Source organism: Syngnathus scovelli, chromosome 4 (assembly GCF_024217435.2).
Source record: "Syngnathus scovelli strain Florida chromosome 4, RoL_Ssco_1.2, whole genome shotgun sequence".
In the NCBI taxonomy this organism is placed as follows: Eukaryota; Metazoa; Chordata; class Actinopteri; order Syngnathiformes; family Syngnathidae; genus Syngnathus; species Syngnathus scovelli.
Window position 1 is genome coordinate 21,719,233 of NC_090850.1, and position 126,067 is coordinate 21,845,299.

The 126,067-nt window shown below is 43.0% G+C and overlaps 6 protein-coding genes and 3 long non-coding RNA genes across 20 annotated transcripts; 6 read left to right on the forward strand and 3 right to left on the reverse strand.

Moving 5' to 3' along the window:
* The first annotated feature begins 9,892 nt into the window (after nt 1-9,892).
* Nucleotides 9,893-13,935, forward strand: dbx1a (developing brain homeobox 1a). 2 transcript variants are annotated; one of them, XM_049717143.2, is made up of 4 exons: nt 9,894-10,324; nt 10,394-10,498; nt 12,056-12,255; nt 12,924-13,580. In XM_049717143.2, exons 1-4 carry the CDS (start codon nt 9,994-9,996, stop codon nt 13,200-13,202), a joined length of 915 nt encoding a protein of 304 aa, XP_049573100.1. In that variant the 5' UTR covers nt 9,894-9,993; the 3' UTR covers nt 13,203-13,580. The 2 variants fall into 2 exon arrangements, with proteins under 2 accessions (XP_049573099.1, XP_049573100.1); XM_049717142.2 differs by having other exon boundaries at nt 9,893-10,498; nt 12,924-13,935.
* Nucleotides 13,620-60,707, reverse strand: nav2a (neuron navigator 2a). Of its 7 annotated transcripts, none has more exons than XM_049717020.2 (40): nt 60,406-60,667; nt 49,384-49,501; nt 47,490-47,542; nt 45,404-45,476; nt 44,651-44,900; nt 44,421-44,477; nt 43,145-43,278; nt 38,392-39,520; nt 38,020-38,129; nt 37,832-37,940; nt 37,093-37,497; nt 34,423-34,545; nt 28,593-28,722; nt 27,464-27,782; nt 26,451-27,111; nt 25,803-26,013; nt 25,161-25,450; nt 24,837-24,902; nt 24,466-24,510; nt 23,924-24,084; nt 23,646-23,828; nt 22,640-22,692; nt 21,123-21,146; nt 20,800-20,874; nt 20,284-20,367; nt 20,102-20,225; nt 19,848-20,026; nt 18,309-18,481; nt 17,947-18,100; nt 17,681-17,870; nt 17,490-17,590; nt 17,306-17,401; nt 17,043-17,220; nt 16,725-16,960; nt 16,509-16,660; nt 16,284-16,355; nt 16,027-16,223; nt 15,825-15,943; nt 15,521-15,721; nt 13,620-15,441 (listed from the first exon to the last, which is right to left on the reverse strand). In XM_049717020.2, exons 1-40 carry the CDS (start codon nt 60,601-60,603, stop codon nt 15,316-15,318), a joined length of 7,359 nt encoding a protein of 2,452 aa, XP_049572977.1. In that variant the 5' UTR covers nt 60,604-60,667; the 3' UTR covers nt 13,620-15,315. The 7 variants fall into 7 exon arrangements, with proteins under 7 accessions (XP_049572977.1, XP_049572982.1, XP_049572979.1 ...); XM_049717025.1 differs by lacking the exon at nt 60,406-60,667 and adding an exon at nt 54,335-54,358; XM_049717022.2 differs by lacking the exon at nt 44,421-44,477 and having other exon boundaries at nt 60,406-60,707.
* Nucleotides 22,570-23,459, forward strand: LOC125966751 (uncharacterized). Its single transcript, XR_007480524.1, has 2 exons — nt 22,570-22,719; nt 22,812-23,459. It is a non-coding gene; the product is annotated as an uncharacterized lncRNA (long non-coding RNA).
* Nucleotides 53,607-107,563, forward strand: csrp3 (cysteine and glycine-rich protein 3 (cardiac LIM protein)). Of its 2 annotated transcripts, none has more exons than XM_049717163.1 (6): nt 53,607-53,611; nt 105,090-105,203; nt 105,881-106,052; nt 106,927-107,056; nt 107,210-107,303; nt 107,373-107,563. In XM_049717163.1, exons 2-6 carry the CDS (start codon nt 105,092-105,094, stop codon nt 107,444-107,446), a joined length of 582 nt encoding a protein of 193 aa, XP_049573120.1. In that variant the 5' UTR covers nt 53,607-53,611; nt 105,090-105,091; the 3' UTR covers nt 107,447-107,563. The 2 variants fall into 2 exon arrangements, with proteins under 2 accessions (XP_049573120.1, XP_049573119.1); XM_049717162.2 differs by lacking the exon at nt 53,607-53,611 and adding an exon at nt 104,393-104,545 and having other exon boundaries at nt 105,092-105,203.
* On the forward strand, nt 96,054-98,798 carry LOC125966745 (ileal sodium/bile acid cotransporter-like). Of its 2 annotated transcripts, none has more exons than XM_068650354.1 (6): nt 96,054-96,473; nt 96,593-96,711; nt 97,371-97,459; nt 97,526-97,701; nt 97,841-97,998; nt 98,428-98,798. In XM_068650354.1, exons 1-6 carry the CDS (start codon nt 96,076-96,078, stop codon nt 98,583-98,585), a joined length of 1,098 nt encoding a protein of 365 aa, XP_068506455.1. In that variant the 5' UTR covers nt 96,054-96,075; the 3' UTR covers nt 98,586-98,798. The 2 variants fall into 2 exon arrangements, with proteins under 2 accessions (XP_068506455.1, XP_068506456.1); XM_068650355.1 differs by having other exon boundaries at nt 97,841-97,975; nt 98,405-98,798.
* Nucleotides 98,068-106,679, reverse strand: LOC125966758 (uncharacterized). The gene is made up of 2 exons (XR_011086703.1): nt 106,511-106,679; nt 98,068-98,505 (listed from the first exon to the last, which is right to left on the reverse strand). It is a non-coding gene; the product is annotated as an uncharacterized lncRNA (long non-coding RNA).
* e2f8 (E2F transcription factor 8) lies at nt 99,027-103,939 on the forward strand. Of its 2 annotated transcripts, none has more exons than XM_049717058.1 (13): nt 99,027-99,266; nt 99,912-100,153; nt 100,231-100,384; nt 100,459-100,767; nt 100,839-101,000; nt 101,087-101,224; nt 101,299-101,514; nt 101,593-101,665; nt 101,775-102,267; nt 102,341-102,598; nt 102,663-102,795; nt 102,867-103,186; nt 103,254-103,939. In XM_049717058.1, the coding sequence occupies exons 2-13, from the start codon at nt 99,983-99,985 to the stop codon at nt 103,434-103,436; spliced, it is 2,610 nt and encodes an 869-aa protein (XP_049573015.1). In that variant the 5' UTR covers nt 99,027-99,266; nt 99,912-99,982; the 3' UTR covers nt 103,437-103,939. The 2 variants fall into 2 exon arrangements, with proteins under 2 accessions (XP_049573015.1, XP_049573016.1); XM_049717059.1 differs by having other exon boundaries at nt 101,344-101,514.
* A 143-nt stretch (nt 107,564-107,706) lies between the features above and the next one.
* zdhhc13 (zinc finger DHHC-type palmitoyltransferase 13) lies at nt 107,707-112,441 on the reverse strand. Its single transcript, XM_049717099.1, has 17 exons — nt 112,325-112,441; nt 111,380-111,603; nt 110,932-111,054; nt 110,788-110,865; nt 110,550-110,694; nt 110,409-110,473; nt 110,011-110,173; nt 109,781-109,906; nt 109,577-109,710; nt 109,390-109,492; nt 109,146-109,268; nt 109,018-109,080; nt 108,846-108,939; nt 108,691-108,774; nt 108,441-108,598; nt 108,265-108,362; nt 107,707-108,200 (listed from the first exon to the last, which is right to left on the reverse strand). Exons 1-17 carry the CDS (start codon nt 112,346-112,348, stop codon nt 108,062-108,064), a joined length of 1,944 nt encoding a protein of 647 aa, XP_049573056.1. The 5' UTR covers nt 112,349-112,441; the 3' UTR covers nt 107,707-108,061.
* Nucleotides 112,442-117,318: 4,877 nt separating this feature from the next.
* On the forward strand, nt 117,319-119,000 carry LOC125966756 (uncharacterized). Of its 2 annotated transcripts, XR_007480531.2 has the most exons (3): nt 117,319-118,014; nt 118,089-118,160; nt 118,734-119,000. It is a non-coding gene; the product is annotated as an uncharacterized lncRNA (long non-coding RNA). The 2 variants fall into 2 exon arrangements; XR_007480530.2 differs by having other exon boundaries at nt 117,319-118,160.
* The last annotated feature ends 7,067 nt before the right edge of the window (nt 119,001-126,067 follow it).

Below are 126,067 nucleotides of genomic sequence, written 5' to 3' on the forward strand. Positions count from 1 at the left end.
CCATATGCTTCGATGAGCCGTGGCCCTACGACAACGGAAATTAGGACCTCACTTCAACTCAATAAAACGGTCACATGATGAGAGGAGGCCCCTCGCTAGATGTTTGCCAAGCAAACAAAGTGATTGGCTCAAATGGAAGTCTGCTAGCTTAATGCTAACCTAGTGCTTGCGAAGTAAACATTTACTCAAACGAAAGTCTGCTAGCATAACGCTAACATAAAGGTTGCAAAGTAAACAAAGTGATTTGCTCAAACAAAAGTCAGCTAGCATAATGCTAACATAACATGTCGACGGGCAAACTTGGGTTACTTTATGTTCACTTTGGAAAAAAAAACGGAATATAAAGCGGCCATATTGAATGTTTTAGAACATGTGGGCCAGTAAAAACATATGAATTGGTCCAGATAACCATAAGTTAGTTTTTAGCTCATCAATTGAAATGAAAATGGATGATACTGCTAAATCTAATTTAGGATGTGTTGGCAGAAGATAGAAGAGATGGATGGAGCCAACAGCAGGAGAAGAGGAGGAGTTGGAGGAGGAGGAGGTGATGCGGGGAGGTCACAGCAGCTCTATTGAAGGCCTAAGACAACACCACACAGAATGATAGACTCCTCAGGATTGTTTGTGCCTCACGAGCCATTCTCCCTCCTGTCTCCCTCAATGGCACCCTTAACCGCACATGAGAGACTTTCACAGGTACCAGTGTGTGTGTGTGTGTGTGTGTGTGTCTGAAGGGTGGAGCTCAGTGGTGGTGGGGTTGTATTTTAGAGATAAAGCCTCCTAGTCCTATGCTTGATTGCCCCGCTATAGACACTCTCTCAGTGGCTCTGAATGGCTCCCTTAGACGCCAGTGAATAAACTCTTACTCTTACGCTTCCATACATCACCCTCCACCCGGCTCCTCTGGCAGACCCCCCCCCCCCCCCTCCTCCCAGCTTACATTGAATTTTCCATAGAGTTGAGCACAAGCCTTCAAACTGCCCCCCCCTGCAAAAAAAAAAAAAAAAAGTCCCCACACTTCTTTGCAAGTGGAAATCTTTTCATGGTCACAAATTCATGACTCACAAATGAGAATGTCCAGGAAATATTATAAAACAGAAGATAGAATTAAGAATCGCCGAGATTGTCCCGAAAAGCTTCTCTGGGCTCACGTCGCCTATGGGGTAATGACGTCATTGTCGTTTTGACTTAAAACGTTAATTAGCCTTGTCCTCTATGCAAACTTACATTTCCATTCTTAAAGCTTTATATGTAAAAGCGAGTGGTGAAGGCCCGCTGAATATCGCCTCCTTATGGTGCCGCCTTGTTGGAAGCATTCAAATTCAGCTGGCACAGCCGAGGTGCAGGGCTTTGCATATTACTCAGTCCTCGGGGACCTGAGCCCGGGCCGGTCTAGCTTTGTGTGGTCCTCAACCGAGCGGACCTCGGGGATTCAGTCGCTGTGATCAGGCCTTGATTTTAACACAGCATTTACGCCAACCTGTTTTTTTTCCCCATCAGATTTGGCTCCAAGCTGTTCCCCCTTTGCTCCTATTGTGAATCTTAATTCCTCAAATCGGGATTGCTGAGCTCATACAGAATTTATGATACATGTCAAGGAAAAAACTCACATCTGGTGGTGTACTGATGTTTCTTTTTTTTTTTTGCTGAGCTTCTCCCCCGCCCCTCCTCAAAGATGATGAACGGCTCATTGGGACACTTCAAAATCACCCCGAACAAAAGATCCAATAAAGAAAGATACTTTGAGCCCTGTTTCAATCATCTCATGCACTTGTGAGGAACTGTGGCTAAATTAGTCTGCTTAGAAAGCCACAAGTGCCTTAATTAAAACTTCATCCTCTTTCCAAATCCTCTTCGCTTCTTAATTCTCTGCCACTCATCCCTCCCTGGACCAGAGCTGCATCTCATCCGGCGCCGGCGGACACAAGAAGCGGGACATCGTTGACTCGCACTCCAAACGCTTTTACTTGATCGTCGGGCCTCAATAGAAAGTACAGGCTCGATACAATGACGCTGCAAATTAAAAGGGATGACTGTCCAAATGAAATCAAGCGAGGCGGGTCCTTTCGGTCGTCCCCCCCCTTCCCCTGCAACTCTTCAAGACGTTCTCATAACGGAGAGGTGAGGGGAGAGTGAATGGAGGTTTTCTTCCCAGTCCTCCTCGAGATGCTCCTTCTTGCTAATTAACTCGGGCCCCTTTGTGGTGTCCCGTAAGGACGGAGAAGCTCAATAGCGCTTTCTGAATCGGCAAAGCGTCGCCGATCGTCTTCTGCTCTCAAGCTCGCTTCAATCTGCTCTTTGTCACATGTTGCAATAGCGCGTGAATTGATACGGCTTTTGATTAATTAGATCATTGTGCCTCATCAATGTCATTATTTCGGCTCGGCGCTGAGTTCTTGGAAGCGAGCGAATGGAGATTATCCATTTTTTTTGTAGCCTTGTTTGTATGAATTTGAATTTTTTAAATGGATTAAAATTCCATTTTTTTTCCGACCTTCGCTTTCTCAGAGTGACTGCGGAGGATTTACATGAAAGATTGAGCACCCCTCTTACGACAACTGCTAGCTATCATTTATATTCCATCTGTTGGTATTTCGGACATCGTCTGAGATCTCGGACACATGTCGTAAAGCTAATCGGGTTGGACTCGCTAACCGTGACGATGAGATCTGCTTCTGCCGTGATCAATTAGTCTCTGTTCGTCCGCCAGCAAAGTCAAGCAGAACATTCGAAAGGCTGGGAAAGGAAAAGTGGAAGAAATACGAGATACTGTGGAGAAGTAAAGCGGTTCCGTCCTCGACCCAACTCTCGCCGCTTATCTTTGGAGTGGACGCTCTCTCAGACCATTCTTCTCTTCTTGACCTTAAATGTTGAGCCCAGCAGAGCACAGGTCACGCTGCGATCGATGACCTTTAACCTGGCCCGCTCTAGTGGGCTTTTTATGCGAACGCTTTGTAGGCCTGAGCGGCTAAAAATAATGTGCTATAACTTGAAGTGGATTTTGAATTTCCTGATTGTGGGGGAAGTTTGGGCGCCTCACCTACGGCTTATCGGTAAGGCAAGGATGAATGACAGGTCCGAGTCGGAGCACAGGCCGCTGCTCCATTCAAATGAAATTTCAGATTCCGAGCCGGGGGGTCTGCTGAGTGGAAAGTCAGTCACAACGCATTACTGCTGTTTGTCTGACTAAAGACCCCGAGCGTCCCGACGGTCATCATGCATCAGAGAATTTCAACAGGTTCAATGGAGCGGCTGATGGTGCGCATCCGGGTTGAGGAAAGCCCAAAATCGCCCGCCACCTCTGAGACTACGTGACCAATATTTGTCATACTGAAAGTGCTGATCTTTAAATTGCCGGTTTGAATGATTAAAGTTTTTTTTTCCCAACCCAGATTTCTACTGATTTCATTTGCGTGCGGCATAACAACCAAATGCTGCTTCACCATGTTTGCTTTGAAAGCTGGGCTCCACTAAATAATTGACCTGAGTTGACAACCATACTGGGTTTATAAATAATTAGCATATGAATATATTTGACTTGAGCAATGAATGAATTATCAAAATACGTATTATGTATGAATAAATTGACTTTTCAGGGACTCAAGGCTAGTTATGTTTTATGCTAAACGTTGACAAAACTTGCCTTTTGAAATTCCACCGTTGAGCACAAATCCCGTGTAGTTGGAATAATTATCCAGCCGCATCATCCTGCACAAAACAAAAAAAAACTTTCCTTTAATTTTTTGCTCCATCATGTATGTTTCACATAAAAAGCCCTTTCCTAACTGGCAAGTTAAGTCGCTCAACTCTGTTAAATGCCTATTCATGACCACATCAATGTTGTACTTGCCCTGCACACGTCTCGTTATTTGTACAAAAGCCAATTCGAGCGGTCCAGGTCAAAGGTCACCTACTGCAACACCGAGGAGGAAGGTATACATGGATATAAGCCAAATGTTTCGATTTGGATCTTCGATGAAACATGAGAGGCCAAGTACAAAAAATGCTCAACTAGGATCCCTCACACACACACACACTCACAGACAGACACACACACAACGCATGCAAACGGACACTTGTGCAGCCGGAGCAGCCGCCCTGAAAAGATGACTGGTTTCCTGCTGTTATGCAAATGCATCAAAACGCTTGAGTGAGAATTATATATGAATCCAATGAGGCTTTCTCTCTCTTTTAGGAATGCTTAGCCACAAGTAGTGAGAAGGCTCAATGGCAAGCGTCCGCTTCACTCCCCGGCCATGCGTATTATTCAGCTTGACGAGACGCAATCTGACATAAGCACCCGGGCTCACTTTCACCCACCGGCAATCCGATTATATGGCCAACACGGCATCAATGCTGCAGGGCCAACAGGCAGTGAAGTCCGTCAAGCATCCCCTCCTCCACCCAAGCGCCTTCTTTCCCCATTCATACCTTCTTCTTCTACTCCAGATCCCCCTCCTATGCGTGCACACACAAATACACACACACTTCGAGGCCTACAGCCCTAGTAAGCAAAAAAAAACACGATTTTTTTTTATTTTATTTTTTTTTCTGGCCATGTTTGTTTTCATCTCAGAAAAAAACACACAAGCGCAAGATGTGCTCATTTTTAGGGAATCCCCCCCCCCCCGACACACACTTGACTAACAGGCACACACACACAGCTTAAGAATACTCACATCTTGCACACAAGCATATATTAAAACATCTTTCAAACATCTCCGGCTAACAAAGACAGTATTAGGCAGCTGCATGAGGTGCCCCCCTGAACCCTGTCTCAGGCCTGGTCGTTCCATATTACTCAGATATATCTATATCAAATACAGGTTGGCCTGAGGAGAGTCACGGCGAAGGTCAACACCAGACTTGGAAGCTAAACCAGTGTTGACAACCACACAAGTCGGGCTTCTTGAACGTGCTGTGGAGCGACGCTTGGGTGCTCAGACGGGGCAGCGGGTGTTTACATGACGCTACAGCCAAAAAGGCTGCCCGCAGGTGCGAGGGTAGGGGGGGTGCTCTTTGCAAATCCGTGAAACTAATGTAGAGATGAGATTAAACTTGCAGAGGGGCACATTTGCATTTTGCAATTGATTCACATTGTGTCACAGTGGCAAATTGTGAGCGCATGTGTGTGTGCGTGTGTGTGTTACAGTGCTCATCAAGGCGCCTCACAAGGGCTTAATGGAAATCACTGCCGGATTATTGTTAAAACTAGAAGCCCTGCTTTAACGTCAGCGCATCAGCCTCTGAATACTATTTGACGGAAAAGACACAAGCAGTGCTTTAAGTGGAAAATAAGTATTCAATTTATTCGACTGTTGCCAGGTAAATGAAGTGGTGGGTAACAGCAGATTATTGAATTACTTAAATGATCAATAAATTAATAAAGAGATGGATAAAGAGATAAATGAATGAATAAATAAATAAATAAATAAATAAATAAATAAATAAATAAATAAATAAATACTCAAAATGTGGAGTTATGGTTGGTTAGATTTTATGAACACAACCTTAAGTGGCACGATTTTTTAATTTATTTCTTAATTTATTTCTTAATTTCATGTAATTTAAGGCACATCCTTTAAATATGAAAAGTGAATTACAATAATCTAGCCTGTTTCCATATTGAAGAAGAGAAAAATGGAAGGAAAGCTAGCAATTAGTTAGCTAGCTAGCTAGCTGCTAACACCAGAGACTTGTGCCGTATCAAACTGATGGCGCAATTAAGTAGCAGTTTCATAGTGTCATTAATGGAATATGATATGAAGTGAAAATTGATTTCGGGATGTGGTTGATGTTGGTAGCAACTCTGTGAGGGCAATAAAAACTAGCATACTGCAGGCCCAAGAGAAAGAAGTCAAGCTAGCTGTCATAGCACCACACGCCACCAACTTCAAAATAAAAGCTTTTTAGTATTATTTGGCTGCGTGCCCAAGTGGAGTCAGTCAAGTTGGATGAGAGTGAAAGAGAAAACTAAGAAGTTGAACTCCGCTGGCCAAGTCAGAGAGAACAGGTGCAGCGTAAGTTCATACGGAGCGCTTTGTGCACTGACATGGCACCGGTCCATTTGGGGAGAAGTGGAAGGAGGGGGCATGTTTAATACAGAGTTAATATCAATTTAATGCTTGTCACCGCGCCTGTGAGTCTCGGGGCTTTGCTAATTCGCTCGTGTTGTGAGGGGCTTTTGCGCCGCCTGCGCCAGATGCTGCGAGACCTCGGGCGCTGCCCGTGAAGCGAGGTGAAGCCGCGGCCAAAACACCCCGAGTGGGAAACCATGTCAGGGTGAAACCATGCAGGCGGACCAACCCAATGAACTGAAATTGATGGTTTATAAACTTCGCCTAAGATCTTTAGCAACAACGTTAGCCAGCTATTTTTGATGATCAAGTAGAAGCAGGGTGGTAGGGACAAATGATCATCTTGAAGCCTTTGCAAAGTGATGCACTTTAAAAAGTAAGTGCTTTAATGAATTCCAAAGTGTTTAAAGAGCGTGGGTGGGGTCAAACTACACGGTGACTGGTGCGGTGTCACATCACGAGGATACAACCAGTCAGCGCAATCTGTCGCACCAAGGCCGGCTGAAAAGACGGGGAGTTCCCCGTCCTCGCCGCGCCCACGTCACCAATAAATAATGAGGGAATAATAAACAGTAACCACCTGTCGGACTCGGGCCACAATAGGACGACCCATGGAGGGGCTCTCATGCATGGGTAACGTACTCAGCCCCCTTTTCACTTAACGCAACAGAAACACACACAGCACAATGGTGGAGTTCATCTATTTACTAAACTGGACCGTCGCCCTTTTCAGACAAAGAATGCAGACGTCTGATCAAAAGTGTTGACAAATTGAATCGACGATCACACCGATCACGTCTTCTGCAAGCAATGTGTGTCAAGACATGGTATTTGAGTTTGTTTGCTAACAGGCTACATGCTTGTTCGGGCATGATGATGTCAGCGCTGTTTTGAAGGAGGTGGGACAGATGACCCTTGAGCCACTAAGAAAAATTGTTTTTTAATGACATATTGATAGCTGGGTGCAGACTGCTACTTTAAAAATACAATATTGATTATTAAGTGGACTGCTAAATCTATATAAAATTATGCAAACATGGTAGAAGTAGGCTACAGGAGAAAAAAAATCTTGGTCAACGATGTGATTGAGCAAACTATTCTAAATGTTTTTTTTGCAGCGATTCCGAATCGGCCCTTGGTTTTTTTCTCTAGCCCATCAGATTTTCAATAATAATAATAATAATAATAAGTAATATGATAATATGTTTAGTAATATTAAGTAATTTAGTTTTTCTCTGGTAACATATTTAGTCATATTTATTAATGAAGGGTCAGGTTCAGCAACAGTTGGATTTTTCTCTGAAATATCACAGCTATAAATTACAATGTTTACAAATTAAAACACATGGAATAATCGGCATTGAGCAAGCATTTATCGGTCTAAAACATACAAATGAAAATAACTCAAATCTCAAGGCAAAAAAAAGCTAAGACGTTTTCATATTTTTAAACCAGCGTCAAATATGTTTAGGGACACATGAAGCCATCTCCGATTAAGATTTTCTGTCGACCGGCACGATTATTATTATGATAGTTATTATCAATGATTATAATCATCACTCCCCAATGAGACGAAGAAGCACGCGACTGCAGAGTAAGATAACGTCATCGTATGAATCGGAACCGATGCATATGGTTTCATAACCACGCACATTAGCATCCCTATCGGGAGCCATGTTTCTAAAGTGGGCGCACTTATTCCTAATAAATGCGCAGGATAACAAATGATCCGATTGGTGGGTGGGGTGGCTTGGCGGGGACTTGGAGCTCGGGTCTTGTTATACGTTCGCGATGTGCTTTTAATGGCTCTAATTGAGCCTCGGGCAGCTGTTTTAAGAAGCCGGTTCGGACGAGGCAAGCGAGCAAAGCTCATAGAAATTCGTCTCGGTCAGGCCGGGCCGCCCATGCTTCCTGCTAACCATCTGCTTAGCTCGTACAAAGGGAGGATTTTGGGGAGCCAAGTAAAGGAATATGGGCTAATAAAAAAAAAAAAAAAAAAAAAAGGGGGGTGGGGGTGCTTTGAAGGGCTGCTCGCTTCTCGAAGGTGTCTGTGTTGCGCGTCGTGCGCGTGCACGCCGTGCAAGACGCGCCCCTGATAGGCGTTGAGTGATGCGCAAAGGATCATTTCACGGGGGCGTTCCCTGGGAATGATTACTTAAAAAGTGACTGATGTTTGAGCACTCGTCACTATTGGACCTGCTAGGTTAGTGATTTGAGACACAAATGTAATATCCAGTGGATTCATTAAAAAAAAGGTATTCCAGTTTATTTCTATCTAAAACCTGTATAACATGTAATAAAGATTTACAAATGAAACCCTTCCCATCTGTTCTTAACTATTTATAAAATTTCTTTTAAATAAAATGTCCTTTTTTTGTGAGCCTATGCTGTGAGCAAACAAACAAAAAAGTTGGGTGAACTCAGAATTTCAAGGAACTAAACTTTAATCAAATTTTATATTAGGCAGTTTAACAAAAATTCTGTTTTTGAACTCTGCAAGTTTTGGAGAAAACAAATTGCTTACTTTGTTGTGATAACACCCTGTTGCCATAAATGTCAATAATTTATATTTTAAAAAAAGTTCCGACTTAAATGCGCTATCCGTAAATACACGTTTTTCAACAAAATAATAATGATTATTTAAAATACTTTATTTATTTGCGAAATACTCATTTACAGGCGGTTCCATTTTCGGATAAAGATTCAAAATGAGCATTTTTTTAATTTAATGTAGCCTAAACGTGAACTGTGTGTTTATTTTCATGGAAATTATCATGCATTTTGCGTGCGTGCACTGTCCTTTTGCTCCGAATTTTCTGCTTGAACACTTTTGCGAGGTAAAGCTGACAGAACACGACGATCAGGGCCCAAGTGGCATTAATGCGAGTTTTATTTGAGCGCTCAGCAGTCTGCTCATATGAATGCGTTTGAAATCAAATCACAGATGCACTTTTATTCAGCCGGTTAAAATAGCAGAACAAAACCGTCTTTAGAAATACGGCTTCTTTTTTTTTTCTCTCCCTTCCCTCTTGGAAGCGGGGAGAGGGAGGCAGAGAAAGGCCGTCCGAGGGGGCGCCTCCTGCGCAGCTGAGGCTGACAGTTAAAGTTCATGCTCCTAACAGGATCAGCGGCGCACACTTCTCCTGTTGTGCGTGGCGAGCCGCGCTTGTGCACAAAGTGATATTTAACACATCTGTTAAAGCGTTTTGATAGCGACAATCCCGTTAAGACATTATTCCATGACCGGGGCCAGATTGAGTGTTGAAAATCCCATGAAACCCTAAAAACTCATTTGCATTTTGGAAGCGTCTCGACGAATCCAAGAAAAAAAAAAAAAAAAAAAACACTAATACGATCGTGATATATTATTATCCTTCATCGGTGAAGAATGGACAAGGACAAATTTTCTTTTTATAACAGTATTTTTACCATAAACCCATCTCCTATTATAAATTAATTGAAAGGAATGAGGGGAAAGTGTCCTAATGAAAATCGCACATAATGAGACAATATGTAAAGATTGGTCTTTAATTAGGCAGCGATAGCCCGGGCCCGACACAATAGGGTGAAAGGAAAGAGGTCCATATGCAAAACCGATGAGTGGACCTCCTTTGTGGTGGCCACATTGTGTCTTGCTTGCTTATGAAGTCGAATGCAATCATAAATTGCACTCCCCGGCCAATGGCAGCTCACTATGAAAGCTGCCCGTGAGGAGAACTTTGTTTGGCTCCATTGTTGAGCCTGTCAGGCCCGAGAGGGGTGGGCGTCGAGGGGGTTGCGGTGGGGGTCTGCCGCTATAAAGCTCCTGCGCCCACAGTGAGGAGACCACAGAGGACTTTGCAAACACTCGACGACACCATCTCCCCTCGCTAAGACACGCGGAGTAATTCTCCTCAGGCACGAGTCCGGGACCATGATGATCCCAAGCGTCATCGCGCCCCCCGCCCTCTACCCGGGCCTCTACCGGCCAGCAGCTCTCCCGCTTCACCACAGCTTGCCCGCCGCCTTGCCGACCCATTCCAGCTTCCTCGTGGAAGATCTACTCCGGATAAGCCGACCAGCCGCGTTCTTGAACCGGACGCCGCCGAGCGCAGCCACCACCTGTTCTTTCGCGGACGTGCGCATGGATCGAGGTTCGCCCACCGTTACGCGCGAGTCGTGCTCGCCCAAAACTTCAAGCAGCAAGGACGCCACTTTCCTCAAGTTTGGAGTGAGCGCCATCCTTGCGCCTTCACCAAAGACACGTAAGTTCTCCCGCGAGTCTGCCCGTCGCGGCAGCGCGCTCCAATCTAACTTGTCCCGTCCCTCCGCAGCGCCCTCCCCCCAGACGCTCCACAGCATGCACTCCAAGAGCTTCCACGTCCCCTGCTTTGACGGAACCTTGCAGCCCATGTTCCGGACGCCTTACTTACACCCAGGTAGACATGCTCTCACCCCTCCACCTTCTTCCCAAAATAGAAACACTCAGAGAAGGAAAAAAAAAAAGTGTGATTCTCTAATGGCCTCTGGCCCAGACCCACCTACCTCCTAATTAACCAATTATCCTTAATCGTCACGCTCTAAATTAGAGGCGGGGCGGCCGGTTACAGCCCCCCAGCTTCCCATTGAGGGGCGTTTTTTTAGGGGGTATTTTTTTTCCCACAGAGCCGGGGGGCCACCGGGCCGCAGTAGCTGCCAACAAAAGTTTTTTTCGGCACCGTGACCAATTTGGTCAGGCCCCACTGGGGTGAACCACCCACCCCGGAGAGTGACTTTTACCAGTCATGCACTAATTTCCCCATTAGGCGCCATTGAGAGATTTCTATATTCTCACAAGACCACATAGAGCAGGGGTGTCAACGTCATTTTTGTCCAGGGTCACCTATGGTTTCGACATTGTAAAGCCATTTAAATTTGGAACAAATCGACGGAGAACTTGTTTTGAAATCCAAAGTCAATAGTTGTTGCACTATTTAAAAATAGCTCTGTGATAATATGTTCTGAGGACCCCACTTTTTTATATTGCATTTGTGGAATTTGAATTAAGCAGGAAAAACTAACAATTTTTATTCATCTCAGAGGGGGTGGCCATTTTGCTACTTGTTGTCGACTGCGAATGACATCACGGCTCACCTGGGTTTGGTCATGTGACTTCACAATTAGGAATAATGATGTCATTTTCAATTAACGGCGAGTTCAGCAAGAAACAAATAAAGGCATATTTGCCTACTTTACGCACGCACCCATAAAATTAGTGACTGGAAGTGGCCCATGCTGTTAAATTGGGGTCCAATCAGAACCAACATGACATCAAGTTGCTTCTTGTTTCCAAAAAATGCATTAAAATGCCCTCGCTGAGGATGTTTTTGCTTACAAACTCCTCTCTGCCTCTTTTTTTTTTGCCCCTCCAGCGAGCCAGTGGTGAGATGAAGAATAATCTCTTAGAAAAGTCTATAAAAGTCTTTCATTCAGACTAATCATAATGGAGTCCCTTTTATGGGCTGGACTGAATGGGCCAACAAAGAAACTCGGCGTCCTCAATAGCTTTTCGTGTTCATTTAATGAAAATGATTTGAGGGCACCACGAAGAAGAAGAAGAGAAAAAAAAGCACCCCCCTTTTTTTTTTGTGGGCATCAGTATTCTGGTATGCAGTTGTGTTTAGTTTAAAAGTGTAAATCTCCTTTTGTGGCCGTAATATATGGCCTTCGCCGCCTGTCCAGAGTCTTTTCTGTGTTAGTTCATTACTACACAATTACCGTTCACGCTTTATTAACTCCTCTATCCGCCCACACAGGCCTCCTTCAAGGAAACGCTGGCTCGTTTGCATACCAATGCTCCCAATGTGCTAATTAGTCACCTCGTGCCATTTCACTCCAAAAAAAAAAAAAAAAAAAAAGAGCCCCACCGCCAGCACCCTCAATGAACAACACATGGATATGTCATTAAATTAGTGCCTTTGTTATTTACCTTCTTTTTTTTTTTCTTTTCTTGCCAGCATCCTCTGCCGTGCCAATCCCGGGAACTTTCTCTTGGCCACTGGCCGCCAGAGGGAAGCCCCGCAGAGGGATGCTCCGGAGGGCTGTCTTCTCCGACGTGCAGCGCAAAGCTTTGGAGAAGATGTTCCAAAAACAAAAGTACATCAGCAAGCCGGACAGAAAGAAGCTGGCGTCCAAACTCGGCTTGAAAGATTCACAGGTAAAAACATCTTCATATATCGCACATGCTGTTTTTCATTGGATTGTTTTATATTTAGTGTTTTTCATATTTACCGCAAGTGATTGACAGTTTTGTCAATCCGTGGCGTTTTTTCAGATTGTATCTTTTCAGACTTGCAATGTTTTAGTAAAAAAAATCGAAAACAAATTAATCTCCTTAAAATATTTGTTTAGAAATTTATTTTGAAAAGTGACCCCAATACGCATTCTAAACAACACCCGGAAGTTCAGTGGGAGTCGCTGTGTTTACGCGATACATTTAAATATTTCAACAAGCGCAGTAAAAAAAAAAAATGAATTTACAGACATAGAATATAAATATGAATAAAACAAACCGTGGGGAAAAACAAATTGGCAGACATAAATGAAAAACGTTGCGGAGATAAGTTAACGGGTGCGTTGCCTGTCATGTAATAATCTGTCTGTTGATCTTAAATTATGTACATCAAAAAAGAAGAAACAATAAATATGCACCAAAATAAATATTTAAATTGCAAATAAGTCGAACTTACTAAAGATACCTGAACCTTTAGCAATTTAAAACCTCATTTTGACAATCACGGGTTTACGTAATTGCATAATGACGTCATCACGCACTTTTTGGCTCCATTCATGCACCTTACCTGCTTTGGCTTTTTTGCTCTCCAGGTGAAAATTTGGTTCCAAAACAGGCGAATGAAATGGAGGAACTCGAAGGAGCGCGAGCTGCTCTCATCCGGCGGCTGCCGCGAGCAGACGCTTCCCACCAAGGCCAACCCGCACCCGGATCTCAGCGACGTGGGCAAGAAGTCTGAAGACGACGAGGAGGACGAGGAGGAGACATTTGGCAGGCAGACGACAGGTTCCTGCGGCGTCTCGTCGCCGTCGCTCTCCAGCAAGCACTCGGACTTCTCAGAGTCAGACGAAGAGGAGATCACCGTCTCGTAGTATTCCACATTTAACAAGACTTTTCCAGGACACATTTGGAAGAAGATACCGCTCCAACTCACGACGCCGCGGACGCCGATTAGTTTCCCCATTCAAAAAAGTTCCAGCGCATGCGCACTCGCACCGGACAGAATCTGCTTCTGATCTCCCATTTTGCTGTTTTTGCACAGCTTCGTTCCAATGTACAGCGTTTTTGTACAATTTTGTATGGAATTTTATGCCAATTGAGTTCATTTTACCTTCACCCTGAATAGAGTTGTTTATTGAAAAAGATGTAGCTATTTCATTAATAATTTATATGAATTACTTTAATACGTATGGTGTATATATGTTCATTTGACTTTTTTGTACAAATACCAAATAAACATGTACATTCAAGTGTGTGTCTTGTAATAAAAAGTCAACAGTGATACCAAATCCAATCATAAATAACCTTTTTTTTTAATTGAACCACAATAACTTAAGACTAAGACAGTGATATCCGAATCTCAGCGATGACAAAAAGCACCTCAGTGCTCAGATGTAGAGACTGTACACAAAATACTTCTTTTCAAGTACTGTAACAAATCAGCTAGAAAAGTGTCGGCAAAAAACGCTGAAATATCCTTAACTATTTACAAGGTATGTTACATAGCAAAGAAGGCTAAACATTCATTGAGCTTGTAAGTAAAAAAAACAGATAATAGTTAAATGCTTGAATAATATCAACAACTCTCAAGTCTCTTTTGTGCTTAGGAGGACCCACACAAACACACTCAACAGACGGGCCGGGGTCACAAACGCGACATGCTTCCATGCTGCACGTCAATCTCAGCAGTGCACATTCAGCTTTTGGCTTCCACTCAAGATCCCGATGAATGTTGCATAGAATCGGTGGCGGAAACAAAGACATTGGATTGAAGCGAAATGCTGAATAACATGACTTTTTTTTTTTTTTAACTGCTTGACTGCACAACCTTAAAGGCAGATGTGAGGTTTAAAATAAAAAAAAGTCTTCTTATATTAAACCTCACATATTCTCACAATCAATACTTATAAACAAAGCAGCACTCATTTCAACACGTCCCTCTAAATCTTAACAGAACGTGATCAAAAACTCTTTCAGGATGGGATGAGGTATAAAAGTTACCAAAGCACTCCACATTTAATTTGGAACAACAAGCATATTCAAAATACACTGTAGCCATCTTTTCTTATTTCCACAAGCTCGGGCCCAAGTATGCAAATCCAACTTTCATTCACTCCTTCTCTTCATTCTCACAGTATTGGTGTTGATGAATTGTCGACAGTTCTCCTCAAAAACTTTGGAGACAAAGTCGACTCAGAGCCCTCCATGTTTACAAAAGCCTTTGAGATCAAGACACAAAGAACCCAAACGCATCTGTTGAAAATAAAGTAAGGCATTTTTTGTTTGAACTGAGTACAGCACCGATAGGTCTTTGTGCTACGAATGATCATGAAGATATTATGGAGTCTCATGTGGAGGTAAAAGCATGCAGAAGTTTACCGTAAACATGGAATTAATGCAAAATTCTGCCTAATGACATGAGGCCTATTTCACTCCTCTTTTTTTAATATATATATATTTTACACCTGGGTACTTATTCTGATTATCATTTTTTTTTTTTTGCTACAGTGTTTGCTGGCTTTGCTACATCATCATGCACATAAAAATAATCACTGAGTGAATGAATGAATTTAATGGCGTAATGGTGTCTGTCAATCGTAGCGAGTAAACTTTTCAGTAGAGCGTGTGTCGCCACCTGCAGGCCTGATAGGTGCACTGCCGCCTGATGACGTAACTTGGCGGTGATAGATTGATGGCTGGTGCTGATCGCGATGAACATTAGGAGGCTGTGTGCTTTAATTCTGTCGGACGCTGATGTCAAAAGCTCCTTCGCAGAGGAACCGCGGGCCACAGTGGTGAAAAACAAACAAGAAAATTATAAAAACAAAACAGTGCAGCAGAAAACTTGAATCGCCTTTTGTCCTCTGAAATGTCTGTCTTATAAATATTTGGGTTGCCTGCACCCAAATTAAGGTGGCTGGATTTTTTTGTGGCATGATAATCAAGTTCTCACAGTGAGAGCAGTCCGTCGGTGCCCTGAATGCATCACAGGGTGGACTCCAGCGACGTGTCCAAGATGTCGTCCTGGTGGCTGTTGCTGTTGGAGTCGCTGTCGTAGCTCTGAGGGCTTGACGACGTGGCGGCCTCCTTCAGGCGCATCAGCATGTTCATCTAGAGGATTATATTTTTGGGTTTTTCTCCATTAATCCTATAAGTGAGGTGTAAAAGGTGAAATTCCAGGATGACTCACCAACGGGTCTGCGTCACTGTCGCTTTGAGGCGGCTCTTTCCGGACTCCTTCTCTCGGGGCCGAGTAGCCATCGAAGCCCACGTCTTCTGGTCTCAGCTGCAGCAACGGGGGCCAATCGGCTGGAGCGGGCGTAGCTGACCACGGGTAGGTGTCGATCACCCAGGAGGCGGGGTCCTCCCACGCGGCTCTCCGGCCATACAACTGAAGAGCAGAAGAAGTTTGATTGCCATCAAGAATCTGCTTCATTGACATTATTTTTGTTTCTCTGACAGAGTTGAGGATGAGGAGGGAACGGTTGCGTTACCTGCAGTCCTTCTCGAACAGCCTCCAGCATGTACGGAATGATGGAGTAATTCCAGAGATCAGTGAACCAAACCCTGGATCCCTCCACGTCAATCGGACAGGACAGGAAGAGACGAGGACCTGTCAGCAACAAGGTGCAGACCTGAGTGATCGGCCGCTTCTCCACGTCCTCCGACCGATCCACAAAAGAGTGAAGCTCTCACCTATGGTCACATCCGAGGAGCTGTGCATCTCCAGGAACCGGTTGAGATGTTGCCACACCCTCGGGATCCACTCGATGATCTTCACCAGCTCCACGTTACGCGTTCGGCTGCCAATTTCCACCTCGATCAGCTTCCTCCGAAGGAAGCGTCCCAGGAAGCCTTTGACCGGCTCCGTGTGGTTGGCGCACAGCACCCACCTGATGACATCACTCAGCTCAAATTCCGGAAGAACTTTTCAGTCGGGAGTTCAAGCTTACCTGAAGTTGTGGTGAAGTTGCAAGTTGGGCGCAGACGAGGTAGCTTGACTCATGGTGCCGATGATATACGGGCTGATGAGACACAATGCACATCGGTCAGATCTTCATAACAACTTCCAAATTTAGACTTACGCAATTTGGGACAGACCATTAGGTACACCTCCACAATCAAGCTCAAGATCTGAATTCTAGTGGTGGCCAAGACCCAGTTTGAGTGGAACCAACCTGTGCTTGTGGCTGCTGTTAAAGACGCCGTTGAAGATCTCGCTGAGTGAGCTGACGTGGTGCAGGTTGTCCAGGATGACCACTAGAGGGCTCTCCTCACCCAACACCCCGCTGCACTGCTCGGCTAATCCCGACAGATACTGCCGGAGCTCCTACCGGGAGGGATCGCAGCATGTTAGATGCCACATAAATTTCAAATAACCTTTATGTGTTCACCTTGCTGGATTTGTGATCCACGTTGAACGTGACGATGGCGTGAGGGGTCAGAGGTCGGCCCTCGAGTAGCAGTAGGTGTTGAGAAAGCTGATTGGCCAGGTACGTCTTTCCTGTGCCGCTGGGGCCCGACAGGATGACCCTGCGGTGCTCCCTCAGCAGGGAGACGTAGCGCTGCAGCATCGGTTTTGGGATGAGCGTGTCGAACACCAGCGAGTCCACGCTGTCACTGCTCGCGCCTGCGGACACAAATGAATGAATAGACGGAAAACGACATAAATGGATCTTCAGCGTGAGGACGCCTGGATGACATCTTGATACCTTTGAGCTGGATGTTGATGGTGTTGCTGTCTCCGACCAGGTAGCCACAAGGTAGCAGCTCGGGGGTGTGAGCGGCGCCGGGGCTCCGAGGCCTATGGATGTCTCCGATGTTGTATCCCTCCACGCTGTCTGTGCTAAGGCCCAGCTGGCTTACCGGGTCCACGTGGGTGATATACTCCTAGTGGACAGCGAGTGCATAACAATTAGAGTAAGATCTTTTCAGAATTTAATCATGTGATCAGGTATTTCAAATTGTCACTTACTTTGAAAAGACGTCGGACCACTCCGTCCAACACGTCCCATTTGGTCTTGCCGCTGACACCGATGCACCCGATCAGAAAGCTCGGAGAGCGCGCCTCCTGCCGTTGACAAACAGCCATCTTGATTTCAACATCGAAATGTAGACGACGGCAGCTCTGCTAGCATTGAACTGCTTTGTTGTCTTACCTGCGGCCACAAAGCGTCGCCGTCAAGGCTGACGACGATCTTCACGCGGCGACCTTCTTTCCTCACACCTCCCTCTCCACCCGTGTCATCCAACAGCATGTCTGACAACAACAGAGCAGAAGCTGGATTAAATTCTGATGGTCCATTTTATCTGGACTTTATCATTTTCCACATTTTTGGAATGCTCTTACCAAGACTGGTGGATTCGCTGGTAGCCAAGTTCAGACTGTGCTGTGAGATCCCCACATTGGCTCCAGGAGCCTGCTGGCTGTGCGTATGAGGGGGAGGGGACGAGGAGATGGACACTTGGGAGCCCGTCCTGCTTCCTTGATTCTCCAACTTCAAACGATCATTCTCCGCCTTCAGCTTCTCAATCTCCAGCTGTAGACACAAGAATGGGCACGTTCAAGTCGGAAACGGGCGTCTGGTGACGAATTATTTGTCTGTGCCCTCCAACCTGCATTCGGTTCATGGCCTCTCGTAGCTGGTCGAGCTGATGGGCGGAGCTGAGCGCTTCCAGGCGGATATCTGTCAGTTTCATCTCCTTCTCCCTGAGCTCACTCCGCAGCTGCATTACGGTCTCCGCCTCGCTGTCCAAACATTCAGACAATCTGGGAGTGTTTAAAAAAAGAAATTTTAGGCACGATATCATTCAAAGGTGTGTAAAACATTGAGTCAGATTTGTTTCTACCACTAGGGGGCATTAGCATTTCATGTTAGATGGTACATTTTCTTTTCGATTTCACAGCTCAGAACGTGAAGGAACTTGCAAGCTTTCCAACTGATATTTAACGACAAAATCCAAAAGCGTTTACGTACAGCGAATTGGAGTGTGTGTTCCTGAGCATGTGGTTGGTCGCGCCGGTCCCGTTGTGAGGCAGTTTAGGAGAGGAGGGCAGCGAAGAATCCGTCATCTCCTCGATGTCCGAGTGGGATGAAGCTGATTTGGGAGATTTCTTCTTGCTGAACGCCTGTTTGAAGGAGCTTCGCAGCTGCAGGCAAAAAAGAAAAAAAAAAACAGAAAGAAAGAGTGAGAAACATAAAATTAGTGTTCAAGGCTTGGATGCAGTCCAAAAATAAGATCAGGGAGGAGGTGCAGGGTCATGCCAGGAAAAGCAGTGGAAGTTGGCTCTGAAAAAATGCTGGACAAATATTGTTTCTCTCCAAATATGATTAATTAGGAAGGAATATTTGCATGGTCTTATAATTAAATTCGCTACAGTGATAAAAATGATGGTGGAAAGTTTCCTATCTTTTCAAGAGTCACAACCACTTATTTATTTTTATTTATTTTTTCATTTTATTTATGTATTTTTTCATTTTATTTATTTTTAAAATTTATTTATTTATTTAATTTTTAACATTTTATTTATTTATTTATGAACAGAATGACTATTATCGCTTTTATCAATTCTCAAGAACTCTTAACACATCCAAAATGATTTTCCCCAAGAGCGTGAACGTATTTCAGGGTGTTTTGATTCCCTTGAATTAAAAGAGCTCCGAGTCCTACGAAAGGAGGAGTGGTGAGTAAAGGGAAGCGGTGCTGAGGAGAGGAAAGGAAGTAAGTTGGTCAAAAAAAAAAAAAAAGGAAATAGGTTAGTATCCTAAAAAAAAAAAAAAAACGGGTTCTGCAGCATTTAGCAATCAGGATGCACTAATCTTACCTCGTAGACCTGCACCATGAAGCGAAGCAAAATGAAGACAGGAGAGACAAAACAGCACAAGTCGTGCCGGTGTTAATGTGTTATGGCGACACAAAAGTTCGAGCCGAGCCGGGTCCGAAGCAGATTAGCCGGACTTTGTTGACTGCAACGTTTCTGAACTATGAAGGACCCTCGCATGAGTGCAAGCTTACTACCCAGACATGGGGGAGGGAGGGGCGAGCGGGGGGGGGGGGTGTTTATTATCGCAGGAAACGTGACACAAGCTCTCATCTTTTAACACCAGCACAAAGCAGCTCTAAGCTCCGCCTCCAGTTCTACATTCTGATCGGGTTCTGACCACACAAGCGGCTGGCTAACACCACATAGCGCGTGATGACAGAAGTTGCATACGTCATCGTCTCGGACTTGTCCTCCGGTGCATAAGAGTGTCTAACAAAGAAGGAAGAATTATTGACGAAAGATCAGACAAAGAGTTTTTGAAATATGTAGAAAAGTCACGGGAGCTACCGTAAGAGGAGTTTTGACCTGCGAATGACGGAAAAAACCGCAAAAATCAAATAGATGAGTCACCTTTTCCCCTGTGAAAGATGTCTGACGAGGAAACGTGCAAGGCCAAAGCACAAAAGGACAAAAAAAAAAAAAGAAAACATGTCTGGTTGGCCTCTGGTGTAAATCTGACACTTTGTCTTACCCAATTCTTCTTGTTTTTCTTCTTATTTTTAGCATCGGCGTCCATGTTGGAGCCCACGCTGGAATGGCTGGTGGCGCTAGCTACGCTGCTGACGCTGTCGGAGGAATGCTGCCTCCTGATTCGTAGATCTGGTTGCTTCTGCTGTTGCTGCTGATGATGAACGCTGCCGTTACTGCTACCTGAACGCGAGCAACAAAATCGGTTCAAAGAAACATCTCTGGATTTGATTTTCAATAATAGAAGATCATTTCTACCTGTCCTTTCCACTTTGGATGTAAGCTCAGGTGTGTTGATGACCCCGTTGATGGCGGCTTGAGCGACAGCGTTCTGCTTCTTCAGCAGCTCGATGGTCCTCCTCAGCTCGTTCAGCTCAGAATCCTGTCGAATCAAAACGTGAGCATTCAAACAACGACTTTCGGCATTCAACGTTTCCCACCTTTTGCTCAGCCGTCAAGGTGAGACTCTTCAACCTGATGGTCATGTTGCCCAAACTCTGCTCGAACGCCGCCACCAGGTGAGCCTGAGGGACAAGCACAAATCACAGCTGCTTTTACGTGTCTCATGTCTGATTCAACAAAATCCATGGTAACCTAGCTTGTGTATCTACGCCCCTGCCACACACACACACACATACTTTGTAAATCTTGAGGGCACATCTGCACCAGCTTCACAGCAGTGTGCCAAGACATGACTCTGCTGTAATCTAAGACCTTTGGCTTCGCCACATATCTTTCGCCCTCAGTTAAAGCACGCCGTGCACCGACTCAGGCGGCAGATAAGCGTTGAAGCGTAGCAAAACTTGTGCAATATAACACTGAAGAAAAAGTGGCTGGCTTGCGTTGACTCCATTTCACAAGTGGTTGCATGAATTAAGACCATGTGAATCCAGATATTTTTTTACAAGTAGACTATGCCTCGACTAAAATCAAAGTTGATTTGCACGTTGACTCACGTTGGCGCTCAACTGTGTCGTCAGGGCGGAAACTTTCTCTTGGGAGGCATCTAGCTCCCGGCGTAACTTGCGGATCTGAGAACATGGAAAAAAAAAATCCAACATGAAAGACACAGACATGAAAGCAGACGTGCTTGGCCCATAAAAAAAAAAAAAAAAAAAAAAGCTGCAATTTGCACGTGGGTAAAAATGATGTATGATAGGGGCCTCCAAAGTGGAGCTACAAAAGTGTTCAGGAACTGAAGAACCTGTGGAGGTGTGCAACCGTGAAAATGTTCCTCCGACTCTTGAACGTAAAAAATTAAAGAGAAGGCAAAAATTACCTCAGACTGAGATTTCTCCTCATTCTATAAAAGACAGACAGAAAAAAAAAAGAATCGTTATGGGATGTCCCGACACTTGAAAGCAAGCCAAGATCACATGTCTAAACTCATGTTCTAGATTTCAGGTTTATAAAGTCAAAATTGTGTGGTGTACGATATCTGGAAAGCAGAGCTTCCGTCCTGAAGGCATTTCGCTGACATATCGCAACACGAGAGCGTGTCCTATTGTCGCCGTTGTGACAATACTGAGAAAGACGAAGCTCGGGCCAACGCAACACACCCTGCTGCTGTTTCTTAAAACAAAGAAACATGCGACGCCCATATTTACTGTACTACATGGATAATTAAGAATTCTTTACTTAACATTTCCTCTGTCTTCATAAAATTAAAAAACAGAAAATCGGTATGTTGGACTTCACAATTTTGTAATAAGTCAATATTATTTGATTTCATCTTGGTTAAAAACTAAATATAGATTTTCCAGGAAGAGGAGTAGACTTCCAGAAAATCCATTATCTGAAACTCTATTTATATTTTTAATAGCATTAGAATTTCCCAATCGCACGGAAAGCCTTCACAAAATTAGAATTATGTGTAATGATTTTTTTTTTCTTCCTCTGGCAGCAGCCACCTATCGTGACATCTAAAAATTCCTAAGCGTGTGGTCATGTGAAGTTCATTGAAAGCACACACGCACACACAGCTGTCAATCAAGCGCACATGATGTTCCGCCGTAAACAACAAAGACACACACACACTAGAATGTGTGTGTAAACACACCCACAATTTAAACTATCCTGACAAGTTCACACGCCAGAAGTCAAATCCAACCCATCCGATAAGCAACTCAATCTCATCTACTCAAACAAACATCTTGCGTAATGCATCTTCAGAGTCCAGAAGATGATCTGAAATAATAACGCTGAACTTCTCGAGCCTACCGTTAGTTGAAAAGATGTGACAGCGCCTGTGAAGGATAAAGTTGTCATCACGCTGCCTCCACTTTGATTTCAATGGGGAACCTCGGGCTCGAGGGAAAAAACTCAAATGGGAGTTTGTGTGTCACACCTGCCCAGGTGAGTAAAAGGAGGAGGCGGGGCTACTACTTTGATTGGCCGTAGTGTAAATGGAGGCTGCCCCATGCGAGTACGTGCGGCGTGTGTGATTGAGGATGTGGTTGGGTTAAAAAAAAAAAAAAGCAAATACACACACGCACATTATTTTGTCGTTTTGTAAACAAAAGACAAAAACACGTCGGTCTGGTTTTCACATTAACTGCAACGCAACAGGTTGAGACTGAGTCACCAGTTAACTAATTGACTGGAGAGACCAGAAATATTCGACCGTTGAAGACATGAAAATTGGAGTGACGGCCAAAAATTGTGGTCAAATCTTCCGAGTAACGACACGAAAAGACCTCTTCGAATTTTGTCAGGAAGGTTCCAAGATTCTCAACCACAACAACAGTGACATCTAGTGGTGAAAAGCCCATAACCGAATCAAGTTTGTAAACTCACCGTGGAGTACATGGAGGAGGTGCTGGAGACCAGAGAGAGGGACGAGCCATGAACTAGAGGAACACAAACAACAAATTAAAGTAAGTACAAATTTCTCCACCGAAGATGTGATTCCAGTGATCTTCTCGGTTCCGCTGCCAGCCTGACCGTAAAAGATAAAACTCCTACACAGCGCAAGCGGTGGTACAGCCTTGGCGCTGGTCTGCAAATGACTCAGCTTCGACTTCAAAGCGTGCAGCTCACGAGCCAACCTCCTCCTGCTCGGAAGCCGATTAGACGGAACCAGGGGGGTAGCAAGACGCCAGGACGGGCTGGGCCCGTTGGAGTCACTCATTCACCTTCCAGGCGCAAACGGAATGTTCATCTCGCACACAAAACAGCAGATGTGCCGCTCTATATTTTGGGTTTTGTGCCTCCATCTTATCGGAGCAGATGGTTATTGTTTATTGTCCTTGACATGAGCGGATTGCCAAAGCGCCTTTTTTATTGTGCGGTAGGATTGCTTAAAAAAAAAAAAACTGGAGCCGAGTTGGCTAGTCAATATTGACTAAGCAAGGCAAAAAAATCCCCGCACTTCAAAAAGTTGTGCTTTTTTTGTAACCACCAAAGTTCCTCTCTAGAATTATCAAGGTAAAGTTTGAACAAATAGCTTGAGTGTATCTTATAAAAATAAAAAATAAGGAAGTGTTACGTAATATTTTAAAAACAATGCAGCCAGTCTTTGTGCCTGTGTTTCTACCTCACTGGTGAACCTTGGCTCTTTTTTTTCCCCCCAATAAATAAGCTTACGAAAACAAAAAAGTGAGCCGTGCAAATCCGATTATGGGCGTGCAAGTTTTTTTTCGTTGTAATCCTTCCTGCGGTTCTCTTAACACATGTACTCATAATTGTTTTGGCACGGCTGGTGGGAAAAGAAAATGAGATGGATGTATTTCTGTTTTTCACCTAATTACAGACTTTAGCGAAGAACACTCAGCCCAGATTGCACGCTCGGCACTTTTCGTACCTTCCTCGAATCCGTCGCGGAAAGAGCCCGAGCGGCTCATGGTGCGAGTCTTCTCGTCGAGGGACATGCAAGAGTTTCTCAGGCGGTTGTCGCTGCAGGGGTCAAAGGTGACATCCTGGTTGGTCAGGCTGTTGTTACGCTGACCGGTCAGATTGATCTGAGCTGTCGAGGTCGGGCTTGACGCTGTGAGAATTCAATTGCAAACAAAAACATTCAATTCCATGCGGACTGTTCCTAATAATTCGACGTAAATTGACAAAAGAAGATTCCGAGCGTACCAAGCTGTCCGAAATTGAAGCGCGTCCCTGAAGGGGAGGTGAGACTGGAGCCGGGGGAAAAGGGAGAGTTACTGGCCGATTCCTGCAGCCCACTAGTGGAGTGAGAACGCAGCCAATCACGGCCCTCCTCGTGGCTTCGCAGTTGAGGGGGCGGGCCGTACCTGCAACGAAGCTAAGGTTAATCATGACAATCGAATACGTTTGGCTGATTTGGAATGTTTAATGTTTTTCTTCTTCCCCCCTCTTACACAGCCAAGTTAGTAGCTGGCACGAAGCATTATGGCAACATGAACATGGTAGCGATGGCCAACCAACGTGTAGGGGGGGGGGGATGCCCAAATCAAACCTTGCCAGACAGTGAGCTCTCTACGATGACTTCTTTGCAGAAGCACAACACAACCACGAAGGTGCCAAGCAGAACAGGTCAAAGCACCCAAAACAAAACTTGAGCACAAGCCCCGAGCGGTGAAGGTGGACACAAAGGGGGACAGTACTGAAGACAATTTGTGGAAAATGTCCAGCAAGCAAGGGGGTGTCAATACCTGAGTCCCTTCTTAGGCAGAGTGTTTCTGCCACAGAGTGGCCCACTGTGGGAGAGAAACACTTCAGATGGGGAAATATGTCCAACTCATACTTCTCAACTATTAAATAGTCTGCCTTTAATTAAAATGGTCTAAAAAAAACTCATGAACGTCACATAAGCGTGCACTTCCGTGTTCTTACCACAAGGTGGCAGCATAGAAAAAGTAAAGGAGCCCACTAAGCACAGCTCTTAAGACAGACAACCAACCACAAGAAGCTGGAACACTTGCACAGCGACACCACAACTCAACACAAATTCCTCCCTTTATTGCGTTTTTGTCGCCCCCGTGTGGCGGCGCTTCACATTAAGCCTGCACACAGGTCCATTTACCTGTCCTGTTTCCGAGGCAGAGTGTTTCGGCTGAATTTAGGGCTAGCGGACGGGGAGGAGAGCGGGCTGAGGGAAACGGGAGGAGAACGTACAACAGACAAAGAGAAAGAAAGTTTCAGAAACAATCAAGACCAGAAGAGAATCCCTTTAGAAAACAATTCAAGACACGGTGAAGTTTTGAAAAATTTCTGGGAAGACGCTGATGTCACAGCTTCAAAATTCGGCAGCTTCATCGACAGAGGGCAAAGGTAAAAAATAAATAATATAAAATTAAAATAATGAATAAAAATGTTTTTTGCATGCACCTTAAAATAAAGAATTTACCTTTCCGACACGCCCGTCTTGACGCTGCCAGCGCGGCCCAAGGCGGACAGGGTGTCCTCCCTGTGACCCCCGTGACCTCCTCCAGCACTACCCAGGCTCATGTCAATGGACTCGCTGCTCGTGTGCATACTGCTGACAGACGGGTAACCCACACTGCCCGCACCGCCGTGCCCACCTAGCGTGCTCTCCCTGCTCTGGGCCGAGGAGCTGCTGAATGTGGAGAATGTTGTGCCCCACGTTAGACTGTTGGAGGGGCCGGTGGAGGAGTAGATTGAGCCTGGACTGGACGCCTGTGGTAGGACAAAGATCGTGCAAAATAATCTTGAGATCATTTTCATTACAATTTTAAATGTTGGGCTTAAACAAGAAGTGAACAAACATGAAAGCCTTTCCACCCAGATCCTGGATGATGTTGCCAGTTTATGATTCACCCAAGTTCTGATGAAGCCTTATGAATCATGTTGGAATATTACAAAAGATGCCTGCACAAACATGTCGCTTTCACCTTCGGGCAGTCAAATCAATACGTGAGCAAACCCGCAAAACAGGTTGCTTCCTGTGTACACCATAACTAGCAAGCAAACGGACAGATGACGATATTGTTCGAAGCCGACCTCGTTGTTTATCTAAGGGACGGCTCACCTGTTCGCTGCCCAGCGTGCCAGTGGCGGACGTGGGTGCTCTGCCTCCGAACATCGGGCTGATGGTCTCGCTGTCCAGCCCTCCATCGGCAGACTCGCTCATGGTGGTCACGTGACTCATGGTAGCATGCGGGTTGGAGATAACGGTGGAGTTCTTCATGTTGTCCGCCGTGATGACCGGAGCCTGTTTGCTGCTCTTGCCACCAAACAACCTGCGGCCAATAAATTGCATGTAAAGAGAAATGGCAATTGAAAAAAAAATATATAGTTAACAATTGAAATTATTTTTAGTCTTTTTTGTCCACACACTATTAATGCAAGAAGTTCTTCCTTAGATCTAAATCATAGCCAACACATAACTCTTTTCTGGTGTCTGTGCTAATCCCGGGTGAAGCTTTGAGGAGTGGAGCTGTGATGGCCAAGTACAAAAGTATGCACACCCCCCTCCCTACTTTGAAGAGTTATCACTTCATGACATTAATGAGGGCACGGTGTTGGAGTAAGACTCCCATTACGCCCACCCTCGGACGCATCGCCAAGGCTTTGGAGGTTTGGAAGATGAGCTCAAGCTGAGCTTCGGGTTTAAAATGACCTCATTTGACCTTAACACGCCCCCACCTGTTTGATTATGACTCATTTTTGTGCTAACCTGCGCAGTGTTGGCGACGAAACCTGCTGCCTTCCCGTAAGAGGAACGGTTGCTGATCCTCCGCTCCTGAAGTTGTCAATATCCGAGACGCCCTTCTCCCGATCGGTCTGATTGGCCAACGGACCCCCGTTGGCCTTGGTGATGCCGAACGCATTTTTCCCATGCGACGTGACCGAGAGCACGGCGGCTTCGATGCTGCTGGTGGATGAGCGGTTTCCGTTGCGGGCGGCCGAACCCGAGCGGCCGGGTCTCGGGAGGCTTCGGTACTGAAGGGTGGAGCGGGCGCTGGCGGGGAGGAAGCTGTCGTCGTGGTGGCCGAGAAGCAAGCCCCCGTCCTGCCCGCCCGCCTTCAATCCGACCAGTGAGCGAACACCGGCTTTGGGAATTTTCCCCAGAGTGGCTGAGCCACTGGTAACGGTGGCGCCGCTGGCGGTTACCATGGCGACCATGCCATGGCCTTGTTTCTTGAAGCCAAATGTGCTAGTTGGTGCGCGTTGGTGTGTCTGGGGCTCGGAATGAGTGTGCGTGAGGGAGCTGGGCGTCGCTGTGTGGCTGGTAGAGACCGATTGTTTCTTTGCTTCGTCGGCGGCGTCAGAGTTGAGGCCGTTGGAACGTGGAGAGAGACGTCCCTTTTCTGAAACCTTGACGTCATCTGTTTTACCTGCAAGAGACACAAGGGGAGGAAAACAAGATGGCCGCCGTGAAGTCACACTCAAACCGTTGCAGCATGTTGCGATGAGAATTTTGTAAGATGTTATAAGAAACCTAATACAGAACTAATGAATAGCTAGTGAGATGCTAGCTAGCAATATGGCTAGCAAGCTAGCTCGTTAGCCATCTACTACCACAAGTAATGAATCGCTAGATAGAGAGATGCTAGCTAGCAAGACGCGCGACCTAGCTCGTTAGCCATCTATCCATGTCTAGTTATCCATTCACTAGAACAAAAATAATTTCCACCAGATGTTCAGAGACTTGAAGAGTAACATGACCTCAACAATCAAATATGTCACCTGAAGTATGGGTTTTGACCGTGACGGCGCTCGAGGAGCACGTGCCACTCGTGCTTTTGGTCCGAGGAGGCGTCACCCCCACTTGTGTGCTCATTCCTCTCCTCCAGGACCCCGTGTGGGACACAGAAGCGCTCTTCCTTCCCGATCCGCCCTTATCGGACTCATCCGAGATGTCAGAGGTGTTGCGGCGGCTCCACTTGGAGCCCGGCTCCATTTTGACCCCGCTGTTCGACCCTCCGTCTGGCCTCTTCACCTCGTCTCCAGACCAGGCCTGGTGGACCGCTGTGGACACCGAGTGCTTCTCGGCATCTGTCACAGGCTGTGAAGATACGTGAACAGAGAATAGCGGATTTAGTACTGCTGAAAAAGCAACTTGGAATCACAGAAATCGGTTAGCGGAAAACTTTAAGAGCTGAGATTTCAAGTAGCCATGAGAAGAGTGTTTTACAAATACCGTAATTTTCGGACTATAAGCCGCACCGGACTACAAGCCGCACCAGCTAAAATTCGGGGATATTTTAGATTTTTTTCTTATATAAGCCGCAGGGTTCAAAATTTGAGAAAAAAATCACGGTTTATAGTCCGAAATTTACGGTAACTTTTTTTTACCCGCAAATAATCATTTAAAAGTACCATCTGGGAAATCAAAGCTGATATTTAAATCTTTCAATTAGCATCATCACATGTCGAGCCAATTTGGTTTTCTGAGTGAGTCATTTGAAGCTCAGCGTCGCCGATTACGCTCGTGTTTACGACTTGACATGTTTTCTCGGTTTTCCAAACCTACCAAAAGTAGGTGAGTCAATGCTCGACTCAAAATGTCATGCAAGACGACTGAAGTTGGCCTCGTCTGCGTAGTCTTTAAGTCGGACACTAAATTACAGCTGTTTGAGGGATGACAGCTGCTTTCAAGCTGCTCCTGCAGTTACCGCGGCAACGTCGTGAAAAAGCAGTAGGGCTCGCCGTTAAAAGACGATTAAAAACACCGTCCGCGGCATGCCGCCAATATAAAATACGTCATTCCAGATGATGCCGACGACATCAACCTGTCTCCAAAAGTCGGCTAATGTCAGTATTAGCTAGTTCACACTGGATCTTGTGGCAGTAGCAACGTTATCGCTAACGTTACCTGCGTGCTAAGGCCTTTGCGCTGCGCGGCAGGTGTGTTAGCATAGGAGGAGATGGACGAGCTGGTGTTGATGTCATCTGTGTCGATGTTGTCGCTGATGCCGCTGCTCACCGAGCTGCTGTCATCCCAACTGGACACAGAAAAGGGAAGAACAGTATTTTCAATTTCGAACGAGCCGGAATATCAAGCCGGCGAGACATTCCTTCGCTCAGATATTGAAGTTTGGAAGAATCTGGTGTCTCTGACTGCCTGCAGTTTCTTTCTTCGTTCTTTGTTTGCAATCTAAATGACCTCCGCTTGGGTGCGCACATACACGCACTCATGCACGCTAGCTGAATAGGGTTGTCTATCACACGAACAAAGCCTCGCTGGAGGGGTGACATCATTGTGTGCGTGCGTGTGTGTGCGCGTTTCGGGGGGGGGGGGGGGGGGGGGGGGGGGTTGACCAGACCCATCTGAACAAAGCAAACACGCAAGGCGTTGATGCGGAATAAATGCATAAATTTGCGATTCGGTGGGGAACAGGAAGTCATGGTGGTTGGCAAACATAACTTTGAAAGGATCAGAGGGAGGCTGATGATGATGATGGCCACTGAATAGTTGACTGCTCACACAGCAGGCTGCAACTCACAATTATTTCGATATTCGTTGAATGTGTTGATATTTTTTTCGATTAATTCATGGGAAAATCATTAATTCCATCATCGCTCCGGATGTTTTTTTTCCTACATGCAAAACTGTTGATCATGTTTTCTTAAGTAAAAATAGACAGTTTGCTTTCATGACTATCGATTAATTTGATAATCAATTGACGATTAATCGATTAATCATTGCACGTGATATATTTTTGCCTATGTGTAAAACTGTTGATTGTGTTTTCTAAAGTAAAACAAGAGGATCAGTCTGCTTTCATGACTGATGATCGATTAATTGACGATTAATCGATTAATCATTGCACCTGTCCCTCTGTATATATTGTTACAAATTACAAAAAAATAAATAAAGATTCACCGATTCCTTGCACATGTAATAAGTACGTGTCGTTGAAACCAAAACACAAGGCACCGTGAGCAAACGTCGGCAGAATAAAAACGTAAGAAAAAAAAAAATTGACGACCAAGGTGGTTTCACCAGCGACACATTATAAATCAAGTAGCGGAAAAGCAGCAATTCAAAGCTTCCATGTCGGCTAAAAAGGTGCTTTGAGATTTAGAGCCACCACAGCAGCCACAGGGGAAAGTCCCAGAAAGAAAGAAAGAAAGAAAGACATCCACAAAGCCGTCAAGTTTCAAACACTTCCCGAACAAGACCGAATCAAAGTCGACTCTTCAAAGTGGTTTCCTCGACAAATGACTCAAATGAAATTTACATGCAGACACTTGCACATCTAACACATCTACCTGTTGGGGGTGCCTCGGTTGCCGTGGGAACCAGAACGCTGCAGGAAAGCGTCAATCCGGACAGAATGCTTCATGACTCCATGCCGCTCTGAGCCAAAAGTCTCACAGGCTCTTCCTCAGCGCTCTCAGTGTTTTTCCTACTCTCTCTCTCTCTCGCTCGCTCGCTCTCACCTTGGCTGAGTTCCTAGCCGGGGCTCCTTTGTCACTTGCTGCAGTGATGCTTCATCCCCTGGGTACCGTTTATCTCTCTTTGGACTATCGAGGACCTGCCCTGCCGCTCTAAATATGAGCCTCCCCCAGGACCGTTAACCGGTTCACCCCTGAGGTCGCGCCACTAATAGAGAAGACGGGACGCAGTCGCGGAAAGACAGCCCGAGTCCCGAGAGAGCGGCTTGAGCCAAATTCAAATCAGACGGCAACACAAGTCAAAGCCGCATGATCACAGAGTGAAGTCGAGGGACAATCCTCTTGCCGCTGTTGCCTCACTGCATTTTCCTGCTATGGTTTTTTTATGTGTGTGTTCAAGTGTGCAATTTCCCAGACAGATCCTCCCTGACATCTCTAATTAGAGATTGGGCTAAACGGCGCGGGCCAACCCACAACCTCCTGCCGGCCAAACTCGCCGCCACTTGACAACCGAGCAAGCCGGGGCATTAACTGCAAACTGCTACTGGGAGGAAGAACCGCTGGGAAGAAGTCGACATGCTCTGATTGCTTTTCCATTACATGTAATAAATGTACAAACTTCCCCCAAGTACCAACAAATAATTATAATTCTGTTTGAACGCTCCAAAATACATACGCAAACAAATTATTTCTTTACAAGTTTTTTTTTCCCTTTTTTTTTCTTTCTCCACAGTCTCTATCATGATTGCTGTGGCATCAAATAAATTTATTTCCATTTTTTTTTTTCCATCAGAAGACAAATTCGTCTCGGGTGTCTCTATTTAGAGAGCGCTTTGCTTTCCGCCACAGGTCAAAGTTCAGGGGACAAACCTTGACGAGCAGAGTGGGGGGGGGGAGGAATCCTGTCAGCCAATCGAAGCGCCATTCTGAGAAATGTTTGTTTAACTTTTTGGGCATGTTTGTGTCCCGACAGGCTGTGGCCGGTCGGTCAGCACTGACGCATTGTGACCCCCCCTCTTGAAAAACCGAATTCTGGCTCTTGTACGCGGGGAACTCGGCAGGCCCAAATATGCACGCGGCCACAACAGAGCTACAGACCAGAAGTAAGGGGATTTCCTGCGGCAGACGGACTGGTCCAAACCGTACACGGGATCCAAGGAAGGGGCGTCCGCGACGGGACTCATTCTGGACTCGAGACCGTCCCGCCGTTGACGAGAAATGACATGATTGGACTTCCCGCTCGGGAATGTCTGCTCCTATTGTCTGCTTCTCTTTTGCTATCTACATTCATGAAATGGAGAACCTCCGGTCGCTTCCCTTTCACGCGGTCTTGATTCTGTGCTCTGTTTGATGTGTCAACACACTCACATTCAAGCGACTCAGCCGGATCCACACTATCAACAAAAACTCCTAGCACGTGATCCGCATAAAACCGAATACACAGATCGACCAGGACGTTTAAAAAGTCAACTTGTATTCATATAAACAATCGGTGTCAAACCCGAGGCTCGGGGGCCCAGATACGGCCCGTCACATCATTTTATGCGGCCCGTGAAGACAAAGTGTGGATCGACTTCACGCGTCAACTCTACCATTACAAATTGTCTTCACTTTTAAAAAAATATAGATATTGCAAACAATTTCTACTACCATTCATCTTTTAAAAATATTTGACAGTTTTTATTAGGCTCTAATTTCAAAGCTAGTTATTCATCCGTTTGTTGTGTCGCTTATATTGCATATAATATTAGGTGTTGACAGTAATAAAACTGAGTATAATGCAGCCCGCGCCAAAAAAGAGTTTGACACCCCTGATATAAATAATCAAACGTCGCCCGAGTAAAAGAATAGAGGCCCATCCGGAGCCGCACATCTGCGATCCATAGTTTTGGACTCCTGAGGGTCGAATAATAAATAACAAGCAGTTGTGCTGCTGCGGATAAAAACAAACGTCCTTCTTTCATGCTCATCTGCTTTGCACGGCTCACAAAACAATAAAAACTTTTCCACTTAACTATTGAGCACAGGTTTTACGGTTTAAAAAAAATAACATCGTGCTATCAACACACAGCTGGATGGTGGAAATAAGTTCAGTCAACCATCTCATGAAGTTTCCAGTGAGAATCTGTCCCATCTGATAATATAAAGAGGATCCCTACTGTCGATGTTCTTGCAACGACTAGACTGTCAAAATCCAAAGCAGCCAAATGATAGCCTTGTAGCTCAGCCCACGCCATGGTGGTTTGAGTGGAGAACAGTTAACGGTCGACTTGGCAGCTCGTACCGAAATCCGTATCGCTGCCCCAGACACGCACGTGAACGTACCCAGACTGCAGCTTGTTTAGGATTCCAAAGAAAGGGGAAAACCTTTGTTGCTACAACAATGACAAATGGGGCAGGCTGTTCATATCTAAGAGCAAATATTAACACTCAAGCTCAATGACGTAGAGTTTCCCAAAAAAAAAAAAAAAATCTTGAAAAAGCAGCTGAGGTCAGTATTGACTCACAAATTGTATCTACAATATGACTCCAGGCTTCTACAGGGAACACGTTAGCTGGCTCATTAAAACAACACTGGAGGGGAGAAGAAGACAACCTCAAGCTAAGGTCCACAAGAAGATGCGGTGAAGGTGAGTTGAGGGAGGACAGAGGAGGAGAAGCAGGCCAAGTGTAGAAAACAACATTTGGGCATTGCTCAACTCCTGCAGGTGGAAATTATTAGCATTGTCAAGTGTTCAACATCTGTCGGACAAACGGTCTTCATTGTTTTTGGTGTCCTCCCTCTTCCATTTGTGGAATGTCCTCACGGACATAATTGTAAGGAACATATTTACGATGGCAGGCAACTAAAAATGATTGAAACACAATGTGCTTTCCTTAGATGGAATTGATTGACTTGATCTGATGATGGATATTCGTAAGAGGTTCCTTTTGAGTTTTTTTTTTTTTGTTGCTCTTTTTGCAGGTGTTGCAGATAAAAAGTTTCGTCACGGGGTGAGGAGAAGAGCAACTGGCAGTCAACCTGCATTTTTGACAATGAACCATCATTCACGGATGGAGCAAAGAATTATAAACAGCCGTCCTACTTACAATCAAATGATTCTCCGCATCATGTGGGTAGACAAAATAATGTCAATCTTGCCCAGCCTGGACTAGTTTAGAACTCAGCTGCGAGTTTAATCACCCAATCCTCCCTTTGAAACTGGTCCAATATACGTTTGAGGCTATCCATCACCTCTCCCCCCTTCAATATTCGGTCCACGTCGACACCCTCCTCCTCCTCCCTTCAGCAAATCAGTGTTGCATTTATTATCCAACAACACAAAAGCTACTAGTGAGATTTAAACAAGATGTGCAATCAGTAGTTCCGGTGCTGCTTCCTTTCCAACTTTTGTTTTTTTTGTGTGAGCTTGCCCTTTGAAGCCCATGCCCTCCTGGTTCAGGGGTCACGAGGTCTTTGCCCCAATACCATCGCACCACCCGACACCTTGACTTTTACAACATTGTTTCTTCCCCCTCCTTATCAGTCATACGAAAAACATAAGATGAAGGCCGAGAGATGAAGGCCGCGTGGAAAAACAAAGAGAGAAGTTGCTAGCAAAGATGAAAGGTGAGCTGCGGGCCACTCGGTGTTACGGCTCAACTGCGGACAGGAGGAGTTCACTGTGAACGTTTGTGCAAGACTTTAAGTGTGTGTTTGTATATGTAAGGGTAAAAGCCATCTTACGGGGGCAGAGGTCAAAAGTCACAAAGACAGGAAATTAGCCACACCTGAGGATTTATAGCTTAGGGGGCGGGGGGACAGCTTACAACACCTGAAACTATCAACAGAAAACATCGCCTTTTTGCCTCAATAATCTCTATCTATCTATCTATCTATCTATCTATCTATCTATCTATCTATCTATCTATCTATCTATCTATCTATCTATCTATCTATCTATCTATCTATCTATCTATCTATCTATCTATCTATCTATCTATCTATCTATCTATCTATCTATCTATCTATCTATCTATCTATCTATCTAGCAAGCTAGCAAGCTAGCAAACCGGCCAGAGCGTTGTCTTGAGACTGTTTCAAAATAACAACTCCCCTTAGCAGCACCGCTAAACTTTAACCAATTACCACGGGTGATGACTTTGTCGTGTCTAGACATCGCTGAGCGGGCAACCAGCAGAGACATTTGAGGTCAGAACAATCAAACAAACAAGATCCCCGTGACTTGAGGAACTGATGGACCCATAGCAACATTGAAGCAGACCACTTTTGAACCAATCAGATCTCAGGACTGGAGTCTTACCTGTCGGCATCTCCCTGGCCGGACGCCGCGTTTCGATGCAAGGTCTCCCGAACGGCCGACATGCTGTCAGGCAGTCGGTTCAAACGGCGCGTGTACAAACCCAAACCTCCATCCGTCATGTAGCTGTAAAACACACGCAAAATCACATTCAACACAGACGTTCAAGTGGACTTTGAAGAACTTCACTTCATCATGTCTGTTCCATTTGGCATCTCTGCGCCAGTGAAGAGAACAAATGTATAATTCTCAAGCGGTTGACAGAAAACAACAGTGGTCCGTCAACGAGCTCTAGGAATATTTTGGACGGCCGATGAAGCCAAAGGGAAAAAAAAAAACAATCCAGCACTACTGTAGATAATCCAAGCATTCATTTCAAGGATTCCGATTTGACCGTTAAATTGGAGGGTGACCGTTAGCAGCACTTACACAAACATTGGCAGTCGTCAAACTAAAACAACATTGACCAATCCGTCAAATATTGACCCATTTAGGAAGGTCCTAATGGAGCTAAATATTGACGCATTTCTCTCAGGTGTAACTCAATCAAATGTTTGCTGATTTAAATTGAGCTTGGACCGTTGGTGAGCTGAAAGATTTCTGTGTGGGACTCTGATGATCGTGTTTTTACAGTTAAGTGAGTAGAAAAATAATCCCAGGGAGATTTTGAACACTAGAACTCTTTCCCATTCATCTCCGTGTGAAATCTCAGTGAGAGGGTACAGTGTTTTCTTTGTGTGGCCAAAACTTTAAAAAAAAAAAAAAAATTTAAAAATAAAATACAAAATAATAAGTTAATAGAAAATTAAAAATTTAAAGTAAAATACAAAATAATAAGATAATATTTCTTTGTGTGGCCAAAACTTAAAAAAAAATGTAATTTAAAAATAAAATACAAAATAATAAGTTAATAGAAAATTAAAAAATTAAAAATAAAATACAAAATAATAAGATAATAAGTTAAGAAAATAAGAAAAATATATAAGAATAAAATATAAGAAAATAAAATAAAAAATAAAAAATGAGTCAACTAAAAGATCTTAAAGCCGACACAGAATAAAATATTTTATGAGCGGGACGACAATTCCATAAGGCTTCAAATGGGTGCTATGAGTGAGCGCAAACACTTTTCTAATTTCCCTTTTGGATTGCGGGCAAAAAATATTACAGTAGAGACAATAATATTAAAAAGTAATAAAAACACACCACTTTTTGATCTTACAGAAATAACAGTCAGTCTTGCAAGGTTGAGAACGCTGTCAGCTACACAAGCACATAAATATAGTACATCCCAAAACACACAGAGGGAGCAGTGAGACTCTTCCATGTCTGAGAAACCTGTTAACCTGTAACCCACGACGTGCCTACACAAGACCGTTTATGGGCTGACTCAGCAGTGGCTCTCCAAAACAAAGCCGTTAATCCAACACAAAGTAACCCAAGTTGGCATGATGATGATAAGACGTACCTTTCAGCTTCAAACATGATGAGTCCGAATCTAGATCAACGTGTCCAGGTTAGGAGTTAATCTCCAAATCAAAGTCTGTTATAAATTCTGCGCTTCACTTTAGATCTATCATTCTTTGAATTAAAAAAAAAAAATCAGGTGAGGACAGAGTGGATATCATAAGTGAGTGCAGCGAGGTTTTTTAAAGTGTGCGGGTTGAATGTGTGCGAGGCGAGTTCTGTTGGTATGTGGCTACACACGCGCTTGTGTCTGTCTGCGAAAGGTGGAGGAGGGGGAGGGAGGGGGAGGAGGAGGAGGACGAGGGGGAGGGATAGGGATCATAGAGGTTGATCGGGCAACTTAGCCCTGAGCTAAAAAGGTTGTTCGGGGGACGGCGGGGGAGTTTGTCAAAGTGCTCAAAGGGCCAGAAGAGCCGGGAGGGAGGGGCGGTGATTTATCTACGTGTAATGCCATCAGTCAAGTTGGGAAGGGATGCAAAATCAATGGAGCGATTCGTGCAGGACATTTAAGAACCTGCTTTTAAAAATGCGGCGGGGGAAAAGCAATTATCAATTCATCTCTTTTAACGCTGGATGAATCTGCAATTTGTTGTCAACTTTACATCCGAATTACAATCGCATACATTTACATTACGAGAGATATAAAGATGGCCGGCCGCTCCTTCCTGTGTAAACATGCCACCTCAGTGCAGAAGAACCAGTTAGTGGATGCTGCCATGCTTGTGAAATTGCTAACTGCGAAACAGCCTCCAGGCTGCAAGGGGGTGGCAGCAGCCGTCAGTCTGTGTCTAGTAGAAATGTTTACGCTTCAGGGAAAATCCGCCCATCTAACACACACTCTGTACGGGTACACAGTTTAAAACCCACAACGATTTTTCTCCCAATACACATCAGGCATTGTAATTGTGGAGCTGTACTTGAATTGTGCAGTTAGATGTGCTAGTTGTGGCTCTATTACTCCAAGTTTGGGGAAAAAAAAAAAAAAAAGGCTTGTTCCAACATGGGCACTAGCCTACGGCAAGATAACCATGTTATCAATATGTCTGCCTTTGTTTGAGACTGGATACTTGTGGGATCTCAGTAATACAGAATGAATGGATCTGTATCAAGTAACATTTGGATCCCAGGCAGGAAGAGTAAGCAAGGTGCATTACTGCCCCCTGCTGGGAATTTATATAATGCCAAGGTTTTGTAAAATCCACTCACCCACTGGTGACATCATCGGTGCGAGATGCGTTCTTGCTCAGAACATCTCCATCGCTCATGTATCCGGTGACCTCCATGGCGAGCCCATCAAGGTCCACGTCCTCCCCGGGTCTGTCGGCGAGGTCCCCGCCGCAGAGGCCCCCGCTCCTTCCGGCTAGCTGCCGCCTGAGATGCCCCGGGTACAAGTAGCGTCCGGTTTGGCCACCCGCCACGCGGCCGGCGTATCCGTTCCCCGTGGAAGGGGCGTCGCCGGCTTGGAGGCGAGGGCTGGATTGACCCAGTCGCCATGACGACAAGGAGGGTCTGGCGGAGGTGAGACTTAAGATGCTTTTCCCCCCTGCGCTGCTGTTGCTGCCACCGCTGATGTCGGTGGTGACGCTGCCATCAAAAGTGGTTTCCAAGGTGCTGAGGAAACAGAAGGAACATCTGAATCAAAGTTTTTCAATTCTACATAAAGCACTGAAAAGCAAAGCAGCACTAAACTAGATCTGGACAGCTGCGTCAACAAACAGATGTGAGACCAGAACAGAGGTCGAGAGTCTGTGGCAGAAAATGAGATTAGAGCTAAACCATTCGATCAAAGACAGCATGAAAGACACGGTCAACGATCAAAGTCAAAGGTCCCCTCAGATGAAGCTTGACAGAACAGACGAGAAAAGCCATGACCATGACGTCAATCAGTCACACCCTCAGACCCGTTAGCTTGTTTCGCTTTTAGCCGTATTCAAAACTAGCGTACCTGTGTGTGACCTGAGTTCCCCGCAGGCTGGACATGGTCTCCTCCAAGTTCTGGCGCAGGTCCGCAATGTTTTTAACAGTCCGCAATCTCCTCGTCTCTGGGTCTTCCCCTGAAAACAAGCAGAACACATCTTGATTTAAAAAAACGAAAGAAAAAACAAAATGGCTGCTGTAAACGCGGTCACCAACCCGAAAGGTCCTCGATGGAGGTCTGGTTGGTTTTGCTGAAGGCAATATCCCCGCCTCTTCCTCCTGAGCTGGATTCACTGCTCAAAACTTCTTCACCCTCAGTTTGGGATCTACAGGAACATATGAAAGCGGTGCATTTGAGACCCCGTGCGCTAATAAAGACGGATAAACCTGATTAAGATTTAAATCTGCTGTGTTTCCCGTCTTGTGACCGGTGTTCAATATGAATGCTTAGTCCCAAATACCGGTCAATCGTGTGTCATTTTTGTCAAGTGTGGCTTTTTTTGATTAAGGCCTATATAAATAAACGGATCTGTTGCTTTCAGCCGCGCCACCCACAACGGCGCAACCCACCTGTTTCTAACAGCTCACCTGTACATGAAAGGTGCCACGGTGGCCATGTTGGGGTGGGTGTGGTGCTGTTGGGTCTGAGGTAGCTGCACGCTGACTGTGTTGCTGGCCGTGCTCTGCGTGTTGTTTCCTCCGGGCGAGGGGGCGGAGCCTGCCTTCCCTTCGTGCAGGCTGGAGGTAGAGCTTTTGCTGTCCTTTTCCGGATGACCTCGGTGAGGAGCCGGAACCCCGCCGAGCCTCACGCTTCGTGGTCTCTCCTCTTTCGTCCCCGCTGAAGAGGCTTTCCCGCCAATTCCTGGGATTTTGCCTCCTGGCTTTGGTATTCCGCTGTGTGCAGAGGCGGAGCTCTCCTTTTTGGCAACTTTCCCCCCTTTGGGAATGAAGCTGGCAATTTTTGAGGTCTTTTTGTTTGTGTTGTCCATATCTCCAGCAACAGGTGTTATTTCCTCCTTCAGCTCCTCTCCCCTGAATTCTGTTCTGTCCTGCATGGAGAGCCGTTTCCCGACTTCCTTCCCTTTCTCCTTCTCCTTGGCCCGCTCCTTGTCTTTTTCGGGGGCTTTGGCGGAACTCTTTTTGGCAGTCAGAGCCCTGCTGAAAGTACGCTGGGCAATTCCTCTCAAGGCAATTTTGGGGCTGCTGGCAGTAGTGGCGTTAGAGGTTCCGTTGGTTCCCGGGCGGAGGTTGCCGTCATCTTCCTCGAAGGGGTCGGTGTTTGAGCCAATCTCAGCTTTCTCCACCTGCCCGCCGGGCGCAGCGTTGTCACTTCCTCCATTGGACGAGGAGGAGGATTTAGATCCTCCCTTGCTGTTAAAGAGCTTAAGCTTCTCTAACATTGACTTTTGCGTGACAACTTTAGGAGGAGCTTCAGATCCCAAAGTAGCCTTAGAGGAGGTCTCCTTGTCCTGCTTTGTTGATTGCATGGCGGACGGTGAACCGCTGGTGGAGGAGGCAGCTTGAGAGGCGTGCTTGGAACTCATGGACTTGTTCCTCCAGGGCTTGCTGTTGCTGCCCGGGTGGGGAATGGCGGTGGAGGGCAATGACGAAGCGGAGGTGGCGGGGATGCTGACGGAGGAGCCGACGGTCACCGAAGGGAATGCCGCGTTTTCATTTGTTATCAGCGATGGCGGAGAGGCCATTCCATCTGAGGAATCTAAAAAAAAAAAAAAAAAAAACACTGTAGAGGATCTACATGTGAAGATAAAGTGCGGATGAGACGAGAACAAATCCTGAAGGGCAGTTTTATTTCACCCTCCACTCACACTGGCCTTATATGGCCTGGAGGTGGCCCGAGCTGGTGCTCCCAAATATGCCATTATTTTCCTTTGAGCAAGCCACCAAAAGTGTTAAAGCCCCCTTTACACTAACAATGACAGGATCCCATCTAAAAGTGTTTAAAAAAAACAAAACAACGAAGAGCAGTCTCAAGTGCTTTCAAGTCTGGCCAAGCAGGCCAAGTCCTCACTCGGCTTTGCACTTATATGGACTGCTTTTATTGACCGTCTCTCCGTTCTGTTTCCATTTGAAAAATCTTAGGGAAGAACAAAAAGCTTTGAAATCAGCGAATGTATGAAAGAAAGTTTGGACAGCGTTTCGACTCAACTTACCCAGAAGAAATAAATAGCTGCAATCTGTTGGCTGACAGAAATATGTTGTGCTCGGGGCCGCATAGGTCGTCTGTGTGTGCTGAGCTTAGCTACCCCTAGCAGCAACATTTGAATATTCAAACACCAACGGCAGAGCACAAGGGAGGGCGTGTTGGCTCTAATCCTTCGTAACCCCTCCAATGCGAGTATTGTTTTGCGTCAATACACACACTGTGTAATAAAGTCAACATCTGCACACCGCGCCAAACATTTGACCCACTTGTTGTTCATCAGATTCCCCAGTTCTTTTTATTCACCTTCATTGTAAATAGCCACACGCTTGGAAGCTTTCCTCCCATCTATTTAGTGAGAGCAGCCCAAAAACAATGCAGCCATTAGAAAGTGTTTAGGGCCCAATTAGCCATGCCGCCAGTTAGCAAAGTGGGTCAGGTTGCTAATCAGTAGCATCCCACTGGATACGGCTAAATGAGAAGAGCACAAGCTGTGATTACGGAGCAGGCAGACACTGGAAAGCCAGGTTGGGAGGAGAAACTTTGATGTGGGTCAGAAGGCTCGGTCCGTGAGCTCCATGAATGGGATGATCCTGGGACCGGATTGTGGACATTGGGACAAACGGCTGTTGTCATGACTGAAGCCGATGTCAAGGACTGCTCTAGTTAAGCAGCCGAGTATAAAGGAGACACGCCAATGGTCAACATGCTTGGGGAGAAGAAAAAAATCCGGATAAGGGTTCCGTGACACGAGAAAATGACAACTGATGCGAAATTAAAGCTATTGTTTGCACATTTTGCCAAATCAGTGCAAATAAGTGTCCGGAAGCCTCTCCCCCCCAAAAAAGTGAAACGTACCCTTAATTAGGTCAGTGACCTCCTGAACCTGAGCAGCTTTGGGGGAATAGCTCGAAAATAAACATCTCACTTGCCCAAGACATGTTGAAATAATTACAAAACGACAACTTAAAGACCCCAGTCGTTAGAAATTAAAATAAAGACTTGAAAATGACAGCCGAGCGGTAGTTTGGGGGCAAATGGCAAAACGCTTCTCGCCCAGCCTCCCACGACGTCCGGATATTATCACGACACTGCGGGGAAACGAAAAATGGATGATTCCAAGCTATTTCCTCCGACCTCTTGTCTCACGCACTCTTTCCATGTTCAAAGCATGTAATTTTATCTAAGTGCCAACATGTGCCTGCATGCGAATGCGAACCGTCCGGCGACTTCAAACACTCCAAAGTGTATATGTATAGTCTCCAAACCGTTACAAGGTTGGTGGCCGGACCAACGGCGGACCTCGGAATTGTTGCGCACAAGCGGTAAATGCATAAGTAGCGTTAGCGTGTTTAGACGTCAGTGGCGGCCCGGCTTCTCTTGTGGTCGCTCTGGTCACGAAACGATCGGTCATTTGGGGACCGATCCTGGTCACAAAAAATGTACTATATAAATAAACAAGGTGTCGTGCAGAAGAGGCGTGAGAAATTAAATTAGTTGGCTTCCATCTTGCCTTGAAATAGAAAAAAGTATAGAGACAAGTTGGATTTTTTTTTTTATAATAAACAAAATAATCCAATTATCCAAGTATCCAATTATTCCATGGTGGTCTGACAAAAAAATAGAACCATTAAAATTGTTAAACCAAATAAATTTCATATTGTATATATAATATACGCTACACAACGAACTGATGAATAATTCGTTTTCAAAACAGAGACTAATAAAAACTGTTCGAATATTTAAAAATGAAATATTCAAATCAAATATTTAAAAATAAAAAATATTTAAAAAACAAATGGTAATAAAAATTGCTAAAAATATCTCTATTTTTTTTAAAGTGAAAACAATTTGAAATTTCAGAATTGACATGAATTCGATTGTCTTCGCGGGCCACCTAAAATAATGTAGCGGGCCGTATCTGGCCCTCGAGCCTTGACTTTGACACCTGTGCATTAACCGATGGATCTCACTTACGTCGATATTTCAAGGCACAAAACACAAGGCTCGCGATTGCAGGTGCTCGCTTACTCATCATCATTCCAGATTCCTTCTCTCACCGCTCACTTATTGTGCCCCCAAAAGTGAGAGGGACAGGCAGCCTTTGTGCCAAGACGGAAAAAAACTTTGAAGCCTTCCTCCACATGAATAAACTCAAACAGTGATGTTACAGCCCATCAAGGGGCCATTCATTTCATTGTGCGAGCGAACCAGCTTGACAAATTAAGACACGCACAAAAACACACATCGGTGTGCACGTACACTAACACAAACTGCTCTTTGTCAGCCAGTTTCTGTCATTGTGGCGAAAACTCAAACCGGCCGCTTGTAAGGTATAAGTGAGTCGGTTCTGGTGTCGGATCCGATGTCACGCGACAAGCTGCAGGTGTCGACAATTCCCGACAACTTCAAACAAGTCGCAAACGTTTCAACGAACCAGTCAAACTGACTCAACCAGCTGTCAACGCTCCAAAGTTAGTTTTTGGAAGAACTTTCTACAAGCATAAGTGAACCAACCTCATGAGTGCTGCAAGATGTCCAAGAAGAGCAGAGAGAGAAGATGGGCAGCAGAGTGCCAAAGCATGACCAGACATCCTCAGGCTGAGAAGGGGCGACGTGCTATGCTGAAGGGGGGAGGGGCTTGGCATCATGTCAAAGTGGAGGAGCAATGGGGGGGGGGGTGGATGAGGTCCAACCAATAATTACCATCTGCCAATCAAAGCTGCAGCTCTCATTTTGCAACACTAGCCAATCTATTCTGCAATGTTTTCATACTCCATTAAAACTTTGGATGAACATATTTCCCGCATATTAATAAATTTTTTAACAAACTCCAATCCACGCTGCGATATATTTTCATGGTTGACTCCTTCCCACAATTTAACACATGGACAGACTAAACTTGACATCAGTATAATGTTGGTCCCGTGTAGAATCAGAACTTCCCCGTCTAATGCAGGGTAATGCGTTTACAGTTAACACTAACTGAATCTAAATAAAGACTTGGCCTAGCGGGTGGCAATTGAATTTATTTAAAGAATGCTCCAACGACAGACAAGAAGATTGGAGTCACACAATAACAACAAAATGTTTTATGGCTGATATGAGATAGCAGTTTTAATCAAATCCATATCTCAGTGTAACGACTTGAGTGACTCAAATCAAAAAGAAGACGCCTACCTCTGTTGAGCGGCGAGCTGCCTTTGGTCTTGTCGTTGAAGGCCTGGCTGCGTCTGTTTCCGGCGCCGCCGACCGAGCCTCGTGGAGCGATGTCACCGCCTGCAGTGGACACCCTCGCCGAGGGGCCGGGAAGTCTGACGACGACCCGATAAGTGTGAAAGAAATCACATTGAGGTGAGATTAATTTATATGAAAAACATTTTAACATACATTTTTTATTTGCTTATAATCAAAACCTTCACTACTTTCTTCTAACAGTGTCCACCTTAAAATTGATGACACATCCATAATAAACCAGTAGGTGGCACTCTTCCATTTTCCCCAAACGAGAGCAATCAAGGACATAATGAAATGTTAATTCATCACGGTGACGTCATTCTGAGACTGTCGGGATGATGCTGATAAGCGCTTTAATCATATTAATACATTTCTTATTTCCGACTTGCCTTTCACTTTGACTGACTGTACGTGCAAAGTAATAAGCTTTCTCATAAAAAGATGTTTTTCCTTTAGCAAAAAACAATGATGACCAAAATACCTCGTGTTCAAAAGTACATATATAAAATCATTCTCAAAAATGTATGAGTTTATAGAAAATGTTGGAATGAATGTCAAACTTATCTTGATTAAATACATGCAGCAGAGAATTAATTTAAAATCATTTTGAGATATTTGAGATGCCTCTAGAAATAAGAAAACAGAACAATGTAAACAAACAGGTTGATCTTAGTCTTGTAGTTCACATATACACCACAAGAGGGAGTAATTGCATGGGTTGAGGGAGCTGTTTTTATCCGGGTGCAGGTGCGATGCAAAATGAATGAGGATTGGGCAGCATGCAAAATAAAAAATTTAAAAAACATGCATCCTTTTTTTTTTTTTTTGGTAAATGCAAAAATCTGTTTTTGAATGACGCACCCCATGGATGCACATTGTCAACACAGTCTGTTAATTATTAATATAATATATATTGGAGGCGGGGGGGGGGGGGGCTGCTTGTGACCTCGCCCAACCACCACAAGCACACACACGCAGACGCACAATTATTGAAGGGTTATCTAAAGGTCTTCCACAGCCCATTTAGCAAGCTCGCCAAATGAGGCATGCCGCTAGACAGACGGAGGAGTCCGAAAATGTAGCCCCGAGGTCTCACTTAGCTTAACGCTAGCACGCATGCGTTTTGGATGCTGCTCGTGGTAGCGACTGCCCTTCGCCACAGACAAGGAAAGAAGAAAAACATCACACTGGGGGCAAACAAAGTGCAGTGGAGGCTAACCTAGAGGTCTTTTTCTGACCAAGGGAAAACTTGAGTAGTTTACTCTGAGAGCCAATCCTAGAGGAGAAGAAAAGAGATATGGCAAAGAGGAAGAGAGGTCAGGTCCACATTTATAAATGGCAAGAAGTTAGAGCAGAAAGAGAGATATGAAATGATGATGGCGAGGATCAAGACAGTGATTTTACGACCATTCGCTCACATGGAGAGAAATTTGGACCCTCAAGCCTCACCTGGACTGCATCTCGGCCTGGGCTGCTTTCTGGACCGCGGGTGTGGGAGTCCCATGCGGAGACTGGCTCAGCTGAGCCGGGGCACTGCTCTGCTGGCTCAAAACGGGGTGCAAGGTGCGAGGCTGGGATGTCGGGGCGGGGGCCGGCTGGGGGTTGTGCCTCTGGGACTGCTGCTGCTGCTGCTGCTGTTTGAACCGGGACAGGCTGAAGAAGAGGCCGAGGATGGCTTTTAGATTGCCATTGCGGATCTCTGAGGGTCACATGACAGAAAAGGTCCCACGTTAAAAAAAATATATACCGTATTTTCCGGACTATAAGGCGCACCTAAAAACCTAAAATTTTCTCAAAAGCTGACAGTGCGCCTTATAGTCCGGTGCGCCTTATATATGGACCAAATTCCTCAATTTAAACCGGCCCGAAGCATTGTGTCATGAAATCAATCATAAGTGGCCCGCTGAAGACTATGAATCATGAATCAAAAAGACGATGGATCATTATTTTGTGATTATAAAGTAATTTATTGCGTCTGAAGTTCAAATAAAAAAGATAAAATGGAGAATGATTTGATTTGTATTAAAAATCTGACATGATTAATTTAAAGGTGCGCCTTATAGTCCGGAAAATACGGTATATTATAATTTTATAGCATTTATTAAGGTCTCCATCACCTTTGACAGCTTCCTGAAGTCCAATTCCAAAACTCACAAACACAACAAAAACAACCTTCCAACAATCATCTTTTGTCCATTTTACCTTCTGAAGACAATCCCTGAGTGTTGACTCCTTTGGCTGCCAGGAAACTGAGGCAGACGTCAATGTTCTCAATCTGTATTAGGACACACACACACACACACACACACAAAATCAATGTCGGCATAAAAGAACACTTAGCAATTCGGACAGTGGCGCTTATTACCGGAGGTCACAAAATAGGACTCGAAAATAAAATAAACCGCTGTAGAAACGCCACAAAGGATAGAGTGATAAAATAAAAACTAGCAAGGTCATGCACTGAACACGCGTTAGTCAGGCTCCGCCAAGAGCCAACGGGCAAGTAAGAAGCACAACATAAATTAAGGCGCACACACACATTGCTAACCTTTGCAGTTACGCAATGAACCATAAAACAAATAAATCACAATCAGTAATTTTGCTGCGATCAAAGTTTACCAACGGCGTAAATAACACGCGCACCAAAACAAAGACGCAATCTGTTTCTTTCCGATTGGTCGTCCTCCAGGCAGAGAAAAACACCATGATGTTTTTATCGATTGCAAAAAGTGAATTATACATTTGAGTCACATGATAGTGAATTAATCTATCACATCGATGATCTTGACAAGATGATGAAAAGAGAAACGAGCGCAATGCTGGTGGGCCCCCAACTTGAGTGGAAACAGTAACCCACGTCGTCAGTCTGTGACCTCTGACCCCAGAGCAGCTGTTTGAAAGGCTGGCAGATGTCGCACATTCCACGGAACGCTCACCCTGATACAAAGTCAAACTCGTTCATCTTCATTTTTGTTTTTGTCTGTCTCTGTGTTTCATCAAGTCAAACAAGTCGTGAGGTACTTTAGAAGTGTCCCAATATTTTTGCCTTTGGGGATTTTCTGTCCTAAAATTTTGTGTAAGAATGAGATCAGACGTTAATTCAATTGACTGAACGTAATTCAGTGTTTATTCACTTTGACAGAGCGAGAGATTAAGCTAAGTGTTGCTAATTGGCAGTCGCTTTTGGAGCTCAAGCCCCAGAGCGCCGACATCGAGATCAGCAATTGCGGCCTTCTGCATAGCGACAATTATAACCCTTAAGTCGAGTGTGTGTGTATGCACGCAAGAGTGGAGTGTGTGCTGGCGTGTGTAAAAACAAATCAAACATTTGCATACTATAAACTTGCTGTTTACTGCAAACATCCCACAATCAAAACATACGAACAAACTCCTAAACTAACATCTATACATAATTGGAACTCAAAGAATATTTTAATATTTAAAAAAAAAATAAACTCAATTTCAGGAGGTTCAGAAAATTAAGATTATTATTTTTTAATCTATTTTTTTCCACAATAAATAGCAGGTTGAATCATTATCCAAAGTGACTAAGAGAACAAAATAATAATAATAATAATAATAATAATAATAATAATGAGAATAATTAATAATAATAATAATAATAATAATAATAATAATAATAATAATAATAATAATAATAATAATAATAATAATAATGATAAATTTAATTAACAATGGCTTCTGTGATAACACAAGAATGCAACTAATGATGATATTAATTGCAACGACACAAAGGACTGGAATTGGACCGTGACGTCCATAAATAGAAAAGAAAGAGAATTTGAGCGATGAGATACGGGATAACTATAAACGAACGGGGTCACGTATATATGTGTGCATTTCAATGACAAAGAGGGCATCGGGATCAGCTGTGCTCTTGCCCCCTTTTCAGTTCTCAACTATGGAGGTGTGTGTGTGTTGGTTCCTCTCTGGTGCTTTGCGAGGCTTCAGTAGTCTGGCTGGTGGCCAAAAATAGCCCCCTCAGCTGGCACACTGGCCCAATTTATGAGGCATCACGTGCGGCCGTCTCATTTCCCCGCCGAGGACCCGAAAGTGCAAAAATGTTGGAATCTGACTCGGGGCATCTTAAATGTCATCGTGCGGAAAATGTACAACCGCTTGGACTGGAGGAATATTCTCTCCAGCAAGAACGAAACAAAAATCGATGTTTTGGTTTTAAGGAGCAGCAACCTTCAAGGATAACATTTAGCGAGCCAGCCCAAGTTCTGTCAGGTGCTCTGCAAAAACAAACCAAAAGGTCACTTACCATCTGAGAGCGGCTCTTGGGGCAGCCATTGATGTCATCAATCTTCTCGTTGGCTGAGGACGGACAGAAAGAAAGACAAGTCAAAGAATGAAAGGCGTCCTCCCTGATATCCCCCGTAAAGATGTCCGTGTGTCCCTCTAGACACTCTGGAGCTGAATGAGGAGAGCAGAGGTGCTCCAGCTGATGACTGGGACCCCTCCTCACTTCCCCGCCGGGACTTGAAACTCTATCTGGTCCCGGGTAAATGTGAACGGGGCCGCCGAGGATGCACTGCTGCTTTCTCGGCGGGGGCGTGTGATGTCAGGGATTCCTTCCGTCCATTAAAGGCCCAGCCCGCAGCAGCTGAGACGCCACCAGCAGCTCAGCAGCTCAGCAGCTCAGCGGCGACAACTGTGCCAACAGCGCAGCAGCCGCGAGGGGGCCCACCAAATCCCAAATCACCTACATACCACCTACGATGCCCAAGTGGAGCTGGCAAAAAAAAAAATGCCAGACCCAAAATATTGCTGTTGCCGTTAATTATTTGTATGAAGACTTGACAGTGTCACAATTTGAATGGGATCTCCATATTCTCGTTTCAGATCAAATAAATAAATAAATAAATAAATACAAATAGTAAATAAATAAATAAAAATAACAAAATAATTATTTGTATGAAGACTTGACTGTTAAAATTTGAATGGGCTCTCCATATTCTTGTTTAAGATCAAATAAATAAACAAATAAATAAAAATAATAAATAAATAAATACAAATAGTAAATAAATAAATAAATAAAAATAACAAAATAATTATTTGTATGAAGACTTGACTGTTAAAATTTGAATGGGCTCTCCATATTCTTGTTTAAGATCAAATAAATAAACAAAAAAATAAAAATAATAAAGAAATAAATAATTAATAAATGAACAAATTAAAAAAGTATTATTTGACTGTGTTTTAATAATGACTACATTAATTGAGGAGAAAAAAAAGCATATTTTAAAACAGATCTTAAACTCCTCCGTTTAACTGGAAGGGAATACTCCAGAACATTCTTAGAATCAGTGTGACTGCTGAAATAAGAATAACATGCAGATTCAGATCAAAACCATTCGTCAAGCAAACAGAAACCCCGAAGCAACCCACATCAAAATGCGCCGCGCAAACAGCGTACCCAATTCCCGCTGGCGAGACTGTTCCAAAACTCTTCAAAAAAAGAATCACGTGCAGACGCTCGACAAAGAGTGGCACTCTTTCTTTTGGGTGACAAATGGAGCCTGATAAATCATCCAAAATATGGCGTCAGTGTTTAAGAGCCGCGAGATGCTGAGTTACGGTGGGCGGGCTTCAGACTGGATGCTGGCGGCAGACGAGATGACAGACTGAGAGGACTGACGCGGTCACGGACGGGGTGAAGGTCAAAAGAAGAATGTAACAAGTCATTTTCACAGAGAGAATCATCACGTCAACACATCTTGTTTCAGTAAAACGGCTTTGCGCTGGATCCCGGTGAGTCGTAAAATACGTCGTCAAATTCTGCTACTGATCTATAAATCAATTTAAATCCAGTCAGGCGCTGAGATTTACAAACTCGGGTCAATTAGCGGAGCCCAGAATTCAAAGCAAACATGGTGAAGCCGCATTTAGCTGTTATGCCGCATGCAACTTTCTTCTAAGTATCAAAAATCGATTTCACTGTCAGAAGTTTCAGGATTTTTTTTTTTTAAATCTATAGATTGTCATCAATGTACGTTATTTTAATAATTCTTAGTAAGCAACTTTTATTCTCTCAATTTAGCCTTTACACATCATCTCCAAACTTAGAGTCACATGTAATAATGATTTCCAAATCACAATGTGGTGTGAAAGTGAATCCGATCCCCTTTCAACAATCCAAAAGTTGTCTCTCTTACCGACGACCTGGATGATCTCAGCCAGCAGCACGCCATCCGCAACATCCGTCTGAAGGTCCTTGATCAAGCGCTTGTGTCCCGACTTGGCGAGGTAGTGGTTGGCCCAGTCGGTGTAGATCTGGCGGTGGACACACAAGCCACAGCTTTTCTCAAAACAAACAAAAAAAGAAGCCACGCCGAGATCCCGCGGCACCCTCGCGTCCTGCGCGTCTTTCAAATTCCATCAACACTTGAAAACTTCAACCGGGTAGAAACAGTTTTATGACGCTAATAAAATAACAAGACGGTTAAATTGAGCGGAGAGTAGCCTTGTCTTTTTTGTTTGCAGCCCGATCTGGCATATATCTGCGTGCTATTCAAATTGGGGCCATTGTGCTTAGTGCCAGGGCATTCATCTTGGAGCACACGGGCGGCTGCTTTCAATGGGCCACGCTGACATCACCCTCTGGGGACAAAAAGGGACTCTTCACCGCCATGGGGGAGGGAGGGAGGGAGGGAGGGAGGGAGCAGAGCAAGCATCTGAATAATATGAATAGCGTCCTTCATAATTAGCCGACACTTTTGCTATTGTTATTTTTCCATCAATGGATGATAGTTGTCCTTTTTTTCCCACAACTTTGGGGAAAGGTACTGAAAACACACCATTTAAGCCCCCCTTAAAAAAAATCGAGCAAGTCCTCCCCGGCAGTAGTTGGCGCTATACTGCGTCAATTTGACATCATGTAGGTCAGAAAGAAAACCCTTACATTGTTTTCAATTCAATTTTATACATCAAATGTATCGATCAGTGTTTGGTTCCTCCCAAAAAAAATTAAAATTGACATCGATTACGTCCTCCCCAGCAGTAGTTGGCGCTATACTGCGTCAGTTCGACATCATCTAGGTCAGAAAGAAAACCCTCGGTCCACAATTTCTTTACATTGTTTTCAATTCAATTTTATACATCAAAAGTACTACAGGTATCAATCAGTGTTTGGTCCCTCCCCAAAAAAATTAAAATTGACATCGATTAAGTCCTCCCCGGCAGTAGTTGGCGCTATACTGCATTAGTTCGACATCATCTAGGTCATAAAGAAAGGCTTCAGTCCACAATTTCTTGACATTGTCTTCAATGTCATTTTATATATCAAAAGTACTACAAGTATCGGTGTTTGGTGTCGGCGTGGACAAAAAGTGGTATCGAGCATCCCTACTTCAAAATAACCTAGCAGATTATACAGTCCAGGTTTCTCCTTCTATGAAACACTCCTACTATGACCTCAATGAACTCACCAAGCTAGCATTGAGTGATTCTTTTCTCCCGTCCGTAACCCGAGTCGGGAAAGCCGAACGATTGTGCAGCAACCGAAGGATCGTGTGGCCACAGAACAAGCACAGTGATGCGCATGACACGATTGTGAACCTCACTTTGCGGTGTTTACACTCCAAACACAGCCTGCCTTTGCCATGGTGTTACTCATCAGAAGAATCGGTGATGGCGTTCAACAGGTGCGCACTTCAAAGCGGCTCACATGTTGCAAGCGCACGCTCTCATCTGGTCGCACGGCCCGTTACACGCACAATCCGAGCGTAACGGCTCGTTAGAACGACTTGAGTGGCATGGAAGGGAAGATAAATCCTTCACTGCAGGATTAAGCTCACTGCTTTCGATTCACAGTGGTGCAAAGGAAGTCCAGTGTTCGGCGGCCATTGTGTGTCCTTTGAAGTAAGTTCAGGCCGCTAAATAAAGGGCTTGAGTTGGAATTAAAAGCGAGGTGAAATGGGTAGCTGTCAGTCATGGAGTGAGAAAACACAGGAGGGTCACATAGCCCAGGGGGGGGGCGGCAAAAGTGCGGTCTGGCCGAGGGCAAAAAGAGGGACGAGGGCAAGTCACAACATTCGACTTTGAAGCCACTCTCAAGTATTGCTTTCTTTGCGAGACGAGAGATGCGTTTGAGGTTAGACGTGGAGAGAGATGTCTCGAGAAGATGACAGATCAACATAGCGGAAGTCACTTTTTACGTTCATGGTTGAACATACGGTAAGGGTCTGAGGGCTGCAGATGCAAATCCAGTTCAAATTGATCTTTGACGGCTATATCCGTCAATGGGAGCGAAGGAGTTAAAAAATGACTCACTTTAAAATGACACTATGAGGTTACATTTTAAAAACATTAGCTCCAAATGCTAAAATAAGACATTAATACTTACTGGGAATGACACAAATATGTCTAAAACTCTTAAATGAATAAGCAGGTACTTTAAATTGTAGAGGGCGGGTCTCAACATTCTCACAGAAATCGTAAACCTCTCCCTACTTTTGGAAACTACTGCCCGGTACATTCCCACGATTCAAGCCAGCAGCAACCTGATACGTCAGGACTTTGTGGCAACTGTCCTTTTGGGTAAGTATGAACAAAACTCGTAGAAAAGTCTTCATGTATGCTAATTTAAAAAAAAAAAAAATCGAGAAGACGAATAGTAATCAATGCCTGCTTAGACTTCGAGTACTGAGGATTTATTCATTCACACAGAAATCCGCCTCGCATGCAAGCACCGCTGCTAACGCTATTTGCTGAGTCACCAGGCGGCGGGAGACTCATGACGCACGCTTCGAGGCTTTGCACTGCGGGTCGGCTTGGCACGTGCCAGCAAAACCAGAGATTGCCCTTGACTTGAGTCACCCCTAGTACTCTGTTATTTTGCAAAATCAGTTCATTATTGTAACTTTTCAAATACCCAGAGCACAAAACCCTAACCCTAACCCTAACCCAAGCTCTACCGGAAAACCATTATGTTGATACGTTTTGTGGCTAATAGCCTTGCTAATTTCAAGGTCCAGTGGATTAACAAAGTTCTTAACACACATCTTCTAACATGAGAAGGAAGCACGGTGAGGCTTTTCTGCGTCAGCCGGGAAATTTTGAAACAGACGGACGATCATTCTGGAAATGCTAAAAACATCGGAGCTGCCCTATTAATGGTCGTCCGTGGCTTCCTTACCACTTTGTAGTTGTGGCAGGAGAAGCGACTGAAGGTCCTGGCTGGTACCTTGAGGCCACCGGACTCTGCCATGGGTTACCAGGACGAAGACAGGTCGAGGCGAAACTCCGAGAGTGCTTCCTCATGAAGTGTAAAAAGTATATTTAGCACCCTCAAAGCCTATCTTGTTTTCCGGAACAAATTACGGACTGTTTCTAACTTTGGGCATTTAAGTGTAAAACAAAATGGACGCCAGCTAAATCCAAGCGGTCAAATATTGAACTTAGAAGAGCAAACACGACACACCTGTGTAAGCCGTGTAAAAGTTGACCTAGGGGATCAAACTCAACACCTTCTCGCTGCCAAATAAACACATGAGCTTCACACTGAGCTGCTAACATCAAACACCGTTCAAGTTTACAACCTCCAACATTGAACACGATCTGCAGCCGCCTTCTTGCATGACTTTCTCTGCTTCTGTTTTTTTTTTTACATCCTTGTGAAGTGGCTTCGGACCACAGAGAGCTCCGAGCGTCATGTCGCTACTTGCTCCAAGTTTGGCGCATGAAAGCTGTGCGGTTTTGTGAGACATGGCGGTCATCGTGGGCGCATGGTAACGACTTGGCATTGCAATTTCGAATATGGGAAGTATCTATCGGAAAGCTGAGAGAGCGAGACCAAGTTGAAAATAACTGCCGCGGTATGGAAAGAGGCCGCTCTGGAAATAGACACGCTTGCGTCTTCATAGCGTCGCTCTCTCAGTTTAGAAATTCATGAATGAACGACATCCTATTTCAGATTCCATCAAAAGTTTTTGTTTTTACACAACTATATTTTTCATTTTTTTAAAAATTGATTTATTCCATTGATGAATCGGCCACAAAACGATTTTCCCCACAATTGCCGTTTATTAATCATTAAAATAAATGATTGTTGTTTATTTGGCGATTACTGACAATTAAATAATATCACAAGGGAGGGATTGACGTATACATTGTTTTTCAAATTAAAAACAGGCAAATATCTTACTATTACTTAATTCAACATCAATCAGAAAATAATCGATTAATCGATTAATTCTGACACCTTTACGCGAGATGATCATTAAGTCCCTACAATTAGAAATATTTCTTTCCCTTTGACTTATTCCTTCAAAACAAGTCACCGGACACACCAAAGGGGGAGGGGGGGGGGGGGGGGGGCATTTATCCGTCCATCTGCCTGGATTGGTCGCAGAGGCCCATAAGCACCGCGAAAGTCGATAATCAATAGGTCAGTATTGAAGGACAAAGGATGATGGACATTGACTGCACTTCATAAGAAAAAAAAAAAGGTCACTTTAATTGTTGGAGATGCTCACAGGTTCAAGTGTGTGAGCTTGTAATCTCACACACACACACTGACTGACCCCATGGGCCACCAATCCCTCGCCCCCTCCCCTCAGGTTAGTGGTGTCCAATTAAAGCAGACCTCTTATCAAGTGATCTTTAGACTCTGGTAATAACCTGCTCCACTTCCATCTCCCCTTCCTCTGTGGTCTCACAGGCTGATCTAGATAAGAACCACGTCTGAGTTACACACGGAAGCGGGGCGAAAAGAAATGTTAACTCCATCCGATGCGGCGTCCGCCATTCAACTTCGGTCACACGCAGCGGCGGCTTGGCGTTCTCATCTACCCGCACCGCATGAGCGCTTTACACCTGCCCTGCCCTCTTTTTTATCACCACGTCCCAGATCCTGCTCAATATTTAACATCTGCAGCATAAAGGACAAACAAAGGAAAATATAAAAAGATCAAAGTGCAGCCTGGTCAGTTTATTTTATTTTTTTTACGGCAGGACGACTGACAAATTCAAAGCATGCCTCCAAGTCAGAAGGTTTCAAACTGGTGAAACCAGAAGTTCCACTGACTAACAATTCTCCAAAAAGATAATCCTGACTGAAAAAACGTCACCACTAAAATTCAATGTCACTTAAAATGTTCAGCCTACCAGTTTCATCGTAAGGTTCTTTGGTTCCAATCGACACAGCATCAAACTCATCTTCTTCCACAGACGCACACACCTGCCTCACATCGGCCGACCCAAGCGCATCCCAGCTTGCTGCTGAAGCTTCATTCCGAGAGCCGTGCAAAAATCTCCACCGAAAAAAAAAATCACAGGAATCCACAAGAAGGTCTGAAAGCACCTTGTGGGAAACGACGTGAGCGCTGTGTGCCGGAGCCGCAGCAGGTCTCTCTAAACCCGAGGTGGGCGTGGCTAAGCACCTCCGGCTTGATTCCACCCACTCCAAAATGCAGCTGAGTGGAGGGAAAAATAAATCCAAAAAGTGGAAGGCAAGAGGAGCAATGAGGCGGCCAAAGCAAAGAGGAAACAGGAGTGGACCCTAAATCGGACCCCCCACCCACGGCAACACATTGTACTAATGCTCTTCAATGGACCATTGGTCAGATGGGAGGAGAAAGAGAAACCTCTTAACCCCTCCCCCGGTGGACCCCCCGTTAAAGCCAAAAAGTGAGGAGAACAGCCCAAAAAAAAAAAAAAGAACTGGTGCAGCCTTGATAGCAGCGTAGCCAAACCTCCAAAACCTCGACAGTGTTTCCTTTCTATTTATTATTTCGTAAATCCCTTTACTGTCGTTTGAGAAAGAGCCAAGATTTATTTTCTCTTCGTCCCACTTTGCTCTCTGATCGGCCGTCACCCGCAGCACACTGCAGCTGCCGATTTATGCCGATGTGAACCAACCGAGGCTTCGTAACCAAAGTGTTTTTTCTACACACACACACACACACAGCCTGCATGCCGCCAACCACAAATGACAAGCTGAATGTCAAATTTTGGGAAAGGCCCAAGATTCACTAGAAGTTCCCACACTAGGGGGACGCTTGATCACTTCCAGCAGGCTGAACTCAAAAGTGCTATAAGCATCAGGAAGTCAACAATAATAGTCAAGCCGTGAATAAACGCAAATGCGGAACGTTGCGTAAAACTAAAATAGCAGTCTGGAAAGAAGACAGGGAGGGGCGCCATTTTATTTTATCAGCGCTACTCAGGTTCTTATAGAACTAATTTTTTTCGCGGGCCGCATTGTAGTCATAGCTTCTTTCGGAGGGCCATTATGACAAACTGACAAATAACTCGTTTTCAAATCAGACGAGTAAAAACTGGTCAAATATTTAAAAAAAAAGATCTTAAAAGTGAAGACAATTTGCAATTCTAGTAATGACACACAAATTTGATACACAATTTGTCTCCGCCGGCCACATAAAATGATGTGGCGGACCGCATCTGGCCCCCGGGCCTTGACTAACCCTAACCCTAACCCTAACCCTAACCCTAACCCTAACCCTAACCTTATTAATGTCCGTTCCAATACTTTTGCTCACTTGCAAAATCTCTTAGTGACTGACAACACATTTTGACCTTATTTTCTCGTAAATTAGAGGTCCAACAAAGTCTTCATTACTCTGCCAAATGTCATCGTAACCTCACGCGAGCTTTTCATCTTCTGAAGAGCGACGACACATGACGAAGCTTCCAGACGTCAAGAGTGTCGAAAATACAAACAAATAGACACGCTCACGTTTCCATCAACATTTTCTTTCATTTGTCAAATTTACACGGCAAATAAACGCCAATCCCCTATTGGTACTAACCGGCAGTGATTTAAAAGCTCCAGCAGCACAAAATCTGTCCGCATTTATATTTAACTGTTTTCGCACAAGCTCGTTAAGTAGAGCCGGGAATTCACAGTCCCAGATAAATCTGTGTTGCGGTAACAAAAGGGCAGGGGGGGGGGTGTCAACCCCGCTGTGTAGGGGCTTTTGTTTTCTTTTTTTTTTTTTTTTTAGGGGGGTTCCCAGTTTAACTCTCCCAGGGTTGGGGGTGGCCCCGCAGCCTGGCTGTTGGACATATGGACACGCTGAGGCCAAAGAGCAAAAGACAAAAGCAAAGGGGAACCAAGTGGACTCTAACTGTGTTTTTGATTGACTTCCTCTCACATCGATCACATTCGTTTTCGATACATTTCAAATCATTGATACCTCCACATGAACTTTCACACCAATGCTGGCTAGAAGAACCATCACAATGGATCTTTACTGTAATTGCTCACATCCATCAATGCTAAAAATGACCTCCTCCTCCCCCAAGGCAGAATCGGCAACAATGAAGACGTCATTTTGTAGACATCTGTGCTCCAACCCCTGCGGCCGTAGATGTACATTAGACGTATTCTAAAGGTTGCACATTGAAGATGTCAATCAGGTCGTCATGGCAACCAAGGAAATGTTTCAACTGTGCTGAATGTGGCCAAAAGTTCAATTAACGATACATTGTCCGATTAAGTAATTCATAATAAATAATTTGTTGATAAGCGTGTCAGATGTTCTACTTGCAGATCTTGGCAGAACAGTGACATCACCGCTTGTCCCCTCCCTCTAAATATGGAGGTCATATCAGTTTACCAGCAGTCTCTTGGCCTGAGGTGACCTTGGCCACGGGCCCCTGGGGGGGATGACTTCAGCCCTCCTAGCCCCAATTCCTGCTTTCTGTTGACTTCCATCCCGAGATGGAGCTGATTGCGTTAGTTTAAGCGTCTCATTTCCCCAGTGGGTGGCTCTCACAATGACCCTCCTGTCTGCACCGAGGAGGGGGAACTTAGTGGAGAGAAATTGAGAGCAGGAAGGCACCTTGCAGGGGAGATCAATGAGAGGATGCTTGAGTCAGTCCGAGCAGATGCTCAAGCTGAATTAATACGGTTACGCTCAGCAATGACTTCACGCAGGAAGGCGAGGGGACAAGTGCACAGGAAGTGCAATCTGATGGCCTCGCATTAGGCGGAGATGAGCTCATGACTGGAGACAAAATGTTATCGGATTGTTTGCATCCTTCAAATCAAGTGTAAATATGATTAGCCTTTATTTGGGTGAAGCACTCTATACTTTTATATTAAAATATATATATTAAAATTATTATATTTATATGTATAGATATAAATTATTTATTAAAAATATTGTAATATAAAAAATCTCTCTATATAAATATATATTATTTATTAAAATGTATTATATTCTAAAACATCAATATGAAAATAAAATGGATTGCAGAGAGAAAAATTCTCTCATGAAGTCATGGCACAATTATCCCAAAATAAATCCACAAATGTGATTTATTCGCTCTGTAATAATTTTATATTATAATATATATATTTAAATTATTATATTTATATGTATAGATATATATTATATTATTTATTAAAAATATTATAATATAGAAATCAATATATATACATATATATTATTTATTAAAATGTATTATATTCTAAAAAATTAATATGAAAAAAAATGGATTGCAGAGAGAAAAATTCTCTCATGAAGTCATGGCACAATTATCCCAAAATAAATCAACAAATGTGATTTATTCGCTCTGTAATAATTTTATATTAAAATATATATATATTAAATTATATTTATATATATAGATATATATTATATTATTTATTAAAAATATTATAATATAAAAAAATCTACTTATATAAATGTATATTATTTATTAAAATGTATTATATTATAAAAAATCAATATGAAAAAAAAATGGATTGCAGAGAGAAAAATTCTCTCATGAAGTCATGGCACAATTATCCCAAAATAAATCCACAAATGTGATTTATTCACTCTGAGCTAAAGTGGGATGCAACTGGATGAAACCACACATTTCCCAACAGCTCGATGCGGGAGACACTGGCCGGTCAGCTTCCATAAAATAGTAGAAGAAGTCAATAGCTTCCTTGTCATGTACTAATGCAGTGGCGCCTTGACTCACCACATAAATGAAAATATTTAATTGATAAGGATCCAATACAGGACATTATGACATCATAATCTAACACGAAGATGTTAAACCCAAGGTCTGGGGGTCAGAAACGGCCCACCACATCATTTTAAGACAAATCATGCATCGACTTCATGTGTCAAAATTAAAACTACAAATTGTCTTCACTTTTAAAAAATAGATATTGCAATTTTTATTACCCCTCATTTAGTTTTTTTCACCATTAAAATAAGTCATTTTGTTTTAAGAATAATTCATGGAGTTCACAAGTCACCGGATACATCCGTCGATGCAAATCTATTCCCTTGTGATATCTCGCCAAATTTAAATAATTTAAATGAGTGAAATGATAACGCCAGGCAATTAAATACCTCTAATAATGGACCATGTTTTATTGATGAAGCTCCGTGTCACTGTCATCCGGTGCTCGTATAGAAAACAAGAATTTAATATGCCGCCTATCGCGGCAAGGCCTGTCAATCTTGGCGATCGCATTTGTAAATACCAAACAATGAGCCCTTTCAGATTCCCAATATATTTTATGGATGTTAGCGTGAGATCGATTCGGCTTCCAGGTGGAGCTGAGCCTTCGTTGTGACCTCAATAAAGTAGATATTTGCACAGGGGATGGCTTTTTCTCGAAAGATACTTATCAAGAAAGGAGCCCCTTATCAAGCTGTCACATGGACAAATCATTCTCTGTGGTAGTGTGTGTGTGTTGGGAGAGGGGGGGGGTCAGGGGTCGTGTGTGTGTTTATTAATGATGCTGAGCTTGCCGGAGAGTTGACAGAGCTAACCGCTTCCTCGCATATGTGCAAATATACAAATGTTTGTCTTGCATTTGATTTAAAAATGCAATTTTATTTTCTTTCATTCATCAATTAAAAAATCTTTCTTAAGAAAATAAAAAATAAAAAAACAGATTGCAACTATGATAGGACTGGCACAATACGTTTGATTGACAGAGAAGAAAAAAAGAAGTGTGCAGGATTTGTATTAAGGTGTATTGCAGAAACGAACCACTAGAGGGCAGCAAAGTTGCAGAGCTTTTTTTTTTTGCTCTAAAGTAGACTCCCCACATGCAGCAACGGTAGAGTGACGCACCACAACACAAGCAAGTGATGTCCTCACTGGCTTGTAAACACCAACGGGATCTCCTCACATGATCTGGTGGCTACCACGGATTAACTGTTCCTAACTGTACATAACACCTCGGTGTGTTTGGAGCCAAGTTGGTCGGCCAGCTGGGAACGGGTAGCACACACCTCGCTCGGCTAATCCTTCAGATGAGTACCAGCACGTTCCATTGGGAACTTTCCAATGGAACACTTTCCATCGTGCATTTCCTTTACACATATTTGGAACCTTCCATTGACGTCCTTAAGGAACTGCTTATTTCTAAAAACGATAAACACTATGATTCTCTTGAGGGAAGGATGAGCAAACATTTACAATCAGGAGCAGGTCGTGAGTAGATGGATGGTGCGACACTACATGCAAGGTCAAAGGTTAACCCAGCCGGGAGGTGAAGACGACTGCTTTATCAGCACCGCGGGGATGGAGAGAGGCAATAAAAAGGATAGCGACCGAGAGAGAGAGTCATTGAAAAATAGGTCAGAGAGAAAACGTGATTAGCCGTCAAAGAAGCGACAGCATGTATTGGCCTCCTCAACGCCTTACAAGGTTGCCTTGTGCGGCGTTGCTAAGCGCGCCCAACGTTTAACAAACACAGCAGAGTGCCCGTGCTGACACGTGCGGGCATCGCAGAGATAGCAAACACAACGCAGCCGACCGAGACAGCCTCGCTGACGTTTGCGTCTCCTCTGAAAACATCACCGATCATCTATCTATGCCAGCAACATATAGTGACAGGACCAATAATTTCATTTTATAATAAACACGCAGATCTACTTGTTGCTAGGCCAAAAGTTCACACTAACAAAAACGTGATTTCATTTATTTTTTATATGGCCAGGAGATTTTTCAAATGGCTGTCTTGGCTCAGCAAAACATCGCTGAACTTAACGTCGTGAAAGGCCGTTGCATTATATATGTGTTTTATCTAAGAGATCCAAATAAGTGGGCCAGCGAAGGAACTGTGCCGCTTGCTGTTGTTTGAATCCGCACGATATTACGTCAATTGCTGGCGGACGTCCGGAAAAAAACAAAAAAAACAAGCGAATTTAGAAAGTAAAGAGATATTCGACTCAATCGTGAGTTTTGCTCCTGACCTGAGCGTTCCGCCTGATCTCCGAAGGGCCTCGTGGACGTCCCAAACCCAAATGTTGGTTCAGGGATGGAATTTGGGTCTTTAGTGGCGCAGCGAGAGCCGACGACCTGCTGGAGACTTGAGGGATCGGCAGCGCGCTGTGTACCGGTTTGGGGAGTCCTGACTTCATGCTGGAGGAGGCCATGAGGATGGCTGGCATCTTACCCCCGCCAAATTGTCTTGGCGTGCATCTGGATCTGCTCCCAGCAGGGAAGTGAGCTAAGCTCCCACCCTCAAATAAAAAAACAACAGGGGGGCTCAAAAGCCACGAAGCCCACCTGTTAGTGGTTCCTTATTTCTAAAATGTTCCTTGGGTGGCAGACAATTCCATAAAGTCCAGAAAGGCAGATAAAAAAAAATCCAACTTCAAGCTGGGAGGAATCCAAAGTGGACACGGTCCAGTAATGAGCGTCATTAATGGAGCTGCGGATGTTTCAAGAGGCAGAGCAGCACGTCTGTTTGATTGCGTCGCCGAGACGAGTCGAGGGAGCAGAGGCGACGTACGCTCGCTTGAGCGACTCCTCGGCGTATGACAACACGGGCTCAAACACGCTCGAGTTGACTGGCTCGCTCTCCTTCTGCCTGCCTGCCTGCCTGCCACTATGGAGCAGGTGTGGCTTACATGTGCGCTGACATATGTGAGGAGGAGAGCAACACACACACACGCTTTTGGATTTAACCCAATGTTGTGCATTCTCATTCATAAAGTAATTGTGTCAATGTGTTCTTTGGATGAAAACATTTTTTTTGCTGTATTAGTTAATACAGCTAAATGAATTTGCAGGACACTTCATTAGGTACACTGTCAAATCTAAGCAAAACATTTTCGAATTTGCTTGAATTTATTTTTTACACTTAATATGACTTCTATAGCAACAAAGGCAGCAAATAAAAATGTTCCACTATAAAATAATCTCCATTGTTTGCAAGTCAGCTTGGACAATGGAAATAGAATCACGTTATAATATTTCTAAGGAGTGTAAAAAAAATATGTATATAGTATATTACTTAAAAAAATTGTAAAAAAAAAGAAAAAATACTGCTTAAAAAATAAAAGAAAAAAATACTGCTTAAAAATTAAATAAATAAAAAAATAAAAGAAAAAATAATGCTTAAAACCCCCACCACAAAACACTTAGACTTAGACGATTACCGTATTTGACGATGCTCAAAGACAAGGCCAATGACAAGGCTATTTCCGAACATAACTTTAGATTACAAGTTGTGCAAACATGTTAAACACAGCCTTCAGCTGCTAAACGCTAAAAATACCTCCCAACAATAACACACAAAGCACATAATTCAGTGATTATAGTCGAGGCACTTCCGATTAGGCTAATCACGGAAGTCAAAAAAACGATGTTTGACTGTTTTCATTTGTGTTTCCTCATCTGTGTCTGAATTGAAAGTATAATTACGTGACGATTTATCTTCGCGGGCCATCTCTTGGATTTTCCAGAGGTTTCCTTTTTGTGTAAGAGTGGCCAATTAGTAGATTGTGGTCAGATGCTCAGCAAGCTTCTGAGGGTAGCAAAAAAAAAAGAAAAACTTTGCACTTGTGTTCGGTTCGGTTCAACACACTCGAGCAAACTCACGTATTCAAAGTTAGCATTTACATAATTACAGATTCTTGTAACTGGATTAGGATTACCATACTAAATGTTAGGAGCGAGAGATAAAAGGGTGAGCATCTAAAATCTGTTTATCTGATTTACAGATTTGTTTTTCAGATTGCTGATCGAGCAAAAACGAGGGTCACGCTGGAGGACTTTCTCAATTTTGAAAAAAAAAACGTTTTGTCAACAAAAAGCCCGATATTATTGGAAATGACACTTTTGGGAGGGAAAATGTTGACCTTTGACCTTCAGTCAAGCTCATCACCCATATCCTGTCACCAAAACGAACACATTGGAAAGTACGCTCGCCACTCAACAGCCTCTCGTGTCACTCGGAAAATGGAAAATGGGAAAACATGAGCGTCACGGGAAGGGAAATATTTTCCCATGATCTACAAAGAGTAAAAAGTATTTTCACGCAGGCATCTTTGAAGTTACCTGACGACAGAAGACTGTCGTCTAATAATAGTTTAGCTGTAAATGGGCTTGCTATTGACGGCCAGACTTAAAACGACTTTCTGCAAGCCTGCTTGGTGTTTATTCTGTATTCCTGCTTGGAATAATAAACATCTGCGTGGGTTGGACATTTGTGTCGGCGCTGCTCTACTGTAACTATGGCGATAGTGTCAACAGAGATTACGGCGGGTATCAAATAATCCTGCGTTAAAAGTTCCGAAAAGATCCTCCTCGTGAGTCAGACTGAACTTCTTTCCTTTTATGCTCATTTCAGGGCTTTTAACGTGGGTGGGACGACTACTACACAAACAATATAAAAAAAAAAATTCATGTTCATTCAGGAGGGCAACTTTTGGCTAGCATTTGGCTAGCATATGGTTTTTGGCTAACGTTGTGGTAGAAAAGTGCCGAGCTAGCATGTTAAAAGTGATGTAAATGTTCATATTGGCTCAGGATTGAAAAAGATCAACAGTTTGGACCCGGTTTAAGCGCCAAGGGAGCCCCGGGTCAGCTTTACAGCCTGTTCATGTCTGCGGGGTACCAAAACACAAATGGCTGCCAAGTGCTGCCCACCCAGATTTGCACCATTTACTCACAGCCTCCATTCAACAAATTCTCCTTCCTTGCACAATGACGCAAAGGCAATAAAAGACATTTTGAGTAAGGGGAAATAAAAATAAATGTGATGTAACACACCTGCCGTAATGCCAGACTAGGAAATGGAGACCTCCGTAGTCAACAAGTATTGAAGTAAGCCAGTTAGCTGAAAAATTAGTTCTAAGTGTTCAGTTTTTATTCAGAGTCGTAAAAAAAGAAAATCTTAAAAGTCGTTTGAATGTTCAAAGCTTGGTAAGAGGAAGGCAGCAAGCCTCTAATTTAGCAGATGGTGGGAAGATGTTTTAAATCGAGGAGTGGCACCAAAAAACAAACCTATAGAAAACTAATTTTACGGAGAAAATGCAAATTGGACTTCAATGTTCGGGCCCAACAGCAGAATGGCCAGCCAAAATGGAGATTCATAAATTATAAACAGTTTCAATTTCTGTACTTTTTGAATCGGAAATAAAAGTGAGTATTAGCTTGTAAATTTGGGCGAGGGCACGTCTCAATTGTTGTTGCACTGAATGCCGACCATATCTGAGAATGCGGCCGGATACCAGGAACCATGTTACCTAGCAACAGTGGGATTGCAATGCTCTTTAATGGTGAGTGGAACTGCCACACCACCAACACGTTTAATAATAAACTGGCTACTAAAAAAAAAAAAAAATTGCACCTGCAATTTCAAGTGCATCCTTTTACTAAATCCCTCTTTGCATTTATACAAGATCAGATTTATTTAAATATCCCAATAATAAAACATGATTAGGTCATTTGAATAATCTCCCTAATTTAATTCCAGTTTCGGTTTTAATGACATTGTCCCTAGCTACACACTTCACCCAAAGGCAATTTCTCCCTCTTGCTGAGGAAGCCTGGGTGACTTTGGCGGAGCAGATGCGCCTTGAAATGTACATCGACTGACTCTGACAGCGGCAATCTGGAGATCAGATTAGAATACACGCTCTTTATCACACTACGCAATCCTTTAAAGAGCTTAGCAAGTGGCTTCAGTCTGAACCAGCACGCCGGTCGGGTCAGGGAACCCGTTCCGTGTTGCCCCACTCTTCTCATCGGGCTAATCCTGTTTTCTGCCAACCTGGCAGCGAACAACCAACGCGGGGATGAAAGGAGAGAAAAGAAGTGATAGAAAGAATGAATGTGTGTGACAGCATGACGCAAAACTGCTCAAGGTTACGAGCGCCACTGTTTTTTTCGTTCCGATTCATACACCTTTCTCAAGGCCGTGTTCTATTGCTTTAAAAGTTCTTTTGACATCAAATCAATCTTCCACCATGTCTTGAATCTGTGTTACAAGACAAACATTCAAGGTTTTTAGGAGATTTTTTTTCCCATTACAAAAAGTCCTGAACGTGTCATTATGAGCAAGGTTATGCACATTCATTTCATTTAACTGGTTTTATTGACTATTTTGATTATCTCTTCAAATTCAAGTACTCAAAAGCTCTCTATCCAAAAACCTTGAGAAAAAGAGATTTGAACACAAAAGGTGGTGCAACACATGTAGACATACAACTAAATTTACAGGCATATATAATTTTTCGACTAATTCAATTGCTGCTTACTGAGGACCATTTCCATGTCGAATTTAATGATGTCATTAACTGGGGATGAGCAAGGCTGATACATCTCAATGGGGAATGATTTGTGAACCGCGACAGATTTGATTGAGCACGATTTAATTTGGACAAATGGCTAAAGGAACTTTCAAGCTGTATTGAATCTTGTGCATCAGTCACACATACCTAAAAGAGGCGTGATGGTCACCCGATGTGATTTCCCAGCACAAGACCTGGCGGGTTGTTCGACATGTGTGTCCTGACCACAGCAGTCACCCCTAGCGCTCTTTCAGGAAGAGAAATAAATATCTATTCCGAGCGGACCCGAATAGACACCAACTGGACTCGAGATCAGACATAATAACTTGGGAATGTAAAATTGTGTTAATGTAAAGAGACAGCACAGGTAAATAATGGCGCGGCTTGCCGGATGGTGTCATCGCTTTGGTGAGCCCAGAACTTTTGTTGCTATCAAAGCGGTCGTCTGTTTATTATGACAGCTCGCAAGCTTGCAATATTTTGGAAAGATGAAGACTATAAGGAGCAATTACATGGACTCGGGAGTAAACATTCACACCAGGTTCCAGTTAAAAATGACAAATTTAGGGGTGAGGAAAAGGACACACACATAGAAGGCTCACCCAAGACACAAATAGCCTTCAAGGTCTTTCAAAATAATAGTTGAAAGCAACAAACTACAAATAATCTTATTGTATTGTACTTATATGGTTGTTGTCATGACTTTTTATTCTTATAATTAATTTTTTATTAATAATGTTAATCTTTGTGGAGGATGACACAAAAAACATAAGCTTAATAATAATAATAATAATATTAATAAAATAAAATAAAAACAATAATAGCAGTAATAATAGTAATAGTAATAAAATAAAACACCATAAGATGTATTTCTGCATTCTACTACTTTTTGTTACTTTTTTAATTTACAACGTATAGAAAAGCTCCTTTTGATGGCAAAAATGTCGCGTGCTAGCTAGCGCTTAAATAACGTGACATGTTTTGTGTATTTTTTGGGTTGGACCAAGATACCAAAACAGGTACGAGAGTAAAAACCACATTTTCCTTTTGTAATCAAGTTACTATGAATCATATTTTTAACACAATTATCTGCGTGAGAATAATTTGGCCATTACTGGAAAGCAACTGTTTGAAAAACACATTTGAATGGCGGGAGGCGCCGAGGGGGGGATGTACAGAGGATGGGAAGAGAGAGGGAGGAACACGCTGAAGAGCTTGCTGGTTCCAGCCGGGAGCCACCGAAGCCTAAAGCGTCCTTTTACGAGCCTCGACCGTGTCGGATCACATCAGCGTCGCTGCCAGCGCCATCCGCATCCGAGGCCGTGCATAAAAAACACGAGAACCCTTGACACGGGCCTCCATGATGGGATCCCACGGCCCCTGTGGTCCGATTTAAGAATAGCGGGCGGCTTACATGCACAAGCACGAACACGCTGGTGTTAAACACGATGAACTGCAGGTAAGCACGTTCGGCGTACGATGCTGCGAGTGAGCGACGTCCCGTGTGGGTATAAACAGAGCTGACGAGACAAAATAAACCGACCAATCAGAGTCGAGGAGCTGTCGTTTGAGGACGCACTCCATGATTCTCATCACCAAGCCGCAACTACTGCTTTGCCCTTTCGTCGCAGTAGCAGCAGGGAACCGTGCGGGGATTTTAAATGAAGTCTTAGTAGCGCCGCTCTCGTCCACGCGGCCTGAATAAATGTATTTGGACAAGAACATTCCTCAATCTCAACACTGGGCCGGGTTTGGAATAGATTGGTTCATTCAGAGGGGAAGCCGGGGACACACACACACACACACACACACACACACACACTTCTGTCCTTCCTCGTTAATCAGCTCTGTCGGAAATCAGTGGATTCATTGAAAATGAGGGAATTATTTAAAATGGGTTTGAAGTGAGGAAAAAAAAGTTTTAGACTTTGAACTTCGCCGTTTTGTACTTGTCAAGGTATGGAGAGTCGGGATGTAATTAGAATTGGACTGAAGTTTATTATTCAGCTTGAGGGAAGAACGTTTCCTCGGCTGAACCGCCTTTGCAAATGTTTCCTTCTCGCGCTTCCAAGTCAAATGCCAAATGACACAAAGACACATTATATTCACGGCGAGGAAGTGTAACGGCCAATCTTAAACCAAGACCCCGTCGATGACCCCGACTGGGATTAGACTTGTGCATAAAAAGAAAGAATAAATGTCAGCTTCAATGTGTTTAACTCCACCTTTAATTTGCTGATTAACTGAGCCGGCTCAGACTAACTACTCCTCGTCGGGTCACCGTGTTGACACGAGGATCCCGAGAAAGACAATTGTTTTATTCTTGACGCGGAATGGAGACGGCAGTAGGGACACGGCCTCCGGCAATGGAGTTTGTGAGAAGGTAATCTCTGTTCACCTTGCAGGCCAAGCATTCTCATTTGGCGCCGCTGGCTCGCTGTGAAGCCTTAAACCTCTACAGGGCATTTCTGTTTGTCTGGAGAATTGCCGTGTTTGCTTCTCAATTTATTTTATCACAAGAAGGTGATATTGCCATGACCCCCGGCGGCTACTGCCTTGGAGCAGAGATTAGAAAAGTGCACGCCTAGAGTCAAAACATTTAAGATAGTTTGATTTGCAAGTTAATAATTTGGTGACTTTTAACAAAAAATCTTTGAGTAGGAGATACATTTTTTTCTAAATCCACAGATACACTTTTTTTCCTTGTCTTTAAAATCTAATATTCAATTGAACAGCCATTCCCGACAAATGAACTGCGCGAAGATTGAAAAGGAGCTAAGTGATCATGCGTTCGTGATCGCTGGTGCTCTACATGACACGATAGCAGCTGAAAGGCGTGATTCCAATTTAATCAGCGTGTTTCGGTCCCTCAAGATATCTCCCAGTCTACGCTAGTAATTACTATAATCAACATGGACTAAAATCTTGTCTGTATGAATCTCCAATAAGAGACGAGTTAAAGACGAAATGTGTTGCATCTTAGCAAAAAAAGATTTACAGTCCATTTGTCATCCTACTCAGCACTCGCTGATGTTTTCATGTTCACTTCTCTTATTGTTTTGTTTTTCCCCCCTTTGACCTAATTTTGTTCTCGCAGTGTATGATGAGGCCATTTGTCACTGTGCTGATAGGTGTGTGTGTGTGTGTGTGTGTGTGTGTGTGTGTCGAATCTCTCTCGCCTCAGGCTGAATGAACCTTCCTCCGCAGAGACTCTGAGCACGGGAACCAATCAGACGGCTCGTTTGCTCCAACATTATTATACAAGCAATCTTGTCGAGGTCAAAAGTGTCAATGTGTGAATGTGTCTGTTTTGAGGAGAATCGTGACGCTTCTTTTGGTGGGGGGGGGGGTCGCCGGAGGGGTCACCTAGCAACGCCGAACTCAACTATTGATGGCGAGGTGAAACGATGCATCAAGAATTGAATCATCAATTAAAAACCAAGGCCAGACTTCAGAGCGATACGGAATCAATGAAAAGCTTCCAATTTGTATGAAAAGAGACAAAACACCGATTGTTGTACACAACTCAGGAATCTTAATGGCAACACGCACGCACACCCTTGCTCGAGGGAGGACCATCTCCTGCTCGTGGTCTCTGTCTGCTGTTTCCATGGCAACATGCCCGCTATATCACTTCACAGCATAGCCGCAAAAAGACAAGAAAATAGCTATTTGTGCTCATTAGGTACTCATTCCGGTGGTGCAAATAAAAAAAAAATGGTTCACAGCTTGAACGTCTCTAACATGGATCCTCACTTTAGGGTCTCATCAGACCCGAGACCGGGAGTCAGCAGCAAGGCTCGGTCTTTTTCCAGTATAAGAATAAATATGCAATGGTGTGCCTATTATACCTCCATGAAACAATATCGCCTCAATAAAATATGCACGATTAAATATGAATACGCTTGGCCTTTCCCAGACGTTGCCAAATTAACTAAGCTGTATTTCAAATCGAGGAGGGAAGACGTCTTAATAGGGTGTGATGTGAAACGAAAAAAAACTACAGCAATAAACTTTTCATTGTGGAGGAAATTGCTTTTACAAACAGTTTCTCTCGTTATGAAGCATCAGGAGGAAACTTCAAAAGCTCCACTCTTCTATTTGTTCAATTTGAAATGTTAAGCTTGGTGGAGATTGGCGGGAGGGTGCAAGTTGTTCCTTCTCGCTGATTTTTATTCTTAGCACTTCGACATGAACTATTTCCTTTGTTTGAAAGTTGATGGCCTCTTTGTCAATATTTACTCTTCATCATGTCCTCCAGGAGCTCCGAGGACAGAAGCCCAACTTTCAGATGTCTTCAATTACACCAGTAGACACTTAAAGGTTCTATCAAAACTGCTACTTTAAATCTGTGACGCAAAACAGAGAGTTTTATGTCGCATGTTCCAAAATCTCGTGTGAGGTACGAGAGAGCGAAGCCACATGAAGGGAAACAACTGACGTCATCGCTGCCGTTCCACTCAAGACTTTCCGATCGCAACGAAACATCTGGCTCTTTACACCCTCCACCTCCGCAACCAATTAGCCCGTTCTCTCTGGACAATATTACAAAAAGCACGTTTTCCTTCATCCCTCGCTTTTCCTAAACAGTGGGGTACCCTGATATTCCTAAAGGTCTAATCCCACCAATATTCCCCACTGTTTACGCGGTACGCCACGTTGCTATGACGACCGGCCACACCGGGGGGAGTACTATAACTGCTGTGGAAAACTAAGTGCTCAACACCTAACGAGAGCCAAAATGGGATTAAACCGACCAGGTCAGCGTCATGGAAAAAGAGCAATCAAATTTGCTGGCAGGGTTTTAAAAAAAAAAAATAAAAATTCAGGCCTCACTTGATGATCCCATCCACGATAACCAACATTCGCCAATCGGTGCGAGGATCCGATCGGTTCGCCGGGCATTCTTTCCGACACTGATCATTTAAATAGTGCCGAACAATGTGGTAAAAATAGACTTGAGCTACTACTGATGTATCAAGACAAGAATGTGACAAGTGGAGAACCCCTGAGTATCATGTGGACGCTCAAGATAAACAAACTGGAGAAACACAGGACATCAAACGATGTAAGCGGAGAGGACAATTCCTATTAAGGTACAAAGTAGATCAACATCCATCTTGTCCACTCGGCGCTACACACGGCAATAAAGCTTCTTCGGCTGCAAAAAAAAAAAAAAACAGCACCGTTGTTTAAACGCGGATCCGTGTTGGATCATCGGAGTTATTGTTGGACTTGAATCTTCTGAAGAAGTCAACCATCAGGATCAAAAGTAAACAGGACGGCTGTCGCTAGGTGACTTAGTCTGTTTGTATCTTCCATAGCATTGAACCAGGAACATCTTTTGTTAGACCCAACTGCAGCAAGTGTTAGCTTCAGTTGCTCTGAGTCCCGCTACGCCTTACTGTATGGTGTTCCACAGGGTTCAATTCCAAGTACCTACAGGTAGTGAGGACAAAGCAGGAGGAACCTCCAGGAGAAAATTAGCTTTGACTTGGCAACAAACCTGTCAACATATTGTGAATAAAAAAGTGTAAACAGAAAGTAACACCTCTGTTTTAATTAAACACAACTATACGTCTTTATATTCCAAGAAATCAGCCACAGAGCGCTTCTTTTTGTTGCAGTAATTAAATGAACTGTTAGCTCAGCAAATTCACGATAATTTAATCTTCTTTTTTCGCCCTTCGAGGAAATGCCTTGAAATCCCCCCGCCTGTCCCCGGATCGCATGAGTAACAACCTCTCCCATTTGCATAAATCTCCTGTTAATTAAGACATTAAATAGGATCTTCTACGGACACACTTGCATGAGCTCACAGACGCCGCGCGGGTGCACGAATTCATGTGCCCCCTTGAGCGTGTGTCTCTGTAATATGATTAAAGTCTGCCTGGAGACATTCCGCCGCCATGGTGGCATTTCACACTTATTGTTCTCAGTGACAAACCAAATTTACTGCTGCTCAACTGCTTTGTTTTTATCCTTCATTAGAGAAGCGGTGCAAATTTATTTATTATTTTTATCATTATTTAATCTTGATTGTTATACTTTTTTTTTGGCCCTCACGATACTTATATAGCAGAATTGGAGGTCATGCTTGTCCATAAAGTCAAATTTATTGGTTTTTTTTTCAGTCAAACACATTTTATTTAAAATCCGGATTAAAAATATATGTAACAGTTTTTTTTCAACTGTGTCAGGCGTGGCAACACACATAATCCAATTTCCCCTCGTTCCTTTCTTTAATTTGGAAGACCGATTCGAAACGTCTGCAATAACCACAAAACGCCACTAGATGGGAGCAAAGCTACTTAAAATGACTTAACTATAAGTATCCTGCAGTCAATCTCAAATTGTGACTAATGGAGGCATATTATGTTACATTTCCAAGAGTGTACAACTCGTAATTTACCATTTTGACGGATTAAGACAAAGGAAAAAGGAGAGAATGTGCTGAGGAAAAATGTCAACCCGAAATGTTTCTTGTAAAAGGGAATAAATAATGTAGCGAGGAGAAAGTCACAGATCCCACACCCACTCCCAAGACATCTGCTTCAAAAGAAGAGCAGACAGAAGAAGAAGCCAAGCTAAACTGGTAAACACACAAACACCCACACGAGCATGTCACTCCGAAGAAAAGAAGCATGTCTTGATCCAAACGGGTTCCTGGAGGAAGCAACAAATGAAGAGCCCCACGCGCCATTACCTCATTCAAACACACCAGAGGAACAAGTGCCTCTCGTGTCATGTTCTGCAAAGGTAGGTCTTCTTCCGTGGGACGGAGCCAATTAGAGCGAGCGCCCTAGTGATGTTTTAAGTCCTGCACGCTTGGATAAGCAGGAGACAGCAAGACGTAAGGGAGGATGGGAGAGAGCAAGACCGAAGAAAGGGTAATGGGATGTGGGGGGGGGGGGGGGGGCGGAGATGGAGGGGGTGAGTCAAGGTAGTCTTGGAAACCTGAGGGGATGGCAGAGGGATTTTAGGGAGTTCTATACTCAAGCGAGACTTGTTATCCGGCTTTTACCGGCGCTACGACTAATGGGAGTATTACATTTAAAGCCGGATGTAGCGCAGATTTGTGAGTGTGTGTTTAAAGTGCGGCAAAATTATAAAACGAACAATTTTGAAAACCGATGTGGAGAGCCCAGAAGCAAGTTTTCACTCAAAATTGGCATTTCATTTGAATCATCAGGATGCTGTCGGAAAACATAAAACAGCGTAATAAAAATGACTATAGATGTTTGATATCGGTTTTTTTTTCAGGCCGGTGCCAGTAAAAATATTTCCTCTAAGTATTCATGTATGAAATTCCATTTAACACAAACACAAAAAAAAAAAATGGTGAACTTTCTTTCTGAGGTAGACAATGATTTGCTGATGTGTCACACGCAATGTCAGCCTTGAGTATCGGTGAGCGGTATCGGCAGCCTCGACGTTGGGAGCTTAAGATCAGGGGATTGAGAATAATTGTCCATTTTTGTCTATGTGAAGCCCTTTGAGACTGTTTGTGATTTAGGGCTATACAAATAAACTTGACTTGACTTGACTTGACTTGACTTGACTTGACTTGACTTATACCGATACCTTCAAATCGGCTGGCACCGATACTGATAACTGGTATCGTTACATGCCCATCCCGAAAAGTAACACTATTATAAAATCTATAAATATACAAACACAAAACTTAATTAAACTGACTTAAACTGAATTGTGTTTTTTTTAAATGCAGTAATATGCAATGACTCCATTGTCAACCATTATTCGGCAGCAAATTTGGTCTCATGCACGTACGAGTTCATCGTTCTATAAATGTACAAAATCTTACTGTGTCCATTACAGGCAGTCGTTTGGACCGGTTACCGGGGGTTAATGTGGGCCCTCGTCAAGATCCGGGACAGGTTAACTGTCGGCAGCTAAGCCGCTCCAGGGAATAAAAGGTCTGCTCTAATGAGACTATTACGGGCCCCTCAAGGCCTCAGGGAAGCAAGGCGCACACACGGACGTCTTTTATGACATCACAGAATCGGCAGCCGAACTGTTTGCAAGCAGCTAAGCTAAATTGTAGCTTAACGATTGGAGCTGTTACTGCATTTTTCCCTTTTTCCTCTTCTTTTCTCTCCACGCTTGTCACCTTAAAACTTTATCACTCACTGTTTCCTTGATTTACGGTCGCAGCGTGCTAACGCTAACAGAAGAGCGAGCGCATTTAAAGGCGAAGATAAATTGGCTTTTAAGCAGCCGAGATTTCAGACTTGCATTGATCCCTGCTTTGATTGCTCACTGCAGGTTCGAGCCTTCTTTTTACTTTTAACTCATTCCCTGCCAACCCAGTTCATATCGTTGACGTCTATAACCGCCAATGGCACTGAATGGGTTAATTTGGTGTTTAATAGGGCTGCGCACAAATAGGGTGGTGACTCAACAACGAAACTATTACAAACATAAAAACGCACTTAGGACTGAACTAAGGGCCTCACTTGGCTTGTGGCCAAGTAGGACCAAAGTAAATAATGAAACAAGTCAATGGCTTTAAATGATTGAACGGATCAATTGATTGCTGCATCTGTCTCCTAATCAATACAAAAATGTGCTTTGCTGTTCTTCGAGTGGGAGTTCTCCACAAAGTACATTCATTCATTTTTTTCAAATCTTGCTCGCATTCTTCTTGACCTCGCTTCTTTCATGTTCTCATCTTACTTAATCCTCCAATGTCCGTCGCACGGCATAAATAAAGAGCCATGAGAGAAAAAAAAAAACAATCGAGCAATAAACTTGAAACAGGAGAACCCATGGATTGTGATTTTGAGATATAAACTCCCGACGACATTAATGTCAACAAAGAAAAATGACGTCGGTGCAGTCTCAATACTCACTAGTCACTTTGCAATAATAAAACAAATCTCCACCCATTTTATAATTTTCATTTGAGCTCCGTAAGTTTCTTAACATCTCCCCTTCCTCCTACATGTTTACAGCCATTTTATTTCCTCCATGCGGCCATCTTGTTGTTTATTACCTCAAACCTACTACACACTTCCCTGGGAGAATCCCCTGCCAAGACAAATAGGATAACATAAAAATTCCAAGAGCCAATTTTAACCCTCCCATTTGTCTTTCAGGCTTATTTGCAAAACAATAAAATAGTTTTATCCATTTGTTGAGCAGTTACTTCTTAAAACTCATTTGCAGTCTTAGCGGTCTGAGCTGAGATTTTATTTTAGTTTTCTTTCTTGCCGATTGGTCAAGTGATTTATCTCGGTAATATTTCATTTTTTCAGCTGACAGGGCGCTACTTCCTGCCCCCCCCCCCAACAGCCAGCTGGACTGCAATGCTGACAATTGATTGGCTGGCCTTTCTGCACCGTGACAAGACAAGCAGATAATAAACGGGGGCACGGGGAGGGGCTCGACATGGAGGACGTGACCCCTGATGGCTGACCTTTCCAGAGGTGAGGAGACTGTTCTAGTCGACTGGCAATTAGGATAATAAAGGCAGAAAGTAGGACGAGATTATTGCGAAACACTTTTTGTTCCTCCTCAGCTCTTACCAGATGGTGACAAAGTATTACGATTTTCTGAGTCTACGGTCATAGATGGATCGATAATTTTGCATCGGCTGTCAACTCGTTCAGAATGCAAAACCTAGAAATGCGAGGACTGTGAAGAAGGCAACCAAGCGAGAAACGATATTGGATATTCCTTGGTGAAGGCTTTGACGGAATTGCTTGTGACATGACGGAAAAAAAGTTTTGCTAGTCAATTTATCTTGTTTTTTTTTCACATAACCAGAAAAGTTGAGCTAACAAAATTATATTTTATTTCTTGCGTCTCATTGTTTGCTAACTGCACATTCAGGGAGGACGAAATAGAAAGAAAAATCCTTCATTATGGTTGCAGCCAGAGGCTGAAGGAGGCACTGCAAGAAAAAAAAAAAAAAAAAAAATCCCCGAAGCAGCTATAAATCACCTGACTTCCTGACAGCTATGGTGAGAAACAGGTCACCTTGGAAAGCTTCCACCCTAGAAGATATTCACCTCGGTTATTTTTTCTTCAATTTGTATCATCCACACACACACACAATTAATGGAGCTAAGAAACACAACAAGCAGCAGAGAAGCACAATGTCACTGGATTCTCCTCTCGCTTGCCTGTCAGTCAAAAAGATGGCCTCAGAAAGTGTCACCTTCCTCACCTCACCTCCATCTGATGGATTGTGCCGCTGGAATCGAGCACGTCACGTGGTGTGTGCGCAGCGTGTGTGTGTGTGATTGTTCCTTCATTTGAATGTGTCAGCAACCCTGGAATAATACATGCGTGTTAAAATTTTAAAACGCTGTTGCTAGGTCATTTATTGGCACATTATTGGTTCACGTTAAATATGATTAATAAAAAATAGCGAGCGTTTTCATGAAATAAAAATCTTGATTCCTACTAATAAAAGTACAACTCGGCATTTGACCCCATTAGCACGCTCTAATTTTTCCACAAACTTTGCAGTTTTTCAATTTATATAGTGTTTATCAGGTGACAGGCAAAAGCAGAGTTTAAAAAGATTTTTTTTTTGCGCCTAAAATATGTGTAAATATTCCATTGATGTCAAAGCTTACTTTTTTCTTTTCAGAATGGATGACAGGGTCCTCATGCAGTGTGTGTGTATGTGTGTAAACTAAATACAAATTTGGAAAGCTGGCACACATGAAAAAAACAAAGGCGGAATTGATCTGAAAATATCTTTGTGAAGTTATTCTTGGATTCCGGGCCCCCTTTGGGCCATTCGAGTTCATTCTTGGGGAAACTCAGTCACATTTCAAAAACGATTGTCAAGCTTTTTCTCCTCATGAAGAAGTAAACTGATCATTTCCATAATTTACTTACTATCGGGCCATTTGGAAAACGATAAATCCCCCGATGGGATCGCTATACTGTCCAATTAAGTCTTTCATTTGACTGCTCACACGTTCCGCAATGCAATCAGTCTTTTATTATCCCCGTGCAACTTCGATGACAAATTTTATAGACATTTGTGCGTGTGTGCTTCTACTTTACCGTAGGAACTAATTGCTTAAAATTAAACCACTGCTATGTTGGAGCTTCTAAATGACTTTGCCGCCTACTCTCCAGGAGATCATAAAAAAATCGTATGCAAGTGTCATCCAGCAACATATTTTTAGACACCAAATATATTTAACAATAGACAAAAAAAATCCCTCTCAGTTGCGTTGACCGCGATAAACCAGTTTCAATATCACGAGAGCCATTCAGACAATATTAGACCTTTTATTGAACTACATCTCAGTTCCATTTATTCTTTGTCAAGCTTTAATTTGATATCTCTCATGAGATTTGATTTGGTAAAAGGAAATTGAACAGAAAGGCAAAACTGTGTTGCACAACAATGTGAGTCTCGGTTACCATAGCGACGGGCCACTCTGGACATATTTAGGATTTATTTGAAAGTATTATTCCCTCAGATGCTTCCTGTCAATGTGCACAAGCGTCGACATCCGAGTATAACGTCACAGATCTGCTTCCGACCAGTTTGTCTCCACTGGCTGTGCACTTGTCATGTTGTTAATGAACGACAAGAAGAAACCTACACGGCAGTAATTCACGATGACAGATGCTTGGAGGGAAGCCACAGGGACCCGGTAATGGGTTTTCATCTGTGGACCTCTGGGGGTTCTTGAATAGCGCTGGTGCCAACAGAGTGGACTGGTAATTGTATCCCTGCTCTCGGTCAACTCTGGCCAATGTTTACAGTGGAGCTAATGTAGTTGCAGCTACAAATATAGCAAAAATGTCAAAGGCAATGCAGCCATAATGTGTGCAAATTGTCACTTTTAAGGATGAGTTGTCAACTCTGAATGTCGCTCAAGTATTGTTACGTTCGTAGAATCCAGATTTATCAGAGACAATTACTTGGTATGTAAATTAAAGGTGACAAATTCAGCTATCATGGAAGTGTGTGTGGTGGCTGGGCACTAGAGATAAAACTAAAATGATAAATGTCGAGCTGAGGGCTGGATGGTGAGCACATCCAGCGTCAAGAGTCGTTATTCCAGGAAGTCAAATCAGCTCGTTTTCCCTGAGGCATTTCCACATGAGAGCTCTTCATTTTCTACTCGCTGGCAGAAACGCCGCACACGAAGGCCAAGGCAGTCAGTCTCCGACGTCGGGAAAAAAAAATGGTGACAAGAGTGTAAAGGCAGCAAATGGACACGCTTGTCCATTGCATCAGTAAAGAAGACATCACTCCACTAAAAACATCAAATATGGCTTTCAAGGTGAGAGATGGTGAAATAGAAGCGAGAAGGAAAGCAACTTTGGAAGAGGTAGAGCAGACGGCTCAAGTGAGGATTTCCTCCCATCCCAAAATGCTCTTTGTCCTGTCCGTCCTCACTTGCACTCATCTTGTGGCACCTTTGAAGTCGCTTTGCGTGTGTTGCCACAGGAAAGTGACGAATTGGGCAAATACAAGGTGGGGGGGGTTCTGATTTATATTCAAAATCACACATACGCTGCACCTCTAGCAAAACTAAAATGAAAGAGAAATTTCACAAAACAAATGCAAGTGGAGACTTTAGCACCGCCGTGGGACAACGTTTCCGAGCAAGCGAGCGAGCGTTGGGACTCGAATGCATGTCAGGGAGATCTCGCTCGTTGCCCTTCGAGGCACGGGAGGCTTTCAAATCAAATTAGCTTTGATATTCCACGAGTTTTATCAGCAAACATCTGAAGATGTGCTCAGTGCCGTCACCGGTGCACACTGGAGACTTTGAAAAAGTAACACTCCGAAAAAAGAAATTATGACTTGTCAGACCTCAAGGGATGAGTGTGTAGGCCTTACTTAACTTAACTTAAGTCTCACTCTACTTAACTATCAACACTAGAAAATGACCTTTTTGAAGTCTTACCTTTATTTATTTCTTACTGTTGGCCTCAAAGGCTTTATTTAATTCTTTATTTTTACTATCTTTGTTTTACACGGCCAAAACAAAAATCAGCCGCACCTTTTCGGAATCTCTCGGGACTATTTCAAAAGGCAACAAAATAATTGTTTGCGATTCTCCTGTGCTGTCTCTCTCGCAACACTGGGGTTTCTACTTTTCCCAAGGGTGGACCTGGAGACATCATTAAATCCCGGTAAAAGCACAAGGAACCTCCCCAGTGGACCAAGGCCGCTTCATGTCACAAATTGCTAACAAAACACAAACAAACACGACGACACGGACAAACACGACGACACGGCACCCTCGGTCATGAAAACAAAGACTTCCCAAAATAAATAAATTGTGACGCTCAGTTTATCGAAAGGTTTTAGACTGAGTGGCACTTCGGTACTTCAGAGCTTCAGCGCTCACCACCCCCATAATTAAAGATATCATTTGTGTCATTTAATATTGATGTCGGGAAATGAAGATATGACCATTTGCCTGAGCTCATCTGGTTCTTTCATCTTTCACTTTTCTCACTTTGACACAGCCATGCGCACCTGAACATCTACAGGAGACGCCAAATGAAATATTTACAAGATCACTGGAGACTTCATTAACCACTAATTGATTCCATTTGTGGTTTTCTGATGTGCACAAAATGGCTGTTAATACAGTTGGACAGAACTAGCCATGGTTCTGAGTCACAAGATAATTCGATTAATTTAGCTTGATTAAAGTCGAGGAACCAAAACAAGACTACAAGACTCAAACAAACAAGTGTTGCGTAAAAACAATGGTCAATAGTTCCATTATTTAGTCCGGAGACGAGACGACTCTCCTACTTCAGTCGTTTCGGGAAAGATCTGAGAGTAGCTTCAGCACTCGTATCCGAGACTCAGATTTATTCATATTTTTGCAAGCGAGCATAAAAGATCTGTAGCTACGGCAGGCCTTCCGAGGACTCGACTTCTCTGAAGGGGCTTCATTAGCCCGTGACAAAGAAACAAAAGCCGTGGAAGCTTTGCTTGCTAGGCAGCCTTCCACTCCTGAATTACAACATTGTACGAAAGACCCTGGGTTGATTTGAAGGATACTTCGAAATGGTCACAATGGCCAGGGATCGGACCTCCAATCTCCGGCGTTGGGAGACCCCCACTTTAAATCTTTTCCTAAATGTGCTTTGCCTCTCATTCAAAGTCAGATGGGACAGATTGTGTCTTAGTGGAATGCATTAATGTGACAGTGATGAAACACCTTGGCTTTGCCAGTTTACTCACTTTGTCTTATTGACTCGGTTTATCTTCCTGTGCGCCGTTCTTATTAAATGGCCATATCACATCTGATCTTGCTTTGGGCGTCATCTTGTCACGTCCACGTGAAAGCCATTCTCCATCAGCCGGGGTAATGGGAGCACTTTGGTGCTGAGAGGCCAGCCGTCATTTTGGCGCTACAGGCCAATGCCTTCCCATTTGCCCATCACACGGGTTTCAAATCATCACCGTTAAAGGGCCCTGTCGTTTCAGGCGGGCTGCTTCTTCCTTCCACAATCCCATCGAGGGAAAAGAAGGCAAAACTGTATTTTCCAGAGTATAAGTCGCACCAGCCATAAAATGCATCATAAAGAAGAAAAAGACATATATAAGTCGGACCGAGTATAAGTCAAATTTTTGGGGGGATATGTAGTTGATAAAATACAACACCAAGAACGGACATGTCATATTGAAAGGCAATTTAAAATAGAATAGGCAACAACAGGCTGAACGGTACGGTATGCTAACGTTACACAAACAACTATAGCATAAATAACATGCTAACAAGTTTATCGAACTATCTGTGTCACTCCAAATCATTAAATCCAATGAAATCCTCTGTGTCACTTATAAACAACTCAGCTAACCCCGAAAATAAAAGATATGGCGCTTCCTCGTCTATGTCGCTTACGTCAGACTCATCGTCAGTTGCAGTTCTAATTATCCCACAGGCCTAGAGCGCCCTCTAGTGGTTTAGTGTGAATGATACAATGTGTTAATAATTTCACACATAAGTCGCTCCTGAGTATAAGTTGCACCCCCGGCCAAACTATGAAAAAAAACCTGTGATTTATAGTCCGGAAAATACGGTAGTCAAATTTGAACAATAGAAATCACTCCGAATTTTTGGCGAGACAGGCTTTGTCCATGCAGTGCCTCCCAAATGACCAGATGATCCCTTTTGCCAGCTATTTACTCATCAACCCAGCTGACAGCCGCGTCCCGGCCGCATCACTGTCAAGCACACGATCAAGATCCCCTGCAGGGTGCTAATTGCCCGTGTCGTATAAATATAGCTCTGCGGAACCGTTACACAAACACACCCCAACGAGCAAATATTTCAGCCAGTCACCGCTGTGTGCCAAAGATCTCAGCAAATCCCTCCGGAGGCAGCTAGCAAACATAACTCCAAACAAAAAAAAACATCTGCCAGCACTGGCTGCCATCTTGGGTATTACTACAAAACAAGACCAAAAAATGTTTCTAGAGAGAAACAAGGATGAAAAAATAGACACTTCATAAGAATGATCCATAGCTGACTTTGGGTCAGAGGTCGGGCACGCCCCTGCAACGTTTGCCAGTCAATCACAAACCGCAAAATGAGATAGGTCTCCCGTCCGTCATAAATCTCCAGAGGTGTGTGAAAAGGTGGAACGTAGAGAACCGGACCGTCAAGGCCAAGATTACAAGCCTAATCCAATGTTTGTCAGACACTCACACTGATCCCTTAATCCCGACTGCTAAAGCGTCCCCAGTCAGATGGAGTGCCAGCAAACCAGCGTCGCCCCCACCTGAACCCCCCCCCCCCCCAAGACACAAACACCAGGATATGGAGACCAGCTGCCGCCCTCAGCTGTGTGGCAAATCTTTGTGTGTGTGCGCGTTGAGCTGAATAAATATGCATATACATGTGTGCGTTCACAGATGGCCAAAATGTGAATAACTACAAATCATGTCACAATACTCATTATCATATGAGATAAACACACGGAGTTGTTTTTTTTTCCTTTTTAAATATTCTGACTGGTGGACCCATTTTATTCCAACAACCATCTTGGAGGAATAAAAAGATTTGGATGCCAACATATCTGATTTTGAATTGTTTTAGTATACACTGGAGCATGCAAAGCTGTGGAGGCTGCAAGGAAATCAAAAAGATGATGTCATCACACACGTAAATATAAATAAATAAATAAATAAATAAATAAAATCTGAATCCATCCACCCAGCCATTTTCTGTACCAAACTTTTCTAAATAAAATGAAAAATATATATATATATATATATATATATATATATATATATATAAATGGATGCTTGTTCTGAAGAATTTAGCAATGCAATAAGGAGTCATAAAATTGTATACAACCCACAAAAATCAAGTTTTTATCAGGGAAAAACGAGTAAAAATCCAATAGCAGCGTTCCTGGAAGAGGAATCCTGGGACTCGTAAGGAATGTTTGCAATAAAAGGCATGTTCAGCGCAGTGCCGAGGCTGTAAACTCTCTGCTGGTGAGGCGAACAATCAGCCCAGCCCAGCGAGGAACGCTGCTTCACGTTTCCACATCTCGTGGCTTTCCATCATGTGGAACACCGACCTAGCTCTAAATGTACATATTGAATATTGCAAGTGAAATATACTCAATTGAATTGAAAATCTTGCCCTCTAAATCCATCGAAAACATATTCACCTTATGCCTAATGAGATTCCGCCCCCCCACACTCTTCTCTCTTTGCTTGCTTCTCCTTCTGGGGTGGCCAGAAATGCCACTCCAACACTTTCCATTCTTTCACATTAGCGCTAATTAAAAACAGTAGGCATGGGCCTCCCCAATATACGTCGACGCTATGTACACAGTGTGTAGGTGGCGCCGAAACTCTCATTTTACCAGCCAACGGGCATTTAGACTTGAAAAAAAAACAAAGTCAGCAGTGGGAGTGAAATGATGTCGTTATGGAAACAAAAGCTTAAATGTGAGGAATCGAATCTGCAATTTTGATATTCCTGTATCAGTATGATGTGATGCAAACACATTATTATTTGGGTTTAAACTTTTGATTTATAGACATTTTCTCATGATCAGCATCAGGCTAAAATAGTGGTAAGGCCCAATGTGACTTCCTCACATTTTTTTGTCCTTGCCTCCAGAAAAAAAAAAAAAAAAAAGTATTGCCGTCATAAGATGGGCAGACAAACTGAGAGCACAACGCTGTGGGCAATGACAATTTATATTCCATAAGGACAACCATCTTTTTTTAGTCGTGTAAGATGTTGCGTATTAACATATCAAACAAGTGGAAATGAACGCCCTCCCCCCCCCATCCCCATATTTTTTTTCCTTTCCGCTTCATCTCGTCCACCTTAACCTAACGTGAACCCCCCACCGGGCAGAGTTTATTTAGCACACACTGTGCCTTCTTTTCTTATTTATGGCTTCCACCAAAATTTGTCATCCACTCGACTGGCTGGACTGGTCTAGACTACATACGGGTTGCTAACCTGTCACATTTAATGAGGCTTCAATCGCATCCAAATGGGCATGCATGGGGGGGGGGGGGGGGGCGGATTCAGCACTGACAACCCTTTGCTTGTGATCGATGACAAATGGAGGATGAAGAATATCAGAGGATTCCAGATTTCTGCGGGGAATAGCCTCACTTCAGAAACTGCTGGGACGGGAACTGAAACTTGGCTCTAAATTAGAATTTACACATATAGTACACTAATTCAAATACAATACAAAAACTATAATATATGAATAAAAGTTTAATTATTCTTTTTTATTATTATTTTATTCTTTTTTATTATTAATTATAATTATTATTACTATTATGTTTTATTTTATTTATTTATTTTATTATTTTATTTTTATATATATGTACACAATAAAATAAATATAATTAAAAATATAATACAAAATCTCAGCACGCCAAACAAACCCATGTCAACGTGCTTTCTCACTGCGGATAATTTAAACCAAATGAGTTCATAGGAATTCGATTCTGCCAGCAGCTCGAGTTTCTTTCAAATAATTGCAAGCGTGCAGTGCCAACCCTAAGGTATACCACCTGCTCTGACACCCCCACCGGCATCCGCCGACCTCCCACACACTCGCACAACGAGAGTGCTCGAGGGCTCAGGGAAACACAAACAAACGAAAAAAAAAGCACAATTCGGGAAACACACTGTGACATGAAAATCGTTCGCTCACAATGAAACGCTGAGGGGATTTTTAACAGCATAACATCAAGACAATTGCACTGTAAAGACACACTGACAACATGAAGTGCACGGCGTGCAGCTGCAGATGAAACATCTCGAGAAGACAGCGATGACAACATACAATTAACGTGACGGGAGAATGTGGAGTGACGGCTTCTTCAAACAGAGGAATGAAAAGCGGAAAATTGTGGGCTCTGTGACACACCAAGATAAATGTAAGATGGCTGACGAAACAAATACATGCATTGTTGTACTCTGTTGGTACATTGTGCGAGTGGGCAGCTCAGATTTGAAATGTGTTAAATGTTTTGCAGAGGATAAACAATATGTGTTATATTGTCTGTCTACATGTGTTGCTGCACCGTTTGTTTAAATTTCTGCTACTTAAAATTCTCGTTAGCTTGTCTATGGCGTTTACCATTACGTGTTAGCATTAGCATTAAGGTAGCAGACAAAGTTTCAACTGTGTGGTTATTTTTAATACAAAAAGTCTAATTCTATTTTGCAGCAAACTTCAATTTTGCATGGCAATAAACAGCTCAAATATTTTTTTTAGAGAAAATATCTAAACTGCTAACCATCACTGCTAGCATGCAGCGCTCGTATCAAAGTTCTGTTTATAAGTCAAAGTAGAAAAATGGGTGTCTTGAAAAAGTCAAGTCAGTGCATATGCATCACTGCAAATGACCCAAAGGAGAAATAAAAGGATTGTTATTGCATATGAAACAGCAATCTAATTACTTCGGATGACATTTTCATAAGAAACGCATTTTAACATCTACCTGGGGAGTGTTGGTGGAAATAGTCGACATACAAAGAGTCTGCAACATGAGCGGAAAGACTCCCTTGGTCAATGTAATTGTCCTCGATATGCACAAATGTCACTGAGAAAAAGGAACTACATCAACAAGATGACATTGTGGAGGAAAATGAAAGCCTTGCCAATGGAGGACTGGCGTCACCTGCCCAGTGAAGAACACACACTTCCAGGGACCCCCATGATAAATATATAATGGTGCAGGAAAGGAGCTGCACGAGCGAGGGATGAGGTTTTTACGACGCTCGTTTCATTATTCATGAAGAAGATGAGCTTTCGAGGATGCTTGCCTTATTGTTGCCGAGCTGGTCCATTCAATGGCCAGATCATACGTGCACAAATTCATTGACTGCTGCTCAAAGGGTTTCCCAGTTATTGCTTCCAATGGAGACTTTGCCCCCCCCCTCTCCAAAAAAAGGGCCCAATTTGTTAGTGTCATAAAAGATGCAGTTAAAAAAAAAAAAAAGAAGCAATGCGGTGCTAAAAATTCAATAGCTCATGTCATCACGTTAAAGGATCTAACGCAGACATTTAAATATTTTATTAGTCTCCCACCTATCACAAGCCAAAGTGAAGGCAGCGCCTGATATAATTCAGTTTTTAAAGAGACTAACAATTTTTACAGGATGCTAAACTTGAAAAAGATTTGCTTTTCAGGAGGCATGATAAAAAAATAATAAAAATAAATAAATAAATAATATAAAATCAAATAATAATAATATATATATTTTTTTAAATCTACTTGAGACAGAAATGAGGAAAAAAAGATGTTTGCTTTGGTAAGCGCAGAGCAGGATTGAAGCGTGTTACGCGGCCCTTCAACCAGCACTATCGACATCTTGATCTGCCTTCAGATCCTTCGGGTCCTTCCCTTTCCCAACTCTCCGGAGAGTCTGGAGGAGATGGCATTAAGACCATGTTGATATTCCGAGAAGGTTACACTGTCTGGGTCGCCACAATTACCCCGGGGGTCGAAGAAAGGCGACAAAGTGATGAGCAGATACCAAAGCAGAAGACAAGCCAGGAAATCCAAAGCTAGACTTTGGCTCATGCATTTGCAAGCGAGACACTTTGGTTTTCCAAGCACACATTGTGTCTCCGAATAAAACCGAGCGCCTCTCGGCCGACACTCTGTGATGGCAGAACATGAATACGTGATTACGCTCGGGCGAACAAACAATGGATGTGGTTTCCTTTAATGTGGCCTCTTTGCTCCGAAAAAAGGAACACGGGCAGAGACACTTCATGGGAAACCAACTCAAAGACAAGCATGCAAGTAATGGAGCAGACACTTCAGAGGACTTCGCAATGGCTTCATTAGATGTGATTTTTTTTCCGATACTGACTAATAATCAGCCTGTTTAGTATGTTTGCGGATGAGGGGTGGTTCCTGTTTGATTAAATTAGAAGATGGAAAAGTCAGATGATGGAAGTCAGACAGTAATAACATTATTTATATTAGAGTGCTTAGTTTTTGAGGTTAAAACAGCCATTTGGGTTTAAAATGTAAAATATTTTAAGCACAACAAAATAAGCAAGCTGTTTCCTCCATAAACGATTTGCTGAATTTTTTCATTTTTTTTACTTCTAGTTCTGGAAAAACTTATTTCTTTGTTGAAAATGCAGAAAAGACAATTTTCACATCAGCAAAACGTCAAATATTTTGTTGCCTTGAAATTTTGAGTTGGTCCAACTTTCTTTTTTTTTTTTATTATTACTGAGCCTACCTGAAGGGATTTTTTTTTTTTTTTTTTTTTTAAGAGAGTGAGAAAAAACATTTCTAAAATCTAACCATCGCCTGTGTTCATGTGTGTCGAATCCCAAGCCGGCTTTCAAACATGGCTGATTCATCGAAATATTAACCCCTCAGCCAGGTGTCCAACTCCCCCTCTGCCAGCATGTTGCCTATTAGCCCATATGAAGTGGCCATGTTTCAAAAACATTATGCTACTGCAGCCTGTGTAAATCAGTGGAACAGGGTGAGGAGCCTGGGGGGCTTGTTCACACCGAGTCGCTCGCGGGAAATCAATGGTGAGGGGAAACAAAGCTCTTCATAAACGTGAATGGCCTACACAGATAGAAAGAGTCAAAGTAGGGAAAGAACAGTAGAATGCTAATTGGCGGGGGAAGCTGGGAGGAATTTACGATAACCCATGAAAAGGTTGGAATTAGCTAAAAAAAGATAAAATTAGCATAGAAAAAATTTGAAACGTCTTAATTGATATCAGTGGTACCAAGTTACAGCTAAAAATCTTCTGCAAGTCACATGCAAATTCTAGAAGCTGTGTGTAAATGTTCTCCCGCAATGATAAATGAATGTCGTCAATCACAGGCACAGCACGTGCATGGAAATTGCACACCTGGGTCACTTGAGATGAGTAAAAGTGCATCGGAGGAAAAATCAATTTGGAACCTTCCCTTAGCCATCCGTGGCTTTTCCACCCCTCGTGCCATTTGGCTCCGCTCTCCTCGATTTACATATCAATGTCTTCACTTATCTTTGGCAAAGGTCTTGTGGGCTGCTGGAGTGGACATGCGGAATGTGGAAATTATTATTCACATTTGTCTTCGTGAGATAAACAAGAGAATCTGAGCGTGTTTAGAAAACAAATGGCAAGATTGTCAATTTAACACCTCCACAAGAGATGGTTTGATCTTCTACTTCTAACTCCAGCTCTTGAGGTTTAAAGTTCAAAGCTTTGGGTGAAACGTTGGGCGGATGACTCAAGAACTTCGGGGGTGAACTCAGGTTGACTTGCAGCAGCTTGCCCCGTTGTTACATCACCGTGCTGCATTTAAGGACAGCTGAGATTTTCACAATGAATGAAAACAGTCCCGTAGTGGAGTTTAAAAATACCTTCTTTTTTTTTCGGATCCGCAACGTAATTACAGACGTGCTGATCTTTGAATGTGATTTCTGCATGTTAATAGTACAAAAAAGGCAAATCTCTCCCAATGCACCTGAACATGATGAATAAAAGATGGAATTGCCTTCATGAAATTGCCAATTAAGATGCTCCCTTGCCAGGCATCTGCTGCGGAAATATCTAATCATGACACAAAGTCAGGAGCGACGGAGGTTCAATAAATTACACGGGATCAGCGAAGGAAAAAGAAATCGAACAAGCAATCTTCCATTTGTTAAATCTCCCACGCTGTTTGGATAATTTCATCACGGCTCACCGGTTTTCTGAAGCTGAGCCGTGATTGGTTGTGACCTGTGATGTCATTTTCAGTGGACAGCTAGTGGCAAAATGGCCGCCCATTGCGATGGTTAAAACCAAGTCGATTTTGCCTGTTTAATTCATATTCTACAAAGAAATAATTTATCTTAACACTAGTTGGGTTGCACAGAACATATTATTAAAAAAAATTGAGCCGTGATTGGTTGTGATCTCGCAACTATGATGTCATTTACAGTGGACAGTTAGTGGCAAAATGGCCGCCCAATGAGATGCATAAAAACAAGTTGATTCTGCCTGTTTAATTCATATTCCACAAAGAAATCATTCATCTTAACACTAGTTGGGTTGTTACAATTTCTTTTTACTTGGACAAATGCTCCTTGTCCCTCATCACCATCTTGAACATGGGGAATGAAAAGAAATATTGCATCCCTCATGCATTCACACATTTGCGACGGTGGAGGTGAAGCATTTCGCACTGCATTTGAATGGGCTGTTTTCCATACGCCACAACGGGACCGTTATCGCCAACCCAACGCTGAGATACGGTTCAGGCTTTATTGCATTTCCATGGAGCAGAGTGTTTCCCGCTCCTTATCTCGGGCAGCTTGCGGTGATCCTTCACCGGGGGCTTACACCTCCCATCAATTCTGCCCATCGCTCCGCTGAACGCCGAAGCTTTGATTGGCTGCCGCGGCGGAACCAAGTTCTCATTGGCTCGATTGTGTTCTTCATTAGAGAAGACCTGGACGGAAGGCTGACCCCAGTGCATGTTGTGATAAATGGATTTTGCTTTTCCCTCACACAACACGTATGGACACACATCTGCGCATGCCCAAGCTCTCTTGTGAATTGAGCATTAAATCTGGAAAAGAGGTGCTTGCAGCCTTGAGCTGGAGAACCTTGAAGCACAAGTGCTCACCAAAGGGCAAATTGAGAAAAGCAAAATCTGAACGGCCTCATTTGCTTTCCTGAAGAGGAAAGGCCTTTGATTTTGGCAAGAGCTGCTGAGCCCAATGTGACCTTGACTGAGTGTTCTCAACGGACAAAAAGTCTTCTCCAGTACGAATCGAGTCTAGCTAGAAAACGAGTGTATAGATGCTGTGCGTAAAAAAATATGACATTTAATTTGCTATATGTATAAATGAAGTAGGCTAAAAACGTGTATTTATTTTTATTTATTATATTATATATTTTCTATATATTATTTATATTTATCTATTTATATTGTTTATATTTTTATATTATGCATAAATGAAGTAGCCTAAAAATGTGTATTTATTTTTATATTATTTCTATATATTTTTATATTATTTTTTTTAACCAGTATGCTGCTGCTGCTGTGAAGATTTAAACATACAAAGCACACGTTTGCTCACAACACAGCAACAACATGCTGCCGTTGCACATTTGCGTGTTGAAGTGCTTTGAGTTTTATCTCAGTCTGCACAATGCATCAAGGGAGGCCGACATCTGAGCTTCTGAGTCAGACCAGACGCCATCATTGGAGCCGTTATCAGCGCAGCTCCAGGAGGTCAAAAGCCTCACTTTGCCGCTTCAGCCAACCTGTACCGTCCTTCAAGAGCTGGAGAGAGAAGCTCTTGGTTTTTTTTTTTAAGGTTTTTAACCATAGACGCAAAAAAAAAAACATTTGGAATTGAAGACACCAAAGCCAATAAATAATATTTTGCCACACTTGGGCTGCTTATTGATGCATCTGTCTCCGCCTGACCAAACAAAAGTGTAAATCACTAATGCTGCTGTGCACTGATGTTGCCTTCATGCAAATTAATTACTCAAGGAAGCTATGCTCGTTTAAAATCAATATTTGTGCAAACATTGGCCGCGACCGACACGTTAGACTGCGTACCCATTTATCCTAATTAAGCAACCGTTGCGAAAGATAATATCAACCGAAAAATATTGTATATAATTAATTAAGGTTTTCATTATGGAAAAGCATGTACTCGCTGCTCAGATCTAATACTGCGATACTATTTTATTATTTGAAGCATTAGCAAGGGTGTTTGCATACATTCCAGAGTATTTACCACGGGACTTGGTCATGTGGCTTAACTAATGATCTTAATGAGATCCACATCTGGCATGCCAGCAAATTGCAAACATTTCACAAAATTACATACGTGACATTGAGAGAATGTTAGTCCCATGTTCTGGAAGTCATACAGAAAAAATATGCATTATTTTGTGGAGGTAAGGTACTGGCAAAGAGGTGGCTCAGACTCTCCAACAAAAAAAAAAAAAATCAACCCATCAAAAATCAGGATCATAAGGAGACAATTAGCATCTGGATATTTTTTTACATCATTACAGTAATTAATATTAAAATGATTTGCCTCGGTTTTGGAAGAACATGCTAAAATGATCAATCAACCATGAAGGACGGCCAAATTAGGCAGTCTTCACTTGCTTCCTGGATTAATATTTGACCAGCTACAACTCTCGATGCTATCGATTAAAATTCTTATTCGCTCTTCTTATTGATCCCCACAAACTGTGATCGCTGTTTATATGAACGCACACCTACACACAACCTCTGAATGTCAATTAGAATTAATTGTAAAAGGCTTAAAAGCATTTAAGGTCACTAAAGTGCTTTGTAATGAGATGGTGGTGAGACTATAAACATACTGACAGTTAAAAATAAAGCAACTGATCGTGAATGGGAATGCATCGTGTGTGTGTGTGTATGTGTGTGTGTTTGGTTTGTGGCGTGCATAAGTAAAGACTCTATCCCGCTCATAAGACTTCCATTAAGAGCTAAGGTTGCATGACGGCGACGTCCTTCTGCACCATGTTGAATGACCTCAGGCTGAACATCCGAGCAGCCAAATAAAAGCCCAAAGCAGAATTTGATCCGATTAAAAGCAAGTTCTCCTCCTTTTATTTGATATTCTGTCAAAGGGGGCGGGGTTAGAATAATCATCCGTTGGGGTTGCCTTGGATATAACCTCACAAAGACTGATGAGTTTGCGCTTTGGAAAGGACAAGGCACGGACGATCACGTTGATCCCCTTGATCTTCTGGTTCTCACGTCCATCTTGGAGATGGCGGAGGGGAGCCAGGTGTTTGTGATCAAGAACCTTTTGCTTGGTCTTTGACTTCAAGCCGGAGGCCACAGTCTAGCCCGGCAGCTGTGCATACGACACACCTGGATCAATAACAGCAGAGGGCCTCTATTGATTATGTGCGTAATTGATACGAGACTGGGGGTCGTCGTGGAAGAGACGGCGAGGTGAAGCCGACCCCAATTCAAGTCAACATAACGTTGTCTCCTCCCAGTCTGGACAATAAGAACGTGTCTCCATGGTAACAATATAGCCTCGTTATTGCAATGGCAAAGGTCACGTGAGGGCCAGGTTGAGGAGGAAGTCATTGAAAGTCCCTGCCGACGAGAGCTAGGACGAATTAGGAACGCAGAGCACATATTCACTGAGATCGTTTTGATCGGCAGGGTTGTCAAGGCTGTGGTGGAGATTATTATATTGATTCTCAGATGATGCAATATTCTGCTGTCTGATAGGAGGAGCTGCAAAAAAAAAAAAAATCCAAAGGAATGCTCCAAATCCTTGTCCAATTACTAAGCTAAAATGTGCCATTCATTTCAATTGATTGCTTCAGATGGAGTCACATGACAATGATGTGTTTTAATGCTGAGCTTAGTGCTCCCCGAGGAACCAAATGACTCAATTACAGCATGTCTGCAAAAATCATGCAAGGGCTAACAATTTGCCGAGCTCGAAATGACCTCCTGGGGCTAATCCTCAAGATGGCCAGATCCTATGTAATACAAATATCAAATAAGACATCAACGGGAAGTTATAATATATTCATATTTATTCCAAACAGAAATGCTAGATTCCTCACATCTGGAATAAATACAATTACAAAAAAAATGAAGGTTTTTTTTTCCAAATGTTTACAAGCATGCAAATTCACTAATCAAGTTCGACACGTTGTCCTTAAAAGGAAGAAATACAGGATTCGAGTTGTAACACCGTGAGCTACTTTTTTTTTTTTTTTTTTTGTCTAAGCTATTTAAAACACTGAGTTGACTTCTTTTCCAGCAGAGCGAGCCGGACCATCACACACCCTGCTGGGTGCATCGCTCACAGCAGCATTTCTCTGCTCACACTCGACACACTCCCGGAAGTAGAACATTGGAAACAGCCACCGAGAAATAAATAAAAAAAAAAAAAAAATATATATATATATATATATATATATATATATATATATATATATATATGTATAAAAATATTTAAACAATTTAAAGAATGATGATAATAATAAATTATATATATATATATATATATATATATATATATATATATATATATATATATATATATATATATATATATATATATATATATATATATATATGACTGACTTTGGTCCTGAAAATGCTTATTTTAAAAAAAATTTAACTTCATTTTAATGCCGGCGATTATAGACCCCGTTTTCTAAACGTTAGTACGTATCTATGAGTCAATCGTTTTGATTTGCAAAAGTCAAGCACAAAAAGCATCCTGGTCTCAGCCACCTGTCCTTCATCCTCCCTCAGAGCGCAGGGTGACGGCCAGATGGCTTTAGAGGGGCCGAGCGGCCTCCCGACTGCAGCATCTCACCCGACCCCACCCCCAACGCTCCAACTGGGGTCCCACCTCCGCCCACTGACCCGCGTCCAAAGCCCCCCAACACTTGTCAGTGCTGCATGAATGGGCTAACGTTGTCTTTCAGCAAAACAAACGCTGGCTCGCTCTCTTTTTGCAGCTGCCTGCTTTGCTTTGCAAGGAATGCTTTAAGGAACACTTGTTTTCCTGGGACGGAGGTGGGGGGGGGGGGGCATGTTTATGCAATTTAAATACAAAATTGCCCAAAAACTTTTATCTATTACAAACCAGTATGTCAGTTTTGCAAAGGCTAAAAACACCGGCCAGTTTCAGATAGCACAAGACAATCAATCAAGCTCTTCTCAATGACAAATTGTCAGCTCCTTCGAAGCTTTCCCTTTCTCGGCCACAATCCAACCAATGATTAAAGCTTCGGCCGACAATTGGCAGCGGATTCTTACTGAAAATGCAGAGCTGCTCAAAGAGCAATCAATATGAATTTAATGCACGATTTGTCTTCACGGGCCACATAAAATGATGCGGTGGGCCGTATCTGGCCCCCGGGGCCTCGAATTTGACACATGTGGTTTAGAGAATTTGATCAACAATTTAGCAAAGTCAAACAACTTTCCATCCATATCATGGAAGCTCCTCTGACTATAAAGATATGAGCAAAAAAAAAAAAAATCTAGAATACTGCAGTATTCTGTGCCAGTACTGCCATTCTTCACATTTTAGAAGAGCCAAGCAGTCAGCAGCACACCCATTCACGGTACATCTCATTATCGTCAAGAAAATCACCCATCAAACACCACCTAGTGAGCAGTCAGTCGTGCCAAGAGGAAATAATAAATTTGCAACGATTCTGATTGAACAATTAGTGTCAAATTTTCCTTCGCCCAAAACGAATTCATATGCCATTTAACGTAAAGATCAAATTTTCTTTATTTTACATTCACAAAACCTACTGTACACATTTTATTTGAATTTCCAGTACAATATCTTTGTTACTCAGCTAATGTACGCTAAAATTAGCTATTTCAAACTGACTCAAATCTAATATAAGGTTCATTTGTTATGAGAAGAATCTATTTAAATTTCCAACATTCCATTGTTGAGGTTATCTGAAGAGGTTTTGAAGATGCTAATGTACTACCAAGTGAGAGCATTGGATCATATCTAAAGCCTTGAAGTCACCCAGTGAGATGTTTCGACATTCTCTGCTGTCCATGATTGCTACTTCAAAAAAAATGATTGTGGGGCGCAGTGGAGCTAGGAAAGCCACAAAGTGAACAAAATCCAATTACCATGCGCCGGTGCCGGTATCACGTATAGAATCTTGAACTCACGCAGTCGATGTAATTGTCAGGGGGATATGAAACCTCTCGTAATACTCCGATAATATACAATCTGCCATATTGGCTCTTTCAATTGACTTGGCTCAGGTGAGCATCGGCTCGGTCTAATTCCCGGGTGAGTGTCCGACCGACCTCATCTCGCTTTTGAGGAGGCCGCGAGGCTTCAAAAGCAAACGACACGTGTCGCTGCGGATAACTCATTGAGCGTACGAGAAGGGCAAAAACTCAATTTGTGAATGCTATTAGGTTTGGTCGCCATGGTAACCGCCAAGCCACTTTGGCTGGGATTACATAAATATCAAGCCTCGGAGAACACAGGACACAAACGCTTGTGTCATTTTTGAATCTGCGGATGCTCGGTTTTTTGGATGCGCCGCTTCATATTCGTGTTGGACATATTCCCAAGTGATTAATTTCACAAACAGATCAATAATTTCAAATTATAAAGTGACTTCAATAGCAAAGCATAGAGGCCACACCCAAACATAAGCACAATAAACTGCACATGAAAAGGAGGAAAGGACCCAAACTAGTCATTAATAACGATAATTCAAACGACAACGAGAATCATATTCAACAGCGTGGAAAATGCCGAGCAAAGGAGAAAAGGAGCCACTTCATCCATCTTGGTGGAAGGCCCAAGTAATCCTACACAACCGCAAAGCGTCACAAGACGACCTCAGCGATTCTTCATGCTTTCACCACCGTTTTAATTTGGAATTTGTCTTGTCATACTTTCTGGTTCATGTTGACTTCTTTGAGAAAATATATTTCTTTCCAAATATATTCACAGTGTAAAAGCCATGTGAGATCTTACACAAAATAAAATGAGAACTCACCCTTTTTTGGTCCTCCAAGCCATGCTGGACAGTTCTCCTCCTGGAGTGCTGTTTTGCACAAACTTCTGCCCCAGCCTCCATCTTCCCATAATATTCACGCTGGTGCACAGGTCGTCAAGTGAAATACGCACTCACGGTATTTCGATCCCACTCGATTCGTTGCAGCGGGGCGTGAACATGGATCCGAAAAATGTCTGTCCATCAACTTTGCTTCATTAAATAGATGAGAGTTAATCTCGGAGAGGGTCCTGCCTCAGCCGCCAGCCGTGACACACGCATAGCGTTCCTTCACGGTTTCTCGGCGCGGTTCTCGGTCTGGCCTGAAGTGAGCGTCAAGGCAGATGAAGAAAATCAGAGAACGGCGGGGTTCTCCTCTCTTCCAAGACCGCCATAGAGATTTTGCAGGGTATTATGATCATAATCCTTTCTTTTGGAAAAGAGTCAGTGAGGAACACATGGGCGGGCCTCAGATGCTCCTAAGTAGCATTCGCCAATTATGAAAGACAACACGCAAAAGCTGGTGTCACTCTCAAAGGTCCGGCAGGGAGCAGCTGCTTGAGTAGAGGAAGACAATAGGCGAAGCAAAACAATTAGACATCTCAAAAGAGATTAACACAATCGTGATCAAAAGTCTACAATTAGTGGACCACTATTTTGGGATTCAGAACTAACTTTCAGCAGTCATATTAAATCAATCACTAAATTAAATGCCAATTTTTTTAGGTCGCCCACTGAGGCAATCTTATATACAAATATTGACATCAACATATTACTGGCGCTTATATATATTTATTTTTGCATTAGTTAGGTAGCCTCCCGGTCTTTCGTCTTATTTGTAGGGTGTATAATCTATCAAAGTAATTATAATTTGCATAAATTCATTTTGAGTCGTATATTAGGAGACATGTTGAAAACACAAAGCAAAATTATAAAATATAATAAAATATGATAATTGCTTAGCAGGGAGCTGGCCGCTTATGCCAAACTATTGAGTGCATCACTCACAACGTCACGCATGAGCATTTTTACGTGATGTTATCCTCATGTACGTGCAAATTAGACTTATTGTTTATTATTGGCTTTAAGAGGAAAAGGAAATGAGAATTTGTTTGAGTCCCTCAGGTGTGCACGTTTCCACCTGACCACAAGCATGTCAAAATATTTTGGACAAATTTAGTCGGATTTTCTCGGTCTTCTAATAATTTTCAGGCGAATGGTCATAATGCATTTTTTTTTTTTAATTTTAAAAATGAATTCAAGTGTTCCAATCTGTCGAAGGTTGGAGCTACACTGCAGCATCCCTGCAGAACATTCTGCGCCGAAAATATAGTCTGGGCTGAGCTTTTTATAAGGTGTTAGAAAAATAATGCACACACAAACTACGGGGACTAACTAACACTAGACAAGATTGTTTTTTTCCTTTTTCATAAAAATCACTCTTACCTTGAACTTCTCGGTTTGTTTCGTCCTCGCGGAGAAGATGTCTTATGCGTGATGCTGTCCCCTGGTCTGTGAACGGAGCAAATGATGCGTTAAGGTACTGTCGGAGATTTTGAGTGGGCAGGGCTGCGAAAATTTACGTCGTTGCGTGGGAGAGAGGCGGGGTACACCCTTGACAGATACGAATTAAGATTGTTCTGAAACTCCGTAGTTCGAATGAGAAACTGGCATAGTGTGCCAAAACAGAACTACAACCGGGTTTGTTTCTTATTTTACGCATGAGAATGTGTCGACCGCGCAACCAATTTGAGTATTCTAATTTTCCAAGTGTCCCTAAAGTACCCATTAGGGTCCCACGCGTTTCCTCTCGCGCATGTAAAATGACGTCACTCGCGTGTTTCTCCCACAACGTCGAAGACGCTCCTTGGTTTCCATGGCGACACGACGCAGGCAGGCTTTTAGCGCCGCGTAGCGGTCAAATGCACATATGTCAGGAGAATTTAAAATCCAAAAGTAGAAATCAGATTAGCTACTACGGTTCAAACAGGGACATGCCGGTCCATAAATTACTAAAAGGCCAAAGAGCAGTAAAATGAATGCTGATGCAATCACGTGTTAAAAATACATCTTTTATGACCCTTTGTAGTGAACATTAACCTTATAATACAAAACAATGACTCCTTCCCATTTCTACTATTATTGGGCGGTACCCAAGGCACAAAGAGCAAATCACCATTATCTTATTGGATAACGAAAACAACAATAAAAGTTTCAGTCCAGTCAAATCTAAGAACTGCAGGCTGACGAGTATTTAAATCCTGTCTCTCAAAGTTGACCAGCCAGAGATTTTTTTTTTTCCTGCCACTACATCCCCAAGATGTCTATATTCACAGATACAACTGCAGAACTTGCTGCCTGCCTCTCTGAGGCGACAATCTGCTCCGGTGACAACTGCCTTGTTCCACCAAATAACTTTAATTCAATATTGAGTCTGGCGTTGAGCACTGTGGCCACCGCCTTGCTGGCAATAATCATGTTCAGCATGGGCTGCGCCGTGGAGGTCTCAAAATTTTGGGGGCACTTGAGGAGACCCTGGTGCATTGTTATCGGTTTCCTCTTTCAATTTGGCATCATGCCTTTCACTGCATTTGCTTTATCGATTGCCTTCAATGTGCAACCAGCTGAGGCCATTGTCATCATTATTCTGGGTTGCTGCCCTGGAGGATCCTCTTCCAATGTTACCTGTCTTTTCCTGGATGGCGATATGGACTTAAGGTAAGAAGTGTCTGGCTCAAGTGAGTTGCTGCTATGTTGTGTGAATCAAAGTAACGTATCCTATCATTTTTGACTATTGGGTCCAAAAACAATCACAATTTGATTTCCCTTCTCTTCAGTATTAGTATGACAGCCTGCTCCACCGTCTTGTCCTTGGGGATGATGCCACTATGTCTGCTTGTATACACCTCCACCTGGACTACTTCAAGCAACATCCAAATCCCATACGATAGCATTGGTAAATATACAAAACACATTAAGTACTGGCAGCCAGATATCTGAATACTGTCAAAGCAAAATCTTGTTTTACGCACTCGTCAACCTCTTTTTTTTTTTTTTTTTCAAAATCAGCCGTCCCCAACCTTATTTGCGCCACGGACCGGTTACATGTCAGACAATATTTTCACGGACCGGCCTTTATATAAATAAATAATACATTTATATAAATACGATAGAACAAAATGATACAACTGGCATAAAACAAAATACAAAGCGCATAAAAATAAAACTCACCATTTAGTATCTGCTCCGTAGCTTTGTTTTAGTCGCTGTAACTCCATAAAATTTTGTGGCGATCTCGGAATATTCCGCCTTGATTTTAATCCTTTTTTTTTTCTCTCGGAAGTTGTAGCCTCTTCATCTGTCTCCTCTTTGGGTCTTTTCCTCTTTCCAAAGAAACTTTCCAAACATCTCTTTTTCTTACTCATTTTTGCAAACTTCTCGGGTTCGACTGAGGTCACATGCCATGTGACCGGGACGAGCGTCTTGACCTGTCAAGAGGCACAGATGCAAAGACGGATGTAATTGGGAGAGAATCCCCAAACTTTTTATGTTTTTCAAAATAAATTCTTACTCATTTTTGCTAACTAATATAGTGAATTTGGGTTTCCTCCTCAGGTATCACTGTTGCAGCCATCCTTGTCCCAATCACTGGAGGAATATATATTAAACATAAGTGGCCCCACATTGCTCAAATGATCCTAAAGGTGGGAATTTGGATTGTACTTGTCGACAAAGTGATAATTACTGTACATTGTGAATAATTTGTCCAGGTTGGGACCGTCACAGGCTTTAGCTTCCTTGTCATCGTATCTGTGCTTGGGGCAGTTGTTTACGAGTATTCTTGGAACCTTAACCCTTCCCTTTGGATCATCGGGACTATCTTCCCCTTTATTGGTTTTGGGATGGGTTTCATTCTGGCCCGCTTTGTGGGTCAACCATGGTACAGGTAAAGTTCAAGATGTAAACACTTTCAAAATGTTAAGTACTAGTAGGCTACTAGCTTGGTCATAATTTTGCATCAGCACAAAAAGTGTGTTTTAGTTTTCCTCTGCTCATATGCAGTGATTATCAGTTGTTGTTTTTAGGTGCCGGACAATTGCTGTGGAGACTGGCTTCCAAAACTCCCAGTTGTGCAACACCATAATCCAGCTGTCCTTCAGCCCCGCTGAACTGGAGATCATGTTTGCCTTTCCCATTCTCTATAGCATCTTTCAGCTGGTGTGGTCTTCCCTGATTGTTACAGGTAAGCTTCGAGGTAAGCTATTGAATATTGCATACCAGAAAAAAAATTCTTCAAAAATTGGACTGCACAGAGCGTTTAACCACATTGTTTTTTTCCTAGTCTATCACTTTGTCTGTTTTGTTACAGGCAGAGGTTAAGAAGCAGTCGTTACGGCCAGATATGGCAATGAAACAAAGTCATATACAGTTCAAGACCAGTCACGGCTCTTCAAATGGTTAACTAGGAATTGGGAGAGACACGTGCCCTTAATGCTAAGCTGTAGTTGTATCATAAAATAATAAAATACACAGAGAATATATGAGGACACAAGGCTATAGGTAGTGATCAATGTTCATGACAATAAAAGTTGTATAAACGTAACATTTAACAGTTGCCGCTACGGTCATTTTGATGATGATCAATTCAGAGCTGTTGCATTTTTCTCCACAGGATACCAAGCCTATAAAAAGTCCCGTGGCCTTGGAACAATTCAAACAAATAGTGAATTTCCATCACTGGAGGATGGCTCTGTAAAAGAAGCAAAAAAGACACACTATGACGTGGACAACAGTGCCTTTGAATTGAACAAAGACGAAACGGCACTTTGACAACAACAACACCCAGAGAGAGGACATTATAAAAACATTAATATTGTAAAACTGGTGTGTGCCCTTACCCATAAAGTATATTTAAATGACTTTCCATTGAGTACAGACTGCTTAATTTTGCTGAATTTCATACTTAGCTAATTAATTTAGAAAAAGAGATCTACCAATCGTTTACAGGACTTGGTTGTTTCTCATATTTGTCAATAAAGTGAGGGTTAAATAAAATAATAAAGCCTGCTTTTATTTATTAGACTGAAAATGTTGCTGATGGTTTTCTGTGCAATGTTGATTTTCATATAATCTTGTGTTTCGACATTTCTGCTTGTATTAAAAAATAAATAAAAGTTAAAACCCCTATAATAGAGTGTATGTCTGGTATCAGCAACTATTGTCCAGTATTAGTCTCGTGACGCACGCAGCGGAAGTGTCGCGGCTCGTCAGTGCGCATGCGCGAACCGGCAGCGCTAAACGTTCAGATTCAACTTTAGTCCACTGAGGAACTTCCCCAACTTGTTCGGCGGATTTGGGATCTTAAAGCCATTCGGTTTCTTCAAGCTCTTATATTTTACGTACATTTTCCCCCTTAATGTACAAATACTTTATGAAACATTTGGATTTACCTCAGAAATAACGCGAATCAAGTATTCGATTACCATGATGGAATCTTTATTGTAGAATTTGGTAAGTGCTGTCCTTGTTTTTGAGATTATGGAATTATTTTAAGTGTGTTTTACTTGTTTCTGATATAGATGTGTTATAGTTGTTTCGTGGCGGGGAAATAAAGCAACACGTCAGCGCGCGTTTGGAAACGACAGCTTGATCTGTCGTAACCAAGAGTTACAACCCTCTTCTAGAACAAGTCATATTTTAAACGAGGCAGTCTTGATATTGTAGTGATATATCGGGCAAAATCTGGCGCAATACTGCGAACGTTTCTGCCTTTTTCCGCTGTAGACTCATTCCGCGCCAAGGATTTCAAAAAGTGTTTACCTGCGCGGGACGACCGGTCAACTTCCTGTTTGGCGCGCTCTCATTGGCTCGTTCGGACTAAAAGGGCGGGAGCTGCCCTTTGATTCGACGGGTTGAACGTCACTAAGGGCCAACCACAAACTGATATTTATTTAGTTTTTGATTCATATTTTTTGAAACAATGTCGATTTGAGACATTTAATGTGGAAATATGATATACAGTGTTTTTGTTACATATTTTATTCTGAAATCAGACAAGGAACTAAATTAGTATGCTATTCTAAGAAAGTTCAAATGAGTTTACATCAATAGCAACAGTATTAAAATATGAAATTTGCTTTTCTCTTCTATTCCAAGGTGGATGATGGCTTAAAAGCCCCTTTGCTTTTGGTAAATCCTTGAAAATCACGTGGGAAATACAATTGATCATGGGCCCGCTCACAACACCTAAAAAGGCAGGACAATCAGGGTCTGTTGATCCATGGACACCAACTTCCAACTTGAAAATGCTCATCAGTGCTGCAAGTCCGGAGATTAGGAACCGAGAGAAGGAACTGTGTCCGCACCCTGAATTGCACAAAGTTCTTGATTCTTCACAGGTAGAGAATATTATATACAAATCCTACACTTGTGACAGACATCCATGCATTTACATTTTGTTATTCTTCTTTTGTAGGGTGTTGAGAATGGAGATGAGTCTGAAAAATTGTTAAGCAGAAAAGAAAAGAGTCTGGGTTTGCTTTGCCATAAATTCCTGGACTGCTTTCCGGATTGGCCCGACCCCAACGCCAACAATGAAATCTACCTAGATGACGTGGCCACTGAACTCCGTATGTCAATCAAGTGAATGAGTAGATGCATGATTTGAAGTTGCATCTTTCATGTTTGTTTTTTTCTGGCACAGATGTGGAGCGCCGTCGCATTTATGACATCATGAACGTTCTGGAAAGCCTGCACATAGTGAGCCGTTCTGCAAAGAACCGCTACACGTGGCACGGTCAAACCAATCTGGCCCAGACCTTGGCCGTTCTCAAGCAGGTGGGCGGGGAGCAAAACTACTGCCAGCAGATGCAGCAGATCAGACAACGCTTCATAGATAAAGAATTTGACGTCGATGGCGACGAGAAGGAGAACCAAGAGTCGATGCAATTGGAGAACGGTGAACAAAAAGAGCTCAATTTTGTGGAGCTACCTGGAGTGGAGTTCAAAGCAGGTAAGGTTGGACTATTATTATTTTGATTTGAAAATCCAGCACGACTATAATTTATTTGTCTTTGTCCGCAGCTTCTGTTAATAGTCGTAAGGACAAATCTCTGAGAGTGATGAGCCAGAAGTTTGTCATGCTCTTCCTGGTTTCTAATCCTCCCGTGGTCAGTCTGGATGTGGCTGCCAAAATCCTGATTGGAGAGGACCCCAAAGCAGATCAGGACAAGAACAAATTTAAGAGTGAGTGTAACTTGACTGTCCCTTCAGTTGAAAAAAAAAAAAAAAAGATCAGGTCATAAGTAGCCGGCATTAATGTTTGTCTCTAGCTAAAGTGCGCCGACTTTATGACATTGCTAATGTGCTGCGGAGCCTGAAACTCATCGAAAAGGTCCACGTAACGGAAGAGAGAGGGAAGAAGCCGGCGTTCCAATGGGTCGGCCCAAACGAACTCCCACAAGTGAAAGGTATGAAGACATTCTGGTCTGCACCTCCTGAATGGGCGCAAGGTTACATACTTTCAAATGATTTTGTCCAACAGTTCGAGATGTGACAAGCGCCCCCTCCATGTGTCCACCTAATAAAGCAAAGGTGCTGGGGTCCCGCTCCTCTGTGGAAAACTGTGCCAAAAACCTCTTTTCATCACCACCGGGGGCGAAACGAAGCTTCACGAGACACCCGTCTCTCATGAAGCTAGCCAAGAGCATTCAAGATGACCGACGGAAGATCAGCTCGGCTCCCAGCAGTCCTGCCAAAGGTGCTGGAAAAAAAATCAGTGTGGAGACAACAAAGCTATTTTGATTTTAGTATTAATTTATTTATTTTTTGTCCCAAGCTGACAGCGACTTTCCCAGCAAAATGGCCCAACTTGCTGCTATTTGCAAGATTAAGCTCGACCAGGAGTCAGCGTAAGTTCCCTTGCATATATTTGGTAAATAGATTGAAATTAGAGCTCCTACCCTCGCTCCCTCATGTCATGTATTATTCACTTTGTATTTGCGCCGACTTCTCCTGCAGTACCAGAGGCGACCATCCAAAGGCAGTTGCCGCCGAGACAATGACGACGTTTGCGAGGCTTCAGCCAAGCGTCTCCATCCCGGCGGAGCCGCCTCAGGCATCCCGCCTAACTCCAAACGAGAAGGCTGGCGGGAACCCAAACGTGCACGGCACCCCTCTGGCGTCCTGGCCTTCAGGCAGAGTCGCCTACATCCCGGCGCAGTGCTCCCCCCTCATCCCCGTCATTTTACCCCCGCAGTCGGGCGGCCGACCCTACGCTGTCTATATTCACCCGTCGTCTCTCAGACCAAACAATCCGGCCAGACCGCAGCCAACCAGTTACGCCGTACGCTCCATGACCTTTGAGGAGAAAAGCGGGCGCAGCTCCACTGCCAAAATCCAACCCGCTTCCAGGGCGCCGGACGAGAGCCCCTCGTTGGTCAAACGGTTGCGTTCGGACTCGGCTGCGGAGAGCAGCCCTTCCAAATCTAGACGGACTGACTCCATCCTCAAGGTAAAAAAAACACGCTTGCATGTGATTAAAAAAAATGGATAGGGTGGAATTAAAAAAAAATTCACAACTACAGGACTCCTCCCCAAAGCCACTTCACGTCCCTCAAGCCCGTCTGAAGATTCTTCGCAGCTGTCAGCTGTCCAACCGGCCCTCCCCCCGCGCCCTCCACCTGGACCCCGAATTCATCAACACTCCCGGCAGTGACGTGATTGCGCAAACACTGGAGCAGAGCTTGGAGACCTTTCTGGACAGGGATGACAAGGCGGTGACTTCTGATTGCGAGACGGCTTTAACGCCCGTCAGAACCACACCCGTGCAAATTAACACTGAGGTAAGAGACCACACAAACAAAACTTCAAAAATAATTGGATTATTGATTACTCCGCCTGTATCAGACTTTAGTTCCAGCTGGATACCTGATCCCACTCACCCAGCAGCCTGTTTTCACGTGCAAGGAAAATCAGGGATCAGCAGCAGAAAACAACAAGCCATCTACTCCTGCTTATGTCTACCAAACACCTACTGCGGGTAAAAAACTATTTCTGGCTCGTCGACCGTAAAGCTGCGGTATAAAACTGACCGTATTCTACCTCAAACAGGATCCAGACCACCCCCAGTCCAGGAAGTGACTCCCACCAACTTCCGTCTTCACGGATCATCTACAACCACCTCTCCGCACCCGAACCAGCAGGTCCAACGTCTTCACAGTCCCAGTCCCGCCATCCTCAACTTCACCCTTCAGAACCTGGGTCTAATATCCGGCTCCAGTCCTGGGAATGCCTTCGCTTCACCGCAAACCCCCGAGCGGTCGAACGCCGTGCTCAGCCCTCTGACTCTGCAGCAGCGAGGGATGGTTTTCATCAAGCCCATGACGGTCCAGCAGTCCTCGCACCCGGTGGCTCTAATCAGCATTCAACAGGTACCGATTGAGACCCAATTGAAAGTCAACCCAACATGAACATTGTGTCTTTTCTCCTTGCTTGTAGCCTTTAATGACTACCCCCAAAGGGACGGGACTCCCCCAGCCCAGTTTCTTCCACACACCGGTTCCCCTTTCCCCTCTGGCATCTGCAGTGGTCTCCCCCAGTGGACAAGCGGCCCCTAAAACTGCTTACATCCCTCAAAGAAAACTGGACGTCAACACTGAAGAAACTCTGATGTCTGTATAATGTTTGCTTGTGCTTGTGTGGGGGTTTTATGCATTATTTTTTCCTCCGTTACTTTGTTTAGAATTTTGCAATGGTCTTGACTTCTGGGGAGTGCAAATGAGATTCAATACGTGGCAGGAAGATATTTTTCCATTCTTTTGTTTTTCAGGCATGCTAATGTGTGATTGGTTTGATTATTTCTGAAATGTTCAAGAGGAAACCACTCGTCTAACTCCCGCCTAAATCCGATGGTTATTTTGTTTTTTTTTGTTTTGACTGAAAGTTTTTAAAACCGCCCTGACTGATTCTTCGTCGCCAATGTTAAAAAAAAGACAGAAATGTTTGCACATAGTATGTACGTGTACGATTACACTTTATCAATGGAAATAATGAGTACGTAAAAATACTTCTGTTGAATTCTATATAGACTTAATCTGACATTGATTTCTTGCTTAATTTATACAAAAATAATCTCTGATATCCTGCTTCATAAAAATATGTCAAACATAAAAAAACTGAGATCATGTCGCTTGTTTGTGTCTGACATTTACTCAAATTATCTTGAATAATGTTTCTTCAGATATTTCCCTAATTTGAAAAAAAACATTAGTTAATTGAATATTATGAATTGTCAAGAGGTTTGAATCGTCATTTTGATTAATGTGATTGGCTGTTTAAGAGGGTGACCCTCACCTCCAATCCAAAATCTGAAGTTCTCTCACTCACTAAATGATTTCTCTAGCATTCAAATACGAGTCACTCTGAATATCCAGTTTCCCACTTGGATGAATACATCTAAATTCATTCAACTCATCTGGTGTTAAAATAGCAGGGCGGCAAAACACGGTCATCAATTTCGCCCTAGTTTATTGTGTGTAGGTAATCCCTAAACCCGCATGCAGCTGTGAATCCGGGCACCCGCGTCGCTCTGGAAGTCAGTAACAAATGTTTGCACGGCTGACGGTCAAGGCCTCACTCATCCTGTGATGAAGGGTCAGAGGGCTTGGCTCAGTCACAAGTTATTTTAGGAGGATACTTTCATTGAGGCGTCACCACCGATAGTGAGTTGGGACTTATTTAAGCCAGCCCGGTACGCGCAACGCCACACGAGCGCACGGACGAAAATCAAGGTAAGCTCTGATTTATTTTATATAACAATCACTTATTGTGATTTTTTTTTTTTGTGATCCTGGCTTCTGTAGAGCTTCTATTTATAAAATACTCACATACCATATCTGTGAGGTATCGGACATGGCAGACACTGAAAGGTATTCATTGGGAAAGACCTTTAAGAGACATTCCAGTCTTTTGTTCAAAATCAATTCTGCCCTAACTGAAGGTAACAAGGAAATAAAACTGGATGAGAGTTTATTGATTATTTTTTCTCTGCCCGTTAAAAGTCAATGTCGATTTTCTGTAAACCTTCCATGGCAATTATTTATACATCATTTACTACTTAAGTATTCCGTTACATACTAATTGGATAAGTACAAAAAAATGATAATTACATTTATTTTTATAATTAAAGTATTTCAATTCATCTTGACAAGTGTTGTGAAGCCAACAAGTTTTTTTCCACCAACATTTTTTCCATCGGTGTAGTTTACGTGCGCTTTAACAAAGTCCTACTTGGACCACATCCCCCCAAACAATCCGAAACATTTTTGTCCACTTAGATGCCAAACTGGGGAGGGGGTGCAAAATGTGCAGCCTGCGAGAAGACCGTCTATCATGCGGAGGAGATCCAGTGCAATGCGAGGAGCTTCCATAAAACCTGCTTCATGTGCAGTAAGAACACTTTTGCCTTTCCTCTCATCATCCCAAAAAAGCAAATGTCATGATGCTGCCATGGTTGGAGGTCACGTTACCATCTGCAGCTGTCCAGGCTTCCCATACTTGACCGTATTTGTTTATCTGCCCAAGATTCGGTTGCAACCGAAGACTACGTGATGACTAGTTTGTTCCACTGGGATGTCTGAAAGGCCTCCGAGATAAGCCTCTGCGCACTGGTGGTCTTTTCTCCCAGCTTCACCTCGCACTTTCATCTCTTGCTATGAATAGAAATGCAATATCTATGTGTAATGGCTCTGCTGACTGATAAAACTTGCTAGCTGCTGGCTTTGTTTAACCGTCACTCCAGTTTGACAACGCGGCCTGGTCACAATTGGTTTAATAATAGGCTACAAATGGTACACAATATTTTTTAATTATCATTTTTTCTTACTGCAATAATGTCCAGACACTGGTGGGCGAATAGATCCAAATATTAATTATATCAAGAAGAACCACACCAGTATCAATATCAGATCGAAACTAGTTTCAGTTTTGTCAAACAGGCCACAAAACCGGATTCATCATTACATAGTTTGGTATTGGCGATACTGGCCCTGTATTTACTTGGGATCGGGTCCAAAAAAACCAGTATCGCAGACCATACTGACAGCCTCTCTGTTTGTTCTGCACAGTGACCTGCAGGAAAGGACTGGACAGCACCACTGTAGCCGCGCATGAATCTGAAATCTACTGCAAATCTTGCTACGGCAAGAAATATGGTCCAAAAGGCTACGGATACGGCCAAGGTGCTGGAGCTCTCAGCTCAGATCCTGTTGGAGAACATGCCAACCAGCAGCCTGATGAGTACGATCAAAATATACCTAGACATGAAATACTAACACACAAAAACAGACTTTTAAAGGAATGTAAACGAACATTTGGAGCAATACTACATTGTCCTAAAGGTTAGACACATGTTTCCTTAATTTAGAAGTTTTATTTTGACTTTTAAATGTTTTTTTAAATTGGAAAAAAAAAAATCCGCGATGTAGTGAAGCCGCGATAAACGAAACGCGAAATAGCGAGGGATCACTGTATACCTAGACACGATCAATCACGTGACTCACATTCACAAAACAAATTGAATGGACAATTGGGCCATTAACGAAGCGTTCCCCAACTTCTTTTGCGCCACGGACAATATTTTCACGGACCGGCCTTTATATAAATAAATACATTTATAATAAATATATAAATACGATTAAATAAAATAATACGACTGGCATTAAAACAAATACAAAGTGCATACAAATAAAACTCACCATTAAATATCTGCGTAGCTTTGTTTTGGTCGCTGTAACCGCAGAAAATCCCGTTGGAAAGGGAAGCTAGCTTTGGGACGGGACCGGGACGAGCCGAGCGTCTTGACTTGACTTGAATTCACCTGAGTCAAGAGGCACAGGTGCGCCGACGGATGTAATTGGGGGAGGATCCCCAATTTTTTTTTATATTTTTCAAAATAAAATTCATACTCATTTTTGCTAACTTTGCGGGTTCAGCTGGGGAAACATGTCATGTGACCTGAATTAATTGATTGGCGATAATATATATATTTTTTTGTTTTTTTTTGTGCGGGCCAAATGATCCACGGACCGGTACCAGTCCGCGGCCCGGTGGTTGGGGACCGCTGCATGACTCGGTCCAAATTTTATAAATGCCATTATTTCCTCTTTCCTAGGTCTAAACCACGACAAACATCCACAAACTCCACTTCTAACAAGTTTTCCCAGAAGTTTGGTAGCTCTGACCGCTGCCCTCGCTGCTCCAAAGCTGTCTACGCGGCAGAGAAGGTGATGGGAGCAGGAAAGGTAAGAAGATAGGATTAAGATACTTTCATAGCTCTCTGACATATTGATTTTCATGACTTCTGACTGGGCCAAATTAAATGACTTATTACTGTTTAAGTTTTTGTGTAAAATTAAGATGTCATTACTATTTCTGAATAACTTTTTTTTTTGCAGCCTTGGCATAAAACGTGCTTCCGTTGTGCTATGTGTGGTAAAAGTCTGGAGTCGACCACAGTGACCGACAAGGACGGAGAGATCTACTGTAAAGGTATGATTCAAAACAAGCAGTATCAAAAAATATATAATTTATTGTGCTATTTTCTATTTTTCTTCTCAGTTTGCTATGCCAAAAACTTTGGGCCAAAAGGATTTGGACTGGGCAATGCTGCCATGTTGGAGGAACGAGAGTGAACACTGGATGTCAAGAAGGATGAACTAGCCTTAAATTAACATTGAAACACCAGAATAGTAATAAAAACGCTGACCTTCCTCTGGTTTATGTATTTAATAAACCATATTTGTACCAAATCTGCCAACTTTCTATTGTGCTTTTCCTTTTTGGGTTGTGGGTGAGCTGGAACTTTTTCCGGCTGTCAAAAAGTCTTGTTAGAAGTTTGGAGACAATTTGGTTTAGCGTGTGAAAAGAGAAAGCCAATCTCCGAGCCCACACCTAAGAACAAGTTGCTTTTATTGAAATAACATAGTGGTCTTTCATTATGAAACCCATGCCATTCATACAAAACACACTTAGCACGTAGAAATATCTTTACTCTCCATTTTTAAAAAAAACAAGCGTGAGAAACTTAAAATGGCAATAAAAATTGTACATTTCTACAATATATTTGCAAGTGATGTGTTTGACTTCCACAGGTCAAAAAGGCAGCAATAGGCCTATAAAAAAAGAAAATAAAATCCACTGGAGTGATTTCCCTTTTATAATGAGCCTTTGGATGGATTAAAAAAATAAATAATGACCCTGTGCTTTTTTTTTTTGGTCCGAAGCGGTGGCTTATGGTCTCCTGAGATTTACACCATGTCCGTGTGTCTGAACAAACGTTGGTCGCGGCCTGTCGGGAACTGCTGCGTCCAGTCGATGATGGCCGGTTTGAAGAGGCCGCAGCAGCGCAGCTGGAAGAAGGACGCCAGGTTCCTCAAGACACCCAAACTATGGAGAGACGGATTAATCGGACACAAATCAAGACCAGAATGGGGCCAAACTAAAAACTCACTTGTATGGATTTTGGGACAGGGACAAGGGTAGTCTGTGTTTTCTTGCGTGTATACTCAGACTCATTCTCTCGGCAGTGGTCAGTCCGAGGAAAGCGATCTAAGAAAAAAAAATGGCCGTTCATTGAGATGGTTGGACTTCAATGACGAAACTTCAGCACGGTAACGAGCGCCTCGCCTGGTAGAGCTGCAGGAGTAGGATGAAGCTGGACCAGCAGGTGTGGTATAAGGCCAAGAAGAAGATGCACAGCAACCACGGAGAGCAGTTGATGATGGCCAAGACCACCGCTAGCGGACCGTGCCCCTCGTGCTGCGGCATGCAATGTTTCGACCAGTCTGGAAACGCAAGAACTCATTTGTGATTTGTTTTAAACAACCTGAGGTGGCGCTGTCTAATAGGAAAGTAGTAAATCGGAAGCATGACTCACACACGAGGCAACCGTAGAACATCCAGATGCCCATGAGCAAAAGGCAGATCAGAAAGAGGACAAAGTAAAGATGATTCCTGGCTCCTGCAAAAAAACAACAAAAGCTTTCAGTCAAACGGAATTCACATTTGGCGGAAACCTTGACGCCGTTGTACCGATGCAAGAGTTGGTCCACACGGAGTGATGGTCCTGCTTGGCGACACACGAGTCACATATCTGGCAGTGGCTGGCTCGAACTGGTTTCTTAAGCTGAGAGAGATTCAAAGCGTCAGCAGTTGCACGGCGGCTTCTGTTATTGAGCTCGAGCAGTTTTGCTGGAAATCTCACCATGCAGGAAGTGCAGAAGATGCTCGGGTCCAGACAGCCGGCCTCAGCCAACACCAAGACATTCTGGAGAGGCAAAGAAACATTAGTGACAATAGCCTCATCATCCAAAATAAATAAATAAGACTGACCATTTTTTTCTCCTCCTCAGTTGCCTTTACAAATCCAGGGTCAGTCTTGCAGGCACGCAGGTAGTAGTAGAGCAGAGCGGTGGCGGTGAGTGTGAAAAGAACCTGCACCGTGGCGCTGTGGCCATGTGGGGGCGCAGACGTTAAGAAACAAGACTCTACTGGCTGGAATAGCTCTGAATTAAAATAAAATTCAAAGCTGACTCTGGACAACACAGTCCTACATTCTACGGCACGTGCAAAGGATATCTGGTAGGAACCAGAGGCACCAAGTGACGAGCATCCAGAAGATGGAGGCCATGAGAGTTGTGGCTGGTACAAGTGACTGAAACATGGCAGTGGGGAGATTCCTGTTGAGGCACAAAGATTCAGGTCGTGGTCATATTTTCACGTACAAAAGGCAAAATATCTTACAAGAGCAAATAGATCCGAACCTCGAGGCCAAACTGACGGCACCAACCACGCATGCCAGCAGGATCCCTTTGAGCAACCAGGAGTCGGAATTCATATCCAAGATGGCAGCCAAACAGCCAAAAATGGCGGTGGAGAGCATAAAATGAAGAAACATCTAGAAGGGAGGAGAAAAATCAAAAATTACATTATGTCTGTGAAAGTAGAACGTAGTGATGTTTGCCTACTTTGTATTTGGTGACAATTCGTAAACAGCGCGAGTTGGCTCGGCTCCTCTCCTGTTGGACTTGGTTGAGCATGAAGATGAGGAGGGGGCTGTGCACCTGGTGGGCCAACTCCAGAGGTGTGTGTCCCTGTGAGAGGTACGACAAAAAAAAAACAAAAAACATACACAGCTGGCAGTGGAAAGAAAGATTCAACATATTTGTGGCACTCGGTGTTTTTGAGTGAGGCTCACGTTGATGTTTTCCAAATCCAAGCTGGCTCCAGCGTCCAGCAGCACGCACGCAGCGTCCACGTTGCCCGCCAGCACGGCACAATGTAGCGGAGTGTTTCTGTTCACTTTGTCCACGGCGCTCACCGAAGCGTTGTTTTTGATTAAAAAGTTTGTGGGCTCAGGCCTGCGATGCAAAGACAATTTACTTTCTAATTTCTTGCTAACAGCCACGTTATATTAGCAGACAATAAAATCATCTAGAAGTAGCAGACAAAAGTATCTGGACACCCGGATATCATCTAGAATTTTTTTTTTTTAATGTTTCTCTTGATTCAGTTCAGGATTAAACCGTTATTTTGTGTCTCTATACTTTTTAGATACCATTTGAATGAATCTAAAAGTCTTCAACTGAAGCGTACCCGATAATCTTCTGGGCTGCTAGCATGAGCGGCGTCTGCCCGTTGCAGTCAGGGCTGTCAACTTCCTGGAAGGCAAAAAAGTGAAAAAATATGAGGACAAAAAAAAAGTAAAATATAATATAAATGTGTTTTGGCGCTAACCTGCCCCTTAGCCATAAGATAAGCGGCTATGGCCATGTGCTGGAAGAGGATGGCGAGGTGAAGAGCGCGATAACCTTCTCCGTCTGCGATGGAGGGATCTGCTCCGTACCTTATCAGCTGAATGACCATGGGCAGGTGGCCCTGTCTGCTCACAGAAACGCAAAATCTTATTGAAGACAGATGGAGTGAGAGGCTACGACCGATCGATAAAAGATATTCAAAAGGTGTCGGTCGCCACCTTATGGCCCAATGAAGAGGAGTCGAGTTCAGGTCTCCTCCAAGCTGGTCAACTATTGCTCCTTTAGAAATGTAATACCTAGAAAAAAACTGGTTTTAATTTACATAGCACATTTATTTGAATATTATTTGCACATGTTCGTACTTGACTAGCTCCAAGCGATTGTTGATGGCCGCCCAGTGCAACAGCGACACGTTCTCCTTGTCCAGCTGCCTGACGTCATACCCGGCCTCCACCAGCTCCTTACAGCGATCCAAGATGCCAAACCTGCATGGAGTTCATAGGGACACAAGTCTTAACACTTTTGCAATTTTTTTTTTTTTTACTTTTGAGATTTTCTTCAAACAGTGCAATATTTACGATGTCCAGTCCCATTTACAAACCTGACAGAAAATATTACAAATATGAATAGCTTTCACGTCAGTGAGAAAAGGGAATGGCCGTTTGGACAAGCAAACAGGTATGACTCAGCAGAGAATTTTTTTCATACTTCCTCATTCCCACGAGGCGCCGCTTTGTTTGAGTGCAAGTGGTGACTATTTTAAAAAAAATGCTCACGATGTCTTCATCGACTGCATGCCAAAAATCTTACTGTGATGCCTTCACGATGTCCCAGCTGCTGCTGTCATCCAGGTGCGACCGTTTCTTCGGCTGTACACTTAGGTCCAACGCTTCATCCACGTGGTTGCCAAACTGTCCGTGAAAAGTCGGCACGAACGGGAGCCCCATGGCTCCGAACGCTGCCGCTCTGGGCCCGTGACTGTGAGAATGACCTGAGTGTCCATCCTGACAGCTGTCATGTGCATGACTGTGCATCTGCAAGAATCCAAACACAAAAGGAATGTCCAAACTGTGAAGTAATCCGCTTCATTGCAATAACAGACGGAAAACGTTATTTCAAAACCACTTTTTGGGGGTAGGTGTTGGAACTTGATGCCCTGAATAAAAGCACATGACTTCTAAGTGGGCAATCTGAATCTGAAATATTTGTTGCATTAATTCATCTTTTTTTTAATGACTGGATATTTTAATTAGGGTACATAATAGACAATTATGTTGACATGTTTTGAAAAAAATAACATTACTCCTGTGATGCTGAAAGTCATCAGATCATCATGAGGCTTAAGACACTTGCAGGAATCAAGGAAACATTATCAGATCGATAAATATGAGAAAGACGTCTCCTGCACTGATTGCACGCCTGCACTGTCAATCCCCTCTAATACTTCAAACCAACCCCGTTTGTAGAAAACCTGCTGCCAACACAAACAATGGTGCACACAAAGGAAGAAATGTCAAGTAACTAGCGTGCACAATGTTTACTGTAAAGCTACTAGCATGAGGCTAGCGACCTGCAGCTAACATTCTGACAGTGAGTGGAGAGAAGGACAGGTTATTCCGCCTTCAAGGAACTTGCAGACAGACGGGTTCGACAATGCTAGCAAGCTGACAAATGAATTAAAATTTGACAAAATAGTGTTTTTTGCAAAGCGAGACAAATGTAAGAGATATTTATTATGTTAAAATACAGACTTACATGACCACCTTTGCTCCAGTCCATTTTGTTGTGAAGGAAATCAGGGAAAGTTGCTGCTCATGGAAAGGCCGGAGTCAACAATTCACTTCCGTTACGTGCCCTTCAGAATAAAAATAATATTTCCGTGACAAATATAATTGTTAAATAAATGAAAATCTAATTCAGTAAAAAAATAAAAATAAATGTGTCCTGCATTGCTGTTATTTGACTGTGTTGTGTGTCAATTTACAAATTAAAAAAAAAAAAAACACTAATTCGAAATTTACTGAGGTACATAACTGGATAACAATAGAGCAAAAAGACGCCTACACAACACAAAGTGTCACAGTCATTCTTAAATTAAGAAAATACAAACTAATTTCATGGGCACCCTTTAACAATAAAATATCCCGTCGCGCAGTTATCATGTATCAGATACTGCGTAATGATAATAAAATAATACACTTAATAATACACGGTTATTTTGAAGTATTTAATTGACCATGTAACATAGCCTTTGATTCAATAAGTTCCTACACGTCCACTTAAAAAGCAGCAGATGGCGCCATAGTTCAATAAATGGAGACAATTTATTCCATCGAGCATTTTGCAGCGATCCTTTTCCTTGGATCGTATCGAGACGCGTATTTTCTTGCAGGGTTATATATATGTCCCATAAGAGCAATTTTCCCTCAAATGACATCAAATGATATTTCTCTCATAATAATGCACGCGCGCACACGCACGAGCACACGCGGATAAGCAGTCAGCGGCTTTTGAAAATAGAGGAAGCAGGGTCATCCAGTAAAAACATGTAAGGGGGATATTGGACAATGGATAGTACCTCCCAGCTGTGTGATCATGCTCACCAAGCCTCATTCATGTTTTAGCCCATTTGTGCAGTTCTTGAAAAACATGAATGTTTTCAGTCTATTTCAAAACAACTTTCCTGGATAAAAAAAAAAAAAAAAATGCTACTTGATAAAAGTCACCAGCAACATCTTGGTGACGGAATTTTGAAACATGAATTATTAAGGAAAGTGGATTACCAGTCAAAATAAAGATTTAAAAGAGGCAACACTGAAAAAAAATCTATGAGTAGAAAACGACAATCCTCATTTATTTTGAGGCACAGCTAATATATATATATTTTTTTCAAAAGAGTGGACTTATCTAACTGAACCCGACAGCTGACTGTTTGATCGCAATGAAAATTAGGGAAAGGGGGGGGGGGGGTGGGGGGTTCAGTAATATGCACTCTTCACAGAACACTTAACTCAGACTCTCTTGAGATATAAACACTGGAAAGTGAGAAGACCAGAGCTGATACAAGTTAATTATCATAAAAAGGTGAGTGTGTATGTGCGTTGGATGCTGCACAGCTGTCAGCCATTGGAAACTCTTCAATCACCATAGAAAGGAATAAAAAAAAATTCCAAGGTTCATGAGTCTGTTTTCTCTTTGAGATTTTTAGAAACACTTCAAACACTCCACAAATTCTGTTCAAATTCAGTTTGAGGTTTATTCAAGTGAGGAGCATAATCAAAACTTCTAATATGAATATAAAAAAAAAGCCATTGCATGGTAACACTAATCGAGAACTGGTGGGGGTCATCAAGTGGAATGAGTCTGTTTTTACAGACAGTTACAGACGCTTATAGAAGTAAATCAGTGTGAATATGAGCTGTTACGCTTGGGTGGAACTGAGGACCTGCAAGGCCAGAGCTGATGAATGGCGCTAGATAAAGGCAGCGAAATTATGTCCTGGGCAAAGACAGATTGTCGGTCAGAGTTCAGGGAGGACAAGAGCTTCATCTTCGGGGTTCAGGGACAGCACCAAATTACAAGATAGGATTATTTTGTGCCTTCACACGATGGTCGGAGAGAGACGATCGGTGGGGAGACATTACGCTGTGAGCCTCGGTTGCTGCAGTGAAATCAGTTGAGCTTGGACAAAAAAGGAATGAGAAGGAGGAATCCAATTTTACACACTCTTGCCTGTGTGCTCCTAATATTGCCGCAATATGGGATAACATGATATAGTACGGCGGAACTTCCAAATTGCCTCAAAAAAGGACACCGCTTGGTTGTTCAGAGGTCTCAACAGTGATGTCGCACGAGTCATCAATTCAATTCAAATCAGGGTTAATTTTAGAGCTGTGTGTTATTTTTGCGTGCAAACTTTATCTCATCACTCAGTAAGTGCTAAAGTAAAAACTTTATTTGGGATCTGTCACAAACTGTTTTTTGTTTGTGTTTTTTAGGACACAAGTGCATGGAAGCAGGGAGGCAAGACTGAACTAGAGTCATCTAAAACATTCCCCCAAAACCAAAACCAGTTCATCTATACAAAAAACAAAACCAAAAAAAAACCAACCAAAAAAATCAATGCTGAATCATCAAAAAGTCAAAAACCAAAACCAGTTTATCTATAAAAAAAAAAAAAAAAAAAAAAAAACAATGTCCCAAGATGTAAAATAACAAAGCAACACAGAACATAAAAACGCACATGACCACTGACTGGAAGAGAAGCAGCAAGAATTGTCCGACGGACACCACCAAACTAAATACAAACTGACAAAGCAACAAGGTCCACCTGGACAAGACACGAGCGGCTGAGGGATCTGATTGGTTGACCCGAGAGACCTGGTCTGACGAGATCAGGTAGAAACAAAAACCTAACGAGCAATATGTCGGAAAAAAAAATCCACACAAGAAAATATAACAAAACAAATCTCAATTTAATCCAACCAACACAGATCATGACTACAATTTTCCACCTTGAGATACTTTCAAGGAATTTTACAAAATTCCACTGACAGTAGAAGATGCTTGATCGACCATCTTTGAACCTCGATGCAAGGCTGTTGTTCGCTAAATGTAATATCTCGCTAATTTGCATTCAAAAGACATTTAGTTTGAAAAGTTGACGCTCACATCCATAAATTTTGTACTGGCCTTCATACCAGATATGGAACTGGTCCTTCCTTCCTCCAAAACCTTGGCCAAGCCTTCCATATACTGGTTTAAATGTTCTCCCCTTTAACCTCTGGGCATTTAGCTGTCCCATTACTCATCGGACCTCAGCCATTCGGGTCACGTCTCATCCTTGTTCTGTCAGAATGAATGCTTAAAAATGTTCTTCTGACTTCTCCCTCATCACGTTTAGCAAAACATTCCAAGCATGTGAAATTCAGCCAGCAGATCAGCCGCCCGCAAATGGAAAATTGATTAGTTCTGGACTTGTGATTTCTCCAGCGACTATGAAAGATGGTAAAATGGTGGCTTCATTGCAAATTCTTCGAAAACATCAACTTTTCACATTTCGTAATCACTCAAAACAGAGTTGGAAGTTGGTTTCTTGGAGTTCGTGACATTTTCTCTGAAAGCAGCCAAGATCATTTTGATCATACTTGACCCACGACGTGTGTTTTTGTGAGTTCATTTTAATTTACGTGAGAGAGTCCACAGAGGTTAGGTGCTCTTCTCTCAGTCTTCCAGAGAACCACCTCCCTGTCCAGCAGTGCCAGGGTGGTGGTGGGAGTCGCTCGGGGAGGGGTCAGGGTTGGCGAGGGATGGACATCCCAACAACAAAGGGCCGTTGGGGTGATAATCCCACCTAATGCCCCCTGTCTGCACCATGTCTGCAGTGGCAGATTGAGTGCACTCATGCAAAAGGTTACTTGGGTGATCAAGTGCTCTCGTCGAGGGGGGAGGGAAGGCGTAAGGGGGACGTCACAGGCCACATGTCTTCAGTGGCCTCAACGGACTGTTGTCCGCCCAGATCAGCAGAGGCGGTGATGTTCTGCGGCAGCTGATTCAGCAGAGGCAGGCGGGGTGGCTCATGAATTATGCAAGAGGTCTCGTCATAGACTGGCGGGTCAGTCGGGGGTGAGACCACATATTCCGGAATGACATCGAAATTATTTACCACCTTTAGATACGTTGACATAATACTCACCGAGGTACTTTCCGACTTGAAATGGCTGTAATACCTATGCCAGGCCAGTAGTTGGCAGTGTTTGACAGAAACGTGATATTAACATGACCTCGGCGAAATCGTGAAAAACACAGATGTCTATATTCTTGGTTGTATAAGTGTGGGATTGTCTGCTTCACAATGCTGCTGAGGTTCTGAAATATATTTTTGGGAGGCTCGTAAATTAAAAATCTGGTAAATTTAACGGCAACCTCAACGCATATCGCTAAAACCAGTCAAGGTTGTACTGCAGTCTCTCGCCCAAACTCACGTATCGGTCTAATGAAGAGAAGTCCTTCAGAAAATGGATGGATGCCTTGATGAATAGATGCAATAGGTACATTTACTGTCATTCATGTATTTCCTGCGTTTGCACATGAAGGAAACCCGAGTAGCTGTAGTCATGCAGTAGGTCTTCAATTAATTTCGCTTTCACTAAGTTTTATGATAATGATAAAATACAAGTCCTCTAAATGACTAATTCAAATCTAATTGCGTGATTTTGCTACAAGGTCACCACAGTCTGTCAATAAAAACTTAAGCAGCCCTACTCACACTCAGGAAAGCAACAAATTCTAATAGCTCATAAAGAAACTGAAGAGGAGCTTTGATGACAACATTCTGTTAAGAACACACACAAAATCCTTGATTTGGAAGTTTGGGGCTCATTAACACCATGAGCAAAATAAAATTCTTTTCAGCACACTGAACTTTAGTGAGCTGAGTTCGAGGATAATGTGAAGATGTTCTTCAAGTGCAATTTACGGGATAAGCACAAGTATTTACTCGATTGGTTGAATTGGAGAGTTGTGTTTAATTTCACAAAGGGAGACCTTCGTAATATGAGAAAGATGAGACGTGAGAGGCGACAAAACAAATCCATCCTTCTTAATTTACAGTTTAGAACTGGAGCATAAAGTATTCGAAAGTCAAGAAAAGATGTCCGTCAAGTTAGCTAAATTTGAAATGATAGGGTTGCCCCCGGCAGTAGTTTATCCAAAATCATAGTTTGAGTCTCACAAATGTGGACCTAGCATGAGTACGACGTAATGTTAATCACCAAATATATGTACATTGACAAAATGTGAAACGAACCTAAACCAAGGCAGGAAACATTTTGGATAAGTAAGATAGGCCCAAGAGGGTGATTGTAGCTCGCTATCTAGCTATTTAGCTAGCTAGCTAGCAAACCTAAGCCACTATACATTTTGGATAAGTAAGGTAGGGCCAAGAGGGTGATTATAGCTTGCTATCTAGCTATTTAGCTAGCTAGCTAGCAAACCTAAGCCAAGATACATTTTGAACATCTTGGATAAGAAAGTTGGGCCAAGAGCTAGCTAGCTAGCTAGCTAACCGTACTAGTCCATCAGGCAGCATTCTGCGGCTCTTGATGTGCGATCGAAGGTGCTTGAGCTGAATGTGTTTGTGGCTGTCGCACCTCTGACAAAGGGAGCCATACATAACACAGAGTAATCGAGGAGGACAAGCCAATCAATAGCCAGAGAGGCCGTTTGACCCACGCTTTAAAATGACAAATCTCCTGCCTTGCATCACGGAGATTGTCTCTCTCCTTTGCACTGCAGCCAACGGGGAGAGCCGGCCGGCCAAAACAACGAGAAGAGACAGGAGCTCTGTCAGCAGACCAAAGTTGTTTTTCTCTATATTCATACATGGTGTAAAAACTTTTGTGAATTTGATTCAGGTGAAGGCAGAGTCTGAGCTTGGCGGACATGTGGGTCATCGTATTTTATTTTATTCCACCGTCACTTCTGTTATCATGCACTTGTGCTATTTGTCTTCAAGTAGCCTGTCCTGTAGATTACTCTGGCTACTTGAAGGACAACCAACTCGACGGCGAATGAAGAAAGAAAAGAACGGGTAATTTTTTTTACTTTTCTTATTCTGCGACATTTTCATGACGATTGAGTAATTCTGGTGAGGATCCCAGAGGCAACTCATCGCGTTTCATCTTTGCTTGGCCGTTTCTAATTTGCATTCCGTGCTTTAGCTTGAATCAAATTTTTATCCACTGTGGCCAAGAAGCTCATGCTATGACGTACATTCGCAACTCTTGCTTGTCAGGGGGGCTCGTTGTGACTGTGTAGAAAGGTTCTCTGTGGTTTTATTTCAGAAAACTGACCCATACTGGGGTGACGAGAGCCCAGTAGAAGCAATGGAAAATAGTGATGACTCACTAATTGGCAATTTCAAGCTACCGCCACGCTTTATAGTTAGCTTTTCTGCTTCTAATGCAGTGGTTAAAATCCAGAATGACTCGCTCAGAAAAAAATTTACTCGTTTGTTTAATTTCACCCTTTCACATCTTTAAAATTGATCTTACACAGAGTCTTTTTTTTCTTCCTCCAAAATACAAAATGAACTTAGTAATCAGAAATGTGTAGTGTGGTGATGTTTGTAAAACTCTTTCAGGCCCATTTTGTTTCCCAACAGGGTTGTTTTACAGTGAGGACCACAGATGGCGGCAATCTTTAAATTGATTGGACAAACAAGACAGAACCCCCGCCATTGATTGCAAAATCCACTATTAATGACTTTGCCACTCTGAGCACACAATGTTTTCACTGCACAAGTCACAAGAGGAGGAAGAAGAAACATTGCACAAAGACGGGCTGCTCTCAGCGACTCTAAAAAAAACAACGTGTAGTTCTAAGAAGATCTCAAACTAGCCGTGGTGGAGTAAATGCATCTACCGTGAAAGAGTCCTGCTGTGTGATTTTGTACTAGGGGAGGGGAGGGGGGTGAAGGTGGTGGGCTGGATGGAGGCTCATTCATCAAGTCATTACGGGAGGTGGCTCTGGTGGTATTTCTGCCTGTCCATCAGTAGAGGAGGACGGGGGAGATGTTCCCAGAGGAGGACACAAGCTCCCCCCCTTCCATCTTTCTTCATCTGTTCGCCTTCCTCCCCCCCCTCCAATGCCCCTGGCCTGTTTTTCCTCTGACAGCTCACCTTCTGACTGCTATTACCCCCTCCCTCCTCTCTTCCATCACACAGACCCCCTTTACTTCCATCTCTCCATTTTCCGCCCCTCCCCTTCACAGCCAGCCCCTCGCATTCCCGCCACTTCCCTCGACCGACTCTCTTCTTTTTTGCATTTCTCCCGGGAGGCAGCCCCTGACTCTCAGATGTCCCTCGCATGCCAAAAATTACTATTGACATTTCAATTCAGTGGACTTTTTTTTTTTCTTCCACTGCTCTCTGCTGATGCCTTATAGCAGGAGGACATTTACATGTCAATGGGCCAGACAAAAAAGGGAGGCCGAGTCTGCCCATCTCCGTGTCCTTAAGACACTGGCTGTAACTCTAAATTTATGGCTTGGCTGGTGATGAGAAACCTTTTGTGCCTGCTCTATAGATGAGTAAATGTCTTATTAAAATTGGCTCGCAACAGGACTTGTTTGCGAATCCGCCATTTGCCGATCGATGTCGGTAAAGCACAAAGCGATAAATTACAGAATGCCACTTAAAAGTGAAGCAGTGCAAAAGTAAACTGCTTTTGAGTCCTCATTCAACCATTGTTGTTTTTGCGCACTTTGGAAACATAATTCCAGCCTGTCAAAGAACAAGAAAATCATGTTTGTTTTGCAGCTTCACTCACTCGATACAAATTACGCCTTTTTTTTTTCCGATGAAAAGATTTGACAGGTTTTTCTTTCACCTTGGCGCCAGTTAAAATAAAACATAGCAGTGTGTGTATGGACCGTCTTAATGCCGCTTTTATTCTCTGCTCTTCCCGTGCCACCATGTTTGGGATTGAGTTTCCTGCAGCCAAATCGACATTCCAAAGTACGGTGGTGACAGGTGAAAAACAAAAGAAGGCTCGGGTCCTTTTAGGCACTGGCGGAGCTAGGATTATTTTCCTTGGGGGGGTATAGGCGGCAGAGGGTCAAGGATTTGTTAAGGTATTCGTAGAACAAAAATATATATATATTTTTATAAACCCCAAATATTCTTCTGATCCAAAAAATCTGAAAATATCCAAAGATCAGTTATCTAAGGGTCCAAGCACATTTTTAGAGGAGTCCAGTGCCCCCGCAGCCCCCCCCCCCTGTAGCGCCGCCACTGCTTTGAGTTCAACTTTGTCTATTTCCTCATAAAAATCAGTTTTGAGAGTTGTAAAGAAGACTACATCTGCATGCCTACGAACATGAATGTAGTAGATATTTCTCGGGAGGCTAGCTATAGCGCCACCTGACTAGTCCCGCAGCGTCGAAGCGCCGTAATTATCTTCAAGGAGCTGCACCGCATATGTAATAGGCCTGTTTTGGAGAAGTCTGGCGGCCACTCAAGGGAAGAAAAAAAAAACTCGCAGCATTGATCTGCCCTTCTGCGTTTAGCTTTAGCATGGGTTAAGTGTTTAGCTTTAATTGGGACCAAATTCATGCAGGGGTTTGTGTAATTATGCCAGAGTCAATCCCCATCCCTCCTTAGCGCTATCGAGCAGCTGCTAGCTTCAATGAAAGCATGTGTCAAATTGTTGAAGAGGAGCCTCCGTGTATTTGTGCCTGTACCTTCCTGTTTGTGCAAATTATTTAAATCAATACACACAGGAGAGAAACATTTTAAAGAGCAACCAGACGCAGCTAGCATAGCAAAACTAGTTGGCTAGCTTTCTAGTCAATGCAACAAACTACAAATCTTAAACTTATATCACCAGATTATTAAAGTTGAACTTTTAAAACCAAAATAGAAAAACTCAACTCAACTTTTAACAATATTGTTCACAATCGATCATTTTTATCATTTCCACCATGTTTCACGTAATAATTGAAATAGCGACAGACTGTGCCGCAGGTAAAAAAAAATGGGGCTATTGTTGCTGATGATTGAGATCAGGTGGTCGCGCCAATGAGCCTCATCTTGAGATTTTGTTTGAACAAGTCTTGCAGTAATTGTGATTGGTGTACCAGGCGCTTGTTCCATCACGGCGGTCCCTCGACACAAACACACAGATGCATATGAATAAACACACACCTAATTTATCGTCTGTTTTTACTGTGTGGATTTCGCAAGAACTGAAACACCGAAAACTGAGTTTTTATCTTTTTACGAACAATTTTATGACTTTATGAACATTGACTCGAAACCTTTTATGAGTGCACATAAGTTTTCATATTTTTGGGGGACTTTTGCAGGTTCTTGAATGTCTTTTACAGATACTTAGCACTTGATTGGTTTTTCTCTCTTGGGCATGTGTGAACTAAGCTGCAGAAAATATGAAGTAAGTAGATTATGTTTGATGATCCACACTTCATTTCTTTCAGGATTAGCAACTCCTGACTGCCTGGGTTTATGCTTTTTTTTTTTTTAATGTTGAAGGATTCACCCAGGTGACAGAAATGTTGTGCTCCAAATTTTCATCTCACCAGAACTGCTCAAAAGTTTTTATATTTTAGGCGAGAGTTTGAATTGAGAGAATCCCGCGACTTTGTTCAATTGAGATCGGCACCGCAGCGGATATCCCCGCCGTCTCCTTTGTGTGAACGTAGACAATAATTACACAGATGGACATTCAATTAAAAGGAGGCCGTGCACCTTCACGGCTTATCACGGAAAAAAATAAGAAGTGCCACGCTTAATTAAATGATTCAACTGAGGTCTCAAGGCCATGGCGCTGTTAGACCCACAGAGGGGAAACGCTGCGGGCGAGCACCAGGTAAATAAAACAGAGAAGCCAATTAATAAAACATTTCCTTGCCTTGTGTTTAGGGAACAGATCTTTTTTTTATTTTTTTTTAATAAGCTTATTCCATACGCATTCGAGGAGTCAAATGATCTGGCCGCCTGCCGAGGGGATTAATATGATTATGAAGAGACTCAAGGAGTGTTTTCCTAATGAAGGCCATGTCAGGGCGTGTAAAGAAGTTATGTCAACACATTCGAATTCAACGTCAAGGTTTGCGGAGGGGAAGGTCGGAAATTCAAAAATAAAGAAAGAGATGGAAACAGAAGAAAAGGTAATTGATTCATTCACTGCCAACCCAGTTAATATCTTTGACGTCAATGGCAACTGAACTATCTGCAAAATATCTGCACCATGCAAATTATTACGAATTTAAGAATTTTAGTTTAGTGTGTGTTGTGGTGTTCGACTTGATTGACGCAAGAAGCCATCTTTCATGTCTGCTCTTAACTCGGACTGCCAACTCCAACAGGTGGACTGACTGCCCTGGGTGAGCCTCTGCTTATGTGTGTTTGAGTCGCCAGGCTCCGTCCGGGCTCCGCAAGACTGGCGCCAAATGACCATTTCCCAGGAATTCCTCCGGATTACATGCAAAGGCCTCCACAGATACTCTTTCACTGTTAGATCTCAACGGCTTTACTGTCATAAGCCAGCGGCTGCTCTGTGTGATACTTTGGCTTTTGTGGATTGGCTTGCTATTAATGATATAGTGGAATGTGCGTTTTGGATGTGAAGATCAGACGCAAGCGCTAATTTGTGTACGTTTTTTCGGTGGGCCGTTGCGGTTTAAATAAAAATTTTTTGCTCGTCCTCGACATAAGCTCTCCGGTTGAAAAGTATGAAGCGAAGCGTAAACAAAGCACTTTAAAGCACAACAGCATTTTAACTGGTAATTAAACCTGGTATTTATTTTTTTAATTTATTTTTTCCTGTTTTCTTGTTTGGGGTTAGTAATAATAAATAATTTGCTGTGGTTTTTCCCCTCTAAATCAAAATGACTAATTTAATATAATATATATATATATATATATATAATAAAAAATAATATAATAATTATGATAAATTACTCCATATTTATCTTTAATTAAAGTGTAAAAACTCAAATGTAACTTCTAACAAGCACATATCCACTGGCGGAGCTAGAGGGGGACCCGCGGGGTCACTTCCTATGACCTCTTGGCTAATACCGTGTGTTGGTTACCGTCATGAGCAATTGCCAGGCTGCTGCAATCCACCAGAGCCATGACGCACGCGTCGTCCATCTGGTATCCGCCATGTCCTGCTGAGGGACTCCCTCCTTCCTTCCTATTAATACGCGCCTGGTGTAAGAAACTGAATGAATCGGCTTGAAGACATTAATGAGACATTAATGAAGTATTGACCTCTGAACCGCACTGCTGTTCACTCAGTCTGTTTGCTTGCTCGTGTACAAGCGGCGCTCAACAGGCGCTTTAGTTTGGTGTTTTTGCGGCTATTTTTAATAACCTGCCTCTGATTGACAGGTGAAGCTACTGCAATGTTTCGAAAATAACTTTTATGGGGACTATGAGACTATTTTTTTTTATTCATCACAATACTAAACAAAAATGTCATTTAAAGTGTCGTGTAAGAAAATATGTATCCAGCCATTTTGTCAATAAATCAATTTCATCCCTGTGTATGGAGAGATAAAGCAAGTCGGTGGAATGTAACTTTTCTTTTTCATGAAAAATGCCTGGGGAATACAAAAGAATAGCGCAAGCTATTATTTGTGCCACAATGGGGCTGTTCGGAATTTACAGCTACATCGTGAATAGTAGCATCTCAAGAGAATGTCAAAATATCTCTAACGTTCACATGTTTATGACACAAGGCGAGAAGATGAAGAGACTCGGGACTACTTTTGTGATCCTTTCTTCCAAGGTCAGACATCATAAAAGCTATATACGCAACATTTTGAACATTTTCCCATTCAAGTTTATACAGACAACTTTTATCACTAACTTGATTTTCTCCACAAAATTAAGACAGAGGAAGACATAATATAGTCATTTTACTTTGCAATTGAAATTGCCAGGTAAACAATGAGTGAATAATAAGTCGGCGAGGCCAATGAATTGTAATTACAGTTATTTTCTAAATGTCATGTAAAGCAAGAATGTGGAAAAAAGTCAATGTCAAAGTGGCGGCGTTGTAAAGGCACGAGGGAAGTAGTCATCCTTCGCCATGATCCACTTGTGATAATCACATATTGTTGGCGGGTTTGTGGGGTCAATTCACTCAGAGTTCAATCAGTGCTCCTTTAGAAGTCGTAACGTGAGGAGAGGTGACGACATCCATTCAATCGGCGGCGGAATAATTAATTCAGAAAATAATTAGCAAAGCTGCATCATTAGCCGGTGAACTTTCCGTTTAATTAAATTAGCTTTTACACTGGCAAGTGACTACATTAAACCTGAACGCCTCACTGATTTACACGTGTCTTTATGTGCGCTGTAAATTTCCATTTATGTGTGCGGGGGAGGCATTCCATTTGTTAATTTCTTTTGCATGCCACGTAATTGATACAAAACAATCAAGCAAATTTATATTGTGTGGGATTGCGCAGAAGGAATGTCACACTGGAAGAATGATTATCTATCTATCTATCTATCTATCTATCTATCTATCTATCTATCTATCTATCTATCTATCTATCTATCTATCTATCTATCTATCTATCTATCTATCTATCTATCTATCTATCTATCTATCTATCTATCTATCGCTTGGTAGCACTGACCGTAAATATGCTAAGAAGCTAGCTTAATCGCTAACTACCTACTAGCCTGCCTCATCCGGAGCATCGGAACACAAATATTGCGTGTAGACTTGAGCTTAGCATTTAATACGATCACCCCCAAGTGCCTGGTGAGCAAACGATCCTTCTTAGGTGTTAGCATCCCCCTGTGCTGTTAGATTTTCTCATGAACAGATGGCAGCGTGGGTGAGTGGAGAACGACTTCATCGCAATCTTCCTGGGAAACGGTTCTCCTCAAGGACGTGTCTCGAGCCCACTACTGTTCATCTTGAGGTCAGAACCAGTAAGAACTACATCTTCACACAATAGTGGTGGCCTTCTCGAGACTCAACAAAGCTCGAGAAATAATTGCGACCTCTCTTCCCCATTTTAAGGATATTACAGGTATGGCCAAAACATGGACGATCATCAGGACATTTATTATTACACAGATTTCACTCTGGCCTTTCCCAAAAGTGGTCCAGAGTTGACTAGCTTCACCATCACCAGGATCTACATTCTGCGGGTAAACCTGTTAAAGGCCAAAATCTTTTCTGTTAAAGCTGTTTTGTGTTAAATTTCATAATGGAATCCATTCGACCAATATGTTATACTATAGATATGACAAAAAGTGTTTTTCTCAAGGAAAAAAAAATCCTAGCTCCGTTAGTGCCTTACTCTATTAGAATCCAGTGAGTGGACATTCCCAATGATTTTCAAGCTACCGTATTTTCCGGACTATAAAGCGTACCTAAAAACCTACATTTTTTTCAAAAAGCCGAAAAGTGCGCCTTATAGTCCGGTGCGCCTTATATAAGGACAAAGTTTTAAAATGGGCCATTCATTGAAGGTGAGCCTTATAGTCCAGTGCGCCTTATAGTCCAGAAAATACGGTATTTCTATCTGAAATAGAAAAATTCTACATATTATTGTTATTTTCATACTCCGTTATAATCCGTGGAACATGATTATATACAATCCAGTTTAATGTTGGGTTGAACGACCGAGAAGAACGCTCCGTTCTGTTAAAGGGCGATGGCGTACATGCGAGTATTTATTACAACCCCAAGCCAACAGAGACGGACGGACGGCCTCTCTAGATGAGGTGCCTGTATGCAGTCATGTCTGCCCCTGCTCATCTGCGGCCCGTGTTAATATGATTAGACTGGATTATGGTAATGTGCGGGGGGATCTGGTGGGTGCGGGGCCATGCTTTGCCGCTCTTGTTTCGGGGAATAGCTAATTGGTCGGGCTGCTTTGATGTTGTGGTGACGGGAGGGGGGTTGGTGGGAAAAAGGCTGGCAGAGGCGCCTTACAAGTCAAGC

Excerpts from the sequence above, each read along its gene's own strand:
- dbx1a (XM_049717142.2), top strand. The coding sequence starts at position 9,994 with ATGATGATCCCAAGCGTCATCGCGCCCCCCGCCCTCTACCCGGGCCTC. Across the intron at positions 10,499-12,055 it reads GACGCCTTACTTACACCCAG|CATCCTCTGCCGTGCCAATC; the intron begins GTAGACATGCTC and ends TTTTCTTGCCAG. Across the intron at positions 12,256-12,923 it reads TCGGCTTGAAAGATTCACAG|GTGAAAATTTGGTTCCAAAA; the intron begins GTAAAAACATCT and ends TTTGCTCTCCAG.
- nav2a (XM_049717020.2), bottom strand. The coding sequence starts at position 60,603 with ATGCCAGCCATCCTCATGGCCTCCTCCAGCATGAAGTCAGGACTCCCC. Across the intron at positions 27,783-28,592 it reads GCAAAGGCCTTAGCACGCAG|CCTGTGACAGATGCCGAGAA; the intron begins GTAACGTTAGCG and ends GTATCTTCACAG. Across the intron at positions 20,368-20,799 it reads CGACACAGTTGAGCGCCAAC|GCTCACCTGGTGGCGGCGTT; the intron begins GTGAGTCAACGT and ends CTTGTCCCTCAG.
- LOC125966745 (XM_068650354.1), top strand. The coding sequence starts at position 96,076 with ATGTCTATATTCACAGATACAACTGCAGAACTTGCTGCCTGCCTCTCT. Across the intron at positions 96,474-96,592 it reads GATGGCGATATGGACTTAAG|TATTAGTATGACAGCCTGCT; the intron begins GTAAGAAGTGTC and ends CCTTCTCTTCAG. Across the intron at positions 97,460-97,525 it reads TTGCTCAAATGATCCTAAAG|GTTGGGACCGTCACAGGCTT; the intron begins GTGGGAATTTGG and ends TAATTTGTCCAG.
- e2f8 (XM_049717058.1), top strand. The coding sequence starts at position 99,983 with ATGGGCCCGCTCACAACACCTAAAAAGGCAGGACAATCAGGGTCTGTT. Across the intron at positions 100,768-100,838 it reads TGGAGTGGAGTTCAAAGCAG|CTTCTGTTAATAGTCGTAAG; the intron begins GTAAGGTTGGAC and ends CTTTGTCCGCAG. Across the intron at positions 102,599-102,662 it reads CCGTGCAAATTAACACTGAG|ACTTTAGTTCCAGCTGGATA; the intron begins GTAAGAGACCAC and ends CGCCTGTATCAG.
- csrp3 (XM_049717163.1), top strand. The coding sequence starts at position 105,092 with ATGCCAAACTGGGGAGGGGGTGCAAAATGTGCAGCCTGCGAGAAGACC. Across the intron at positions 105,204-105,880 it reads TAAAACCTGCTTCATGTGCA|TGACCTGCAGGAAAGGACTG; the intron begins GTAAGAACACTT and ends TGTTCTGCACAG. Across the intron at positions 107,057-107,209 it reads AGGTGATGGGAGCAGGAAAG|CCTTGGCATAAAACGTGCTT; the intron begins GTAAGAAGATAG and ends TTTTTTTTGCAG.
- zdhhc13 (XM_049717099.1), bottom strand. The coding sequence starts at position 112,348 with ATGGACTGGAGCAAAGGTGGTCAT. Across the intron at positions 109,269-109,389 it reads GCCTCTGGTTCCTACCAGAT|GGCCACAGCGCCACGGTGCA; the intron begins ATCCTTTGCACG and ends GCGCCCCCACAT. Across the intron at positions 108,201-108,264 it reads CTGTCCCAAAATCCATACAA|TTTGGGTGTCTTGAGGAACC; the intron begins GTGAGTTTTTAG and ends GTCTCTCCATAG.